The sequence below is a fragment of the Numenius arquata genome, chromosome 1 (assembly GCF_964106895.1).
Source record: "Numenius arquata chromosome 1, bNumArq3.hap1.1, whole genome shotgun sequence".
Classification (NCBI taxonomy): Eukaryota; Metazoa; Chordata; class Aves; order Charadriiformes; family Scolopacidae; genus Numenius; species Numenius arquata.
This window is the reverse complement of record NC_133576.1, coordinates 59,527,062-59,671,240: the sequence shown is the minus strand read 5'-3', so window position 1 is coordinate 59,671,240 and position 144,179 is coordinate 59,527,062. Positions and strand designations below refer to the sequence as shown.

General features: G+C 40.4%; 4 protein-coding genes across 8 annotated transcripts in view; all 4 read left to right on the top strand.

Annotated features, from left to right (window-relative positions):
- Positions 1 to 2,668, top strand: part of FRMPD4 (FERM and PDZ domain containing 4) — a 424,326-nt gene extending 421,658 nt beyond the window's left edge. For all 3 annotated transcript variants that reach the window (XM_074147668.1, XM_074147683.1, XM_074147675.1), the window contains exons 16-17: positions 1 to 572; positions 1,317 to 2,668. The exon at positions 1 to 572 is cut by the window's left edge and continues 700 nt beyond it. In XM_074147668.1, coding sequence (XP_074003769.1) covers positions 1 to 572; positions 1,317 to 2,668 — 1,924 coding nt within the window. The remainder of the gene's footprint in view (positions 573 to 1,316) is intronic.
- A 41,148-nt stretch (positions 2,669 to 43,816) lies between these two features.
- Positions 43,817 to 69,057, top strand: PRPS2 (phosphoribosyl pyrophosphate synthetase 2). Of its 3 annotated transcripts, XM_074167976.1 has the most exons (8): positions 43,817 to 43,968; positions 53,611 to 53,794; positions 56,420 to 56,440; positions 59,985 to 60,083; positions 61,161 to 61,285; positions 63,827 to 64,000; positions 67,237 to 67,396; positions 68,372 to 69,057. In XM_074167976.1, exons 1-8 carry the CDS (start codon positions 43,847 to 43,849, stop codon positions 68,462 to 68,464), a joined length of 978 nt encoding a protein of 325 aa, XP_074024077.1. In that variant the 5' UTR covers positions 43,817 to 43,846; the 3' UTR covers positions 68,465 to 69,057. The 3 variants fall into 3 exon arrangements, with proteins under 3 accessions (XP_074024077.1, XP_074024245.1, XP_074024163.1); XM_074168144.1 differs by lacking the exon at positions 56,420 to 56,440 and having other exon boundaries at positions 43,847 to 43,968; XM_074168062.1 differs by lacking the exon at positions 56,420 to 56,440 and having other exon boundaries at positions 43,847 to 43,968; positions 53,611 to 53,809.
- A 4,186-nt stretch (positions 69,058 to 73,243) lies between these two features.
- Positions 73,244 to 81,299, top strand: LOC141464939 (toll-like receptor 7). The gene is given in 2 exon segments (XM_074148105.1): positions 73,244 to 73,399; positions 78,159 to 81,299. Coding segments are annotated over 2 exon segments (3,297 nt in total).
- A 13,788-nt stretch (positions 81,300 to 95,087) lies between these two features.
- Positions 95,088 to 103,107, top strand: LOC141464661 (toll-like receptor 7). The gene is given in 2 exon segments (XM_074147696.1): positions 95,088 to 95,243; positions 99,976 to 103,107. Coding segments are annotated over 2 exon segments (3,288 nt in total).
- The last annotated feature ends 41,072 nt before the right edge of the window (positions 103,108 to 144,179 follow it).

The following is a 144,179-nucleotide window of genomic DNA, read 5'->3' as shown; positions in this document are numbered from 1 at the left end:
GGATGAAGTGGATCCTGAGGTGGATCAGGATGATACTTCGGGGCTTAGCCAAGGGGAAAACTTTCTGTCAGATATGACTCCTGTGTCTTCAGCCAAAGACCTAAATGATGCAGAAGATACTGATTTATCTGCAGACGACCATCCTTCAAAGCTTCCAGAAGCTGAGCAGAGCGTGGCTAGACTTTGTGAGTATCACTTGGCTAAGCGCATGTCATCTCTGCAAAGTGAGGGCCATTTCTCGCTGCAAAGCTCTCAGTGCTCTTCAGTGGATGCAGGATGCAGCACAGGCAGTAGCACGTGTGCTACCCCCGTTGAATCTCCTCTTTGTACCTCTGATGTTAAGCACATTATCTCTGACCCATCAATGAAGGGCATTGCCTATATTCCAGCAGATGAAAGAGCTGCCATTCTTCCAAACCATGGAACGACATACAAGGACCTGCACCAGCAGCCTGAAGCTGTGTGTCACAGAATGACGGTGCCTGTCATGCATTCAGCAATTAATGCTGAGCCACTGTTCGGCACTTTGAGAGAAGGATGTCATCGGATCCCCAAGATAAAAGAAACTACAGGTACAGCAGTAATAAAGCGTTTCTTTTGTTTGGGGTTTTTTTAAGCTATGTGTAAAGGTTGAGGACTAGCTGTGATATTTACATTATCTTTACCTGAAACTACATCATCAAGCTGTAGCAGGCAGTGGGATTAGATCTTCAGTGTATCTGTTCATTTTAGTTGTATGTGTTGAGATGTTCTTATGAGCTGCTTACAAAGTTCAATTTTTTAAAAAACTTCTCAGTGCAGTTGAAAATATTTGGGGGGACACTGATGGAGAGGCCTCTCTTCCACTCTTTGGAAGCCTCTCCAAAAGCCATAGTTACTTGAGTTCCCGGATACTTGTTAGATTATAAGATGACTTCACAAGGTATATTAATGTAGGAGAGAAAAAACTGTGATTCATTTATTGTTTATCTTAAATGCTATTTTTACAGATTATCAAAACCATGCCAGTATGAACAAAAAGCTCTAAATGTAAGGACGAGATTTTTTTTACAGTAGTCTTCTGTAGTGGAGTGAAAAACTAACTATTTCTAAGTTATAATTTGTTGATAAATTTTAAGTGATATTTTAATGAAATACAAAAGGCCTGAAAAACTAGAAATGCATTTTTTGTGAAATATTTTGAGGAATGGAGACCACTGGGAAATACCAGGAATCCATTTGTCCTGACTGTTAAAGATATTTAAAAGTTCAGTCTCTGAATATTATCAGGGTGATGCTTAATTATTCTGTCTGCTCTTCTACTACCCCTAGTGTAGCTTTCACAGAGCCTGAAAAGGGAAGACAAGGAGGCATGCCTACAGCTTTTCCTAGACAGCCTCTAGCTGACTCCATCATGCTATCATCCATGCTATCAGAATCAAAGGTGCCAAGTCAAAATCAAGACTCTTGTGACATTCCCAAAGTAAATCAGGCTTGTGGGGCAACAGTTAGTTTACGGCCATATGACATGATAGGAGGAAGCCTCAGGATGCCGCACAACAGGAAAGTGCTGAGACGCAGCAGCAGCATCATTGGAGGATCTGCAGGCATTGAGATGCTGTTTGAAAAGAAGGCAGCCGCAGTCAGCTTGAAATGCCTGGACATCACCCGAAGGGACGAACCCAAATCGGAGAGAAGGGTAGAACTCCCCCTGGGAAAAAAGCTGTCAAAAAGTTATTCCCAGAGTTGTGTGTACGTCAGCACTGATAGGAAGGACAGTAAGAGGTGTTCAGGAACAGGCTCCAGTCAGAAGGACTCCAAGCAGTGTCGGACGTTGCCTTTGAGGAAGCTGGACACCAGCGCCTGGAGGTGTCGTGGCCCCTTTAGCTATTGTTTCCTAAGCAGAGGAAACGATGACAATGATGATGAAGATGACGGAGACAGCCATCAGCTCTCATGTCTCTTTGAACCTCAGATCCCGTGTGAGCTCGCAGAACCAGTCAGTGAGTCGTTTTCCAGTGAAAATAAGCAGAAAGTCTTGGAGTCCCCGAAAGCTGCTGAGCCCCCACAAGATGAGGCAGTCAACGTGCATGAGAAGAGCAGTGCTGACATCCAAGGTGGCCAAATTGATGTGAATCTCAATGATGTGGCCTTCGATGCACGAATCACACGCATAAACGTGATGAAAGAGAAGACGTATGCAATGCCTGATGGATTTATTGCAGCACAAAAGGATGCCAATGAGCTACTCTCACTGGTCCGAGAAAGTATGGGCAAGAGAGAAGATTTACATCCAGAAACATATGACCTTAAACTTTCTAAGTACAAACAACTGTTATCTATGGAATCAAGACAGTTGGGAAGTGCCTGCAGGAAAATGGCCATGGCTGAAAAAAGCCCTGAGGAAATGCTTTTAGCTATGACTTCCAGCTTTCAAGTACTCTGTTGCTTAACAGAAGCCTGCATGCGTTTAGTTAAAGTCATGAACTCTGAAACACAGCAGCAGGAAATTATAGCTAAGATAGACGAGGTTGTAATAAACTACATTTGTCTTCTGAAGGCTGCAGAAGCAGTATCAGGCAAGACCTCCAGTGATCCTAGCGTTAAACTCTTGGCTCGACATTCGACTACCATGGCCGCTATTGTAAGCACACTAACACGTTCTCTTAAAATGCTTTTAAACAAATAAAATACAAAAGTCACTTCATAATCTACCTTTGCAAAGCCATACATAAAAAACTTTTATTTACTGTATGTGTATGAACTAATGTAACAAACTCAGCTTTCTCTGTATATTTTGTTATTTTATATAAAATAGGTATGAGATTAAAAAAAAAAGGTTAAAGTACTGAACACTGACAAAAGTAATGACCAGATCTGTCCTTCCGTTTGTACAAAAACAAAAGCCAAAAAAACTCTCTCCCCAAGACCAGAAAAACAAACAGAAAAAATCCCATAGAGGAGCAAATTGATGTTTGGCTATTTTTCATATAGTCAAATCTCTGGTTGTATGAAGTGAACTTTTAAAGCCTGTTATGTCAATGAAGTTGTTTTTTGTTTCATCCAAGTTTTCCCTTGGAGAATGCTCCATGTTTAGAAATGAGAGATTAAATCATAATGTATATAACACAATATTTAATGTTTTAAAATTATAATTTTTAAGCATTGAAAATAGCAAAAAAGACGTTTAAAATCCAAGACTATTATAACTTACTAGAGAATATATATATAATAAATGACTCTTTTGTTCATATGGCCTGAATTACCTGATTCTTCTTTTCTAGGAAATTCTGTATTAAAAGAAAAGAAAAAGTATTGAAAATACCAACTAAAGAGAGTATCTGATGTATCGAACATTAGTGTTGGCATTTCAGATAGTGAAGGTAACTGTGGAAGGCTGAGGACACAGAAACCAGACTGGTGGTGGTGGGCTCTCTGACATGAAAGGTTCATGTCATACTAATCAGACCAGAATGTATAGGGCAGGTCTACGCACTCCTTTCCCTGGTAAATGAGAGAGGGGACTGTCAGGAAATTCCTATGCTGTTTACTGTTTCATCATATATCTATGGTGCATCAGAACAACATGAACTGCATCTATTTTGTTAAATATTTTATACTTCATATTTTATGATTCTGAATGTTTAACTGTAAATAAGTTAGAAATAAAATGAAGTTTTCAGAATACAATAAATATCTCTGAAATATTTCCAGCTAGAGGCAGTTCTTCTCTGAATGATGACAAAGGCAATTTGTGAATAATCTCTCCCATCTGAACCTTTCTGGAAAATATTTTGTTAGTCTTGTGTTTGAGAGACAGCCAAAGCAAAAGCTCTCAGTTTCACTTGGCAACTAGGTTTTCACAAGAGCATCTGTTAAACTTTCCAGTCACCAAGGAGCAGCAGCCCCTGTGGAAAGTTCAGAATACCATTCTCCAACCTGGTGTAGGTCATTTTCATCTGTTTCTCATAGTGTCACATGCAAAGCGTATAACCACTCTTTTTGAAGACTTGACTTACCCATTCAGTTGAAGCACGTGTGCTGAACTAGAAAGACTAAACCAACAAAATTAAGCTTTTGCCAAGCAAATATTTTCTTGCATAGAGTGATGCACCTCACTGTGAAACCCAGACATGCTTTTTCCTCTGACTGCAGAGAAACATCTTCAGAAACATAGAAGCTTAATCTGTTGTCTGTAGGAGGAAAATCTGATTGCCAAGACCAATAGCACATGGACCCACTCTCGAGGGCAGCTCAGAGGTAGGCTGCAGGCTGAATTACATTGGCGGGGGGTGACAACAGCCTGTCCCGTGTGGTGCTCCCACTCAGTGCTCTCATTCTGGCAGCCCTGGGAGTGGGGCTGTGTGTGCTGCTCTTTTGCTGCAAGTACCAGTGAAGTTCTTTTTGTGGTTTTTTGAGTATTTCACACTAGGGGAAAAGCTGAATTATTGTATTGGTACATATTCCGTCACTGGTTTGTGAGTTCATGTGAAAAGGTCACCAGTGATTTGGAAATACTAAGTTTCAAGAATAGATTTAGGATTGTCACAACTAAGCATCCACATAGATTGTAGGGATGTGGCACTTTCAGGGTTGCTAGTCCAGTCCTTTTGATTCCACTCCATTTCATAAATTGATCTAATTTTATTTCAAAGGTAAGTAGATTTTTGTTGTCCTTACTGTTTAAGAACTTTTCTGATTGTAAACCTGCTCATTTGTTCCCTAAAGTTAACTACAGTCCTTTTTTGTGGCAATATTTTTTAGGTTTAACTAGTGGTGTTTTTTCCTCTCCTTCATCATATCACTGTGCACCATCTAGAAGAGTCAGGCTCTGACTTCTCTGGTATCCTTTCATCAGGTAGTTGTAGGCTGCAATAAAGTCTCCCCTGAGCCACCTCTTCTCCAGGCTGAGTAAAACAAGTTCCTTCAGCCTTTCCTTGCATATTGTGAGCCCTAGCCCCTCACCAGCATAGTGACCCTCCACTGGGCTCAATAGTGTGACTTCATAAATCACCACCATGTTCCTGTCTCAGTTTTGATAAATAGGGTCATCTAGCCAAGCTCTCTGAGTTGCCTGTTAGAAGGCAGCTTCTCTTTCCCCCAGGATTTCAGATATCCCCATGCAGTACCATGTGAATGTCTTTTTTGTAATCTTTCCACGCAGAATTATAGGCAGGCTTTTAAATACTGCCTTATGAAGACCGTGCAATGGCAAAGCTGCTGGAAATAATTTTTCTGCGGTCTCCTAGAATCACGTGTATTTACAGGGATGTTAGGTTGGTGTCTGACAATCATTCTTTGTCAGTAAGTATTTTCAGTAAGTATTTTCATCTTCCTTTTAGGCTCCGGGGAGACCTTGCTGTGGCCTTTCAATACTCAAAGGGGGTTTTTAAGAAAGATAGGGACAAACTTTTTAGCAGGGCCTGTTGCGAAAGGACAAGGAGTAAGGGTTATAAACTAAAAGAGGGAGGATTTAGGCTAGATATAAGGAAGACATTTTTTACAATGAGGGTGGTGGAACACTGACACAGGTTGCCAAAAGAGGTGATAGATGCCCCATCCCTGGAAACATTCAAGGTCAGGTGGGACAGGGCTCTGAGCAGCCTGATCTGGTTGCTGATTTCCCTGCTCATTGCAGGGGTGTTGGACTACGTGACCTTTAAAGGTCCCTTCCAACCCAAACTATTCTGTGTTTCTGTGATTCTACTATTCTGCTTGTCCTGTCGAGCTAAGGAGATCCCTGGATGATAATAGAGGTAACTGTTAGTAATTTTGAAGCATGTGACCTTGCACATCAGTTGCTACTGAATTATAACCTATTTCTGTTAATCTTCAGCATTAAGGTCTCCTTATCTTCCTGTGTGGCATCCTGATTGATTCCTGCATTAATTGTATGTCCCAACTTCATGTCATCAGGAAATGTCATCAGTATGTACCTGCTTTTTGCACTAAGTCTTCTGCACTTTTGCATTCTAAGTAAGATACCATCATCTGGAATATACTATGCTTTTATAAATTTTTATATATACACTGTATGTTTAGTGATTTTTTAACTTCACAAAATGACAGGCATCTTCATGTTTAAGTCCCAGCATTCAGGCTATTTTCTAAAAAAAAATTTGGCAAAGTTTGCCCTTTTTGAAATTAAGAAACAAAGCTGCATACCCAAATGTATTTTCCTTCTATTTAATTGAAACTCAATCAATTCATGATCACCAGAAGAGCCAGAATGCTCCCTGATGTCCTCACTGCCCACCAGAGATGTGAAATACTCTATCTTACACTAGTACATTATTTGAAGCTGAAAAATGAACTTCTGAGTATCTTTGTCACTTACACAGTTTATATCTAAGAGAGACCCTATGACTGCACTGAAATCCAGTTAAAGTTAGCACTATTTTGTCAGGGATTAATTTGGCTCAATAGGGTATAACTGTAGTATTGTAACAGCATGTGTTAAAAGCCAGATCCTCATTGCACTGAGCGCTAAACAGGTATAAAGTGAAAATTTTGTTCACGTCACAAGTAGCTGGTTGCTGCGCATGTGGCAGTAACATTAACCAGCCTTTATAATTTGCCATTCCAAGTTCAGGAGTAGCTGTTCTGCACATAAAGTGATGGCAAGCAAAGTGATCACAAGCTTCCACTGCGCTACTTGAGAAAATCCCTTGTGTGTAACCAGAGCTAGATTTGGCCAAAGCGATGGAGAGCATGAGGCGCTCACCACTTAAGAAAAAAAAAAAAAAGTTAATTACATTTTCCTGTAAGTGTTCTATGAGTGAAAATTCATGAGACTCAATAACAACACTCCCTTTGGAGACTTTGAAGCAATGGATTCTGGGGTAAGCAAATTTAAGACTCACAGAGTCTGGGAGAAAATTTCTGACTTCATGAGAAAAAACCCAAGGCAAACTAACCTAGCAGTTTGTTGTAGTGTAGTAAATGTAAACCTTTCAGTATTTATTTTGAAGTGCACTTCTATTCTGAAAAGAGGACTGTGGTATTAACGGTGCATTTTTATGCAATAGGCCCTATTTAGTTGCATTTTAAAGTTCATTTTGTCATTCTGAAAAATTAATTATTTATTCTCAGCCTGCAAAGTTAAGGAAGAGTGAAAAGGAATGTGTTATGTCTCCTGCTCTACTAAGAGTCTTCTAAATTATTTTTTTAAAGTGTTTGTCCCATCACACTGTGTTTATGTGGGCCTTATTGCTCATGTTTGGGGGATATTTGCTTTTCATGGTACCTGCACTTGCAACCCTCTTCTTATTCTCAGCACATTATATTTGACACAGGTTACCTAGAGCTATTTCGTGTTTTCTCAACTGCCAACCAAGTTATTTTTTGTTCATTTAATCTTCATCAGTGTCGTTTCAGGATAACCTTGTCTCATCTGTGAGATTTGAATTATATCTTGTTACCTGCAAAAGAGGTGCCTTTACTGCCTCAGAATAAGGCATGCTCTTTTGTGATCCCTTTGCCATACTTTTTAAAGTGGAATGGGAGGGCATCAGGAGCTTAGATAGCAGCCTGAGAAGCCACAAAAGACTCTTCTCATCCAGGAGGCCAAAGCTGCAAAATGCTAATACGCAAGTTGGAATGCTTGCCAACATCCTCAACAGCAGTGGGGGGCTTTCATTCTGATGAAAGTAGAATCGGTTGTCCCAAGACTTGTGCTCAAGGAGGCACTTCCCCCTGAACTTTACATCATGAGATGATGAAGGCAGGACCTCTCAATCTAAGTGACCAAGGGTTTACTGCACAAAGTCCTTAAGTCAGCACTGCTGTTCCTTGAAGTGTGAGAGCTTTCTCCTTGATGGCAGCATCAAGGCAATTTCTACTGGGGAATGACCCTTAAATTTTCTTCACCATTCCAAGAAGTAGCATTAGATGTGTTCCCTCTGGGTTTGAGGGTCCGTTTGGGCAACAGGACTAAACAAAGTCTGGCCAAAGGACCAGAAGCTTCACATCATGGAGTTCCACTTCATCTGAACTGCATGCAAGGCTTTCCATCATATCTAAAGGTGTTAGTGAGGATTTCACCACTCAGCTATCCTTACCAGGAGATGATGTACATAGGTTTTCTTTCTTCCAGAATTCGATTACACCTTCACAAAGGGTCATGGAGAACTAGACTCATTTATTAGTAGTTTGTCTACCAGACCCTCCCCAACTTCATCAAACTGTTTGTCTGAACAAACAAGGGGTGACCACTGCACTGGTGGGAAAGAATTTTAATATAAAGGCCTCCTCCCTTTCTCAGAGACTTCTGCTGCTACTCCTGTACCTGTTATTGCAGAATGTGGGCTCTTGGGCTCATTTTGGTCTTGAAATGCTTTTCCCCATGCTGCAGATGCAGGAAGGCTTGCTCTTTCAGAGACAGCCTTATAAGTAGTGGAAGGGAATTCATGTTATTAACTAGGTTAGCCTTTTGGGTTGATGTGTTTGTTGGTCTTCCTCCCCTTCCCATCAGTTCAGACTGTTCCAAGTTCCCTGCTCAAACTGAAGTAGTCTGGTCCTTTGTTGTAAGTTCCTTACCCTTACTGAAGTCAATTTAACATCAATCGCAGCCTTAAGCTCTAAGATGATCGAGACGTTTCCCTCCACCAGGCAAGTGAGTTATGGGAATTTGAATTTGGTGTTTCACATTCTCGTGGATTCTCCTTCTCAAAAAAGAAGGTGGCTTGCTTTGTTGTTACCTTCTCTGTTAGAGAAATGAGATAAATTCATACCCCTGTGGTTCCTCCTTTGACCTTATTCTTCAAAGACAGACCATCTCTTAAGATGCAGCCATAATTTTTGCTGAAGGTGCTGTCTTAACATCACTTTGATTTATGTTTTCCTTCACGTTCCTTTATGCTTCTAACATGCCTTATTTTCTATCTTTAATATCAAAAGAGCTCCCTTTATATTAGTAGTCCAGACTTTCTCAGAACATACAGACCGTGTATATCTCTGACAGATCCAGTAGTTATCTAGATGCATGCTTTGTGTTTCAGTATTTCCTATAAAACTTAGAAATTGATACTTCCAACAGAGCATACAGCTTCAGTGACACTGTTGACTTACTGAACTGCTATATGTCTACCATTCTTTCCCCAGGCACTGTGCCATCTCTGATGAGCTGCCTCAAGAGCTGCCACAGCACTTGGTAGAGTCAATATAGAAGTGCTGTTTGCATGAGGGACATCAAGAACCTCTGCTAGATAATTTATGGCAGGTAATTGTATAAAGTGTGAACAAACCTGTGGATATTAATTTAAGAGTAAAAAAAGGAAGACATCCTGAGCTCTATTAGCAGGGATTCCTTCAATGTTTTAGGTGGTGTCTCTGTGACCAAGAAAGAATTAAAATGGTTTATGGCACGCTAGGTTTTTTATGCTGTTGTGCCAAAGGTGATGACAACAGTGTGAATGCATCCTCCATGGTTACTGCAAAAGGAAAATCTCTGCAGTCTGGAGTGATAAGGTGTAGGTGTACCCTGAGAACAGATTTATTTATAGACCATGCATCCTAAAGAAGACTAATCACTGGTAAGTTATGTTTCTTTCTCAAGAAAGAAAATTTCTATTCCACCTGTGAATAACCATTAAAGGATAATGGGACAGCAGTCTGTATCAACAAAGGTGGAATTTAGCTTCTAATAATAAACAGTGTTATTGTTGTCTCTTACTCTAAGCAAAGGGCCAAAAGAAGATAGTTGCCTCTAATACAGAATTTGCAGACTACTGGTACCAACAAATATAAAAAAACATTTGTAAATCATGATTTGATGTAGGAGACAGATGTTACACAATGGTTTTTACAGTGGTTTTCAAGTTGCTCTTCAGAGAGAAAAGATGTTTTCCAAATCCTTCTTGGCAATGCATTGCAAGATTCCTCCGTATTGCTTATGCCTTTAAAATGACAGCATAGGGTGACAGTAAATGTCATCAATAGCTTATCCTTGAAAACATTCTTTTTCTTGTGCTAAACTGTAAGTTTGTATGTGCGATAGGTTTGAAAGTGGTGTATTTAGATGTTGATGGTGACAACCTGAAGGCTTCAGCCAGTGCTCCAGGCTTTGGTTTCAGTAGAAGTGTTGAGTTCCTTAATATAAATTAGGAAGTCTTCCAGTGTCCATGGAAAGATATGATCTTAGCACTACCTCATAGGAATTCCATATTCCAGATGGCCAGGACTGTTTTTGCTGAAAGAGATGCCAGAGGATCCAGTTTTACTTTGATTCTTCTATTGCCTGTGAAATGGCCACAGATGCAGCTGAGGATCTAGTCTATCCCTGAATCAGCAATGCAGAAGTCATGGATGCCTGAAGAATATCCTGGTCTGCAGTTTTGCTGAGACTGATCATGCTGTCATCCTCTCTGCAATTTCTGATACCTCTTGAATCTTCATGGGCGACCCAAAGAGCTGACAACCTTCAGAAAGAACAGTCCCAACATCAAACTTTTCCTAGTACGTAAACCCATGCTTAGTGCTCCAGCTTATCTTCAACTGCTTTCTGCAGTAAGAGCAGAAAACTTCCTGTGCTCCCTCTCTTAGTTCTAGTCCAAAGTCAGCATGGTTCAGTGGAAAGCTTTAAAGCTTTGAAGCCCCAGTAAATAATTAATTTAGGTCTTCTACTGTAGGTCAGTTCTACGAGCAAATATATTATAGGAACAAATGTACAGCTAACTGTACAGCAGACTTTCTCGTTAATAATGCTGAACCATCACTGCCTGAAGCAGCCAGATGTACCTTATAATAGTGCAGTTTCAACAAATGTAATGTCTCTGAAACATAGTTAGCGATGCAGATCACTATTTGAATTAGACACTTAAATATAAGCTATTTATCATACTAGATATGGCTTTTTATAACTGTAATATCAATTTTCTTTCATATATTGCAGATAATTATATTTAATTCTTCTTGGTTTACACTTCTTTTTTTTTCACCAGATCTTGTTATTTCCTATTTTATTCATCCCTCCTTTCATTGTTAACTTTTTTACACTTGAAAACCATGTCTTAAAAAGAAATGTATTGGGTACATTTCTCATCAAGGATGCTTCATAGGGTTTTGCTTTTAAAAGTAGTTCCCTGCCTTCTAAAAAGGAAAATATTTACTGCAGCATCTTTTTTTTAAGTCACTGAAACAGAATATTAAAAAGAAAATCTTCTATGAATATGTGGAAGAACTACAAGAGCAAGGCATCAATGCATTCCTTGAGGAGTCAGGAAGGGTAAGTATTTACCAGAACGAATGAGGTCATGCCTTTCAGCTGCTTCATTTGCACAGTGATTTGACTTCAGGTACGATATGGTGTCAGGACAAAAAAAAAAACAACAACAAATGACCTTTGCCTTGAAGATGCTTCTGTGAAGATTCCTGCCAGCATGCCCTCCAGAAGTGGAAAGGTTCAGGGACCTCCACCGAAACTCGGAGTATGTCGTGAGGAGCCTTGGACAAGTGAAGCGTCTCTGTGGAGGCAGCCTGCTCAGCACACATGGCTCTGTTCTTGTCATGTAGGTAAGATTGCAAATCAAATGCTTTTTCACATCCTTATCATTTCCAATGCTGCTATTCTTCCTCCTGACTTAATTTCTCCTGCCAGACTTATTGATTTAAAAAAAAAAGAATAGTTTTGAGTGTTTTTTTCTCTCCTCTCTTGCTGTATGGAAACCCCACATAAAGGAGTAAATTAACTACTGGATAATAAAAAGAAAATTGATTCTACACGAAGGCTTGTTTTGCATGTAAAAAGGAGGACTCCTTTAACAATAGTAGTATGAATAAAAATTGTTAAAAGAATCTTAGGTTTGTGTAACGGAGTTACCCACTAACAACTTATTTAAACAACATTTGAAGATACTCTGATTGATTTTATATTTTTTATTGACTAATTTTTTAAGCTTTATTTTTTCTTCCCTGTTTATTCTGAAAATCAGGAAAATGCAGTTTTCTTTGTAAAGCTTATTGAAAAGGAATCTCATTTGAAATTGCATTCTTCTTCCTGAACGTCCATATTTGTACTCGGCAAGTTAAACATGACTACATTGTGAGTCTTTGTCCTTACAGAATAATTTGCACCATTTGTATCTTTGAATTTCAAGGGTGCCGCCTTCTCACTGAATCTAGTTTTATGTTCTCAGTGCAGACAGGCAGCATCAAGATCGATCTTGAAAGCATCTGGGGTTTTGATGGTTTTTATAGAAGGCCGTTCCAGAATATTACTGATGTATGGATTAAGGACCTGTTTTTAATTTCTAACCAAAGCATAGGATAGAAGGCTAGTTCACTGATGCTTGTACATCAAATTCCAGATGAGATCTGACCCATCTTTATATAATGGCATTATTACTTCTCTGTCTTTGGAAGATTTCTTGTCTGTCACATCACAGGATCCAGTTTGCCTTTCATGCTGGAAGCGCGCTGGTGGCTTAGAGTCATTCTGTGAATTACTAATATGCTCAGTTCTTTCTCAGTCAATTAAAACTGATGAACTCCTAAGTTACGGTGGACCTTTTTGGTGTCCCTGGGGTAGTATTCATCTTCCTCGACTCTAGTTGTCTAAATGCTGGGTATCAGGTATAAATCACATAAACACTCTCTACAGTCAATGTAGGAAGAGAAGGAGGCATCTCCAGAGGCGCATTCAAAGGTGTCTGGGATAAATCATCTCCTGGATACGCTTTTTCCTCTCTTTCTGTTGACAATATAGAGAGCCTAGACAATCAGCCCAGTCTCAGAAATTAATATAGGGAGATGAATATCCACCACCATTTGTCACTGTACTGTTTTGCATTTTAATTCACATCAATTAGTACTTGTCAAAGTCATCTACTTCTCACCTTTGCTAGTGACATCTGATCATCACCAAATTGATGATGCCTCCTATCTTTGAGTTAATCAAGTGCCTTGAAAGGCAAGAGGCATGTTGTTTCTCCAAACGAAATTCATTCAAATCAAGTGATGTGTGGCTATTTCCAGTATCTGTTTGAGGATGTTATTTAGCCAATTAGACCACATATCCAGCTTTTTAGACTTTTCCCTTGTCTAATTATTTGCCTTACTCATACTCGTGTTTCTTAACATTTTGCTTACAAAGTTTTAATATGCTGTGAGAATTTTTCGGAAAGTTTTGTCAAAGTTCCTGTGACTGTATAAATGTACGTGATCACTTTTCAGATTTTTCATGCTGAGTAATTCTGAACTTTGTTTCTTTTCTTTGATCTTTCTGCTGATTTAACACTGAACAGAATATGAATTCCACCAAAGGTGCTTAAGAACGAAGCCACAGCCAAATTTAACAGCAAACAGTAAGGAACAGTTCCAGAACTCCTAGTAATATGAAAGGTTTACTGTGAGTTGCTAGGGCTGAATATTGCTTGCTTAAATATATTTGAGATTCTTGAATCTCATAAATTTCTTTTACTGGACAATTAGTGAAATATGGTTAGTAAAACAGGTAAATGTAGTATTCATTTAAATAACTGCAAATGTTTCTTTCAGAGATACTGAAATGTGAGCTAGTCATGCCAGGCTCCCTTCAAACTGGAGAGAAGTAATCACTACCAGATGCTACTCACATCACGTGAAAGCAAACATCAAAAACAGGTAAGTGGATTCACATCTTGGAAATGCCCATTTCTCTCTGCTGAATTATTAAGGGAGCCATGGATAACCAGCTCAAATGTTCATGCTTCACTTGTAGATTTTAAAGTTGAATGTTCTTAACGTCAGCAAATGAAAGAACTCAACTGGGAAATTGTAAGGGTATTGAAATTTATTGATTCAGAAGGTCTATGAAGCTTTCTATATTTTTCTGGTTTTTTAACATCTATCATTATTTTCATGGTGTTTTCCCTTCCTACTTTTATGACATGGAATTCCATTAGCCCTTCTGAAAAGCATAACCACGCCAGTAGAGGACAGCACGGATGAATAACTTTGATAATACTCCACAACTCAGTATTGATTTTGTCACCCTCATGCCTATACTCATTCAAGTTGGGAAGTACCTGCCTTCTCAGTCTCTCTGAGCGTGCCCCAGCACTGTCTGCTGGAGCTCCTTGTAGAAACACAACATACTGCCTCCCTAAGCACTGTCTGCCATCAGCACTGGAGATAGAGCAATGAGCTTTAGTAGCCTGAAAGGGAGTGTTTAGGTTCTATATAAATCTCAATATTTTATTTAGCACCAAACTTAAATAGGAGTGATTAACAGCACTTCCTAATTGTTCACAGTGTAACAATAGATCCTTCGAATACTCATCAGTATTTGTACAGTAATTACATAAATTGTGTTTTGCCAAATTTTGAGTGGGTGGGTTTCCTCACTACATCTTTTCTCATGTTTCTAAATCCCGGATCAAGTAAATTGCAGATCAGTGTTAGTAAATAATACCAGTAATAAATAGTAGAAAAAAGGCAGATGGAGAATGTGAAACATTATTTCAGGAATAAGGTTGTAGTTTTAAATGAGAAGTCAAAAGACTATTTGCCTTTTCTTGGGCAAATGTTATGCTTTTTCTTAGAACATATGTTGATAATTTGGCAGAGGTTCACAAAACCCTCATGCAGTTCTTACATTCTGATTCAAAAGCTGAGGTTTTGTACAAATTAATCTCAAAATCTCAGATGGGCCATTTTATGGGATTGTAACAGCTGTTTGTTTACATTTATTGTTCAGGATGCACATAAATTTCTGTGAAACTACTCACGTTGCATATTCACAGCTTTCATTAAGTCTCTTTCTCAGTTCAAAATGGCCAAGTATGGCATCTACCTGAAGGTTAAACTTTTTTTAAAAGCTGTGAGTTTGTTGACAAAGAGCAAAGTACATTTTGATGGGTTTAAAATATTCTGCCAGCACTTCAGAAAAGAAGTACATCAAAAGCAATCCAGACACGTTCACTCTTTGCTTTGAATGTGCATCATCAGTGATGTCAGTGGGACTCTAGTAAAACAGTTGTTAATTAACTTATGTCCCTTCTTTTGGCACTGCAGAATAAGAGCACAAAATGTTGTAGGAGCAACCTGAAGAGCAAACATTAGCTTGTTTGTTTCTTTATTAATAATTTATCTAGAAATGTTAAAGATATTTTAAAGTTATCAAATTCTCCCAACCTGTGGCAACATTTCTAGGACCAGACCGCATCAATCTTGCTCCATCTAGATCATTATGATACGAGAGTTACTGTAAGGCTTGCTCCTGCAAACATTTCTTGACCTTGCACAAGTTCAGTTTTGGCTGGCAGCTGAGAGTGATGGTTCCCTTTTGAATTATACTTTTGGAAAAGGAAAAGAGAGAGGCTGCAAATATAAAATGAAATTAATTTGAATTCTTTAAAGTTTTTTTATGAGCTCCCCTGCAAATAGACAATCAGAACATAACGGTTCTTCTTATATGAAGAATGGAAAGTAAAGCAGACCCTAAAAAAACCAACCCTAAACCCCCTTGTTATTCTTCTCATATTTAGAAGAAACCTGTATGGAATAAGTATTGAATAGAAAAATAGATATTATTTCAATATCCTTAATTTATTAAGGCCGGTTCCTTTGTGTGAATAATTGTTCCTTTAATTTAAAACAATGGTCACCACTTAAATGTTTAAATTTCCCCATTTGCTCATTTCACTTAGTGAAAACTGTTGAAGAGTCGGAACTGAGATTTGGTTTACATCAGGAAAATACAGAAGCTTTTTGAACTTCTTGTGTTCTCCAAGGGGAAAACTATAGAGAATGCTGTGAGCCATCCTAGAAACAGCAACGTTCAATTTCTTTGACAGAGAAAAGGGTAGAATCCCATTCTGTACTGCCATATCTGGTTACTACTTTCTTCATGCATCTTTTCTTTCTACATGTCCTGCTTCATACGCCATCCCACTGCCTGTGCGTTGAACAAGACTTCTGCAGAAATCATGCATGTGGGAAAGGGCGATATCAATTTTGCAGAGGCAGGCAAATTTAATTTTGAAATGTCCTTTTGAGTGCTTGACTAGGAACTCCCCTGATTTTTTTAAATTATTTTTTAAAGTGATTTTCTAGAGTTAAAAAAACCCAACAAACTTCCTTACATGCTGTATTGATATTCACACAGGTTTTGTACCTGCTCCTCCTGGATAGCTGTTCTGCAACCTCACTCCTTCCATAGCTAGAAACTTCATTTTTATTTCCAGATTAAAATAATACTCGTCATTTTTGCAACTGGGGCCTCTTAAGCAGTTCTCTTCAACCTCTGATAACATCTTTCCACTTCACATAGAGTCAGGTTCCCTCTGGTTTTCTCTAGCTGAATTGAACAAGCTCATATAACATTTTGATATAGGAGATGCTTCAGAATCTACTTAATCAGGCCATTGATAGTCATCTGTCTCTACTGACAGTACCTCGTGCATAATATGATCATATTTACATTTTTCAATGTCAGCATATCAGTAGCTCCTAATCATTCTGGTATTGATTAGTACATTGACCAGCAGTTAAGGTTGTTACCGTTATCTGCTGAGACTGCACATTTATTCCACTTTCATTACTTCTACTCCCTAAGGACATCTAATTTTTCCAAAATTTTATCCCGATCTTCCTCTCTAAAAATAAATAATAAAAAAAAAAAAACCAAACAAATCCCCCATCCCTGGAATTGTTCGAGACCAGGCTGGATGGGTCTTTGTGCAGCCTGGTCTAGTGAGAGGTGTCCCTGCCCACAGCAGGGGGGTTGGAACTCAATGACCTTTAAGGTCCCTTCCAACTCTAACCATTCTACAATTCTATGAAAATGGGAAAAAAAAACATAACAAAATACGCTGCTTTAAAAATGTTGTGGAATCCACATTAAGCACCTCAGAAGTAAGTTAAGTTCAGTTAGTGTAAAGAATTGAAGAGTGAAAATTTCACTAATGACAAGTTTTGAAGAATTACTATTGAGATCCATTTTTCTCAGCATGGCTATATCACTGAATGGACCATATTGTTTTATTTAGCTGACCAAGATATTTTCACACTTTTCTAAACTTCTTTTGGTAACACTGGAGATTTGCAGTAGAATAAAAGACAGAAAGGATGGGGAAAAGTAACAATCAGTATAATTTTCTACTGTGAAAAGGGGGCACAGAATTCCCATTTTGAAAGCAATGCTCATAAAAAGCAATGGATGTCACAGGAAGTTCTTTCCCGGTCAAATGAGGTCAAAACTTGAAATACGTATGCTACAGACTAACAGATGTTATGCCTTCTGAACCCCATGAAGGAGAACAATATGGGAGCTCAGATGTAGGTCCTTACTCCTGCAATATCTGAGATGCAGAGTCACAGTATCACAGAGTCACAGTGAAGGTCAAGCTGATCTGGGACTAGCTGATTTTGGGACCATTTCCAAGGATGAAGATTTGACAGCCCCTCTGGGAAAGCTGTTTCAGTGTCAGACCACCCCAAGGTGAAATAGGTTTTCCTGTCTCTAATCAGAATTTCCCATGTTCCAGCTTGTATCCGTTGCCTCTTGTCCTGTCATTATGCCCCTTTGAAAAGAGTCTGGCTCCACCATCTCTGTAACTTCTCAGTAGGTGGTTGGAGACGGTAGCAATATGTCTCTATCTTTTGTTCAGGCTGAACCAGCCCAGTTCTCTCATCCTCTCCCCTTCCACCACGTGTGCCGTCCCTCTAACCACCCTGGTGGCACTCTGCTGGATGCACTCCAGCATGTCAGTGTCTTTGTTGTACTGATGAGCTCAAAGCTGGCCACAGCACCCCAGAAGAGATCTCACAAGTGCTGAGCAGAGGAGGAAACAGTTGGTGTTGCCTTGCTGGCCACACTCTTGCTAGTGCAGCCCAAGATGCTGTTCACGTTCAACCGATTGCCTACTAGCACCCCCTTTTCTACAGAGCTGTCTTCCAGCCAGTTGTCCTCTGCCCTGTACTGGTACCTAGGGTTATTCCTCCCCAGATACAGGGCTTTGCCTCTGTACAGGACTCCAATACACAGAGAGAGTGAATCTGCTTCTCTTAGCCCAGAGGTGCTGTTGTTCCCAAAAGCCTAGCACTTTCATGTATCCTTGTAGAACAGTTCACAAAGTATGTGAATGCTTTTAGTTAACAGACTGGTTAATAGTTGTAGCCAGTTTTTATAGTTATGTTCTTTTTAACTTTTCATATAATTTTTTTTTTTCAGTTTTGACTTGGAAGGTTTTATCTGGAAGGTTTTATCTGGAAGATTTTATCTTGGAAGATTTTATTTGAGACAGGGCCTTAAATTAAGACTGGGCTGAACTTCCAGAATATCTCATCAGACTGTAGAAAAGATCTTATTATAAGGGATGGGCATCTGTAGTTGTGTGAAGACAGAGCAGATGTCTTGCCATTATCTTAAATTCAGTGTGCCTTCAACAACAGGCATGCCAAACAACTGTGCTAGATCAAATGAGAAAGTCACATAACTGTAGATGAAAGCTGTCACGACAGTAGTATTGACAGTATTTTTTAAGCTGGGGACATTTCTGTTTCACAAATGGCAAAGAAACAGAACAATAAAACCCATAAACCAAAAACCCATCAGCCATACATGAATAGCTTTCAAGCAATTTTAATGTTTCAAAGGAAAACAAAGGCACACAGTTTAGACAGTTCTCAAAGAAGTGGACTTTGCCTGAAATGTGTTAAAGCCCAGTTGAGCAAGCAGAGACGGGGAAGGAATGGTGACATAGATTAGAAGATACCTGAAATCCCAAGGAGAGAGTTCCCAGAGGAAGTGGAAAAAGATGACTAGCATTGTACTAGCAGAGAAAGCTATTGTCGCCTTTCATTCTTAAAAATAGCACAGACTAGAAGTTTCAGTAAGTGTGCCAGTCTTGGCAAAGCAGAAGTATTGAATACAAAGATGACTTTTTTCAAGCAGATGAAACATTGGCAAAGCTCAAAGGTGGGGAAAAGCAGACAAAACTGAAAAGTAGGATGAGAAGCTCAGACTTGAGGATGAGGACTCAGTGCCATTAGAACCTCTTTGCAGCATTGAATTGTGTGACCTGTCCAAGTGTAACAGCCCTTTTTCCAAGAGGATGGGAAAGAAAGCAACTAGAAATAATTCCAACTTTCCATAAAAGCTCATGCCATTTTTTCATGAAAAGGTGTGAACTAAGGCTAGGGGATGGGTGGAGGCAGGGACCGCCAGTGTCATCAGACTGAAGGGTCTGGGGAACTTCAAGATCTCTGCTATATTACAGCAGTGTCACCAGCAAGCATGGACTGCTGGATGGTGATTCTCAGAAAAAAAGTATCTTTGAAGAGAGGTGTTACTTTTTTTTCTTTCTTCTCATTAAAAGGTTTCTGATTTCACCAGGAGAAAACAAGTTATTTTACAGTAATACTGAGTCTTTGATTTTCATAGCCAAACTCTTAGTTTTAGTTCCCTTATACATTAAATACCTGACCAAGTGGAACTGGGAAGAGATGGTGTGTGACAATTCTACATAAGAAAAATAAAACTCTTCTACAGTCATGCATTTAAGCAAGGCATGTGATGAAGCATTAAATGAAAAATTTGTTTTCTTTTTGTCTGCTAGATCAGGTAATATGAACCCTAGACAGCTTCTTATTACAGTCAGTCCACTATCTTTAGATTTCAATTGGGGGGGAAAGAGAGAAACAGTGCAGTTGTTTAGAAATATTTTTAATATGACCTCAAGTGAAAGCAGCAATCAAAGTGAAATCAAATGTTTGAGTACAGTGATTTTTCTCTTTTCTGCACTTTTATTTAGACCAAGAGAAGAAATGAAATGGAAATGGGAATACAGAATGAAAGATAATATGAAGCATAAAATGATCAGCAGAAAAAACAGCAAGAAACAAATTGCCTTTTATCCAACCAGAAATATTCTATACTCTTTATTGTAAAAATTAATAGATATTTGCATGGATTTCCAAAGTGCATGTGTGTGCATATACTTGCCAATAAGTTTTTCCAAGACTGTGATTTCAAAGTTGTGCTATTCTCCAGTCTCAGTAATTGTATAGGTCCATTGGGTCCATCGGACTAAAGAAGGGAGGAAGAAAGAGAAGGAAAAAGCACTTCAATGGGACGTAAAAAGAAAAGTTGATTCTTTATTTAAATATTTGTTTCACTGCTTTCATGCTAGGTTAGATCTCCCTGGTTTGCAGCAAGGGAAACCATTTAAGCTCTACTGTTATTATTTTCTCTATATGCATCATGACATAGCTTTTAACAAAAAGCACATAGAAACTAAGAAAAGTTATGTTTTTAAGTTATTTTGGTTTTAGTTATGTAAAAAACATATATCTGGTGATAGAAGATTAGAAGATAGAGGTTATGTTCTTAAAAGACTCAAAAATCTAAAGTTAAATTGTGGTGCCACTTTTAATTGTCTTTGCTCATTCCATATTGTCTAAAGCTACTCAGGAAAAGTACATGCTGCCCCAGTTTGAACAGGTTCTCATGTAAGCAGCAGCATCTGCACTTGTTAGATGTATTTTATGGCTTTATTGAGATCTCTTGAGTATGTACAAAGTGTGAGGGAGAACAACTGATCATTCTGGAATATATCCTGATTAATTTTGAAACAAATATTCACTTCTGTTTCTTCTGTGCAAACACTCAAACAATTTTTGATAGCTGTATTGGCAGCCTGGTATTTTTAGTGGCTTGGTTACATTACAGCAGTCTTGTCTCAGTCTGTTACCTTAAGCTTTTCAATTATTTTCAGAGTCTCAGATAAGCTTGACTGAAAGACTTAATCTTTTTGTCCATGTATTCATTAAAGACGACATCAAAATCAATCCTTCATTAAGATCTGTTGAACAAGGCCAATGCTGCTAGAGAAATGTAATGCTACATCTCTATCCAGTGTGAATCAAATGCTTAATGGGACTCTCTTCTCATTGCTAATGTCTCCTTATTAGCAAATGTATGAAAGGAAAATTAATCTTAGTAGACCCTTATCAGGTTAAACAAGCAAATCAGAAGAGGCATATTTATCTTTCTTACAAGAGCCAGAACAATCAAGAGAAAAAGCACAGAAATCACTTAAGGAAAATCCTAGAAATAATATTGTGCATGCAGATTATGAGTGATGGGCAGATCTGAACTTTCTCAAAGCTCATAGCTGTCCAGAAAAAATTTTTGCATCTGTTTTGTATTAGCCTAAATGGAGATGAAATGGAAAACACATATTTAATATAAGCCTCTGAATCTCACAATAAAATGCAAAAGTTTGGTCCAGATTATTTTAATTGAATTTACCTTTGAAAATATGGGATGAACTGACTCTGCTGCTTATTCATTTTGTTATTCTACTGCTACCTCTGGACCAAAAATCTTCATTCTAAATTCATGGGTGCATCTTTTGGCACAGTGAAAGGCAAGGAGAGTTGGTTGCTGCATCTGTTTATTATCAGACAGAACTGCAACTACAGTGTTTTTGCATTAAGACTCAGGATGGCATTTATCAGACAAATAACAATCATTCCACCTTCGCTTCATAGGCAACAGAAAAACAAGGGGCAATCCTGCAACAGTATTCATCCTGGACTTATGTCATCTACCTGGACTTATGCAAAGCATTTGACACTGTCCCGCATTACATCCTGGTCTCTAAATTGGAAAGTCATGGATCTGGTGGATGGACAACTTGGTGGATCAGGAACTGGCTGGATGGCCGCACTCAAAGGGTTGTGGTCAATGGCTCAATGTCCAAGTGGAAGCCACTGACGAGTGGTGTTCCTCAGGGGTCGGTACTGGGACCAGTGCTGTTCAACATCTTTGTTCAAGACATGGACAGTGGGATAGAGTGCACCCTCAGCAAGTTTGCCGACAACACCAAGCTGTGTGGCACGATTGACACGCTGGAGGGAAGGGATCCCATCCAGCAGGACCTGTATAGGCTTGAGAAGTGGGCCCGTGTGAACCTCATGAAGTTCAACAAGGCCACGTGCAAGGTCCTGCAACCTGGGTCATGGCATTCCCAGGCATAAATACAGGTTGGGCAGAGAATGGATTGAGAACAGCCCTGAGGAGAAGGACTTGGGGGTGTTGGTGGATGAGAAGCTCAACATGAGCTGGCAATGTGTGCTGGCAGCCCAGAAAGTCAACTGCATCCTGGGCTGCGTCAAGAGAAGTGTGGCCAGCAGGTCAAGGGAGGGGATTCTGCCTCTCTACTCTGCTCTCATAAGACCTCACCCGGAGTACTACGTCCAGCTTTGGAGTCCTCAGCACAAGAAGGACATGGACCTGTGGAAACGAGTCCAGTGGAGGGCCATGAAGATTATCAGAGGGCTGGAGCACCTCTCCTATGAAGACAGGCTGAGAGAGCTGGGGTTGTTTAGCCTGGAGAAGAGAAGGCTCCGGGGAGACCTTATAGCAGCCTTCCAGTACCTGAAGGGAGTCTACAGGAGAGATGGGGAGGGACTCTTTATCAGGGATCATAGTGATAGGATGAGGGGTAATGGTTTTAAACTGAAAGAGGGGAGATATAGATTAGATACGAGAAAGAAATTCTTTCCTGTGAGGGTGGTGAGACACTGGAACAGGTTGCCCAGGGAAGCTGTGGATGCCCCATCCCTGGAGGTGTTCAAGACTAGGCTGGATGGGGCTTTGAGCAACCTCCTCTAGTGGGAGGTGTCCCTGCCCATGGCAGTGGAGTTGGAACTCAATGATCTTTTAAGGTCCCTTCCAACCCGAACCATTCTATGATTCTATGATTTTTTGAATGGACACATCTTGAAATATTTGGCTGCAGCCCAGGTTTTGGAGAATTTTCAGATACAGGAAGACAGGGAAAAATCTTATATTTAACAGCAGAATTTTTACTGCATGACTTTAAAAGGAGAGAAAGCATGAAAATCAAACAAAAGAAAACAAGAAATCAGGATTCATTAGTAAAGTTTTCTGTGTTGTTACAGGCCATTATATAGGTGTTACTTCCTGTGTTCAGCTTATATTACATATTTGAAGTTAAGTCCTGAAGTTAACGCACACTTAAACAGTTAGATACAACCCTTGAATATTTCTACTGAATTCAAGAACTCAGTGTAATCAGTAATCAGTACCTCACCTCTTTCAGTTCTCATTTTTCTAGCAGCACTTCAGCTCCTATTTTTAAGTGCCCTGGCATAAGTTCATGAGGCCCATTTCAGCAGAAAATCACTAGGTACTCTCCAGCCGTCTTCTAATATTTTAATCAGAAGTGACACCCATCATTAGCTGTGCTAAACACCTTATCACAGGTCTTTTTTAGTGAAAATTGTGACAAAAAAAAAAATGCACTCTTGGCTTTCTGGCCATTACCTACCAATAGCTTTCCTTCTCTGTGAGACAGAGTCCAGTACTGTCCTGCTCCACTCACTGCCAGTGTGCTCATGGAAACATTTCTTGTAATATCTTGCTCACTGAATCTCATTTAGCATGAAGATCAGCAGCTTTGTAATGCAACTGTTTGCCTCCACCAGGCCCAGCTCTACTACATGTGCTTTCCCTGAATGTTCCTCTTCAGCAGTACTATCTTGGTTAGGTGGAGGGCGTTTGTCTAAGTCCAGACTTTTCAGGTGGAGGAGCCTTGCTGCTCTGAGTAATTTGGTTTTTCAGTTGCACCTACCACTGGAAAAATATTTCCATCTACTCCATCCTGGGGGCTGCTATTCAGGGCACTGTTCTTTGTGTGGCCTGCCCCAACCTATGGTCTCTGACAGGTGTGAAAATTGGGAACACAACAGAGAAGAATAGTGGTAGTATATTCTCAACCCCAAGGAAAGAAAGAAAAAACCCAGAGAAATAATTTAATTAACTCCTATTTAAATGAAAGCACAGAGAAACATCATCTTCACAGTATGCCCTAAAAGTTCAAAATAATAGGAGTAACCATTTTTAAAATGGCATTTGAGAGTGAATTCCAGAGAGAGAAAAAGATCCTCCTTCTTTAACATGTAGAAGCTGAACACTTTTACTAATATTGACTGATATTGCGAAAGGAGAGACATGGATGGTCAAAAAAACTAGCCCTAAATACATTTCTAGGTTAAGAGCAACATCCTAAATTCTATTTGCAGAGTCCTAGGTAGCCAAGGAAAAAAGTGGAGCCCCGATGTCACCAAGACAATCACCTAATGCCCCCTAATAAGGAGGATGCCATAGTTTGCATCAGCTCCTGTGATCCATGATTTTAAGGGACATGCTGAATGAGAACCATCTAGAGCTGTTTGTATACAAAAACTGTTGAAACTGCCTGGCTAGAAAAGGCAGTTGTCCTGGTTACTATTGCTGCCATCTGTATTTCGTAACAGCTGAAGGTCACCAACTGGGAACTGAACTCACAAGAAAAAAAACCCTCAAACAAATAACTTTGCAATAAGGAAGATCTTACTCTTGTCGTGTCCTCTGGTTGCTAACTTGATTAGGCAGGACAGGCCTATTTCAGCAAATTTGCTCATATTCTAATCCAAGAGAACGTGCACAGAAAGTCATTGTAAGAAGCAAGAGATTTAGGACAGGGATCATTCATACCAGGCCCCAGGTTTCTCGTTACTCCCATCAGGTCTTTCTGGTGGATGATCTGGCAGTAAGAAAGAGCTGTCCTTTGGAAACAGTCAACATGGAAAATTTTCACCCCCGTGTATCTCTCTGCTGCAGCCACAAGCAAGATACTGCCATCTCACTGATGTTACGGCAAATAGGGTGTGCATTTTACAACATCAACAGAAGCAGAAAGCACAGAACCCGGGCCCTTTGGAAACTCTGCTATTGATTAGAGAAGTGCAGGACTTCACCTTTAATCTCTATCTGCTTTTAAGTATGTCTCCAGCAATGAATCTACTGTGTCATATCTGAAGTTTGAAAAGCTGTTGAGAATTCTGGTATATGGTTTTCATAAACTTATTTGAAATATAAATTACACTTGAAAAATTGGTTTAGAAAAAATGAATTATTTTGCAGCGCATTGTGTGGCAACAATTATGTGACAATTTTCAAGTTACAAAGTGTAAACATAGTTGCTTGAGAAGTCTGAGGAAGTGCTCATATTTTGTAACAGTGAAAGTTGTTTTTTTACCACTGACTTGGAAGCAGTTAATGGAATTTTTTCAAAATTTTCTGGGTAAAAACTGGATCTGAGAAGATACTAAACACTAAAAGTGCATCTCTTGTAAACTGGAGGTAGTTCTGAAACAGATTCTTTCACAACCTGCCCTCCAGCTTTCTCCAACCAGGTCAAATGTTAATTATTTTAAAGCTGCGCAGTGGCACACAAGGGTAGAGAGCAAGTGTGCGCACATGCAGGAGCCTGTTATCTGAGATACTAGGATAGGAAGCCAAATCCTCAAATACTGTTGGTGTCCATTCCTGATTTTGGCACTGACTGCTTGTATGATCTTGAATAATTCATTTAATCATAATAAATTATATTCATAACAAATTTTATTCATTTAATCATAACAAATAACAAAGCTTTTAAGGATTTAAGGATTTTAAAGATTGATAGGTAAAGGGTTTTAATAATCCTTTGAAGGAAATTTTCAGCTGGTGCACACACATCCAAACTGAAGTCTCATCAGGGATTTGGCAATGCCAGAGGAGATGCATGTGAAGGAAAGCAATGCTAAAGAAATAGTTCTGCAACTGGCCCACATTCAGTTATGCTGGATTATTTCCTCATTCTAGAAAGCCAACTTTTTATTACAAAAGTACAATTTGTAAGTGATGTCATTTTATTTCCTGAAAATTCCCTTCAAATTCCAAGAAAGAAAAAACTATTTGTGTAGTGAAAATGGATGTGGGAAAAAGACTTTATTCTGGAGAGACAGGTTAAGCAATGGGAAAGAAAAAGGAAAGAATGATTTTCTTCTAGTTGCACTTAATTTCCCACAGAATACTTTGTAGACAAATGACTGGGGCCATAACCTTAATTGTTCAAAACTCTTAAGCAAATTGATCTGTGAATTTATTTAGAAGTACATCAGGTTCTCTCTTACAGTACTGGGCTTTGAAAGTTCACAATAGGTTTCACATGAGAACCATGAGACTGATGCTGGCAGTCAGTTTATTTGCTTAGGTTGGGACAGGAGCAAGAAGAGAAACACTGCAAATGTTTACTCTGCATAAAATAATTTAATCACATCCATTAAGTCTGAGAGACTGGATCAAATCACAGAAGCCTGTAGCGTTAGTGAATTGGTAGTTATTCTCTGCAGAATTATGGGGAAACATTAATGACTAACATTATATTGATGCTGTTAATTTAATAATTTAAAAAAAAATTAAAGGTCATTAGGAATTACTGCTAGTAACACCTAGAGGGAAATTAGATTTAAATTGTTTTGTGTGATTCATGCTTTTTCCATTAAAGTTCTCAATCTACTGTAAAATCTGTACAGGTATAAAAGCTGTGGGTGATCATTTTAATACATCAGCAGAGCATCTCAGATAGGAATTTTTACAGTAAAACCATTTTAGCATGCATTCCCTGAGAGACTGCACTGCTCTCTGAGCCTGGGAAGTGCAGACAGTTCAGTAGGTGGCCCCACACCTGGCCAAGAAAGGAGCTTTACGGGCAAATCCATGTCCTTCACTGTTTCATAATTTAGAACTGTCAGTTCCATTATGCTGAATTTTTCTGTTGTTAAAATGTAACTCTTAAAAATACTATTTTATGAAAATCATTTAATTCTGACCTTTGAAATCTCCTCTCCCTCCTGAGATTCTCGGGCTTTTTGTTTTTTCCTTTGGAGTAATTATGAGCAGAATTACATTAAAAAAAAAAGCAAACAAACAAAACACAGAAAGGACAAGACAGACAGCTTCTTTCCCCCCCAACCTCTCATACCTTTTTCCTTGGAGGAATAGAATGAATCAGAAGAGATACATTTCTCTTTGGAGATGGGAGGGTGTGAAGGTTTGTTTTCTGATTTTGAAATTCAAAGAAGTGTACATGCTTTCTTTGCTCTAACAGTAAAAACAAGCAGAGGCACGCATCAGTATGTATAAGACTCAGTACTTGTAAGAAGTAGTAAATTCATTGTCTGCACCATCTTAAAACAATTTGTGAATAGAGGTAAAATTCTCTAAATCTGCTAGGAAAAGTGTTCAGGTTTAGAAACACCAAGCACCACTGACTGGGAAGAAAGCAGACTTGTCTTTATATTTTGTGGTCCAGTTGTCAGAACCATCATGAGGTGAAATTCAGATTCATTGTTTCTTGTGTTTTCGATGATTTTGAACCCGCTTTGTGTATCACCTCAATATGCATCCCACCATTGCTCCTGTGACAGCAGTTTTATATTACGCTGCATGCTTGAATAGGAACCTCTAGCATAGTGGATGGGACATTACATCAGCTCCATCCATATGTAATAACTTCATTTAAAATATGAGTTTGTTCTGTTTACATGTAATTCCACACACACACACCCCGCACCTCAGTCCCATAGGATATGTCCCTTGGACAAAATACCCTAGATGATTAGCATTCTGGGATACTGTGTTCTTCTCTCACTTCAATGTTCATAAAGCTGCTTGGGTCATCTGAACCATATTCTGAGTTTAGATAAGGGCATATGTGAGGGCTTCAGAAGCAGTATTACAGAGCTGGAAAGAACCTAATTTAGTTTTCAGAGTTCAGTTGCAATTTGTTGGATCTGAAATTAATAAACATGTGGAAACTTGTGAGGCAATCAAGCTAGACTTTTATAAGCATGTTGTTACCTCCCAGAAGAGATCTGGGTTCCACAGAGGAGCATTCTGCATTAGTGTCTCACTCAGTCCATTTAAAAAATCATGGGTTATAGGTAAAATTTGCACCCTTTTTTTTCTGCTTGTCTTGCAATTTGAGCCACAAAGTAGCTAATTTTTAACTTGCTACAATAAATAAGCTTGCTGACTAATTTTGCTTTTAACAATCCCTTTAGGCTCTCAGAAACAGGCATTTGACCTGCTGAATCTTTGTGACTAGAGAAGGTAAATAATAGAGGCAAGTTTAAAGGGCTTTGTTGTGTAGGGCTTTCTGCCATATTGTGATTCAAGTAAGTGGTCTCCAAGTCATTGTTGAGAATTAGAGGTAATCTTTTTCTCTGAAACCTAGGAATGGAGTTTTCAGCAGGGTTTCTCTTTCCATTTTTGGTTCCCTTTCTCTTTTCATGTATTTTAAGACTGACTCTTTTCCTTTCATTTTTTTTTTCATTCCTTCCTCAGTCTCTGTGCTGTGTTTCATGGGTAGCAGAACTGCTTTAATATTACTCTTCTTTTGTTAAACATGATGTGAACTGCGTACTACTTGAATCTGAAATGACCTTTGAAGAATAACAAGCCAGCAGGTTTCAAATGGGCCTAAAAGGATCCTCCTGGATGTGGTCCAGAGTTTTATCATTTGAATCCTAAATACTGCTTCTTTTACAGTAGCACAAGCTAGATAGATATAGAATGATGATAAGGTAAAAAGTAATTGGGCCTTTCTAATCTGTGTTATGATTATATACATAAAAATAAAATGTAAGTATTTGCATTAAAAAAAAAAAGAGGCAAGACAATACAGTGCCTAAACTGCCTTTGGAAAACTACTGAAGGACTTCTCCATGTTCCCAACAGACTAAATTAAGCTACTCCTAGCGATAAAATTGGATTGACATTTTATACCTTAATCTGAGGCTACTTCCAGGTAAGGGCCTTAGGCCTGCCTGCAAAATAACAAAAAGCAGTAACAGGCTTTTGAAGCTTTTGAAGGCTTTATGAATGTTCATTTTAATAATACTAACATGTTTTTGCAAAGCGTAAAAATAGGAATGAAAGTTGCATTCCCTTCTTGGTAGGTGCCTTGCCACTTCTCACAGTTCATGCCTAGCCTCTCTATACTTCATCTCTATAGAGGTGGGACAAGTGGCAACGTCTCTGTATAGTCTTTGTCCAGTGCCTTTTTGCTGAGTAGTCTGGTGACTGGAGGCAGAGTTAACAGGTTGTGCAGGAGAAGGGATGCATCACCTTCCCCTGCTTTTAAGGATATTGGGGAAAATAAAGTAATATAGTTTGGAGCTACAACTTTTTTTTTCCTGCGCCCTAAGGATTATTCTGTTTTTCAAGGGGAAAAAAAAAAAAAAACTTGAAGAAAAGCAAGCAGATTTACAAAGCTGCATGGTGGCAGTGATCTTCCACTCGTCCTTCAGGGTCTACAAAAAGCTGGGACCAATTCCTCCTATAGAAATGCAAGGCATGTACTGGCCTCAGCTGAAACACTAAGAGAAATCAGGCATGTTTCCTTCATGTGAGAACATAGTGCACTCCCCAAAATGAGATAATTGTCCTGTCCATGTCCATTTGTGGAACAGTTGCATCTGATTTTCTTTCTAGAGGGAGGGGTGATTTAAAGAGTTTAGCTAGAACACATAACCTTTTGCCTGAAAATCCATAGTTACTCCAGAAGAAAATAATGAAATCCAGGTCAAGATATCTGTGTGTTATTCTATTGATGCAACAAAATTTTTTTGACATATTTATGGATCTCAAAAGTTTGACCATGAAACTACATTATTTGAAATTTTTAGTTTTGTAGTTGAATGTAGCCAATCTAGTATGGATTTATAATTTAATGTCTTCACCTTTAAGTGAAAGGGACTAAGACATCAATTAACAGATAATGTCCATAATGTACAACTTTTTTACTATAAATAAGGGCAGGGGGGGAAAGTAGCCTTCCATAGACCTTGCAGTCAAGGATTTATCTCTGGAAGTATGAAAATATGGAAATATTGCTGAAACATTAAATCAGGTTGCAATTTATTTATTTAATGAAAAAAAGATTGCATATTGCCTTGCTTCTCTGTCTCTCTTACGGAGTGCTACTGAAATGGAATATGCATGCAGCTGTGACTAGACCCAGATTAGAATCAGGCTACTATGTGAAGGGAAAGTGATAAAAATGGAGGAAAAGACACATATACTGTGAAACTCAAGAATAACTGGGAATATGAAGACATATACAAAATCTTTAGAGCAGCTGTTAGAACACCCCCATTTTTCCAAGGCAATTAAAGCCTGACTGCTGTTACTCAGTTGTACTTGTGACCATTTCCAACCTAGTACTTACAGTGGAGTTCTTCATGGAATAACACACAGTATGTTTTCTCTTAAATTAGAAGTAGAGGTTAGGTACTCCCTTTTACAAGAATGTTTAAGCCAAATGGTAAGAATCCTTGGGCTAGAAAGTATAATGTCCCCTTACAATGAAAAAAACCCACATATAGTTTATTTTTGTTCTGATCATTAAAAACAGGACAAAGAATGACAAATTGAAACTAGTTTTTGGAATTGTGTAAGACCTGATAGCAGGAAATGAAATTTTGTTGTACCCAAGCAATTATACTCAGGTCTAGAGAAAAGAAAATCAGTCCTTTTGTCGGTAGGCTTACTGTAGATTTTCAGCACTGGGTGAAATTCAGAATTTCTATACCTACAGAAAACAGACTACCCTTAGCAGCAGGTTTGTTTTGCCCCAGTGGCCTTTGGTTTGCTGGACAGAAGTGTCTGAACTTTTTTTATACTAGATAAGTATGTAGACAAAATAACAAATAAAAGAACAAATAAATATTACGGAGTTCTCCCCCAATTCCCAGTGTCACCTTGGGAGTACTGTAGTTTAGTGTGGTGTTCATTAGAGGTGCTCATTATTTAAATAATTCTGAAGCACCTGTCACTGACAAAGCACTTATGTGCAGAACATTAATTCTATAACGAGAAAATCTAAATTAATGGACCAATTCTAAGTCCTCAGCACAAAGACCATTCCATGCTGCACAGGTGATTGGAACTGTTGGGAATGAGTAAAAGATTCCTAATGAAGTGTAAAACAGTGGCAAAAAGGTTTCCCTCTTAAGCAGAGAGACTGTTCTAGATGCTTTTAGACCAAGAATCATTTCAAGTGGTGACAATGAAGATCTCCAATTTTCAGGCTGCTGGAAAAGGTCATTTTGCCTCTTGTACATCTCATACGGGCTTGTCGTGGCTTCACTTTTGTTGCCATTATGTTTTGACAGATAGGGAAGAGTCAGGATACCAAGGTTTTACTGCCTTGAAGGAATATTTCTATGTTATGATTTGATGTGAAATCTATTTAGAATTTGAAACAGTTCCTAATGCAGGCAGGTTAATAGTTACCAGAGGAAATAGTTTCTGAGAAAGGAAAGGGGTGCTTCCTCTCAGGTATCCAGCAGATCCAACTCTTGATTGCCTTCCAAAGCAATCTGCACCTTTTTGTAATCATCTGTTTTACGGGACCTTTGGGGGTCATCTAGTCCAGTTTCCTTTTCAAAGTAGATCAAATTAGATTCAGTTGCTCAGGGTCTTGTTGAGTTTTAAGCATCTCCAAGGATGAAGATTTCACAGCCCCTCTGGGGAACCTGTTTCAGTGTCAGACGACCCCAAGGTGAAATAGGATTTCCCTTCTCTAATCAGAATTTCCCATGTTCCAGCTTGTATCCGTTGCCTCTCGTCCTGTCATTGTGCACCTCTGGAAAGAGTCTGGCTCCACCATCTCTATAACCTCTCAGTGGGCGGTTGGAGACAGTAGCAATATGTCTCTATCTTTTGTTCAGGCTGAACCAGCCCAGTTCTCTCATCCTCTCCCCTTCCATCACGTGTGGCATCCTGGTGGCTCTCTGCTGGACGCACTCCAGCATGTCAGTGTCTTTCTTGTACTAGGGAGCTCAAAGTTGGCCACAGCACCCCAGAAGTGGTCTCACGAGTGCTGAGCAGAGAAGAAGGGAGACACTTGCCTTGGCTTGCTGGCCACTTTTGCCACTTATCTCTCTCTGTTCTTTCTCTGTAGAGCAATCCCTTTTAACCACTGAAAACGAACTGTCTATCAGAGTCCTGGCAGTAAACATAAATTCCTAATTTTGCCCTTTGTTTCCTTGAGAGTCGGTGGATATAAGCACTTCCAGAGGTAAATCAGTTTGTCAAAATCAGAATTAACTCCAAGAGAGTTTTCCTTTCCTGGTAAGAAAATTTGGTTTTCTTTTTTCTTTATCTTTTTTTTTTTTTTTTTCTTTGCTACGTCACTTTACCCTTCTGATTTTATCCCTGTGTGTTAATCCTTTATATTGATTTCTTCATACTTATGAGGGTTGTCTATGTGCCTTGCATGATTTCTCTTTAATTCTCATGTTGTTGAAAAACTCTTGGTAAAGCCACAGTGATTTCTTATCTTTGCTTTCTGTCTTGAATCAGAAAGGTTTGCTGTTCCCCATTTATAGCCCTTTTCAGTTACTGCTACCTTCCTGGTAGTCTCCTGTCATTTAAGTTAAGTTTCCAGAAGACTCCATCTCCAGATCCTTGAGTGTGTTGCAGTTTGGTTTATTTTTCTTCTAATCCTTTGACTCGTTCCTCTCCTTAGGTTAATGAACTCTTCTCATTCCCTTTCACCAAGCTTGCTTCCCACCTTCATGTTTTCAGTAATTTTCTGGTGAAAATCAAATTGAAAATAGCCACTTCACCAGGAGCTTCTTCTAGTTTGCTTGGTTGGGGGCAGGGAGGGTTGAGCGGGCACAGGGCAGGGGAGAAATCATTGCCATAAGAGCTTCCTGGAATAACTACGCCTACACTAGATTTCAGCATGGCTGAGAGTACTGCTGACCTTTAGAGCATGATCCTTTATGCTAACAAACTGTTAAACTGTGCCCTGGCGTGAGCTTGGCCCTTCCAGCGAGAGCTTTCCCCAAATACTTCTTGGGGGCAGTTCGGCAGATCATCGTTCTGGGGGTCATTACCAATAGACAGTTTGCATGCAGACACTGATTTAGAAGCTAAGAGATTTTACTTGATTACACGCTACTTTGCCTCAGTGCAAAGGAAAATTCTTGGATGTGTTTCATTCACTGGTATGCAAGATTGCTGTATCCTGTACATTTGCTTTTCCAATAGATTTGAAAACTCCACGTAGCATTAGAAGTCTTTTGTAGGCTTCTGCTGACAGTCTGAAAAATCCCTTCCCCTCCCGATTCGTGCAGATATTTGTGGTTAAGCAAGTCTGCATCTCATTTTTTTTTTTTTGAGCTTCACAGCGTATACATTCTTGACATGAACCTTAACAGTATTTCCATTGTCTTGCATTTTTTCTGCCTAGTCAACAGAGCACATCTATTTACCTTTCCCAGTCAAAAGGACCTTTTAACTACTACAGCCTTGACTTCTGCCTTTATCTCTTCCTAGTGGTAATGGTGGCCATGATTTGACCAGGCTGATTGAAGTTTATCTCTTCCTACCCATAGCTAAGAAGCCTTAGTTAACTAATGATCAAAACAGGTTCCAAGATACAATGCTGGAAATAACTTAAGACCTTCTGATTATTATAATATTAATGTCTCAAAGGGACACTCAGAGTTCACAACACCTCAGAGCTTAGTTGAACAGCACTTGATTATCATTTAATGTTTTAAGTATTTGAAATTATGCATTCTGTGCAGCTTTAAATGTAGATCTTGTTGACTCTTCACTGGCAAAATAAGTTATTGAAAATAGTACTTTTAAATGTTAGAGTGTTTCAGACATGGTAAATCTGTGAACAGACCTCTACAGAGACACATGTCAGGTTAAACAGATGCAACTAAACTTCATCACCAAATAAAGATCTTCCTCAAACTTTGGCACAGAAGGATTTTATAGCACTGTACTGAGTATGGGTCTTATTCTTCCATAGAGCGAGTCAGATCAAGAGCTGGCTCACAGTTTCTTTCACAGCAAGTAGGTGAAATGCAGTTTTGAGAGAACTGGCAGAAAGGGATTGGAGTGCTAAAAGGAAGCATATGGGCAAGGCTGGCAAATGTCAATGATGTTCTGGAGTCTGGGAAGGCTGGTCAGGCCATGGGATTTAGGAAGTTTAGAGGTGTTAATGTGTTGGGGGATGGACAGAGGAGAAAATTTAGATGAGGATAAGCGGGATGTCAGAATGTTGTAGAGACTTCAGAAGGCCAGTCAAGAAGCAGGGAGAGGAAACCCTCTGCCTTTCCCACACCTTAATTTTAGCTGTTCCCTCACTCTTCTGACCCCTTCCTTCTTTCTCAGTCCTCTGGTATAGAAGATTCACCAGTACGACCAGAAGAGCTGGGGAAACAGAGAGCTGTGCAAGCAGGAGGTGAGGATTCAGGCTATACATGCTGCTGTAACAGCTGTCTGTACTACTCAATTGTACATTTTAAGCAGCAAATGTACTTTTTGCTTTTCTAACAAAGCTAAATGTTGTGTCGTTGCCACTAGATTGCCAAGGCTACTGATACGAATATTTGCTCATGGAAATAATTTAACTTCACCTTTCCTGATACAGAATATTTGCTTGTGGCAATAATTTAACTTCCCCTTTCCTACTGAGAGAGAAACCTTGCCCCTTTGTTAGCACTGGAGTATCTACTGGCAAAAGCTGCGCTGCGATTGTGTCCATGGGTATAATGATAGAATTTATGGAGATCTGTGGAGGTTCCAACATAGCTACTCAAGAGCAATATAGGAACAAGGTAGATAAGGGGCAGAACATGGATATTTTACTCTTTCACTTTTTGAAGAACGCAGATCTCTGTTACTGTGAATTTCATATGGCAAGAAATGGTTTGAGGTTTTTCGTTCATTTCTTTTTAACCACATATGGACCTTATTTTCCTTTTCCGTTGAGAGACGGTACCATAAAGATGAGCAGGAAACAGGAAACAAGCTTATAAGACTCGCAGAGGGAAAAATTAAAAGATTTGAAGATTTTTAAAAGATTTAAAGATTTTAAAGAAGATTTGAAAGTACTAAGTCCTGTTTTGACATGAATAATACATAAACCCTAGCAAACGATTTGATGAAAATGGACTTTTAACACAAGGCAACAAGAATATACACAGATATATGCAGCTTTAACCTTTATCCAAATCATAAAATTCCTCAACTAACGCATTGTTATGTATTTCACTTATGAGTAATTTTATTAATTGATAAGCTTCATAGAATATTACAGCAAAACTTCATGAGTAATTTGAAGATAGGATACAAAACAAGATCAGAAAACCAACTTGTGTAGTACTTTTAAGATGTTATTATTTCAGAAAACCAACTTGTGTAGTACTGTTAAGATGTTATTATTATACCATTATGCTGAAGCAAAACTACTGAGAAATTTATAATGTTTTAAAATAATTTCAGAAATATACACTGACATGTACTACTTTAATATTTAATCATCTCTGCTTAGCCTCATAAAAGAAGTGAACATCAATGTGTGGATGGTTTGAAGGACAATTGGATACATATACTCTTTTTTTCCCACTTATAACTCTCTTTTTTTTTTTTTATTTTTTCTGGTAAAGGCTCCAGATTTTTTAGTATGTTTAAGTATCAAAATTCTTTGCAAGACCTCATTAATGTAGAAATGCTTTTTGGACCTGTATGACCAATGCTTTCAGCTTTTGAAAAGTCAAATTTACATATATACACTTGAAAGTTTCTAGCTCCTTCTAATCTTGGGGGAAACCTTCAGAGTGTGATGCAACTGTTCTCAGTTGTACAACTGCCAAGCTGTGTGGGAATAGCTGTTGTATTTTTAAGTCTGTTTTAATACTTTCTTTTTGATCAGGTATTAATTCTTTTTATACATTCTGTGTCTCATAACAATTGTGATATCAAATTCAACACTTAAGTAGGTGTACTTTAAAATAGAAATGTTCTTTATATGTATTTCACCCTGACAAGTCAATGACCCTTTCACTAAGGAGGTTAGCAGTCCACCTGGCAGTCTCACTGGGCCCGAGGCAGTTCCTACTTTACATAACTTGGGAATACAAGCACCAGAGGAAGCAGTGCTTGTATATTGATCTCTTGCTCTCCTTCCTTCCCCTTCATGATAAATCTTCACCTGCTCATGTGGGATGAAGGAATTTATTTTTAGTGAGAACGAAGCTAATAAACACAAGACACTGTAATTTCTCCCTGGAGTAAGAATGAAGTAAAACCCAGTGTGTACAATCCTGAACATAACTAATGAAGCTATAATTGAAATCAGCCTGGAATAATCAAAAAGAACGAAATGTTAGTGATGTAGCTTTCATTAGGTTTAATTTATATATGACAACAGGCAACATGAAGAAACATTTTGAAGGTGGAGTGATTTATGGTGGATTAGGGGTACCAAGTCGTCTTATGTTTCATGTAATTTTTATTTCTTGGTACTTGTTATGCCAGTGTTAGTGAAAATTGATTTGCATGCCTGTCTTTACCTACTGAAGAAAATATTTCTCACATCAGTTTTGAATAAAACACACATCTTTCACAGACGACTCAAATAATAACACTACAGTGAAGTTGATTCATGTTCTTCAAAATAGTCACGGAAAAATATTTTTCCACTCTTTGCCAAATCTCTGTCTAATAATTATCAATTGGAAAGAATACACAGGCAGATAAAAAGTATTTTTTGTTGGGTTTGGGGTTTTTTTTTCCCCAAATATTGCAAAAAGGTTTAAAGAAGCTGACATAGAGGACTTTTTTGAATATCAAAGAAAATCACTTAATTTTAATTTTTTCTATCTCTATCTTTTTTGTTTGTGAGTATAGTAAAGTTGTAGGGATACTTAATAATTTCAGATTCAGAAAAAAATTTTTTCTCTTTTATTTATGCTCTACTTTGTTAATCTTTTTATATTTTTTTCTGGTGTTACATGAAGAGTCTGTGCCCATTTCTTAAATAACTAGCAGCATTTATAGCAATTATACTGTGGGAAAAGTAAGGCGACAGGAAGTTTTGACTCAGTAATTGGTGGGCTCTTATTCAGTCTTGGTTTGTTGTTAGAGTGTACTTCAGGTCTCTTCCTTTTGGTGCGCTTGGGCTTTTTATTAAGAGGTAGTTGATATTTAATGGTCTGTGTCCAGATCTTGTCCTGACATGGAATATTCACTCAGATGTGGAAGCGAGGAAGTCTTCTTGGGTCTCACTGCATAACCACAGCAAGAAAAACAAGACAGCTCCTGAAAGCTTCCCTTAGTGAGTTCTATCCAAAGCTGATGGAAAGTCTATGTAATCTGAATACATTATCTTGCTTTTGAAGTAGCAGTAGTACAATAATATTAGGAGAATGACCATCACAGACATCACAGCAATCTACCCTGTGACTTTCAAAATAGACTAGGGGCTGACTGCTTTAGGGGAGACTTTCCCTTACTTTGACTTGACACCCTTGATTTCTATGCTGTCAACACAGGAATCACATGAGAAAGGCTATACTGGGTCAGACCAAATCTGACAGAGATATCTGACATTCCGCCTCTGACTACACCAAAAGCAAATGCCTGTGGTGGTGAAAGTATGCAGTCTCAGATCATGATCTCTTTTCTTCTCACTTGCTTCTCTTTTTCTGTCTTTTGCCGGTCAAAAATGTCTTTTGGAAAATGTGATTTGACAGAACTGAGACACAGCATGGTGATGTGTTGATTTAGTAGAAGATTAGATTGGAGAATAAGCAGACAGGCTTGCAGGCTAAGCTGGAGCCCTATGGCTGCCCAGACTTAGAACCAAGATACATGAAAGACAAGCTAAAACTTTCTAAATTAGCCTGAAGCAGAATGCATAAGCTTTAGTCTTGCAAAAGAAATGGAAATCTTTGATCTTTTAGTTTGAACTAGGCTATTTTTAAAGGGTTATAAAATTATTTTCTGGACAGTTTTGGTCTTTTGCCTCTGATATCTGAATGGAAAATAAACATCGATCTGCTCCCTCTTTCCCCTGTAGTTTGGCACCAATACTCTTCTTTCTCCAGTAGTGCAGTCCCTAGAGCTTGTGTTCTGTGAAGCAATAGCAATCTTGTTTATATACAGACTTAGGAAGAAATATTTAATTCCAAGATTAGTCTGGTGTCTTGCCATTATCTACTCATGCAAGTGGTAACACAGATGCTGAAGACTGGTGGTTGACTAACTGGAGGAATCAGAGGTGAAAGCCCTGGTACTAGAGGTGAGATGCAATTTTCAAGGATGAAGTTTGTTCCTTTGGAGCTCAAGTGGGCAAAATCATGGCAGAAAGGAAAAAACAGTGAAAAGGAATTAAAACAAGAGGTATTGTGGAAACTGGAAGTTCTGTAAACACTTGAAAAAAAGATTTGAAACAAGAAAGGAATTAAGCCAGCATTATGATTGTTTTCCTAGAAAAAGTTGAGAAATGACCTAGTAGTAGGAACTAAATCTGTGTGCAAAAATTAAAATGTTTTGTGATTCACTGGGAAAGCCAAATTGAAGGATCCCAGTCTAAACTGTTAGGACAAAACAAAGGGAATCAGATTGCTTCCCACTAAGTAAATTACTTCCTTCAACTTGGAGCTTCCTAACAGGGCTAAGCTGCAACAGAAGCTTAAGGAACTGAGACCTCATCTTGAGAAGGAATCATATGTGTAACAAAGCTGGCTGGACAATAAGATTTTAATACATAACAATTCTCAAGGATTTAGAAATATTTTTTTCTCCATGAGAATCCAGTGCTGGGTCAGTCAAGTTCAATTTATCATTTACTACAGAAGAAAAAATCACAAATGAAAAACATGTTTTAACTTACCTGATCTTCAAAACCCTTCCATAATGGACATAAATGCTAGTACTTAGAGTCCAAGAGAAGTGTTGATGTGGGAACACAAGTCATGGCTGTATGATGATTTAATATGGAAAAAGTCTAGGTAAAGAAGCATTATACTATTGTGACACCCATAAAAAAAACCCTGGCAGTGACAAAATCTAGAATAATAGTAGCATTATAGAAAAATAAGATTTATAAAGGATCCTAAGAAATCACGTAGTCTGGGCCTTTCCTCCATAGCAGTACCTACAGTACCAACACAAATGCTTTCAGTAAATCATTTTCGCTACTGCTATGTGGCAGAAAATTAATGCTCAGGACAAGCCACGTACCCCAGATAGTACCTTTTTAGATATGAGAATCCTGAAAGGTACTTTGTAAGCTGTCTGGGAAAACTGCAGCATTATGAGGTGAAATATAAATTTAGTAACCTGTCATAACTACAAGAATAACAAAATGATTGCTTACTGCACTTGAAACATAGCCATCAAAGCTCAGACTGGAAAAATAGTGACAAGTTTTCCAGGTTTCTCAGCACCAAAGGACATTTTCTGTTGCTCAATTAAAGGAAGTGTAAGACAAAAAACTGTAAGAGAAGAAGAGAACATCACTATGGAGGTAAATAGGGGGCTAAGAACAATCCAGGCCATTGATGTGAAAATGTCCTGATAACAAAGCACACAGTGAACACTTAAGTTTATATAACTTGCAGTCTGAAAATTCCTTCTTTTTTCTCCATTGATCATGCATTGCATAAGGTGCCACTTGTTAGAATATGATTAGAGCTGAAAAAGGTGTGTTATGATATGCATTAGGAGAAATTTATGAAAGCTGTTTGGCTTAGCATCTTCCCTCAGAATAAATGTAAGAAGGGCGGTAAGCTCTTTTACAGAATAAAGTAAGTGAAGCAGTAGGAGCTGTATCTGCTGACAAAGAAAAGAGGAGCTAAGTGATCAAAGAGCTTTCAATAGCAGCTGAACAGTAAGTATTTCATAGAGCTGTGGATCTGAAAGAGAAGCAGCAGCTGAAATATTCAGTATTCAGAAAATATCCAGAGGTAACATTAGAAACAATCACAAAAATTGGAAGCCATAGAGCAAAGCAGGGAAGCAATGGGGATTTGGAAGACAGCTGGGAGGGAGATGACTGGAGCTATGTGGAAGTTGGGAACGTTGAAGGTAATTTGGGAGCAGTGGGTGGCCAAGATCATGAAGAACTTGCTAAGTTATTGGGTGGTAGGAACAACTATAGGGGTCTTATGACAAACTTTATGCTTTCTCATTAGCATTACTCATTTAACAATTTTTTATGTTTTTATTTTTGCAGGATAGAAAAAGCTTTGGAAGAACCAGATCAGCATTTGAAGACAATAGAATCACAGGTCTCAAAATGCAGAGATAATACGTTTGGACAGATGTGACTGTCATGCTGTCAGCTGCTGCTATTCCATATCAAGGCCTCCAATACTTGCTGTTTATTCTTCTAGCTAAAGCCCTTGGAGGCAAGCGATTGGAGGCAAATATTAGCTTTAATTTTTTTAAGGGAGATTCTGAGAAAATCTTGAAATAATGACCCAAAAGTACAATAACGGTTAAAAATACACACAACAAATACAAATAGCCTGCAACTGTTTATTTTAAAGCTCAGATTTTTCATGATCAACTCTTTTGAGACCAGACCCATGATTTGGTAACATTTGACAATTAAATGCTGTAAATGATGGCAGAAATTCATCAACGGAGTCTTTTGCAAATTACGACTGTGAGAGGAAGGAATGAAATAGCTTGATATTCAGATTGTATTTCCAGAGACCCATTTTGTCAGTTCTTTTAAAAGACTGGGCGTTTTTCCCCAGCAGATAATCCCCCATAAAGATATTTTGTAATTTGGAATTAAAAAAAAAAAAAAAAAGACGTCAGAAGTCATTGTGATACAAAAACTACAAAAGCCCTGGGTTACTTCGGAGTGCAACAATTTCTAGTACGGGAACTGTAAGGAGAGTTATATAGAGTGAGCTATATGGCAAGACTTGCAAAACTGCGGACTCCAATGAAACCAAGATGGACAAAAATTTTTCAGTTTTATGTACATCAGAGTCTCTTGCTAGTCCAATTTCTGCTTCTGATATTTTAAAGTCTCTTGGTTTTCCTTTGCTCTCATACCTTTGCTGGAAGGGCTTTCTATTGCAGGAGAAGAATTACATATGCTTTCTCAGGTCCAGTTGACTAGTAATTGTTGCAGTCTTTGTCCTGGCTAAACTGGCCAATACTTACTGACATTTAGTTACCAGGAAACAGCATTTTGTTGTTATTTGCTGAGTATTACATCCTACATCAGGCAACACTGTTTCTACCCACAATGTGATGATAAAAGGAAGAAAGCAATTTCCTGTGAAAGTTTTACTTTCTGCTGTTAGGCAGGTAGTTCCCTTATCCTCATTTAATCAAAAGAGAAAGAGGGGAAATAGTGATTTATTTATCTTTTCTCTACAAAAGTGCAAAGCTTCAAGTAGTGATGACATAAACTTTTGAAATCTGGTCCACTCTTTTAGCCTATCACAACCAAAGAAAAGGTAATCATACTTTTCATGTCAACCAGCACTATTTCTTTAACATGTCTGCCTCCACAACTAGTTTTAATGGCTGCAGTTTCTATATTGTAGCTACAGGATAAACACTAATTAGCTGTTGGGCACAAAAGTCTTAGTGGGCTGAAAAGAATGGTCTGGGTATCCCGCTAAGCCAGGAAATAGGGGAATATATACTAAACTGCATTTGAGGACAAGAGTTTTAAGTGGATACCTTGGGGAAAAGAGAAAGTTGATCAAGACATTCACTACTGAGTTAGTTCATTGTAGGGTTCAGTGCTACCCAAAAAACTCTTGGCAGCTCAGGTTGTTTTCTAGTCTTCTGCAGACCATTTCAAAATTTCTGCTGTTGTTTTGAGTCTACAGTGAAGTATGATTTTTCTTTATTACATTATTTTCAAGTTAAATTACCCTTTTCTGTCTAGCACTGCTTTTAGTTCTGATAATCCTGAGGTCATGTCAGCAAATTTTCTTTTCCACAGATTCAAAACCTGCAGTCTTAATGGAAGCTGAGATCTCTTGTCACAGAAGCTAAGGATTTTAGAATAATCAGTTTTAAAAATCACAATGAAATCAGGACAGGTGGCAAAACTTGGAGTTGCAAGTTACTCAGAACAAAATGTAGCCTACAAAATTAGTTGTTGAAGAAGATGTATGAACTGGAAGAAACATAGGCTTGACTTTCAGATGCTATTATGACTCCACGCTGCTGACAGTTAAACTCATTTCTTTTTAATTGCATAAGGAGAAAATACAGAGGGCAAAAGGGTGAGTGGGCCATAAAACAGTCCTCATATGTTGAGGTATTGGCAATGTATCAAACACTCAAATAGATTCTGAAATTATGCTGTGATAAGTCACAATACATATTATTCCCATTCTTGTCCATAAGCTGTGTCCCTTGTTTATACTTCCTTTGCAATGAGGCAGTACCTAAGTATTGGTATTGGGACAAGAAGTGTCCCTGATTTGTGGAAGTATCTGGCTGGTTGGTTTAGGCCAGGGAGAATGGGAATGCTAGCAAGCCAAACTATCCAACCCTAACTGTTGATTAAAAGATTCAGTTTGGGACATGCACTTGTTCTTTTTGGATTTGATTTTTTGATGGAAAAAATTCCTTACTGGGAAAAAAAATATAATTTCTTTGCAGAAATTAGATTTCATTGAAAACCTAGTATTCAGTTGAAAAATTACTTTGCTAGGATGTTTTGACCAGCTCCAAAACTGTCTGTAGAGGTGAACTATGGAACACTGGTTTTTACCTGGTCATGAATTATCCCAGTGCTAGAGCATGATTAAACATATCATAGAATCATAGAATCATAGAATGGTTAGAGTTGGAAGGGACCTTAAAGATGATCTAGTTCCAACCCCCCTGCTATGGGCAGGGACACCTCTACTAGACTCGGTTACTCAAAGCCCCATCCAGCCTGGCCTTAAACACTTCCAGGGATGGGGCATCCACAACTTCCCTCGGCAACCTGTTCCAGTGCTTCACTACCCATACAGTAAAGAATTTCCTCCTAATATTTAATCTAAATCTCTTCCAATTTAAAACCATTAGCCGTTGTCCTGTCACTACACTTCCTGACAAAGAGTCCCTCTCCGGCTCTCCTGTAGGCTCCCTTCAGATATTGGAAGGCTGCTATGAGGTCTCCCCAGAGCCTCCTCTTCTCCAGGCTGAACATCCCCAGCTCTCTCAGCCTGTCTTCATAGGGGAGGTGCTCCAGCCCTCTCATCATCTTCGTGGCCCTCCGCTGGACCCATTCCAACAGGTCCATGTCCTTTCCATGTTGAGGACTCCAAAGCTGGACACAGTACTCCAGGTGGGGTCTCACAAATGCAGAGTAGAGGGGTAGAATCACCTCCTGCAACCTGCTGGCCACACTCCTCTTGATGCAGCCCAGGATGCAGTTGGCTTTCTGGGCTGCCAGTGCACATTGCCGGCTCATGTTGGATCCTGCTTCTTGAAGGAAAGCTTTGCTTAAGGCAGGAAAACCGAGATGGTTCTCTGTTCATGGATCCAATGCAATTTCTTTCTTTTTTTTATCTATGAGCTAAAATTACTTTAGCGGAAAGCTAAGACCTTTTTGCCTTTGTTCAATTTTCTGCCCGTAGTTTGTACATGAGCCTATTTCTAAGCAACGATCGAGAAAAACAAACATGTTAATGGAAAATGAATGGGGTATATATAGAATCGGCTGCGGGTTATTCAAGGACAGCTCTGGTGGCTAAAATTAATTAGCTACCTACCCAACGAAACACACACCTCGCTATACCTGTAGTTGGCGAGTGCTTTTTTCGGTGAGAGCGTCACCTGAACCCCATACATGCCAAACGCCCGTCAGGACCTTCCGTCCGTCCGTCCCTCTCCCAACCGACGAAGGAGAAGCGGCGGCCGAGCTCTGCCCGCCTGAGGTAAAGCCCGCCCCAACCCCCGCTTCAGAGGCAGGCCGGCACCCCGCTGCCCGCCACGGGGCGCGGGCTGCACCTGGGCACGTGGGGCTCGGGGAGGAGCAGGAGGAGGGAGAGGGCGCGCCCTAACACCACCCCTCGGCCGTCGGTTAACGGCCGCCGGCTAACGGCCGCCGCCGCTACCGGTGCCCCGCGCCCCATCGGCTCGCTCCGCCCCTCCGCTCCTGGGCGGGGGCGGACCCGCCACGCCGGTTATTTGACCCGGCGCCGTGGTCGCCGCGGCCTCTCTCGCCTACCTCCGCCCCGCTCTCGCCCCGCCATGCCGAACATTGTGCTCTTCAGCGGCAGCTCCCACCATGACCTGTCGCAGCGGGTGGCGGACCGGCTCGGGCTGGAGCTGGGCAAGGTGGTCACCAAGAAGTTCAGCAACCAGGAGACCAGGTGGGTGGGATGGAGAGGAGCGGGCAGCGGCAACACTCCCCCCACACACACACACTCGGTCCTGCTTGCCCTCCCGCCCCGTTCCTCTCCTGCCGGCGGCAGAAGGGGTCTGGGGGAGCACAAGCGCCGCAGAGGAGCTGTCCCGGGTCGCTTGGTGTGTCCCGGCTCGGGAGCGCTCCCCTGGGCAGTTCCGGCGCTGGAGGAAGGGGTGGCGAAGTCCCCCGGGGCAGGTGAAGAGCATCTTCCAGTGGGGTGAGGGTGGAATTGGCCACGGGCAGCCTGAGGTTCATCCCACCCTTTGCAGCTAGTTAATTAAACGATTCATCTCCCTAAAGATGAAATCATCTTGATGTTATAAATCACAGTGTATTATGCCATTTTCCTAAGTAGGTCTGTGTGTGAGTGGATGTAAGACCAGGATTTTTGGATGGATCAGATGCTTGACAAAGAGCCTGGGTCAAATCACACTTGAGGGTTTGTTGTGACGGGTCTTTAATTTGTATCAGCAGCCCGCTGTGTATGTGTGACACCAGTCACAGCTCCTGTGTGGCTCCCCTTCTTCATCCCAGACTCTGCATGAGGATAATACAGTTGGTATGGTGGCCTTGGCTTACTACTGAAAGTGCAGGTGTGTTATGTTCCTGGCCAGCAAAATGCAGAGAGTGACTGTGATCCTGCGTGAAACCATGAGGATAGCTTGCTTGCCTTGACTCTCTGAGAATGCACTTGCTAGGGCTTTTTCTACCAATATTGCCTCACTAATCTAGCTTCTCATTTTAGCTTTCTGACCCACAAGTTTTATTTACTCATCTTTAATGAAGAGTTTCAAATTGAGGTGGCAGCTGTACGTTTGTCTCATGAGCTAGTAGGACTGTGCAGCTGTTTTTTCTGTATAGGTGTACGAGACTGGGCTGCCAGCTGGTTCTGAAACACAAGTTCCTGACTGCAAGTATCTGGCTAGCCTCTGAAGTTACTGTATGCTTATTTTCATCTGTTCTTGTTCCGAATCTCCTGAACAAGCGTGTTTTCATTGCTTCCTTTGAAAGATTAACATGGTGTATTCTAAAATTGCTCTCTCAAAGCTTGTCCTTCTATTCTGTCTATGTTTTTGCATTCTCAGTTTAATTGCTCTTGTTCTAGTTATGCTCACTGGCATTACTATAAACCCTCTTCCATTGGTGTTTATTCTTCTATTCATTCCTGATTAAATGAAGGTTTAAATCTTCTCTCAAGTCTTTCCAGCCCCGTACTCACTTTATTGCTCTTTGATCTCTTTTCTGCATGATAAAACTTAATTTGTGTATTTGGTTGCATGACTTTCTTGCTAACTTATGTCTATTTTTTAAAATGTTTGTTCTACAGAGACACATCTTTAGTTCTGCTGTTTGCTATGTTTTAAGCAGAGATTAATTGATTTGGATTTTATCCAAGGTAGAAATTTATCTCCAAAGTTTGCATATTTATTTTATGAAGTAAGTTAATTCTAGGCTTCAGGACATGATAACCTCTATCATTACACCTGTTTTTCCAGGTGTGCAATGTTGGCCTCTGCCATTAAACAAGTAGGTAGTGGTGACTGCAGCATGTTGGTGGTTTGGCTAATCTAGCAGTGCCAGTTTATTTTCTTAGGCAAGTAAGGATGTAGTGTGGTATAGATATGAGGGTATGTATCTAATCTGAACATTATTTCTGGTTACTTCTGTTGTAACCCTGCGAGGCTGGCATTGTCTATGTTTTTTTCCTTTCTTTTTTTTTTTCCTGAACTTAAAATGCCTTAACACTTTAAATCCTTAGGTGTTTATTTTTGTTTTCTTTTTTTACAATTTCGTACTTTTGAGATTCTAAAATGAAGTTCCTGTTTCCCCTTCAGCAAATACAGTTGTACCCACTACTTAATGTTTTAAGTGGGTAATCTTTTCAATATCCTTAACAACTTATTTCAGGATGTTGGCCTTCCAGTTTTGTAGATTCATGTTCATAATAAGAAAATCACCAATAGTAATAAAAGAATTCCTCAGCAATGTTTTTGAAATTAAACTATAGCTAAAGTTAAGATACTTATACTGTAGTGGTCCTTTTCTGAGGCACCTGGATTTTCAGTCTGTCTGCATAGCAAAGTTTCTTTGTGTGTGTATGTAAGCAAAACTTTATTTCTTTATACAGAAAGATAATCCAGCAGTCTTTTTTTTTCCTTCTTTTTGTTGCATTTTTAAATTTATAAACAAGTGTATTGGCATTACAAAATACATTTACGCTATCGCAGAATACTAGAACCTGATGGTTAAAATGCTCAAAGAACATTAAACCTTCCCCAAGGCACTTGGGCAAACCTCCGAGCAAACAGATAAGCCTTGGCCTGAGGGTCAACAAACTCTTGCTTTGTCAGATCTGTTAAGTTAGCAAGTTGCAGAGAAGATTCACCTTTTGTTTAAAAACTCTGTTTTGCTGTTTGCTACATTCTCTTAAACTTAAATGTAAATTACATGCAAATTAATAAATGCATGCAGCCCTGGGCTTAAATCCTTGTCAAGGGGGTCCTAGGTGGAAACCCTTTACTTGAGAACTGCAGTTAGTTAGATTCTGGCTTGCAGAATACAGCGAAGGGAAAAGTCATGAAATATTTTGCATTATATTTCAGCTCAGACAGGCTTTAGGTCTTGGTCCCAATTCTTAGCAGATGTAAGTGGGTTTGAGGAACTAAAGCTGTACCCTGAGTTTAGCATTATCAGGGATAGGACCACCACTGACAAGCAATGTGTTAAATGGGCAGGTACACTCCCAACTCCAGAGCCTTTAAAATGGGAAAGGTTTCTCTTCTTAATTTATACTGGGACTAGCATATCTAGCAATATTCCAGTTCTTTTCTGTTTTAGGCCTTCAGTATTCTCACAGATCTGAGAAAGGTAATGTCTGGGCCAGAGGAAGAGAGGGGAAATTGCAGGTAGACTTAATACTGCCCCATTTTTTCCTTCTGTCTAAATTGTACGGAAATGCTTTCCTTCAGATGACTACTGAAGTTGAGCAGCCCTAACTAAAGCAGTGAGAGAGCTCCTCAATAATATCTGGTTGTAGAAGATAACTGTTTAGTATTCAAAGCTTGCGTGTCAGTTAAGTGCTAGCCACAGTGTCATGGTAGGAGCTTGGGTGACCTTCTCACTTATCTGGCAAAATGTTAGGGCTGCAATGGGGGCTCAGTCAATTTATCATCTTCAAACCCCACAAGCAACCGTCATCAGCAGAGTTTGGCAGGCTGGGGGAAGAGGAAAGGAATGGAGGTCCTTAAACAGACATGGCTGTTGTAGCCTCCACATCATGAAACTGTGTTTCATGTGTAACAGAAGCATACAGATATTAAATGCTCTGAAGTTTTTTACAAAACTGTCTCCAAATACATTGAGATGGCATTTAATTATAGTTGATACACAATTGAATCCCAGAGCTCGTTTAACAAAATGATCATTAAATGTATGTCACTGGAGTCATAGATGGCATCCTCTTATATGCATCTCTCCCAGAGGAAGTAGTTAGTGCCCCCACCCATTGCTGGGAGCTTCCTTGCTTCTTCCTGTCAGATTCGTTGGCTGAAGGGAGTCTTCTTGCAGATCTTCCCAACAGATCCATGAAGAAGGGAATTGAAGTCCTGCCTGGCACATGTCAATTTGGAAGCTGCGTACCTGCAGCCTTAACTGCTGAAGCTGGGTGGCTTCAGAAACATCAACTTAGGTTTATGCTATTCAGCTTTTACAGAGGAAAATGAGTTGAACTACAAAGGGACGTTATTTGCTGTATGGGAAAAGCTCTGTTATTGATATGAGGGCTACTTGTAAGTAAATGAATAAAAGTATCTTGGTGTCTTGGACTGAAGTTTAATCTTGGAAGATAGGGAAAAAAAAATAGCTGATGTTTCCTTGGAGAATTCTTACAAGGATGAATGTCAGTCTCTATTTCACACAAAGCAGGGTAATGAAACCAGTTTGTTCTATGAAGTAAATAATTGAAAAAAATCGGGATCAAACCTGGAAACTTTTGTATCAGTGCTATATACCAAGGATGTAGAATTCAGTACTGGGCTGTAACCTTTCTCTCCCATCTCCCCTTCAGCATCCTCCAGCTCTTCTACTGCAGTTCTCTCATCTGAGACATGACCTTGCTATGTATCCTGTACCCTGGTTCCTCTGGGTTTAGCTGCTGCAGGGGCCATGAGCTGTATCACCCTCGCTGGAGTAGATGGTTATGGTGTTTGCAGACCCCTAATTGTGGAGTAAGAAAGCTCAGGTGATGGTGTTAAATTGGCTGAAGGTGGTAGGGATCAGGGATGTGCTGGGGTGTAAAGTGTCTCTTCATACTACCCAGCTGCTGAGAGAGAGATTCACAACCAGGGGTCGTGCCCTGCCTGCAGCAGCAGAGGTGGCTCTTTCTCTCATTCCCTGCTCGCTGCTGTCATGAGCAAGGGGAGGCTGGAGAAACAGATTTTACCAACTTGGTTGAGTAAGATAAAAATTGTTTCCAGATTGCACGTTGAGTGTGTTTATATAGGGAATTGAAGATGTGGCACATATGACCATTTATCACACAGTTCATGCTCTGAATCACAAAAAGCCAAAAAATGCTTCAAAGCTTTTGGTTTGAGACTTCCACTTTATTGACCTTGCTGTACACACTGTGCACCTCTCTAAGTAGATGCTAAATGCTTGAGATCTAAAAACAAAAACTGATTTGTGTGAATAATGGCTGACAATCCCATGTGTCCTTAGGTGAAGTGTTTGGCACTCAGCCTTTGAAGACTCTCTGCACATGCTCAGGCTTGTTAGACCTTTGTTTCCAAATTTCTGAGCGTTCCTTTCAGACTGCATGTGGCTCAATCCAGAGCTGCTCACGTGAAGGTGTTTTTCTCTTGTGGTGGCAGGCTGTGTGCTAGAGTGGAGGTTAAGAAGGTATTTCCTGCCTTGTGGCACTCACCATGCCAGTGCCCACCGTTAAGACAAGGCAATTGTCCATGAAGATCTAACTGGGGGTTGGTCTTGGAGCTGTTAATCCAAGTGGAAGAGCCTGGAGTTAAGGAGAGACCATGGGTGCCAGGAGATACGGGATACCTATAGACTTAAAACTAATGCTGGCATTTTTATTGTTTCTTTGTTGCTTTGGGTTTTGCTGGTACTCACTCTGTTATATAAAAGTCATGGCAGTCAAAATATTTGCCCAGTAAGTTGGAGGTCTTGCATTAAAAGACTTTATGCTGCGAAATGTGTTCCCAAAGGTAAGAGTTCAAACACACCCCTCTGCATAGTGCTTTCCATTGGCTGAGTTTCAATGAATTGCAAATTCAGCATGTGGATTTTTTGATCACTTGAGTTATTGATTACTTTTGCGCACTGTATGAGGACTCTAGACCTTAAATTTTGGCCCTTTCTCTGGTGCCTGGAGCACACATCTACTTCATTGGCATGTAAATTGCTTGAGAAATCTTACTTCTTGTAAATATGGCTAGAAACTTAATCTGTTGTAATTACTTTAAAAGGAACATAGAGCCCTTTTAAGTGCATGATTTCAACAGAATCCTAGTTACAGACTTACATTATTTACCATTTTAGTCTGGCTCTGCATACTTATTCCCCTGCTTCCCCACAACATTATTCTTACGATGCAAAAATTTAAAATTTCCATCACTGTAAGTTTTGTTGGGAGTGTACTATAAATCTAGCTCAGAAGGAGCTCAGCCTGCTGTTACTCCTGATTTTGAATTTTGTGTAATGGGTGCTTCAGCCATTGCAATATGTTTGTAACATAAGTGGGTTTTGAGCCTTATCCTTAATTCACAGTAATTAGTCTCTCCAGGTTTCTACCTATTAAATTGAACTCTCACATCAGCCTTTGCAAGATGAAGTCAGATATCAACACTCAAACTTGGTTTTCATCATGTCCTTACTTAAGCCTGTCTTTCCCAGGTAGAGCCTGGTGCTTGTGGATTCCAAGCAACTGGCTCAAATAGTAAATTTACTTTTGTGGGGTATTAATTTCTATAATTTTTGCTTTAAAGCACAATTGTGTGGTGTCAGGACTTTTAATGTACAGGTTCTGTTGACTCTTCTTGAACAATAAGTTTATTTAAACTGAGTGTTACCAAATAGCTGAATTTGATTAAATTGCATAAAACAAACAGATCTTGTAATCTTGAGGGAAGAGCTTGTTCTTGTGTCCTTCCTTTGTGTCCTCACTATGTGAAAACGTTTAAATAACTCCCCCAAACAGTTAACTGGGTCATGATATAGATGGTCTAAGTGGAATTTAGTAGTTAATAAGATAACTGTCACAAAGCTTGACTGCTGTTAGCTTTGTGATCTCCAGTAGGTACTTGAAGTGGAATGCTTCAGGTATCTGATACTATAGTTTATAATCTCTTATTGTTTTTATAGCTGATTTATATCTATGGTTTATAGCTGATTGTGTAAAACAAATTAAAAAGGCAAAAAAAACCCCCAACAAACAAAAACCCCCAAACTGCTGACACACCCCGAAAGCAACAACAAAACAACACCCAAAAAAAACCCCAATGTGGTTAGTACGGGCAACGTCTGATGGAATAGTTGTAATGCAGTGACTGGTTATCTTTTACTGTGTGGCTCAATGAAGGTAAAATAGATACCTGTGTGCCTTTTGGTTGAGTCTACACAATACATCTCAATACCAATCTATGAGTAGGTAGACAGTAAGAGATACTGATCTGTTGCATGGCTGTCTCCAGTTGATTGGGAGAAGAACTTTGTGCAATAATCACATTGTTATTCTCAGACACCTTTAGCTGGGTTACTCCTGAGTGGTATGCAAGTATTAATTTAAGATTGATTTATTTTAGTCTTCACATAGCTTCTGTGTCCACTAGAAGAGATATTTCTGTATACAACACATACTTTCACATTTCTGTGTGCCAAGTAAGCATGTCATTCTGGCCTGAAAAGTGTAACCAAAAGTTTTCCAAATGCTCCAAGAGAGAAAGTACAAGCATTTTCATTTTCTAAGCTGTTTACAAGATGAAAAAGTTATTGCTAGCCCAAGGTCATTGAAAACATAGTAGTTAATGGCAGTGGAAGAAGCATCACTTAAGGTCCATTGTATTAACCAGATCTATGTTTATCTCAAAGTGTATTCCTTGACCTTCTGAAACCTATTATTTCTTAGCAATGTGCTTAGAAATTACTGATTTTTAAAGGAGCAAAACTACTCTGAGCGTTATAATTCTGTGCTCTTTGTGCACATAATGAACATTAAGATCATCTATTTTTGTCATTCAGCAAAGTGTTTTTCCTATTGCATAATGTGTCTACAAAACTAGTGGTTACTTTTTTTTCCCCCAAATACTAAAATTTTATTCTGCCCTTTTTTGTCACTCCAAGAGCATTCCCCCCTGAAAATTGTCAGTGTTTTCTTCTTAGTCTTTCCACTTTCTTTTTTGTAATGGCTCCTAGGTTAATTTTCATAACTGGAGTGTAACTTTACAGTCTTGGGTTGAAAGAGGTGCCATGGATTTTTTTGCATGTGGTGGTGTGGTATGTGACAACAGTTGTATTAAGCAGGTCTGTGTAAGTTCTGAGTCAAGTGGTAATTATTATTTTTCAGAGCCCTCATAACAACAACCGTGAATCTCTAATGATGACTGAGGCTGCATCTGTAAACTAGAGGGTAGATGCTTTATTCTGAGCTGGATTTGTGTGTTTGGAAGCAATGACAGGTCTCTTGTTTTATTTGTTTATTTTTGTTTATTCTTCTGGGAAGTGGAACCTGCTATTCCAATACCAGAACTGTCTTTGGTAGGGTTTATAATTAAGCCTGAACAATTCTTCCAATTACGGAATATGCTTAGTGTCTTGCTGAACTTAACTTATGTTGACCAAAGCATTTTTAGCTCCAAAAAGGAAAACAAACGAAGAAAATATTTTGATCAAAGCAATTTTCTCTGAATAGCCCTATCCTGTTGATCAAAAACTTGAACAAGGAAGTAAGTTTTATGACCAAAGAACTGTGTCTTTGTGCCATGATGAAAGCCTCCAAAAGGTTTCCTGGATAAATACTGACACATCTGCAGATGACACTGTCCCTGACCACCTCTGTCCTTCCTGGTGTTTGATAGGTGGTTTGCTTTCTTTGACCTTAAGAAATCCTGCTAGTAGCATTCTCAGGCAAAAAAAATTATTCAATTAAGGAGGAAAAATTAAGACAGGATCTATTTTTATAGCTTGTTTGGGACTGTAGAGGAGTCAAATAGGGGAGCTGAGAGCATGGACTCAACTATCTTGATGCTGATAACTCAAATGTTTGCATATCGTTAAGATGTTTTTAAGCAGTAAATTCCTTTCTGTGTTTTGTAGATACAGAAAACTAATGAGTCTTACACAGCACCCTGAAAGCAGATAAACGAAAGTTGTTCAGACTGTGTTTGACTAGAACAAGCCTCAGAGTTGAAGGACCCATCACAGAAACTATTTTACCCACATCTGGGCCATTTGGATGGTTTCCAGCTAGAAGCTTTTGCTTATTTGTGGGTTGGGTAAAGATTATTACCTCTTAAGAGCTTATGATATTTTAGCATTTAATACTTAAGACTACCTTATTGAATGGTCTGATTGCCTAATTATTTAGGAAGTCTGGGTGTTTCTTGAATGTTGTGCATGGATTCAAGGGAAAAATGAAGATTAGTCTGCTGGTTTTATGTGTAAGTTTTGGAGTAACAGGTGTGAAAAGTTAGTTTGGTTCAACAGTAGATTTCTCTTGCTTGGGTCTACAGTTGAAAAAAAATCCACATTCAACTGATTTATTTTCCTCTTTATTAGTAAGTTCTATTTAATTATTGAATTCTGTGATGTGAGTAGCGATTACTATCAGAATTTGCCTTGAAATCTGTGTAAAAATAAAATAGCCCTTAGATGCTACCATAAGGTATCAAAGTATGTAAGTGCAGTTACAGCAAATGGAACAACTGACAAAATGCGAGAGCTGTTGATTCATGTTGAGCTGTTCGTGAGCAGCCCTCTTAGCTTTTTCTCTAAGATTTTTTTTTTTAAATACTTTACTTGGACATAAGTGTAAATTACTTTACTTGGTGTAGATTTTAACTGGACTTCTGCTTTTGGGGTGTGGTTTGATACTTCTCTCTTACAAAATGCAGTAGTTCCTTGAATTTAGTAACAATCATCATAGAAAAATAATTGCCCTTTTTAAGGAGGTATTTTCATGCAGGTAGTATTTAGTGCTCTAAAGTTGACTTTGTTTCTGTTCTTATCATCTAGGTTATTTTTTAAATGGCCATCTCCTTGGGAGATGGCAAGGACACAATATACAGACTAAACCAAAAAAAGTAGCATCGACTTTAATAACAATGTCAGCAGCGTCAGTGCTACAGCCGTAATGATGTGTTGGTTGGTGCTGACCTTATGAAGACCATATTTAGGCTGAAGTAAATTTTAGACTGGCTTACATTGAAATAGACTTTGTATCAAGAGGACAGTTATCCAAACTGCTGTAAAAAAAATTTACTATAAATGGGTATAAATGTATGGAAGTTTGTTAAAACAAACCTGATTTTTGTATTCTTTAATAATGCTTTTCCAGCAATTCAAGTGTTTAAATGGTCATCTCCTGCTCTTTCAGTGTAGAGATTGGTGAAAGTGTGAGAGGAGAAGATGTGTATATCATCCAGAGTGGCTGTGGAGAAATAAATGACAACTTAATGGAACTGCTTATTATGATCAATGCTTGCAAGATTGCATCATCCTCCAGAGTGACTGCTGTAATTCCATGTTTTCCATATGCCAGGCAAGATAAGAAAGATAAGGTAGGTAAGAACTGTGTAATTTTGGAAGGCTTTTTTTTCAGCTTGTTCACTTGAAATTTTTGGAGATGAAACATATTTTCATAAACATTTAAGTAATTTGAAAGATTTGTGCTTTTTTCATCCTTTTTTGGTAAAATGTTCAATGATATCATCTATAGGTGAATGAAGTGAGGCAATAAATTCTTTTTTGCTTGATAATGGGCACACCTTCAGTTTGAAAAAGAAGGTACATCCTATGTGTGTGGTGAATTGCAAAGTTCTCTGCTAGGAAACCTCACATCACAGGACTGTTTTTCCTGCTTTTTCTAGCTGCCTTTTTTTTTAGCCTCTATACATGAAGAGAGCACACACTTTTAAACATTTTTAATTGCATGGAATTAAATCCTAAATTTGAAGTGATGTAACCATTATGTAGGTGGGTTTTACCCTATGTGGTTAAACAGAGCCAAATGGAAAGAGCTGAGTAAATCTGCAATGCATAACCTTAATTCATAAAAACATTATTTTATGAGGCAGATCTTACAAAAACTTTTTTTATCTGTAATAAGTATTTTTATTGATGCAGACCAAAAATTGTATAGAAATCCCATAAATCCTCTTCTGAGCTTAGTGCCTTTTTACTGAATTTGATCTGCCATAACTGATGAATATACCAGTTCAGCCAAGTTGATAACATAGTAACAAACTCTCTTTGACAAATGAGTTTGATTTTTTAAAAAACATGGAACTAAACTTTCCTAGCTCCACTGTATATACCAAAACACTTTAATATGTTATGTGACTGTTACTTTTACCTAAACTCGCTTGAAAAGAACTAACAAGAATAAATGTGAATTTGGCTTTTAAGAGTGGATTGCAGTACTTGTCTTTTTGGAAAATTGCCCCTCTCTGATACTTCTTATAAATGGACCGCCCTGTCCTTTTCAATTTGGGCATCAAGAAAACCATCCTGAAGGGCTTCTGTTGTTCTTCACATTCTTTTATATAAAACATAGCAGGACTGGGAAGTAATGCAGAAGCTAAAAATAATAGCAGATATTACAAAATATGTAATGATCAGCCTGTGAGGTCTGAGAACAAAACTAAATACAGAAAAGTTATTTTCTAGTGTAGTCATTTTTTAAGTGCAAGCTCCCCAAGGCCATACTAATATTATCAAGACCGACTTGTTATACTTCCAAAAACAGAATTCAGGTGTTAAATAGTAGCTCCCTATTCTTTGCCTACATGATTTGGAACTTCATTTTTGCTGTGTTTTGTGCTGAATAATGCTCTCTCTCAATCAGGAAAGCTGACAGACTTCTTTTTATCAAAAGAGCTTGAAATGGGAGTGATAAACATTGTGTTGAAAGGGAAGGAAATCATCTGACTAGGTTTTTATTTCCAAATTTCTATTGGAGGAGTCTGCTGGACCATCCTGTAAGTTCTTGGTGTGAGAAAAGGATGAGTATGTGCTAAGTTTTCCATGCATCTAGGTTATACCTTGTCCAGGGTACCCAAAAGTCATGTGACAGACTTCCAAGAGACACTTAAAACCTACAGTGTGGTAACCTAGCATGCCACCCAGGAGCATTTTGCCTTTTGGAAATGCCATCTGAAGATATAGGATAGCCTAGGGAAGCGATTTTGATTAACAGAGATTTTGAGCATTGTTCCAGACTGTTCTCTGGGTGTCACTGAGTTCTCCTGCAATTCTAGGCAAATCATTTCTTTTTTCTTTCTTTTTTAACCTCTGTTTTGCAACTGAGAAAATGTTTGCCATCTTTGGAAATTAACCTTGGTAGTTGACCTTCATGTTGCAAAATAAGCTATAATATAGCTGTCAACATTGGGCAGCTTATTGACAGGGAGATCTTTCCTCCTGCTGTTGGATTGCATCACATCATTTGGTCTTTGACCCATGTTGAGTGCACAAGCTTTGTATGCTGCCTGAAGTGTCAGCAAAGTGCCAGCCATTTTCTTTCTATGGTTGTACACAGATTTTCCTCTCTCTGGTGAAAGATATTGCCGTAGTTTGACTATGAACTGAAGCAGTATAATCTTCACTAGCTGGATGCTGTTTTCTGGTTTGAATTTAAGTTGTTGACTTTAATCTGTGAAGAGCTAACTAGACTGAGGCCTTGCTGCTTGAAATAACCCTGTATTCTTCATGCTTCTGTTGCAGTTATGATTGCTGAGAGTAATGAAAGTGCTCTTCATTTATTTATTTAAGGAAACAGACTTGCAGTAAAAAAATCATATTATGAACAAGGCCTGTGTAATCTACTCTGGATATTTAAGCATTAAACCTGGACTGGCTTTACATGAGAAACAGAGGTTTAAATAAAAAGAAAAAAGGCTTGCTGAGAATCATAGAAAAGTTGGTAACTCTATGGCAGTGCTTGACTGTGACAAACTAGAATACTTCTGGTACACAAACTGGCCAATTTAAAATTAGCTCAGGTGTATCTGTGCTTTGGCCACAGTTGCATTTATGCATCCTCTAATTATGCTAACCTTCCAAGACGTGGGCAGAACACATTCATGTAGGATGCTGGAGGGATGCCTTTGAGATAAGTTAGAAGTAGAGTGACAGGTGAGTTTGGTGTTCCACAGCTCATGTAACCTTGTTTTTTTGATTTGTAGAAGGGGTCCGTGGAGCGTTGGGTAGGTATCCTTTTTTTTTTTTTTTTTTAATCTAACGCTATGCATTTCCATTAATATGGCCTTAAAGGGTGAAACTTACTGGGTTACATTATGTATAACTGGGAACGTTTTCAGTTTCACTTCTTGATTTCAGTTGTGTTTCACCTAGGCCATGACAGTAATCTTGTGGAATAATTTGCTACTAGAAACCTCCTAGCTTCCAGTTAAAAATTAGTCTGGACATTCAAGATAATGGCTGTCAACCCCTGAAGCTTCAAGGAATATCTCATTTTTGAAATGATAAATTTAGGTAATACATTAGTGAACATTCAGTATCCATATACTTCACAACTGGCTTTCTTGGAAGTGAAAGTTCCAGTTATAAAACTTTGGAGTTTCTTGGATTTTTATTTTTTTTTGTTCAGTATGCATGTGATGCATTTTGAGCAAGACAATGTAATAAGATACTTAAAGACATCAGAGTATTAATCTTGATGGACAACTTTTACTTTCAGCTATGTGTCCTTTGCATAGTTACTGTTGTGAGGTTGTTTGTATTAGCCTTGTGGATTGTCCCCCGCTGCTGGTATCTTTAAGAATAGTGAATAAATTTGTAATGCATCACAAAGGAGGAAATAATTTATATAACTTGTTATACCGAAGCGGGGAATTTGCTTAGGAACTAAAAACTCAGCGATTTATTTTTTTACAATTTAGTTTCTGTACATAATGTAATGTTGCGTTTCACACTAATAATTCTGAAACTAATCTCAAATTGTGTCAAAGAATGGAACAATGAATACTCTGAATTTCTTTGTGTTCTTGCCTCTCTGATAAGAAGCAAACCTTACAAATGCCAAGATAAACAAAAATCTTAAGTTCTCATCTACCTTTGTCATCCAAGTTTCTGAATAATGAGGCCGGGTTATCTGAGGTTCCCATGAATATACTCCCTTTGATTTTAAAATAATATTATATTCAATTTGGATCATATTGTAGCACAAACTTATTTTCTATGCAAGCAATCAAATCTTAAACCCTTTTGAATGTGTCGTGTGTTTTCATTAATGCACAATTTTGTGTAAAGGAATCTGTCAGATAGCTGCAAACTTCATTTGTCTTAATCTCCTATTAGCCCATTCTTGAGAAACAGGTATTGGTGTCTGGCTATCTTTCCTTCCAAGACCCTCTGTCCGTCAACACGTAGGCAATCTGTGATGTGTGCATGTCTGCTAAAACAAGTTACCTAGTGGTAAAACCTTCAAGTTCTTCCTTCTGGGAAGGCAGCCTGCAAGGCCAGCAGCTGAAAGAAGTACCAACTGGTAACGTATACGTTAGTATTTGATGCAGGAAAGTATTTTGGGGTGTACTCATGAAACTGGCTAAGTGGCATTCACATTGAACAGAAATGGAAAAAAATACAAGCAAAATTCAGTATGCTGGATGGAGTGGAAACGGCAAACCGTGTTCTGAGAAGAATGTAATTTGCCTTTAACTGCTAGCTTGAGCTAGTCACTTGTTTCTGCCAGAGGGGGTGGTCCTGGTTTGCCATCTTCTTTTCCTTTCTCTTCCATTTAGCTGCCCCATCTGGTTGCTGTGGGTTCAGACAAGTCCCAGTGTGCAGCACAAGGGAAGTGGTGGAAGTGTATTGCCTGGGAAGAAGGGAATGGGACAAGCAGGGGAGCCGAACTTTGGTTTCAGCATCACCTACTAGTCCAACTTAACTGTAGCATAAAACCAGGTCTTGGCAAAGAGCTGTTAAGAGAGTATTGTGGTAGAGTCAAGAGAGTAGATTTGTTTTATTAAACTTGTTAGATTTTATTTGATGTGTTTTATTATATGTTGCCAGCGGTTTCAGAATACTTTGAAACCCAGCTTAAAAGTGTCAGTTTGTACTACTAAGATGAGCTGAAGTGATTAGTAATTTGAGTGGCTTGAACCAAAAGTTTACTACTAATAATAGAAATATCCAGAAAGCTTTGGCCAACTGGGACCTTACGGAACCAGCTTTAAATGAGGAGCAGCATAGTCCTCAGTAACTGGAAAATCATCTGTGTTGAAGCGCTAATGATAGCAAGCTCTTATGGAAGCTATATGCATCTGAATTGTAGAGATCTAGGGAAGTGCTAGCTGTTGCATATACCTTCTATGTATCTTATACAGACCAAATTGTGTTTCACAGAACATCACCACTAAAACCAAAAGGGGTAGTTCTCAGAATGAAGCATTTTTGTAATAATGATGATAAACTTGATCCAGCCATAAGAAAGAATGCAATATCTCAGTTTCTTTTCTGGAAGTATGTTGGCAATCCTATAACAGAGAAATGCCAAATTTCTGCCAAAATTAGAAAAAGTTTTGAGGAAAATACTGACTCCTTGATGTGAGACAGACAGAAAAGCATCCAGGTTAAACTGGCAGTGGTTCACCTTATCTTAGGTTATGCCCTTGAGCATCAGTGGAAGGAAAGCGTAGGTACTCTGAAATTGTATAGACTGGAGGGAGAGGGGGTTCCTAGGAGGCCAAATGAGGCTGTTTGATAAAGAGCTGTAGCAGGCAAGGATACTGTGCCAGCATAAAGCAGTCTGACAGTGAGATGGAATCTCTGAATTGCAGTTCTGCCTTCATGCTAATGTTATTGCCAGCTATTAGCCTTATTTAAAGATTGGCAAAAAGAAAACATAAGGTTTTGTTTAGTATTTCTAGGGCTGTCTAGGGCAACATAGCTTTTTTCAGAGCTTAAAAAAATGTGAAAAAACTTTGGCGTTGCTCAAGGTACCCTCCAGTCATGATTTTCCTTCTCTTTTTTTGTGTTGCTGTTCATTTTGCATCCTTGTCACTTTTTAAAAGCTCTTGACATTAGCATTAACTTTTCTAATTAGAAGATTTTTGCTCTTTTGTTCTTTCCACTTCTCTGTTTTTTTTCACTCTGCTGTCCCTTTTGGGAATTCTAGAATCCTAATTGCATTCAACAATTAAGCCCGAATTAGTGAAAAAGAATAAATAGGCTAGGGTAGAAGTTCCCTGCCAATGTAGATCTGTTACAAGCTTTACTGTATTGTGAGGAAATGCTTGATACTAACTTTGTTTTAAAGCAGTGCGTTCAAAAGTTGAGTTCACTCTGCCTTCAATCTGTGGTTTTGGCAGCATTTTTTAGAACAGGATAGTTGCTTGAGAGTTGGATGTTAATGTAGGGTAGTGGCTTAGAGAAATGAACATTATCTGTCTTTCTGCTATAGAAAGGCTAACTCAAAGTTTTAAATAGAAGAACTGGAAAATTTTATTCCTAATTTTATCTGCTTATTAGTCAGCCTAATTGCTACAAAGCATTATTAGGCAGACTGTGCAAACTGATTTAGATATTCCTAAATGTTTTGTTGAGTTTCAAAACCCTAGTAGCAACATTAGCTATTGACAGGCTAGCTTGGCTAAAGTTCTCTAGCTCTTCATATCTAGATTCCATATATTCTAAAGGAAAAAAACCAAATGAAGTAGCTAATTTTCTGACTCCTTGAATCTAGTCAAAATAATTTTAAAAATTAAACGTTTGTGCTTTATTCCTCAGAGTCGTGCTCCAATTTCTGCAAAACTTGTTGCCAACATGCTGTCAGTTGCAGGGGCTGACCACATCATCACCATGGACTTGCATGCTTCTCAGATCCAGGTAACCATCAGTTCTTATTGTGACTAGGGGCTCTACTGGGAAAAGCTAGTTTTAATTCTCTGGGGTTTTGTCCTCATTGTTTTGAAAGGCTATGTACAGAAGTGTAATTCTCAGTGTTTAGAGAAAGTCTCACTACCTGTTTCTAATTAAATCCCCTTTTTGAAAGAGACCGGCCTTGTTTTTTTTATGGGGTGATTTTGCAGGCACTTTGAATATTTGTGCATTGGAGTCTTCTGTGGAATTTGCAGAGTCTAGTGCAAGAACTCCCAGAACATAAAATATACTGGTTTGGGGCAAGTTCTTGTAATCTTGGCCTGGTCAGAGTTTATAGTATTGCCCTAGGTAGAGTTTTGTTGTTATAGCCAAGGGGACGCTATTCTCTTAAGAGAAGTGGAGTTTGAGGCTGGCAACCCTTAGCTGGCTTACTGCTGAATCCAGCAAATCACAAAACTGTTTCCTCAGACAGAGCAAACATAATTTGTTATTCTCACATGTACCTCTTTTTAAGATATCTTGTTTTTTCTAGAAAATACCTTCTCTACCCGTTATGGTGTTCTATTTAATTAGAATTTCCTATTATGCTAGATGGCTGTCATGCAAATAAAAAGCAATTTCATTTGTGGTCTAACACAGATTTCTTGGCATTATAACTTACACAAAAATAAAGGTTCCATTTCTGCTGCTCAAGTAATACTGACTTGAATCTTCTCCATATTGAAATACTACTGTTCATGTCAAGCAGTTGAAATTTATGGGAGTATTACTCACTGCATTTTTTTGAGGGCTTTTCACAAGCATGAATTTACTTGAGTGCCTGAAGGTGATCTGTTCTGATTTTTATATCATTTGAGAACAGCTGGGTTTTATTTCACTACTCTTGGGTGAGATTTTTAGAGATCTTAATATTTGTCTAACTTCTGCATTTGATAATAATATCATAGGGCAGAATCGGGCCAGTGTAAAATACTAATTAAAGTCCTACCATATATGAAAGGCAAAGGCTTGATTCTTTCACTGTGTCTTTGTTCCCAGTAAGACATAAACATACATTCATGAAACTCTTTCTCTTTTGGACAGGGTTTCTTTGACATTCCAGTAGATAACCTGTATGCAGAACCCGCAGTGCTGCAATGGATTAAAGAGAATATTTTGGAGTGGAGAAACTGTATCATAGTCTCACCTGATGCAGGTGGTGCAAAAAGGTACTATACAAGCCTAAACCTGTTAGTTTTCCATATAGTTAGTGCTTAATGAACTAGTTTGTCTAGCCTTCTCTTTTCCTCTGAATTGTGCAAGATACAGGGTACATCACCGATGAATCCAACTGCAGTGTAAAACCAGAATAGTTCTTTCAATATTGTTCATGCTTGAAAACATCCAGGAGCTTTCTATACTCTAAAGAATATCTTTTTCTCTCTCCCTGGATATGGCCTCATTAGCTGAATCCCTCCGCAGGAGGGAAGAGATTTTTCCTGCTGCTTGCTTCTTTAGTCCAGTTGCTGCACCTCTTCCTGCTTCGCTCTGGAATTGCCTAAGTTTCCCTTCTCTGTCAAAGCATATGGCCTATACCTGCTGGCATTTAGGTAAGAGCTTGCTTGAGTCGTGTTTCTATTTTCTTTGTTATTGCATTCCATCTGTAAACCTGTTGACCCTAAGTTGTGCACTGTAAACACTGGAAAAGGGAGTGAAGTTTTTGTTTTCAGTGGCAAAAGGTGAAAATAGAGAAGTTAGTTCATTGGAGTGCTTCTTCATTCATAGCATGCGATACTCATTTAGCAGAATTTTATTTGCTATCCATTGAGTATAAACGAATGTAAAAGCTCATAAGCATGCTGGCTGATGGGGTGATAAAGCATGCCATTGAGGTGAAATACTTATTCTCAAGTTTTAGTGGTCATGCTGCTGCTACAAAACTGATTGGGAACAAAATCAAATGAAGTAAGACTCTTGTAAGCCCATAGATTTAAATGTTTGGAATGTAGTATAGGGAAAAATATGAAAGGGTGTCATAATGTCCTTTTAATTGAAGTCCTTGGGTCTTTTGTGAATGTTCATGTTGTAATAACTAATAGGGAAATAAGAGTAATTAGAATTCCATAGTTGTTCCTGTGTAGATTAATCAAGTTAAAGATCTGAAGAATATGAACTATAGAAAGCATTGTAAAATTCAGATGACTCAGTCAATTAAATTGGTTAGTTCCTGTCTGAATACTGTTGTTTTCACAGTTTTTATTATTATTTTTTTAAAATACAGCCTTTAAGAATTCAAGTCAGAAGACCTTTTTTCCCCCCTAGCAAATATTTGTATATTATGAATTTGATTGTGAGAGTTTATTTTTGAGGACTACTCTTACTGCATTTAACATAGGTAGATAAAGTCTATTTGTGATACCTTTCTGTTGTAATGCAGCCAAGCAGTTGCTGTTGCAGTAGAAAAGATGTTGCTTTCAATAAATTCACAGCTTCTCCTTCACCTCCAATAATGTAAAGAAATGAGTTACATTTCTTTACAGAAACATAAAAAAAAGATCTGGCTTTTCCATTTAAAACATGTAGAACTTCAAAATAATACTTGGGTTAATGAAAAGTGAACAGAATGTGAAGAAGGTTTGTCTTCAAAATTTAAATCTATAAGTGTTAAAGAATTTTAAAAAACCCACATGTTCTTGCACTAATTTATCTGATTTCTTTTTTGTTTCTTAACACTTGCTTGCTTTTTCCCAATTTATTAAATTTTGTGATTGAAATAAGGCATGCAAATTCTATTGATATCTTAATGCTTCTGAGTTATTGAGACTTGCTATGAAATTACACTATTGTTCACAAAAAAATGCCAGAACATTTGGTGGTTTTGTTTATCACCCAGTTGCTGAAATGCAGCAGCTAACAAATCTTTCATATTTAAGTGGTAAAGAAACAAAACTGTGTTCTCTGTGTAGTCAATAACCTTGTTAACATTCTAAACGTATTCTAAAAGACAGGCTACAAGGTTGAAGCAGCATAGAAAAGCTGTTTATTCCTGTGTCTTTATACCTCGCAGCTCTGGTATATTAAAACAAAAAACAAAGAAAAAAAAAAATCACAAAAAATCACCAGAAAACCAAAAAAAAAGCAATCAGGAGTCTGTAACAAATTGTTTGTTATTGGAGGTTTGTCTGGCCACCAGAGGTCACCCTGAATAGTTTTTAAAGATCTTTGTCAAGCAGATGTATTGCTAAGGGAATTGCTAATGAAGTAAGCTACTTGATTAGTAGTCAAGTACTGCTAAAAGAACTATTAATCACTATTAACTTGTTTGGTTTTTCCCATTGGTTTGTTTTCACATTCCTGCAGTGGTATTTTCAGTTAGGATATTAAAGTGCATGCAGCTGTTGGCTTAGGATTGAGGCTACCTCTACTTTAAATTATTTAGTGTGACTAGGTATTGCAATAAGTTAATAAAAGCTTGTGAATAGCTGAAATGTTTTCAAGGCCAGGCACTTAATAACAGAAAAGCAAAGTCAATTCAATAAAAGAAAAAAAAAATATCTATTTCTGGAGTGTAGCTTAAGACTCTCTGGTTGTATTTATTAGCAGTGAAGCAAGATTGTTTCTAACTTGTCTCATTACTAGCAAAGGTTTGTGCTACAGGAATTTGAAAGCAAGGAAACATAAAAACTGTATTTTATGGAAAATACACGTGATGCCTCTGTTCATTCTTTTAAAATAGTTTTCTAAATGTGTTATATTTCTTCCTGTACCAGGGTTACTTCAATTGCTGACAGACTGAATGTGGAATTTGCTCTCATTCATAAGGAAAGAAAGAAGGCAAATGAAGTGGACAGAATGGTCTTGGTTGGTGATGTGAAAGACAGAGTAGCAATTCTTGTCGATGATATGGCTGACACATGTGGGACAATATGTCATGCAGCAGACAAGTAAGTATTATTATGAACTGGCCCCCTGCCACACTGTAGTGTAACCTGAAGATAGCTGATGAATGCAGTTGCTGTGTCCTGCACACCTATAACCCAACCTGACCTCCGTAGCATGAAGTCACTCTGAGTCTATCAGTCACAGTCCTGTGATCAAGCTGTGATTACTTTATGGTTTTCCACTTCATGCTGGTACATTTCAGGGTAGTAGTAGGGTTTTTTCCACAGAAGCTGGCGTTGTTGACTGTACTGAACTTTGGTAATGTCTGTAGCCTTTTTTTTTAAAAAAAAAATCTGCTGATTACTGAAATGATTAATTCTTCCTATTGCGGTATCTTCACAACTCAAAATATACAGCAGTAACTCTAGCTTCCAAATCATGTTGACAAATTGGAGAAATGGACTGCAATTTAGTTAGAACAAATGTGAGGTATTACAGTTAAGTGATACTAAAGTGCTCCTGCCCATCCATAGCTCCTAAGGAGCAAAACATAGGAATGTTTTAAATTGATGTTGCTGAACATTTACTGTATCATTGCTACTCTTGGACATGATTTGGCTAATACATCTCAGTTAAGAGCATTTTGAATTTATATTCCTGTCCAATGTATTTGTAGGCACTATGAAAGTATCAAATAGTCTTGCATCCAAAACAGGTCCATGTGGTACTTCCTGCCTGACTCTATTCTGAATCATAGAATCTTTTAGGTTGGAAAAGACCTTTAAGATCATCAAGTCCAACTGTTAACCTAACACTACCAAGTCCACCCCTAAACCATGTCCCTAAGCACCACATCTACACCTCTTTCAAAAACTTCCAGAGATGGTGACTCAACCACTTACCTGGGCAGCCTGTTAGAGAGCTTGACAACCATTTCATTTAAGAAATATTTCCTAATATCCAATCTACATTTCCTCTCATCCAGTCACTTATTACTTGGGAGAAGAGACCAGCCTCCACCTCACTATGACCTGCTTTCAGTTGTAGAGAGTGTAGAGGTCTCACCTCAGCCTCCTTTTCTCCAGGCTAAAAAACCTCAGTTATCTCAGACGCTCCTCATAAGACTCATTCACTAGATCCTAGTTTTGTTCTTCTTTGGACAGGCTCCAGTACCTCAATGTCCCTCCTGTAGTGAGGGACTCAAAACTGAACACAGTACTCGAGGGGGAATCTCATCAGTGCCGAGCACAGGGGGATGATCACTTCCCTAATCATGCTGGTCACACTATTTCTGATACAAGCCAGGATGCTACTGGCCTTTTTGGCCAACTGGGCACACTGCCAGCTCATAGTCAGCTGGCTGTTGACCAAGGCCCCCAGGTCCTTTTCTGCCAGGTAGCTTCCTAGCCACTCTTCCCCAAGCCTGTAGCACTACATGGGGTTGTTGTGACCCAAGTGCAGGACGTGGCACTTGGCCTTGTTGAACCTCATACCATTGGCCTCGGCACATTGACCCAGCCTTCCTACACTCAAGCAGGTCAACTGCCCAACTTGGTGTCATCTGCAAACTTGCTGAGGGTGCACTCAATCCCCTTCTCCAGATCATTGAAAAACATATTAAACAGAACCAGCCCCAGTACTGAGCCCTGGGCAACACCACTTGTGACCAGCCAGCAGGTGGATTTAAATCCCTTCACCAAAACTCTTTGGGCTCAGCCATCCAGCTGTTTTTTTACCCAGCAAAGTGTATGCCCATCCAAGCCATGAGCAGCCAGTTTCTCCAGGAGAATGCTGTAGGAAATGGTGTGAAAGCAACAGGGTAAAGCTTAAGTGATCTAGACATTACTGTTGGTGGTCTGACATAAAGATCATCCCATTAGTTTACAGTGTTCAGTTGCAGGCTTGTTGTTTGCATCTAGATAAAATTATGTCAAAAATTCACTTTGGAAATTTGATGGAATTTTGCAAAGCAGTATTGTGCAGTTGTTTGCTATCAGCATACAAATCTGTATCAGATCCCAAAGCGTGCTTCTGGGCTGTGCCCTTTGCAGATCAAAATCACAAATTTCCTAGCTGAGGATATTTTATTTATACTCCTTTGTATAGAGGAAGTTAATTCCTGTCCAAATGGATGCCTTTATTTCTCTCCTGTTATGAAAGAACCATTTCTTTATTTACCTTTAGTATATTTCTATAAAGCTAAGTCTAAAACCATCAGAAACCTTCAATATGTCTACAGTGGTCATAAGAAAGATGCTTTTGCTTGAGTAATGCTATCTTATGTCATGTTTTTGGAGTGAAGTAGTACTCTTCATTAATGCCATACCTAGGTGTCATGTACTTTGCGCTTAATTAGATCTGCTCACCAAAATACTTCTTAGGCCTCTTTTATATCAGCAACCTAGATGCATATCAAAAAAAATTAACTAAGAAATGTATTTTCAGATACAGCAGATTGACTTGCTTAGGTACACACTGAAGAACACACCCTGTGTACACACTCACCCTGTGCATTCTCCTTGTGGGCTGCAGCTACTAAATGTAATGCTGAGAATGGCCAGAAAGATTTGATTCTGTTGAGTCATTCAAAATTAGATGATGTTTCTGTGGTTTTTGTCTTTTTTTCCTATCTTACTGTGCTTATGCTATGATCTGATAAAATGCCACTCTTCAGGACCTCCCTTTGTAAGACTAGAAAAGCAACTAGGACATAGCTGAGTGTCAAAACCAAATTAAGAGATTCTGACTCATTCACAAGGCATTCTAGCTCTTTGATTTATACTTTTTTTTTTTTCTGCTGTGCTGCATCATTTCACTGCGTGCTTGGACCAGCAGCATGTCTTTATGCTAGGCTTTAAATCATTAACATTTCTTCTTCCTTGGAAACTTTCTAAGCAAAAGTGTTTGAGTTGCAAGTGAAAATAAAGGTGGACAATAATGGAGGCACAATAGAGTTGTGAATGCTGCTATCCAACATACTTCATTTTTGCCTGATAGGTACAAAACTTGTACTGGAATTTAGTTGTATGTTGTACTGATGTGGTCAAAAGTGCAGCATTTTAGATTAACGTCACTGCTACTGATAAGAACTCTTTTATTTCATTAGGAATTTTTTTTGTGAGACTTGATTGTATAAGCTGAAAAAGTTCTGAATTATTTTGTAGATGTATTTGCATCTTCCTGTAGCTTCCAGGAGGAATTTGTGTAAAATGTAGTTTTAAGAGATTTGTATCTGGCTTCATCTATAGCCATGTATGTAAACATGCATCACAGCATTCTTTTCTTTTGTGTTCTACAGGTTAGTATCTGCTGGAGCTACTAAAGTTTATGCCATTCTTACTCATGGCATCTTTTCTGGTCCTGCTATTTCTCGGATTAATAATGCATCGTTTGAAGCTGTTGTAGTAACTAATACAATTCCCCAAGAAGAGAAAATGAAACACTGCCCAAAAATCCAGGTACAGTAGTGGCTGTGTCATCTGTTTAAACTCTGGACTTGTATTTTACTGTTCACTGATGCTAGAATTTCTTCCTTGAGAAGAAAATAATATTCTAAAATACCTTATGCAGCTTTGTTTGCAGAACATCTTGTTAAAACATGCCAAAGGATTCTTTTAAGTGGATTCAGGTAGTACAATAGAGTGTTGCAAAATATTTGATATTTGCAAAGATTTGAGTATGCCTGACTGAAAGTGGAAAACATAAAATTGGCTGGGTTTTTTAAGTTGTGGTTTTTTTTTTTTTTTAAAAAAAAACAATATTAATCATACAATATTTGTATTTAGGAGCTTATCTACTTACTACAGATAGCTGTAGTAACAGCTGTCTTACTGTGGATGCCACATAAACCTTAGGTGATGACTTTTTTTTTTTTTAGGTACACTAATGAAAATGCTCAAGATAACAATGTTGACATAACAATGACATATGTGTCTTTTCAAAAACCAAACTGAGAATACAAAGCTGACAATGTCAGTAGTTTTTCCATGAGATTGTTCTGGGAAGTCATGTGTCCCTTTTGGAGTTTTTCCTTAGTACAGCGTGGAGGGTGTCTTTTTTTAATGCAACATTTAATTTTAAAAAGCCTAAAATTAACTTGGTATTTATTGAAACAAGTCAAGCACTTAAAAGGTATACTTTCCTTAAACTGTATTTGTGTCAAGCAGACACTGCCATCTGATGGCTAAAATAATTGCTGCACAAGGATACTGTCGAAATCTTATGCAATGCTTTCATATTCATTTTTTTTGAGTTTGTACTTTGTATTAATGCAGTTTTTTATATAATGTTAGGTACCTAATGCCTTAATGTTATTTCCTAGAAGTAAAAGAGCACAATGGTAAACAATGTTTATATTGTAAACTGTATAGTTGATTGTTCTTGACATCCCACAAAAATTATCTTCTTGATTTTTTTTTTTTTTTTCCTTTCAGTTTATTGACATCTCCATGATCCTGGCTGAGGCAATTCGAAGAACACACAATGGTGAATCTGTGTCTTACCTTTTCAGTCATGTCCCCTTGTAACTGCAGAGGTTACATTGCGTCTTCGCAACAGCCCCTTCAGCTGTTGTTTTTAACAATGCATCTCAACCACAAGAAATTCCAGAGCTTGTATGTTTAATTATTATGTTTTTCTTGTAATTACCATTTGTTCTTTGTAAATGGGCAATAAATCTGTCTTGCAGAAGCTTTATGAATTCCTTTGAAAGTCTTGAAGTCTTGTGTGTTGTGTAAATTCTTTTTATGTACCCATCCTCACGTTCCGCTAAACTGCTGCTTCAGATCAGTTTTTCATTACCAAACTACTAACTGTCTGTTCATAGAACTTAATGGGATGTATGCATATAAGATCATTTTCTGTGTTAAGCTAAATGCTGCAGGCTTGGGTATCTTGTATCTATTAATCCGCCAGGCAAGCAGCTGTTGTTTATTAGTTTAACTACCAAGAATAGTGAGCCCTAACAGAATGTAAAGTTCATGTTAATTTTGAGGAACTGTTGACACATACATAGTATTAATTCTGTTCTACACACTTCATGTTCTTTTTTCCACAGATACATGTGGCTGCTGTTTTCTTTTGTAAAGCTCTCATTACATTAAATTGTTTGCTTAACATATATTCTGTGCAGTTATTGTCTTCAGTTGTAAAATTAATGTTTCATGAAATGAATCATCCTGGAAATACTGTGTTTCAACAATAAGGACTGATCTTTAATCACAAGCAGTTTGGTTTAAATTTAATTTTCACTTTTGACATTGCTTGACTGTGATCACATGAATCATTTCATAGCAGTGTCCCTGTTAATATTGTAATGCTTCACTATGCACATTCCAAACAGCAAATTTAAACACACATATTTATACAAGTTGGTCTCTGACCACAGTTACTTGACTTAAGTCTCTGAAAATATTTTTTGGTGTGGGCGTTTTTCTGTTTTTCAAACTGCACAGTCATGAGATCTTCACATTTCTATTCCAAAGTACCACAGTACTTTACTGTACATCCAGAGAACTATGGTAGACTGTTGAATACTTTAACATTAGAGAATTGCAATCATTATGAAAACAGTTTTGCCTCTGTGTGCTGAGAAAGCTTATGGTTAAGTACTGGTAATGCAGTCAGTAATGGATTCTGGGGGGAAAAAAAAAACCTGAATCTAACATTGTGATTTCAGGTCTTTGAATCCTGCTGTGGAGTCTTTTCAGTCTTCCTGCTAGAAAGGAAGGCTTTGTGTATTAAGATAATGTTCCTGCACTTAGATCATGGGAAAACTCAGTTTTCTACCTGAAATTGCAGTTGTTAATTACAAAAGCATTAGCCATGCTTGAGAGATGCTTCTTTTACTGTGGAGCTACATAAAAAAATAGCCTTATTTCATCCTACATTGCTTATTCTGGGATATATCTATAATGAAACAATGTTGTATTATAAAATGGATTTTACCATTCCATTTAAGACAGTCCTCAGACTATTGTTTCAGTTTCTCTGAGAATAAATCTATTTTGTCTTTACAAATTTTTCCAGTATTTTCTTTATTTATTCTGTGTTTTTTTCCTATATTAAGGTAAGTAATACAGAATTTCACCTGTACTACTTTCAGTGATCAATACAAAAATACAGCAAATTAAATATTGTGATGAGAATTCAATTCAGCCACCAACTCTCAGAGGAATTCCTCATTACAGGTTAATTTTCAAAAATACTTTATAATGCAGTGGAAATAACCTTACATTTAAAAATTGCTTTACCAAATAAAACAACAATGTATGTTTATGTAACCTATTGTCCTAAAAATATTACTTCACAGTTGAGTTCTTAACCCAAGTCTGTGGCCACATAATTATACCACAGTTTAGACCTCATTACTGTGCAGAAGGTATCAAATACTTCTAATGCATGGTATCAATTCAGTTGCTTTATAGATCTTTGTTAGAAACAAGATGCTGAATTGTTTGCCTTTACTGTGCACAAGTATTATAAATAAAACTTGACAATTACTTGTGCCAAGAGATTGCTTGTGGTTTTATTATTTTGATACACTTTTTTTTTTGAGACCATACCCTGCACAGGTCAAATAGGGAAGAATGTAGGCATTGATTCTCATGCAAACTGTGCTCATAAATCATGTTCTAGCTGTCTTGGATGTAAAGATGGATTGTTAATCACACCAGACTGGTACACATCTTTGTAATAAGATCATCCTTCTCTTTCTTTTCATGGTCTGACAGAAGGGACACAATGATTATGTTTCATTGGGAGTTTGAGCTAGTGCTTTTTAGGAGCAGCTGAAGTTTTAATTTCTCACATTGTTGTAAACAAACAACCTCAATGGTATTTAACAAGCTCCTATGTAACTGTTCTCTGGTGCTTCAGTGGTTTCTGATAGTATACTGACGTTTCTGTTAATCAGTAGTTCTTTTGCATTTGTAAATATATACATAGAGGGAGAAAGGAAATCATTCCCTGTCAATTGCTGTCCATGAAATTAGGATCAAAATAACCTCTGTTGAGTAGTAGCCCTCTCCCATAAGAATGTCTTGCATGATTTTTTTAAAGGCAATATCAATCCCTATTATAGATGACAGTATCATATTCCATGGTCTCTAGATCTTATGAAGGGAAATGTTGCTGTATTTTGCTTCCCATATTTCTTAGGTTAAGAAAAAAGCCAAGAAGTGCCCTGCATTTCTATGAGCTAAAGTTGCAGTTTCACTCTGCACGGAATTGAAACTCAAGTGCTCTTGGCTGGGTGACAGTGAGTTCCTAATATGAAAAAAATAAACTCTGCCTCAGTTGAAAAGAAAAGGCCAAGTGTCGGTGCAGCTATTAAAATTTCCGAAGTTTGTAGGTACAGGCTGCAAGGAAGATCTCCAAAGACACTGAGAACCTGTCAAAAATTACAGTGTTTCTAAAGCACAGTATACTGTGCTTTAGAAAACCTACTTACAACCAAAATGAGTGGACATTAAGCATCTCATGTTTAAGCAACGTTCCAGTGTCATATATCAGGGATGTGGTTAGGTGCTTGAAGCAGCCAGCTTTCACAATCCAGCTTGTGCCGGGTCATTCTCTCATTTCACAAGTAAGCACATTTGCTCTACAATCAGGTGAATAACTATAAATGAGGGGAAGCTAATTTTCCCTTTTGGTGGCATACAATCTGTGAAATAGTCAGAGCAGACTTGCTAGCGTAGGGTGCTTGCAATGAAGGTTTTCCTCTTGCCATTCAACGCATTTCTGGTCTTGCAGAACACAGCAGGATTTTAGTGAGATGTCTGCATTAGTTACAATAACCCCCAGAAAGAAAACCTCAGTGCATACTGCATGAAAAGAAAAATCCAGTTGCCACTAAAGAGCAGAGGAACCGTATTTTATTATAGTACTTTTAGTAACGAGGCACAAAGGTGAACAATATAGTTCTAGACTATATAGACTATAGACCTAGACCTCAAGTGAATTAATGAGCCCTTTCCTAGGCCTTGATTGACATGGCAATGATGCTGTACATCTTCTTGGTTTTTGTGTATGTCTGTAGGACTCGGCCACTAAAACCAGGGAATTTTAAAGCATGATTGCAAATTCTTTCCCTGCTCATTCTTCAGGTTCCAGTCTTCCAAAATGAGTTCCCCAGTTCTGCCACATTCAGAGAAGTTATGAACTGCTGTCTGAAATGTAAAGAAAAATACGTAGGGAAACAAGATATGAAAAAAGCCCCACTTAATAAATATCCTAACCCTTGAACTAGTCTGTCCTGCTAAGCAAAGAAACGTCTAAGTAAGAAACTCTCCAACAGATGGTGCTCAATGAAATGCTGGCTTGTCACCAGCTTAGTCTACCCATGTCATCATTAACTTGGTCCCTTCTGCATTCTCTCATTGAGTTTTCACTTTTTTGTATGCTGCTTCCTGTGCCCTTACCACCATACATTTTTTTCCTGGTTTATTTTGGTTCCCTTCCATGAAATCCCATTCACTTAATAGGCATTTCTTCCACAAAGCATTCAGTTTAAGTGATTTGTCCCTGTTCATGAAGCTATTAGCAGAAGAAAAGAACACATATAATAACAATAATAATAATAATAATAATACTTTGTGGACAAATATTTATTAAGTGAATGGGACTTTGGGGAAGGGAACCAAAATACTAAAATTACTAGACTTCAGAATATAAAATATTGCTAATGTCAATTAACAATTTCTGTTTGTCTGTTCACACAGCTTACACTAAAAAAGAGGGGGGGGCGGGGAGGAAAGAAGGAACTTAAGCTTCTGCAAATCTTAGTTGTCTAAAGTGAATGTCACCCTTATGTAACGCGTTTGTCTCCTAGCCGATTGGTCTTACACTCTCTTGTCAGTATTTTGCAATTTACCTCCTTTGAGGTTTCTCATGGCTTGGATGTTCATCTTGGAGCAAGTCTAATTATAGTGCTTTATGGCATGACACTGCAGCTCGGTAAAATACACAATTTGAAAAGAAAATCATGTTCAAAGGTAGCAAAGAAGAGAGAAAAATATAGCACAGGAGACCAAAAGGAAAAAACTTTTGTCATAACAGTACATGAATGTATGAGTAATGTGAGAATTTGTTTAAAAGGGAAAAAATAACTGTACTCGGTTATTTTTAGGGGGGGGGGGTGGGGGGGGGGTGGAGCAGTAAATGAGGTACCGTTGTTTTAAATTTAAGTATAAATGTTTGAGGAAGTGGGTTGAAGCAGTTGTTTCACATTTCGTTATTTCTCAAGTTGCAGTCCAGCTGAAGAGTAGTGATAGAGTAGTGATTACTGCTGTTGTCTTGAGTGAGTTATGTCACGTTATACTCTCCTCTGCACCTGAGCTGAACCACTGGGAACCTCTTTTATGCTGTTGTCTTCTGCTCTGATTTACAGTCTCCTCCAGCAACAAATTTGCCAGACCTGGAAGCACACAGAAAATGGTAGGTTAAACTTTCATTTCAAATTTGCTCTTAAGTCTCTTTGACTGCAATTGCTGTGGAAGGCTTTCAAGACTTTATCGGTTTTCTGGGTTAAATGCTGCTCCTTGGGACGTAGCGTGTGCTCTGCCTGGTGGCTCCTCCGGCCACGTCTTCCAGCAGCTTGTCAGCATTAATTGTGCATTGAGTATGACTGTTATTGTACTAATTAATTAATATTTCAATACTCTTTTTTATTTTTGTTTTAAATCCCCCGTTGTTAGCGCATCGGGAGGAGCGGGTGCCAGGGGGCACAGTTTCGGAAATGTTCAAACTTACTATTGTGGTTAGAAGCTGCAATACATAATGACAGGAAAGGAAAGCATTTATTTGTGCTGATACTAACTGGCTAGCATTTAATTGTACTCCTGTGCTACAGAATGAGTATAATAATGTCTTTTCTAATTACTATAACGTCTGAGATGTTCTTTTTTTCTCTAAACGTTCCCCCTTTCACCTCTGAAAATACATTTGGAACACCTAGGGAAAAACTTCCTTCGGAAACATCTAGCTGTGTTGTTGCTGAACGTTTGAAGAATGCCCTAAATCCTTATGGGTTTGTGCATGTGCTCGTTAATATCAGCAGAGTAGTGCTTTTTGAATTTCTTATAAAGCCAGGCGTAGATCCCAGAGAAAGGACAGTGCCCGTGCATACTCCAGCTGCACGTTTAAACTGGTTTCTCATTGCGAAGACGTTGCACAAGTCAGCGTTTCTTGTTTCTTCTAACTAAAACAATCTTTTTCGTTTGTTCTGGTACTATAACAGACACAAGGTGTTGCACATGCAAATAGTTAGACGCAGCACCACCACGTAACAGTTCACAGTTACAGAGGGCAAATGCCTTCAAAGGGTATTAGGAAGCAGAAGAATATACACAGAAATGAAGCACAAAGATGGCAGGAGCTGGGCTGGCTCTGCAACAACACTTGGGTTCCTAAAAGTACTGCCGTATGTGAGAGTTCAAAATCTGAACATTGTGAAATGCCTCAAAAGGCATTTTTTGACTTCCTAAGAAACCTACAGTCTTCTTCATGAAGATTTTTAAGGCTTGGATTCATTGCACCTAATTTTAGTCACCTGAACCTGCAGCGTTAGTCCCTGTTTGGCGCGTAGTCAGGCAGAGCTCCCTCCATGTTCCGAGCTGAGCAGCGCCTGCAGAGGGGCCTCTCTCTCTTCTCTCCCACTCTCTTGAACGTCAGTGCAGGCCAGGCTTGATGGCAATGAAATGAGGAACTTGGGTAAGCACCTAAAATTAAGTGCCTGAATGCAGTGGCCAAGTATGAGTTCACGTGGACATTTTGTGGCGATCTAGATTGCAATCTCATTTTGCTCAAGTCCTGCTCTAGAGCTTGGGCAGCGGAGTTTAATTTGGTTTAGCAAATTGTGAAAGGTTGGTTGTAATGAACTTTTCCTCAAGAGCAGCCAGTCTGTGGTTGGAGCCCCAGTTAGCAGCAGAGGTTTACCTTCCTTCTTTTAAAGGAAGGCAGGCTGCTGGAGTTTGATCCACAACAGTTATCATTATTTCCCTTGGTGGTTAGAAACCACAGAAGCCTCTGAGAACTCTAACATAGCAATTAGGGCTTCTCCCCAAGGAAAGGTGGCAGGATCAACAGCGCAGCCGAAGTGTATCCGTAACAGTGCATGCAGCAAAGGCAACAAAGAGGAGGAGTTGAAAGCCATTGTGCAGCTGGAAGACTGTGATATAGTTGCAATCACAGAAATGTGGTGGGATGGCTCACACAACTGGAGCGCTGAAATGGATGGTTATAAACTCTTCAGAAGGGACGAGCAAGGAATGAGAGGCAGTGGGGTAGCCCTATTTTTTGGGGGGAGGTGTGTGTGTGTGTCTGTCTAGAGCTTGATGATGGTGATATAAGGGTCAAGTGTTTATGGATAAAAATCAGGGGGGAGCCAACAAGGTAGCTATCATGGTGGGAGTCTGTTATAGACCACCCAACTAGGATGAAGAGGCAGGTGAAAGATTCTATAAGCAACTGGGAGAAGTCTCACGATCGCTAGCCCTTGTTCTCATGGAGGACTTCAACTTACCAGATGTCTGCTGGAAATACAATGCAGTGGAGAAGAACCAGTCTAGGAGATTCCTGAAATGTATAGAAGATCCTGACACAGCTGGTGAGTGAGCCAACTAGGGAAGGTGCCATGCTGGACTTGTTGTTTGCAAACAGATTAATACTTGTGGGTGATGTGATGGTTGGGCATAACAATCATGAAATGAGAGAGTTTTCAATTCTCAGAGAAGCAAGGAAGGGGGTTAGCAAAACTGTGACCTTGGACTTCCAGAGGGCAGACTTTGGCCTGTTTAGGGGCCTGGTTGACAGAGTCCCCGGGAGGCAGTCCTGAAGGGCAAAGGAATCCAGAAAGGCTGGACATTCTTCAAGAGGGAAATCTTCAAGGCACATAAGCAGGCCATCCCTATGTGCTGAAAGAAGAGCTGCCGGGGAAGATGAGCAGCCTGGCTGAACAGAGCACTTTGGCTGGAACCCAGGAAAAAAAAGAGAGTTTATGACCTTTGGAAGAAGGAGCAGGTACTCGGGAGAACTACAAAGCTCTTGTGAGGCTATGCCGGGAGAAAATTAGAAGGTCCAAAGCTCAGCTAGAACTTAATTTGGCTACTGCCATAGAAGACAATAAAAATGGTTCAATATATACATTAAGAACAAAAGGAGGGCTAAGGAGAATCTCCATCCTTTGTTGGATGTGGGGGCAAACATAATGACAAAGGCCAGGGAAAAGCACCCATAATCCAAAGGGAAATGGTTGGCAACCTGCTACACCACTTAGACACGCACAAGTCTATGGGGCTGGATGGGATCCACCCAGGTGTATTGAGGGAACTGATAGAAGTGTTCACCAAGCCACTTTCAATCATTTGACAGTGGTCCTGGCTATCTGGGAAGGTCACAGACTGACCTCGGTGCTGGGGAAGTGCCATAATGTGGCATGTCCAGAACAGTCGGGAGATCATTCCCAGTCAGCATGGGTTTATGAAAGGCAGGTCCTGCTTGACTAACCTGATTTCCCTCAGTGACAAAGTAACCCACTTACTGGATGAGGGAAAGGCTGAGGATGGACTTTAGTAGAGCCTTTGACACTGTTTTCTACAGCATTGCCCTGGAGAAACTGGCTGCTCATGGGTTGGATGGGCATACACTTTGCTGGATAAAAAACCGGCTGGATGGCTGAGCCCAAGGAGTTTTGGTGAAGGGATTTAAATCTACTTGGTGGCCAGTCACAGGTGGTGTTGCCCAGGGCTCAGTACTGGGGCTGGTTCTGTTTAATATGTTTTTCAATGATCTGGAGAAGGGGATTGAGTGCACCCTCAGCAAGTTTGCAGATGACACCTAGTTGGGTGGAAGCGTTGATCTGCTTGAGGGTAGGAAGGCTCTACAGAGGGATCTGGACAGGCTGGGTCAATGTGCCGAGGCCAATGGTATGAGGTTCAACAAGGCCAAGTGCCACGTCCTGCACTTGGGTCACAACAACCCCATGTAGTGCTACAGGCTTGGGGAAGAGTGGCTAGGAAGCTACCTGGCAGAAAAGGACCTGGGGGCCTTGGTCAACAGCCAGCTGACTATGAGCTGGCAGTGTGCCCAGTTGGCCAAAAAGGCCAGTAGCATCCTGGCTTGTATCAGAAATAGTGTGACCAGCATGATTAGGGAAGTGATCATCCCCCTGTGCTCGGCACTGATGAGATTCCCCCTCGAGTACTGTGTTCAGTTTTGAGTCCCTCACTACAGGAGGGACATTGAGGTACTGGAGCCTGTCCAAAGAAGAACAAAACTAGGATCTAGTGAATGAGTCTTATGAGGAGCGTCTGAGATAACTGAGGTTTTTTAGCCTGGAGAAAAGGAGGCTGAGGTGAGACCTCTACACTCTCTACAACTGAAAGCAGGTCATAGTGAGGTGGAGGCTGGTCTCTTCTCCCAAGCAACACGTAATAGGATGAGAGGAAACTAGAGACCTCAAGTTGCACCAGGGGATGTTTAGATTCGGTATTAGGTCAATTAAATGGTCATCAAGCTCTGTAACAGGCTGCCCAGGGAAGTGGCTGAGTCCCCATTCCTGGAGGTTTTTAAAAGACGTGTATATATGGTGCTTAGGGACATATTTTATTGATGGACTTGGCAGAGTTAATGGCATGAATCAGTGATCCTAAAAGTCTTTTCCAACCTGAATGATTCTTTGATTATATTGTAGGATTCTAAGAACCCTTATGATAACTTGAAATTTGAATTAGGCACTCAACTGTTAGTCAGTGTGGTTTGGAAAATTTATACTAGCTTGTAAGTGACTATAGATTTGTTTCATATTCATATGCTTCAAAAACTTAACTTTGCTCTTTCACTCTGTTGCCACCGATGGCTATCTCCTGGATGTTTAAAACTTCTTTTTTCCCGTTATAAAGAATATTCACAGAGATGCAGCCTTTAATCACCTGCCTTGTCATCTTTTCAGTAGATTCATTTTTAATGATTCATTATTTAGGGAGTGATCTCTCTATTATTGCTACAATACTTAAAGATAAGAAACTAAATCATTTGAGAAAATATCGACATATCCCTACCCCAAACTTACAGTCCTACCTGCATATCCACTTCTATCCAGTGCGAGAGTCAGGCCTCCAGGTTAGCTGTATATTTGGTCTAACCCAGTTCATACTTGGTCTGATGTCCTATGACATGTTCTCATTGCATTAAATTAATACTGCCCTTTGTCCTTATTTTTAGGTTCCTCATGCAAAGATGTCAAAGGACTTGCCATTTTTCTTGTTCTTCCTATTTCCGATGCTGCTGTCGGGAGCTTGGTTTCCCAAAAGTTTACCCTGTGATGTTAAAGCTTCTGAAGGTACTGTGACAGTGGACTGCACCAATCGCCGTCTCATTGAAATCCCTAGAGGGATCCCAGCAAATGCTACCAACCTTACCCTGAGCATTAACCATATCCCCTATATATATCCAACATCTTTTGCTCATCTTGACAACCTCGTGGAGATTGACTTCAGATGCAACTGTGTGCCTGTCAGAATGGGACCCAAAGATAACGTCTGCACCAGGAGACTGAAGATTGAGCACGGCAGTTTTTCTGCCCTGACAAGACTGAAGTCCTTGTATCTGGATGCAAACCAGCTGTTGGAAATACCCCGGCATCTTCCCACTACTTTAAGTCTGCTGAGCCTGGAAGCAAACAACATCTTTTCTATCCAAAGAACTAACTTGTCGGAGCTAGGAAACCTAGAAGTGTTGTATCTGGGACAGAACTGTTACTACCGTAATCCATGCAATGTTTCATTTGAAATTGAAAAAACAGCCTTTCTGGAGCTGAAAAAATTAACAATACTATCCCTCAAGTCCAACAACTTAACTCATATTCCACCCAATTTGCCATCGACTTTAAAGGAATTGTATATTTACAACAACATGATTCAAGAGATTCAAGAACAGGATTTAAGTGCCCTTCACAACCTAGAAATTCTTGATCTAAGCGGTAATTGCCCACGTTGCTATAATGCCCCATATCCTTGTCTTCCCTGCCCCAAGAGCACAATTGAGATTCATCCAAAGGCTTTTTATTCCTTGAAAAGTCTAAGAATTTTGAGACTTCACAGCAACTCTCTTCAGAGCGTACCCAGCAGCTGGTTTAAAAACATCAAGAATCTCAAAGAGCTTGACCTCTCCCAAAATTTCCTCCTAAAGGAGATAGGAGATGCTCAGTTTTTGCGGTTTATCCCTAGCCTTGTCGAGCTTGATCTGTCCTTTAATTTTGAACTGAAGATGTATTCTCCATCCCTGAATCTGTCTAAGACATTTTCCTCCCTCTCTAACCTGGAAACCCTGAGGCTCAGGGGTTATGTCTTTAAAGAACTGAGGAAAAGTAACCTAGCTCCATTGCTCCACCTCAGAAATCTAACTGTGGTGGATCTTGGGACTAATTTTATTAAAATAGCTGACTTGAAAGTGTTCAAGGAATTCCCTGCTCTTAAACTCATAGACCTCTCAGTGAATAAAATTTCTCCTTCTTCAGATGAATGCAATTCTTATGGATTTTGCTCTGATCCTCGGATTTCAGTAGAGCAATACAATAGGCAGGTATTACAAGAAATGCATTATTTCAGATATGATGTATATGGGCGAAGTTGCAGGTCCAAAGACAAAGAGGCTGCTTCCTACCAATCTTCAGTTAAGGAAGAGTGCCTGAGATATGGAGAAACTCTGGATTTAAGCAGAAACAATATATTTTTCATTAACCCCTTGGACTTCCGGGGACTCGGTTCCCTCAGATGCCTCAACTTGTCAGGTAACGCCATAAGTCAAACCTTAAACGGAAGTGAATTCTCTTCCTTGACTGGATTGAAATATCTGGATTTTTCCGACAACAGGATTGACTTGCTATACTCAACTGCTTTCAAAGAGCTACAGCTTTTAGAAATTCTAGACCTGAGCAATAACAAATACTATTTCTTGGCAGAAGGTGTTAGTCACACGCTCAGTTTTATGAAAAACTTGGCCCATCTGAAGAAGCTGATGATGAACGAGAATGAGATTTCTACCTCTATTAACACAGGAATGGAAAGCCAATCTCTTCAAATTTTAGAATTCAGAGGAAATCGCTTAGATGTTTTATGGATGGATGGGAATGCTAAATACTTGTCGTTTTTCAAGAATCTGACCAGCCTGGAACAACTGGATATTTCCTTCAACTCGCTCAGGTTTTTGCCTGACGGTGTTTTTCAAGCTATGCCTCCAGGACTCAAAATCCTCAACTTAACCAATAATCGGATGACGAGTTTCAAGTGGGGCAGACTCCAGTATCTGAAGAAACTAGTAACTCTGGACCTCAGCAATAATCTTCTCTCTTCTGTTCCTCGAGAACTGTCCAATTGCTCTTCAACACTCCAAGAACTGATGCTCCGAAACAATCACATTCAACGACTAACCAAACACTTTCTCAGAGGCGCTTTTAAATTAAGATACTTGGACCTCAGTGCAAACAAGATTGAAATAATTAAGAAATCTAGCTTCCCTGAAAACGTCATTAACAACCTGAGGATGCTGCTTTTGCATGGCAATCCTTTCAAGTGCAATTGTGATGCCGTGTGGTTTGTTTCATGGATCAACCAGACTCAAGTGTCTATTCCTCTTCTGGCAACAGATGTGACCTGTGCAGGCCCAGGGGCGCATAAAGGAAAGAGCGTGGTTTTCTTGAATCTGTATACCTGTGAGCTGGACACCTCTTATTTGATCCTGTATGCTCTGTCAGCTTCAACTGTCCTGGGCTTTATGGTGTTCACAGTGATGAGCCATCTCTATTTCTGGGATGTGTGGTATAGTTACCATTACTGCACTGCCAAGTTGAAGGGCTATCGGCGCCTGCCTTTACCAGATGCTTGCTACGATGCTTTTATTGCCTATGACAATAAAGATCCGGCTGTGAATGAGTGGGTGCTGACAGAACTGGTTGAAAGGCTGGAAGATCAGAAAGCCAGACAGTTCAATCTATGCCTGGAAGAAAGGGACTGGCTCCCAGGACAGCCCGTCTTTGACAACCTTTCCCAGAGCATTCAGCTGAGCAAAAAGACCATCTTTGTGCTGACCAACAAGTATATCAAAAGCGGCCGCTTCAAGACAACATTTTACATGGCCCACCAGCGCCTTCTAGATGAAAAAATAGATGTCATTATCTTGATATTTCTTGAGAAGGTCTTGCAGAAGTCTCGGTATGTCCGTCTGAGGAAGAGGCTGTGCAGAAATTCTGTCCTGGAATGGCCAACTAACCCCCGATCTCAGCCCTACTTCTGGCAGTGCCTGAAAAATGCAATAGCTACCAGTAATACCCTGGCTTACAACAAGCTACTCCAAGAAACTGTTTAGCTCTACTGTAAACACTGATAGCATGCCCGGTGAGCAAAAGGTCCTAAACTTATTTTGGAGAAACTGTTGAGGTGTGGAGGATAAATGTAACTGTGCCATTGTTCCCAAAATGAAATGTGCAATTGGTCCTCAAGCTGATAGTTCACTTGTTTTGCTATGACAAGATTGAACACAAACTGTTGCAGGCACAGATGTTTGTCTGACACACTCCTTGCTCAGCATTGATTGCTGCACAGTGAGAGAAGATACACTACCCACTGGAAGTCCTTGGTTTAGAACAGAATCACCACTTCCAGCTTTCAGTTTGCTGGAGACCTCCAGCATCTCCTGTGGTTGGGTCAAGTGTGGGTGAGACACTTGCCCAGCTTACTCTAGTACACAGGCTGCCGTGAGGAGTTTGGCCGTGCCTAAAGTTGCTGCTGTTCAGATTACTGTTGGAGTAAAGGTGATTTTAATGGAAAGTGTTAGTTTCTGTATTTTGTGTATTTATGGAAAGCAAGAAAAGTGTTTGGCAACACATTTGCCTCAGAAAACACTCAAAGCAAAGCCCATGCATTGTTTTATGAGTTGGGAACGTGTAAGAATGATTGTCTTTTCATCTCAGGCTTATAGATGCTGAGTTTACGACTTCTGTCTGCATGGGCAACAGCCCTAATATCTGGGGAAAGGATGGGACTGCTGTCAGAGGCTTTGGTGTAGTACGGGAGCTCTCCTGCTGTTGCATTATCAAAAAGCTCATAAATCTGAGGAAACTTTTTAGAATGTGTATTGGCTAAAATAGGAAGGTATGTGAGAAACAAATTTAGAAGGGTTCGCAGGCTGTGGGTTGGAAGGAGCTACAAGACAAAGGGAGTCCTTGCGCATGGAGCGAGGAGAGAGAGCAGGACAGAATGAGGGAAGCTGTTGCACAAGGCAGATGGAGAAAATCAAGTCAACCAGAGAGGAAGTGGGAAGAGACAAAGAAAGGAAGATAAAAATTAAAAAGAGAAATTGGAAGAGTTGGAAACAACTGAGAAAAAGTCAGTTAAACAAGGGCATGATAAAAGCTAAGAAGCATTTACTGCTAATTTCCAAGTAACCTCTTCACTCTGCCTTTCACCTGCCTCCTTGGCTGCTGTCTGAGCTGGGTCCTCCCTGAGGACTCTGGGTTCCTCTCCAGTGTTGCGCCATCAGCTTTAGGAGCTTGGCTTCCCTGTTTCCACCCAGGTCCTGTGTTACAACCTGTTGTGTATCAACTGGGATGATATTAGCAGGTCCAGCCAGGGCTGGGGCCTGAGGACATGCTAAAGTGACTGACTAGCCTGCCCAGACTTTCTCCAGAACAAACCAGAGTCACTCAAAGTTCAAACCATGGAAGACCAAGTCATACAAGGAAAGCATCTATCCCACCATTTCTTTAGCTATCCTATGGTGGTCCAGAGCAGCCTCAAGCCCTCCTTCACCTCCTTGTTCCCCAAGCAGGTCCCTCTCCCACAGCAGCTGCTGGGGCACCACTAAAATCTGAACTGGGAACAGGTCTGACTGACTTTAGAGACATCCTGAAAAAAGGGAAGAAACACTGCTCAGAAACATAAACACTTGGGCCTGTTCCCTGCTCTGGTTCACAGCACAGCCTCATCGAACATGTGACAGTATTTCAGCCAAGGACTTTTGTAACGGCAGCCTAAAAGTCCGTGCGTGGCACAGGTGTGCTCTCTGTTTGCTGTGATGATCTCTGTTTTGGGAGGAGCAGCGCGCTCTCACCTTGCCAGCGTTCCTGTCCGCAGTGCAGTCTCGGGGGCTTCTCCCCTTCCCTCTCAAAGCCTTTTTGCTTTTCTGGCAACTTGTCTCAGTGACAGCTCTGGCTAATGGGGAACTGACACTCTTAACCACTTTGATCCAGCTGCAGCAATCATGCCCTGGTAGAATTTTCAATCTTGAAGGGTACAGGATAGATAAAAGTAGAATCAGGATCCTAAACTCAGAAAGGCAAACTTTTGGCTATTTAGGGTGCTAGTGTGTGGGATCTCTTGGGAAACTGCCCCCAGGGATAAAGGAGCGAACAAGAGCTGGGAGATATTTAAAGACACTTTACTTAGGGTGGCAGAGCTCTGTGGTGGTGTGCAAGAGGTCAGGAAGCCATGACCTCTTAGCCAAACTAAAACACAAAACCAAAATGCATAGGAAGTGGAGGCAGGAATACACATCCTGGGGATATGATAAGGATATGTCCCAGGGAAGAGTAACTCACGTCACCTACCTGGACTTGTGCAAAGCATTTGATACTGTCTCACAAAACATCCTTGTCACTAAACTGGAGAGACATGGGTTTGACGGGTAGACCACTCAGTGGATAAGGAATTGGCTGGATGGTCACACCCAAAGAGTTGTGGTCAGCAGCTTGATGTCCATGTGCAAACCAGTGATGAGTGGTGTCCTACAGGGGTCTATATTGTTATGAGTATTATTTAACATCTTTGTTGGCGACATGGACAGTGGGACTGAGTGCACCCTCAGTAAATTTGCAGATGACACCAAGCTAAGTGGTGTGGCTGATAGTCTATAGGGAAGTGATGCCATTCAGAGGGACCTCAGCAGGCTAGAGAGGTGGGCCCATGCAAACCTCATTAAGTTCAACAAGGCCAAGTACAAGGCCTTGCACCCAAATGGAGGCAATCCCAAACCTGGAAATAGGCTGGGCAACAAGTAGATTGAGACCAGCCCTGCGAAGAACTTGAGAGTATTGGTGGATGAAAAACTGACTTTGAGCTGGCAATGTGGGCTAGCAGCCCAGAAAGCCAATTGCATCCTGGGCTGCATCAAAAGAAGTGTGCAGCAGGTCGAGGGAGGTGATTCTCCCTCTCCACTCCTGTGAGACCCCCACCTGGAGCTCAGCTCTGCGGCCCCCAGCATAATAAAGACATGGACCTGCTCAAGTGGGTCCAGAGAAGAGCCTCATCCCTGGAAGTGTTCAAGGCCAGGCTGGATGGGGCTTTGAGCAACCTCATCTAGCAAAAGGTGTCCCTGCCCATGACAGGGGGATAGGAACTAGATTATCTTTAAGGTCTCTTCCAATTCAAACCATACTATGATTCTATGATCTCAGCTGCCTCCTGTGTTTCCTTGCCTACCTGTTCTGCCTGATCTTTTCCTTAAATAGTTCTTTTTTGATTTAGTTGTAGGCATCCAAACGCAAGCACATAAACACACACAAGAAAACCAAGGTTCATGTAATAATATTACAGATAATAAGGGTTTTTTCCTCCCAATTTGTCCCAGTAGTTTTAATGATTAACAACAGAAGCAGAAGAAAGAGGAGGGCCTGGTTAAAGTGGGTGTTTTATAGTTATATTTTAACAAATGTCTTTCTGATGATTGTGTCTGTATCTCTAAATAGAATAACATGAGCTCTACTATAGCTCTCTTCATAAAGTAGAATCATAGAGTCATAGAACATCTCAAGTTAGAAGGGACCCATAAGGATGATCAAGTCCAAATCCCTCCTCCTTGCTGGACTACCTAAAACTAAACCGTATGCCTAAGATCATCATCCTGACGCTCCTTGAACTCTTACAGACTTGGTGCCATGACTGCTTCCCCTGTTCCAGTGACCGACCACCAGCCGGTCCAGTGAAGAACTTTTTCCTAATGTTCAGTCTGAACTTGCCCTGATGCAACTGCATACTGTTTCCTTGTGTCTTATTACTGGTCATCAGAGAGAGGAGATGAGCACCTCCTCCTCTGCTGCCTCCCTTGAGGAAGCTGTAGACTGCAATGAGGTCATCCCTCAGCCTTCTCTTCTCCAAGCTGAAAAACAAGTGACTTCAGCCTTTCCTCATAAGTCTTGCACTTGAGGCTTTTCACCTCTTGGTTGCCCTCCTCTGGACACACTCTAATAGTCTGACGTCCTTATACAGAGGTGCCCAAAACTGCATACAGTATTCAAGATGGAGCCACAAGAGTGCAGTATAGAGTGGGACAATCACCTCCCTCGGCCGGCTAGCTATGCTATGCTTGATGCACCCCCCAGACACAGTTGGCCCTTTTGGCTGCCAGGGCACACTGCTGACTCATATTCAACTTGCCATCAACCCAAACCCCCAAATCTCTTTCTGTGGGGCTGCTCTCCAGCCTCTCATCCCCCAATTTGTATGTCTAACCAAGATTGCCCTGTCCCAGATGCAGAATCTGGCACTCCCTCTTGCTAAATTTCATATGGTTGGTGATTGACCAGCTCTCTAGTCTATTCAGACCTCTCTGTAAGGCCTCTCTACTCTCAAGAGAGTCCACAGCTCCTCTTAGTTTAGTATCATCAGCAAACGTACTTCATGTACATTCAATTTCTGCATCCAGATCATTTATAAAAGCGTCAAAGAGCACTGGCCCTAAAATTGAGCCCTGGGGAACGCCACTGGTGACTGGCTACCAGCCTGATGTAACTCTGTTTTCTATAACTCTTTGAGCCCAGCCTGTCAGCCAATTGTTCATTCATCATATTATGGACTTGTCTATCTGCATTGCTGAAATTTTGTCAAGAAGGATAGTGTGAGAGACAGTATCAAAAGCTTTGCTGAAATCAAAACCCCCCACATTTACTGGCTTCCCTTAGTCAACTAGATGTGTGACCTTGTTATAAAAGGAAATTAAGTTAGTTAAACAGGACTTTCCCCTTGTGAACCCATGCTGGCTATGACCAGAGACTGCATTGTCTCTCAAGTGTTTTTCAACAACTCCCAGAATAACCCTTTCCATAATTTTACCAGGCACTGAAGTGAGATTGGCATGCCTGTAGTTGCCAGGGTCTTCCTTCTTACCCTTCTTGAAAATTGGGACAACATTTGCCTGCTTCCAGTTACCTGGGACCTCTCCAGACTCCCAAGACTCTTGACAAATAATGGAGAGAGGTCCTACAATAACATCAGCCAGATCTTTCAGTACCCTGAGATGATTCTTACGTGCAGCCAGCTGGAGCAGCAAGTCTTGAACAAGTTCAAATTCAGCTGGGAGTTTATCATTCCCCAGTCACAGTCTTCCAACACATGGCTCCAGGGGTCTCAGGGCCCATCATTGGTGTTGAAGGCAGAGGCAAACAAGGCGTTAAATGTCTCTGTTTTGTCTGCATCCCTGTTTGTAAGGTGACCACCCTCATCAAGTAATGAATCAACGTTATCTCTGACTCTGCTGTTAGCGTATTTTTAAAAATCCTTTTTGTTGTCATTCACTGTACTGGCCAGCTTGAACTATAATCAAGCTTTGGCCACACAAATTTTCCCTCTACAGTGGTGAACAGCATCTCTGTAGTCCTCCTGTGTCACCTGTCCTTGCTTCCAATGTCCAAACACTTTCCTTTTCAACCTAAGTTTTAGAAGATCCAAGCTGGCCTTCTGCCCTGCTTGCTTGACTTCCAATACTTTGAAATTGCCTGCTCCTGCACCCTTAAGAGATGTATCTTAAAAAGTGACCAGCTTTCATGGACCACAATACCTTCAACTGCAGATTCCCAGCGGGCCTTACTAACTAACTCCTTCAAACAGACTAGCAGCACTAAGTCTGTTCTCCCCATATCCAGGATCGAAGTTCTGCTGGCAGTTTTTCTCCTATCACCAACCGTTTGAAACCCAGCTACCTTGTGGTCACTGTGATCAAGACAGTCACCAACCACCACTTCACCCAAGAGTCTCTCTCTGTTTACAAACAACAAATCTAGGCAGGCACCTCTCCTAGTCGGCTCCCTTAGTACCTGCATCAAGAAGTTATCTTCAAGGTTCTTCAGGAGTTTCCTGGACCTGTTTGTGTCTACTGTATGATATTCCCAGTTGACACCTGGGAAGTTAAAATCACCCATAAGGACAGTGATCTAGTGATATTCCTGAATTCCTAAAAGAATAATTCATCATCCTGACTGGGTGGTGGATAGTAGACTCTCACAACAACGTTCATTTTATTTTCTATCCCCTTTGTCCTTACCCAGAGGCTTTCACCTGTGTTGTCACCAACTGCAAGTGTCATACAATCCAAACCTCCCTTACATACAGTGCCACCACCCCCACCCCTCCCACTCTCATCTTGCCTACCCTGCCTATCCCTCCTGCAGAGCCTACAACCATCTACCATGGCATCCCAGTCATAGGACTTATTCCACCAGGATTCTCTTATGTCAATGATGATGTAACTCTGGGAGTGGGTCAAAGCTTCTAGCTCTTCTTGTTTTTCCCTCATGCTGTGCGCATTAGTATAGAAACATTTCAGATGTGCTCCAGTGTACTCAACACATCCTGGAGCAGGTGGAAGGACCTCGCTAGCACAACATTCCTCAAACTTTGGCATGCCATCCTGTGGCTCAGCACTTTATTCGGTAAAGCAACTTTTTATATGTAAGATTATTTAACCTATTGTCTTAAAAATATTACTTCACAGTTAAGCTGTTAACTCCAAGTCTGTGGCCACATAATTATACCAAAGTGTATACCTTATTACTATGCAAAAGGTATACAATACTTTTAATGCATCAATTCAGATGTTTAGCAGTTTATTTGGTCTGGTTGATATGGGGTTAATTTTCCCCATAGCAGCCCTTATAGTGCTGTGCTCTTTATTGGTAGCTAGAAAGGTGTTGATAACACACCAGTGTTTTGGTTACTGCTGAGCAATGGGCGCACAGCATCAAGACTGTCTCTCCCACATTCTCCCCTCACCAGTAGGCTGGGGGTTGGCAAGATGTTGGGAGGGGACATAGCCAGGACAGCTGAGCCCAACTGACCAAAGGGATATTCCATACTATATGACATCTTCCCAGCAATAAAAGCTAAGAGAAAGGAGGCGGGGAGGAAAGTGGGCATATTATGATGTTTGTCTTCCAGAGCAACTGCTACGAGTACTGAAGCCCTGCTTTCCGGGAACTGGCTGGACATCACCTGATGATGGGACGTAAAGAATATCTTTTGGTTTCCTTTGCTCTGTGAGCTGCCTTCATTTTTCTTGTATTAAACTGCCTTTATCTTGACCCATGAGTTTTTTTCATCCTATTTCCTTCTTACTGCCCTGCTGAGAAGGAGAGTGATAGAAGGGCTTGGTGGGCAACTGGCATCCACCCAAGGTCAATCCACCAAAGGCAGGTCCTGCTTAACCAACTTGATGTCTTTCTATGACCATGTAACCCACCTTCTTGATGCGGGGAAGGCTGTGGACGTTGTCTACCTGGACTTCGGTAAGGCCTTTGACACCGTCCCCCACAGCGTTCTCCTGGAGAAGCTGGCGCATCATGGCATAGACAAGTGTACTCTTCACTGGGTAAAAAACTGGCTGGATGACTGTGCCTAGAGAGTTGTGATTAATGGGGTGAAATCCAGCTGGCAGCCGGTCACCAGTGGTGTCCCTCAGGGCTCAGTTTTGGGGCCAGTCTTGTTTAATATTTTTATTGATGATCTGGATAAGGGGATTGAGTGCACCCTCAGTAATTTTGCAGATGACACCAAACTAGGTGGGAGTGTTGATCTGCTTGAGGGTCGGCAGGCTCTGCAGAGGGATCTGGACAGGTTGGATCAATGGGCCAAGGCCAATGGGATGAGGTTTAATAAGGCCAAGTGCCGGGTCCTGCATTTCGGTCACAACAACCCCAGGCAACGCTACAGGCTTGAGGAAGAGTGGCTGGAAAGCTGCCCAGCAGAAAAGGACCTGGGGGTGTTGGTGGACAGCCGGCTTAACATGAGCCAGCAGTGTGCCCAGGTGGCCAAGAAGGCCAACGGCATCCTGGCCTGTATCAGGAATAGCGTGGCCAGCAGGAGTAGGGAAGTGATCGCGCTGCTGTACTTGGCCCTGGTGAGGCCTCACCTCGAGTGCTGTGTTCAGTTCTGGGCCCCTCACTACAGGAAGGACATTAAGCTGATGGAGCGTGTCCAGAGAACAAGTCATATGAGGCGAGGCTGAGGGAACTGGGCATGTTTAGTTTGGAGAAGAGGAGGCTGAGGGGGGACCTCATTGCCCTCTACAACTACCTGAAAGGAGGTTGTAGAGAGGTGGGTGTTGGCCTCTTCTCCCAAATGAATAATGACAGGACCAGAGGAAATGGTCTAAAGTTGCAGCAGGAGAGGATTAGGTTAGCTATTAGGAAGAATTACTTTACTGAGAGAGTGGTCAAGCACTGGAATAGCCTGCCCAGGGAGGTGGTAGAGTCACCATCCCTGGAGGTATTTAAGAAACGTGTAGACATGGCACTTCAGGGCATGCTCTAGTGCCCGAGATTGTTGGTTTGTGTCTGTTTGTGGGTGGGTGTGGTGTGTGGTGTTTTGTGGGTTTTTTTTGTTGGTGGTGTTTTTTGGTGTGTTTTTTTTTTTGTGGTTGGACTCGATGATCTCAAAGGTCCCTTCCAACCATGAACATTCTGTGATTCTGTGATACAGATGAGATCTTTGTTAGAAACAAGATGCTGAATTGTTTGCCTTTACTGTGTACAAGTATTATAAATAAAAGTTGACAATTACTTGTGCCAAGAGATTGCTTGTGGTTTTATTATTATTTTGATACACTTGGGATTTTTTTGAGGCCATACCCTGCACAGGTCAAATAGGGAAGAATGTAGGCATTGATTCTCATGCAAACCTTGCTCATAAATCATGTTCCAGCTGTCTTGGACATAAGGATGGACTGTTAATCACACCAGACTGGTACACATCTTTGTAATAAGATCATCCTTCTCTTTCTTTTCATGGTCTGACAGAAGGGACACAATGTTTAAGTTTAACTGGGAGTTTGAGTTAGCGCTTTATGAGCAGCTGAAGTTTTAATTTCTCACATTGTTGTAAACAAACCCCCCCAACAGTATTTAACAGGATGAGATGGGGAAGGAAGGAAGCTGAAGGAAAATACAGAATTAAGCTTACTGTGTCCACAGCAGTTTGTGCCCTTGAAATGCTTATGAAGAGTTCTAGGTGAATTCCAACAGCTCTGTGAAAAACCCACCCATTTTGACAGAATTAAAAGGCATGGAAACAGACAATGGTGAGGTGTTTGGTGTTTAATGGTCTGTGCTCCTTGGCCCATGCTGGGATTCTGGTCTGAGGATGAGATGAGAGTTCAGCCTGGTGGGAAGCTTTCTTCTCTCAGCAGCATTATTTTGAAATAGGGGAAAAACTACCGCATTGCGTAACAAAACTCAGAGGTTTTAGCTCCTATTTGTCTACAAAGCTTATTCTACTGCCCCAGTGCAAGGACAAATTTTTGCCTCTCTCAGTAAAACTACTTGAATTTTGCAGCCTTTCTGGAAGCTCTTGCCATGGGCTCCAGGGTTTTTAAGTGTCAAAAGCTCAGAAGCTGTTGCTGAGGCAGTGAGTGGACTATCAGGAGTGAAACCAGAGCATGTTTTCACTGTGCAAGTCCTTCTCTGAGTTGTTCATCAGGCATCTGTTGCCAATGCGGGTGCTCTGTGGTCTGTTGCTTCTTGTGTGGTGGCTGATCCCAGCCGATAGCCAAGCCCCCACCCAGCCACCCTGGGGAGAGTATCGGGAGGGCAGGAGAGAGAGCAGCTTGTGGGTGGAGATAAAGACAGGTTAATAAATAAAGATTAAAAAACAAACATGGTGCAAAAGCAATCCCTCCCCACATAACTACCAGCTGACAAATACCCAGCCAGCCCCTGAGTGATGGCTGCTGTGGTGAAGGTCCCTCTCCAAGTTTTATCGCTGGTCAAGGCACTATATGGCATGGGTTATCCCTTTGGTCAGTTTGGGGTCCGCTGTCCAAGCTGTGTTCCCTCCCAGATTCTTGCCCACCCTCAGCCTGTTGCCCAGGGAGTCAGTGTGAGAAGTGGAGAAGGCCTTGAGGGTGTGCAAGTTCCCCAGTAGCCATACCACTGGTGTGTTATCAACAATGTTTTGGTCACCACTTCAAATCACAACACCCCAGGGGCTGCTATGAGGAAAATGAACTCCACCCCAGCCAGACTCAGTACGGTTGTCGTGAGTGAGAAATGAGGTGTGGTTGTGGGCACTCATGGTGTTCTTCTGCAGGCCTGTGTTGTGCTTACTTATCAAAAATGGTAAAGTAGGTGAAAGAATAAAAGACACTGCAAAGAGCAGGCAAAGCACGGGGACTTGCTGTGTTCTGTGGTGCTGGGGGCTTCCCCAGCCGAACGTCAAAGCAAGCTGGGTAAGCTCTTAGCGTAGATCTGTGAGGGTCTCCTCCTTCACCAGAGCTCTTAGAGCTTCCTCTGCCCTTGATGTAGGCCAGTCTTCTCCACTGCTGTCTTCTGTTTATTATTTTTGTTATTTTTAGTGCCTGCAAACATATTTCTGCCACTGCTATCAGCAGGGATCCTACATTTTTACATCCCTTAAGGCTTCTGCAAGAGATTTTGTTATCATTTCCTCAATTTTGCTATCCATTTCTCATTGTGGTTCTTTTTGTACATTTGTCTACATCGGTCTGAAGAGTCAACTTACGTATTTCAAAAATTGAGCAACTTAACTTATGTCTTTGATAATTTCCTGCATAAATTATGCAATGTTACACTAAACGTTGTATTAACGATGAATACTTGAGGTTGCATCATAATTATTGGCATGAGGGTTAGCACATTAGAGAAAAGACATTACTGAAGGTCTTTAGGTAAACTACTCAGCTTTAAGAGAAACATGGTAGTATCCTGATTTTGATAAATAAACTAAAGCAATCTGTGGTAAATTTTCATTTAGAAGAGAAAAAAAATGTAATGTTCACCATTCTGATTTCAGTCTAATTGAAAACCAAACTTGTACATGAAAGAGTAAAGAAATTGAAGACTCTTGCTTTATTCTAAGTTAAATTTCCACTCACAAAGATGGCAAAACGCATGCGTTGTTACCAGTGGGTCCTGCCGTAGCACGTGGCACAGGAGGAAGTACTTTTTTGCTTTCAGTTACTTTATGTTTCACAGGAGGCAAAAGAGATTTTGCACAATGTCTGATGCAAATCTGAACTTTTAAAATCAGTAAACCAGTGACTCCCAGTTCCTCTGAAAATCAAATTATAGCTTTGAAGTTCTGGACTGCTGATCTCCCCTGCATTTACCCCTGACCTTTTGAAGAGAAATGTTGTATTTTGCTTACCACATTTCTTAGGCTAAAAAAAAAAAAAAATCACAAAAAAGTGCTCTGCATTTCTACTAGTGGTCAGCTAAAGTTGCAGTTTCACTCTGCACGGAATTGAAACTCAAGTGCTCTTGACTGTGTGACAGTGAGTTCCTAATATGAAAAAAACAAAATCAGCCTCACATGAAAAGGCAAAGCATTGGTACATCTTTTAAAATGTGTGATGTTTGTAGGTATAGACTGCAAGGAAGATCTCCAAAGACACAGAAGACCTGTCGAAAATTACAGTGTTGGGTGACTGTACACTGTGCTTTAGGAAACATACTTACAACTCAAGTGAGTGGGTTGCACTGGTTTTGGCTGTTTATAGCCAAAACCAAGCTAATTGTTTTCAAAGTAGCTAGCATGGGGCTATGTTTTGGATTTGTGCTGAAAAAAGTATTGATAATGCAGAGATGTCGTTGCTTCTGAGCAGTGCTTACACAGAGTCAAGGCCTTTTCTGTTTTCCACACCACCCCACCAGTGAGCAGGCTGGAAGGGAAGAAGAAGTTGGGAGGGGACACAGCTGGGACAGCTGATCCCAACTGACCAAAGGGTTATTCCATACCGTATGACATCATGCTCAGCATATAAAGCTGGGGGAAAAAGAAGGGAGGAAGGATGTTCAGCGTTTGTCTTTCCAAGTAAACGTTACCTGTGACGGAGCCCTGCTTTCCTGGGGACGGCTGAACACCTGCCTGCCAATGGGAAGCAGTGAGTGAATTCCTTGTTGTGCCTTGTTTGCATGTACAGCTTTTGCTTTACTTATTAAACTATGTTTATCTCAACCCATGGGTTTTCTCACTTTTAAACTTACTATTCTCTCCCCCATCCCACCAGGGCAAGCAAATGGCTGAATGGGGCTTAGTTGCCAGCTGGGGTTAAACCATGACAGGGGCATTAAGCATCTCATGTTTAAGCGAGGTTCCAGTGTCATATACCAGGGATGTGGTTAGGTGCTTGAAGAAGTCAACTTTCACAATCCAGCTTGTGCCGAGTCATTCTCTCATTTCACAAGTAAGCACATTTGCTCTACAATCAGGTGAATAACTATAAATGAGGGGAAGCTAATTTTCCCTTTTGGTGGCATACAATCTGTGAAATAGTCAGAGCAGACTTGCTAGCGTAGGGTGCTTGCAATGAAGGTTTTCCTCTTACCAGAAATGCGTTGAGTGGCCTTGCAGAACATAGCAGGATTTTAGTGAGATGTCTGCATTAGAATCATAGAATCATAGAATCATCTAGGTTGGAAAAGACCCCTGGGATCATCAAGTCCAACCATCAACCTCACTCTACAAAATTCTCCCCTACGCCATATCCCGCAACACCACATCTAAACGACTCTTAAACACATCCAAGGATGGTGACTCAACCACCTCCCTGGGCAGCCTGTTCCAGTGTCTGACCACTCTCACTGTGAAGAATTTCTTCCTAATGTCCAGTCTAAACCTACCCTGTTGCAGCTTAAAGCCATTCCCTCTTGTTCTATTGCTATTTGCTTGTGAGAAGAGACCAGCACCAACCTCTCTACAATGTCCTCTCAAGTAGTTGTGGAGAGTGATGAGGTCTTCCCTCAGCCTCCTCTTCCTCAAACTAAACAGTCCCAGCTCCCTCAATCGTTCTTCGTACGATTTATTCTCCAGGCCCTTCACCAGCTTCGTTGCCCTCCTCTGTACCCGCTCCAGCATCTCGATATCTCTCTTGTATTGAGGTGCCCAAAACTGGACACAATGCTCGAGGTGTGGCCTCACCAGTGCTGAGTACAGGGGCACAATCACCTCCCTACTTCTGCTGGTCACACTATTTCTAATACAAGCCAGGATGCCATTGGCTTTCTTGGCCACCTGCGCACACTGTGAATTTGAGTTTTCTTCTAACATGCCACAACAAAATTGGCAACTCTATGGAGCCTAACGGTGAGCCAGTCCCTTCCGTGCAAGTGGTGAAAGTGGGATCTAACCCTACTGAGAGATGGGGAAGCCACCAGCAGAACCACCTCCGGCTGCACAACACAGCCCGGGGTGGGTGGAGGCAGCTCTGGAGCACAGGGGCTTCCCAATCAATCCATTCTCTTACTTTTCTTTTTCCTTGGGATCTGGGATCTGCAAACAGATTGTGTCAGAGGAGGCCCTTAACTCACCCCGCACATATTAGTTACAATAACCCCCAAAGAAAACCTCAGTGCATACTGCATGAAAAGAAAAATCCAGTTACCACTAAATAGCAGAGGAACCGTATTTTATTATAGTACTTTTAGTAACCAGGCACAAAGGTGAACAATATAGTCCTAGACCTCAAGTGAATTAATGAGCCCTTTCCTAGGCCTTGATTGACACTTGAACTTGATTGACACTTGAACTCCTTGAAGCTACTAGCAGCAGAAATGAATACATAATAATAAAAAAAATGGTAATTACTTAACTCTGAAATATAAAATATTGTTTATGTCAACTAGAAATTTCTTTCTCCATTCCTGCAAATTACACTAAAAAAGGGGCGGTGGGGAGGAGGGGTGGGGAAGAAGGAACTTGAGCTTCTGCAAATCTTAGTTGCCTTATGTGAATGTTACCCTTATGTAATGCATTTATCTCCCAGCTGATTAATCTAACACTTTGGCAGCGAGTACTTTCAAGTTGCCCTCCTTTGGAGTTCAACAGAAGAAAAAGAAAGTAGAGTAGTGATTACTGCTGTTGTCTTGAGTGAGTTATGTCACGTTATACTCTCCTCTGCACCTGAGCTGAACCACTGGGAACCTCTTTTATGCTGTTGTCTTCTGCTCTGATTTACAGTCTCCTCCAGCAACAAATTTGCCAGACCTGGAAGCACACAGAAAATGGTAGGTTAAACCTTCATTTCAAATTTGCTCTTAAGTCTCTTTGACTGCAATTGCTGTGGAAGGCTTTCAAGACTTTATCGGTTTTCTGGGTTAAATGCTGCTCCTTGGGACGTAGCGTGTGCTCTGCCTGGTGGCTCCTCCGGCCACGTCTTCCAGCAGCTTGTCAGCATTAATTGTGCATTGAGTATGACTGTTATTGTACTAATTAATTAATATTTCAATACTCTTTTTTATTTTTGTTTTAAATCCCCCGTTGTTAGCGCATCGGGAGGAGCGGGTGCCAGGGGGCACAGTTTCGGAAATGTTCAAACTTACTATTGTGGTTAGAAGCTGCAATACATAATGACAGGAAAGGAAAGCATTTATTTGTGCTGATACTAACTGGCTAGCATTTAATTGTACTCCTGTGCTACAGAATGAGTATAATAATGTCTTTTCTAATTACTATAACGTCTGAGATGTTCTTTTTTTCTCTAAACGTTCCCCCTTTCACCTCTGAAAATACATTTGGAACACCTAGGGAAAAACTTCCTTCGGAAACATCTAGCTGTGTTGTTGCTGAACGTTTGAAGAATGCCCTAAATCCTTATGGGTTTGTGCATGTGCTCGTTAATATCAGCAGAGTAGTGCTTTTTGAATTTCTTATAAAGCCAGGCGTAGATCCCAGAGAAAGGACAGTGCCCGTGCATACTCCAGCTGCACGTTTAAACTGGTTTCTCATTGCGAAGACGTTGCACAAGTCAGCGTTTCTTGTTTCTTCTAACTAAAACAATCTTTTTCGTTTGTTCTGGTACTATAACAGACACAAGGTGTTGCACATGCAAATAGTTAGACGCAGCACCACCACGTAACAGTTCACAGTTACAGAGGGCAAATGCCTTCAAAGGGTATTAGGAAACAGAAGAATATACACAGAAATGAAGCACAAAGATGGCAGGAGCTGGGCTGGCTCTGCAACAACACTTGGGTTCCTAAAAGTACTGCCGTATGTGAGAGTTCAAAATCTGAACATTGTGAAATGCCTCAAAAGGCATTTTTTGACTTCCTAAGAAACCTACAGTCTTCTTCATGAAGATTTTTAAGGCTTGGATTCATTGCACCTAATTTTAGTCACCTGAACCTGCAGCGTTAGTCCCTGTTTGGCGTGTAGTCAGGCAGAGCTCCCTCCATGTTCCGAGCTGAGCAGCGCCTGCAGAGGGGCCTCTCTCTCTTCTCTCCCACTCTCTTGAACGTCAGTGCAGGCCAGGCTTGATGGCAATGAAATGAGGAACTTGGGTAAGCACCTAAAATTAAGTGCCTGAATGCAGTGGCCAAGTATGAGTTCACGTGGACATTTTGTGGCGATCTAGATTGCAATCTCATTTTGCTCAAGTCCTGCTCTAGAGCTTGGGCAGCGGAGTTTAATTTGGTTTAGGAAATTGTGAAAGGTTGGTTGTAATGAACTTTTCCTCAAGAGCAGCCAGTCTGTGGTTGGAGCCCCAGTTAGCAGCAGAGGTTTACCTTCCTTCTTTTAAAGGAAGGCAGGCTGCTGGAGTTTGATCCACAACAGTTGTTGCGATTTTCCTCGCTGGTTGCAGGTACAGTGTCCGTGGCTGGCCAGGATCAGCACTTCACATTCTTCTGTGATGCACGTCAACAGATAAAGATAAATCCATGTGATAGAATGACATGTCCTGCAGTGCAGAGAGCCTCTGCCATTTCACTGCCACCTCTCTGCCATGCTCCATTGGCACCTGCCTTGTTTATTGCCCCTGGCCCCTTGGGTTTGTTGGTCTGATAAAACAGGGTACAGAGATAGGTAGGAGCTGGGGCACCATGGGCCATTCAGTTTGGATAGGCACTCTGTTTTTTCATTCGTTGAGTAAAGTCTTTTCCATGCATACTTTGGTGTGAGCCTTAGAAAAAAAGGAAGGCAAAATATTCACAAAAGCATATTCGGATTTTTCTTCGGCAATGTCCCTTTTCATTCAAAGAAAGATCTTCAGTTTTCCATGTAATTAATAACATATGTTAGAACCTTTCTTTCTCCCTCCCACATCCCTGACCATAGTAGTGGAGGAAAAAAAGCCAGGATGGCAGGAAGAAATGAATACATTTCATTTTCTCCAACTTGGCTCCCCACTTACTCAAATTATTCTCATTCGTCATTTTCGTTCAAGTGCTTTTCTACATCAGGAAATCAGAAAAGTTAATAGCCCTCTAAAGTTGATTGGTTAGACAGTTCTGAAGACACTGGTGAACTGTCTTACTCAATGGGCTCCATCTGGGTGAGTTTCCAAAGTAAACTGCACTGAACCAAATCAAGGCTATTTCGATTCTTAACAAATGACTTCACAAAAGTTGAAAATAATGAAATGTGAATTCACAGGCACGGCCTGGAGTCCAGATGAAGAATGCACCATAGCACTTGCTGACAGTGGGAAAGGAAATCGTGGTAGAGGAAAGGCTGTTGTGGAGTACCAAAACAGGTTACACTGAATTCAAGGTCTGCAGTGGACTTTTAAGTTTTTTCGTTCCATACTGAAGCTTTGTATTCAAAAGCTGACTGAAGGAATACCCAGAGTGACTCCTTTTGGCTGTTGAATCCAGACACAGAAGTGTGGTGCTGTGTGAGACTTGATGGGGCTTCTCTCACATCTGCTGCCCCGCTAGTCACTAGAGCACTCCTACAGATATGCAGATGCATAGGTAGATTTAGCATAGTTATTTAAGGTAATGCAGAAACACAACGTTATACAGGGGACACAGTGGTCTAAGTAAACAGTGCATACAACAGGAAGCTTCAATTAGTCTCAAGAGTCTGTCCCCTGCCAAGGCATGTCTTAGGCAACACTCCACAGGGGTTTCACTTACTGTTTGAGCAGGTCTTTATACGTTCTTGTGTCTCAGCTAAAGAGAAAAAACATTTCTGCGTAGTTTGAACACTTTACCTAATCGTCTGATTTTCAGCTGCCTAACAGAGTATTTGCATTCAATGTTATTCCATGCACAACTAATTCCGGTTGTTTAAGAGCACTCTGTGTGCCATGCATCTCCAAGTCTTCAACAGTGAGTTTTCCAGGGAGAAATGATCATGTTGGTTATTGTGGGGTTTATTATCTTTACATCTCTTGACTAGCACCAGACACAGACAGTTAAGAGGCTGTACAAGGCAGCAAGATGGTCATGGCCCCCCTCCATGTGCAAGGCAAGCCAAGGCTGGCAACCTGCTTGCCTGGCTGGCTGCCTCTGGCCAGAGGCACAGGCTTTCTTTGACATTGCTGCTGAGGAAGTAACTAGTAAGGTGTGACATATTGAAAGTTTATTGGTCTTCCCATAATACACACAAATCTGTAAAGCAGGCAAGACCACAAAGGCTTGACAGACAGAGAGTGTATTTTGGAAGGTTCTTTAAATGTCTGTAGGATTTTGGCTCTGATTCTTTACTGATTATTAATCTTTTATGGGACGTGCTTAATCTTAAATCTGTCTTTGTCATTTTCACACTTTGCAGTGATACAATGCCCTCTTGGCCCTCTGTCCTTATTGGACAGTGAAAGTGCAAGCTGGTACTAAACCATATGGAAGTAAAGCAATAGACTGGCTTAGGTCAACCATTCTCCACTCTAACACTCACTAGAGGAAGAATCCTGATGATAATGTGAAAATAGAATTAGGCACTCACCTGTTAGTGTGGTTTTGAAAAATTGCACTAGCTTTTAAGCGATACGGATTTTTCTCTATCTTTCATATGCTTCAAAAAATTAACTTTCCTCATTCACACTATTATACGATGGCAGTCTGATGGATGTTTAAAATTGCTTGTTTCCCCTTAAAGAAAATTTACAGAGATGTAGCCTTTAATCACTTGCCTTGTCATTTTTTCAGTATTTTTTTTTTGATGATTCATTATTTAGAGAGTGATCTTTATCTTACTACTACAACTCTTAGTGGTAAGAAAGTAAATCATGAGGAAATACAAACATATGCCTTCCCCAAATTTATAATCCTACCTGCATATGCACTCCTATCCAGTGTGAGGGTCAGGACCCCAGGTTAGCTATATTTGGTCTTACCCAGTACATGCTTGATTTGATGTCCTATGACATGTTCTCATTGCATTAAAAGCATGGCCAGCAGGCAGCAGGTCAAGGAAGATTATTCTGCCCCTCTGCTCCACTCTCATGAGACCTCACCTGGAGTACTGACTGCAGCTCTGGAGCCCCTGACATAAGAAGGACATGGACCTGTTGGAGCAAGACCATAGGAGGGCCACAAAAATGATCAAAGGGGTGGAGCACCTCTCCTATGAAGACGGGCTGAAAGAGTTGGAGTTGTTTAGTATGGAGAAGATAAGGCTCTGGGGAGACTTTATTGTGTCCTTTCAGTACCTAAAGGGAGCCAACACAAAAGATGTGGAGGGACTCTTTATCAGGAATTGCAGTGATCAGATGAGGGGTAAAAGTTTTAAACTGAAACAGAGTAGATTTAGATTAGATATTAGGAATAAGTTCTTTATTCTGAGGGTGGGGAGACTCTGGAACAGGATGGCCAGAGAAGTTGTGGATGCCCACTCCTGGAAGTGTTCAAGGCCAGGTTGGATGGGATTTTCAGCAACCTCATCTAATGTCCCTGGAAGGTGCCTGTGGAAGGTGAAAGGTGTCCCTGCCCGTGGCAGAGGGGTTACAACAAGATCACCTTTAAGGTCCTTTCCAACTCAATCATTTAATAACACTATGATGATTCTAAATTAATACCTCCCTATGTCCTTATTTTTAGGTTCCTCATGCAAAGGCATTGCCATTTGTCTTGCTCTTCCTATTTCCGATGCTCCTGTCGGGAGCTTGGTTTCCCAAAAGTTTACCCTGTGATGTTAAAGCTTCTGAAGGTACTGTGACAGTGGACTGCACCAATCGCCGTCTCATTGAAATTCCTAGAGGGATCCCAGCAAATGCTACCAACCTTACCCTGAGCATTAACGATATCCCCTATATATATCCAACATCTTTTGCTCATCTTGACAACCTCATGGAGATTGACTTCAGATGCAACTGTGTGCCTGTCAGAATGGGACCCAAAGATAACGTCTGCACCAGGAGACTGAAGATTGAGCACGGCAGTTTTTCTGCCCTGACAAGACTGAAGTCCTTGTATCTGGATGCAAACCAGCTGTTGGAAATACCCCGGCATCTTCCCACTACTTTAAGTCTGCTGAGCCTGGAAGCAAACAACATCTTTTCTATCCAAAGAACTAACTTGTCGGAGCTAGGAAACCTAGAAGTGTTGTATCTGGGACAGAACTGTTACTACCGTAATCCATGCAATGTTTCATTTGAAATTGAAAAAACAGCCTTTCTGGAGCTGAAAAAATTAACAATACTATCCCTCAAGTCCAACAACTTAACTCATATTCCACCCAATTTTCCATCGACTTTAAAGGAATTGTATATTTACAACAACATGATTCAAGAGATTCAAGAACAGGATTTAAGTGCCCTTCACAACCTAGAAATTCTTGATCTAAGCGGTAATTGCCCACGTTGCTATAATGCCCCATATCCTTGTCTTCCCTGCCCCAAGAGCACAATTGAGATTCATCCAAAGGCTTTTTATTCCTTGAAAAGTCTAAGAATTTTGAGACTTCACAGCAACTCTCTTCAGAGCGTACCCAGCAGCTGGTTTAAAAACATCAAGAATCTCAAAGAGCTTGACCTCTCCCAAAATTTCCTCCTAAAGGAGATAGGAGATGCTCAGTTTTTGCGGTTTATCCCTAGCCTTGTCGAGCTTGATCTGTCCTTTAATTTTGAACTGAAGATGTATTCTCCATCCCTGAATCTGTCTAAGACATTTTCCTCCCTCTCTAACCTGGAAACCCTGAGGCTCAGGGGTTATGTCTTTAAAGAACTGAGGAAAAGTAACCTAGCTCCATTGCTCCACCTCAGAAATCTAACTGTGGTGGATCTTGGGACTAATTTTATTAAAATAGCTGACTTGAAAGTGTTCAAGGAATTCCCTGCTCTTAAACTCATAGACCTCTCAGTGAATAAAATTTCTCCTTCTTCAGATGAATGCAATTCTTATGGATTTTGCTCTGATCCTCGGATTTCAGTAGAGCAATACAATAGGCAGGTATTACAAGAAATGCATTATTTCAGATATGATGTATATGGGCGAAGTTGCAGGTCCAAAGACAAAGAGGCTGCTTCCTACCAATCTTCAGTTAAGGAAGAGTGCCTGAGATATGGAGAAACTCTGGATTTAAGCAGAAACAATATATTTTTCATTAACCCCTTGGACTTCCGGGGACTCGGTTCCCTCAGATGCCTCAACTTGTCAGGTAACGCCATAAGTCAAACCTTAAACGGAAGTGAATTCTCTTCCTTGACTGGATTGAAATATCTGGATTTTTCCGACAACAGGATTGACTTGCTATACTCAACTGCTTTCAAAGAGCTACAGCTTTTAGAAATTCTAGACCTGAGCAATAACAAATACTATTTCTTGGCAGAAGGTGTTAGTCACACGCTCAGTTTTATGAAAAACTTGGCCCATCTGAAGAAGCTGATGATGAACGAGAATGAGATTTCCACCTCTATTAACACAGGAATGGAAAGCCAATCTCTTCAAATTTTAGAATTCAGAGGAAATCGCTTAGATGTTTTATGGATGGATGGGAATGCTAAATACTTGTCGTTTTTCAAGAATCTGACCAGCCTGGAACAACTGGATATTTCCTTCAACTCGCTCAGGTTTTTGCCTGACGGTGTTTTTCAAGCTATGCCTCCAGGACTCAAAATCCTCAACTTAACCAATAATCGGATGACGAGTTTCAAGTGGGGCAGACTCCAGTATCTGAAGAAACTAGTAACTCTGGACCTCAGCAATAATCTTCTCTCTTCTGTTCCTCGAGAACTGTCCAATTGCTCTTCAACACTCCAAGAACTGATGCTCCGAAACAATCACATTCAACGACTAACCAAACACTTTCTCAGAGGCGCTTTTAAATTAAGATACTTGGACCTCAGTGCAAACAAGATTGAAATAATTAAGAAATCTAGCTTCCCTGAAAACGTCATTAACAACCTGAGGATGCTGCTTTTGCATGGCAATCCTTTCAAGTGCAATTGTGATGCCGTGTGGTTTGTTTCATGGATCAACCAGACTCAAGTGTCTATTCCTCTTCTGGCAACAGATGTGACCTGTGCAGGCCCAGGGGCGCATAAAGGAAAGAGCGTGGTTTTCTTGAATCTGTATACCTGTGAGCTGGACACCTCTTATTTGATCCTGTATGCTCTGTCAGCTTCAACTGTCCTGGGCTTTATGGTGTTCACAGTGATGAGCCATCTCTATTTCTGGGATGTGTGGTATAGTTACCATTACTGCACTGCCAAGTTGAAGGGCTATCGGCGCCTGCCTTTACCAGATGCTTGCTACGATGCTTTTATTGCCTATGACAATAAAGATCCGGCTGTGAATGAGTGGGTGCTGACAGAACTGGTTGAAAGGCTGGAAGATCAGAAAGCCAGACAGTTCAATCTATGCCTGGAAGAAAGGGACTGGCTCCCAGGACAGCCCGTCTTTGACAACCTTTCCCAGAGCATTCAGCTGAGCAAAAAGACCATCTTTGTGCTGACCAACAAGTATATCAAAAGTGGCCGCTTCAAGACAACATTTTACATGGCCCACCAGCGCCTTCTAGATGAAAAAATAGATGTCATTATCTTGATATTTCTTGAGAAGGTCTTGCAGAAGTCTCGGTATGTCCGTCTGAGGAAGAGGCTGTGCAGAAATTCTGTCCTGGAATGGCCAACTAACCCCCGATCTCAGCCCTACTTCTGGCAGTGCCTGAAAAATGCAATAGCTACCAGTAATACCCTGGCTTACAACAAGCTACTCCAAGAAACTGTTTAGCTCTACTGTAAACACTGATAGCATGCCCGGTGAGCAAAAGGTCCTAAACTTATTTTGGAGAAACTGTTGAGGTGTGGAGGATAAATGTAACTGTGCCATTGTTCCCAAAATGAAATGTGCAATTGGTCCTCAAGCTGATAGTTCACTTGTTTTGCTATGACAAGATTGAACACAAACTGTTGCAGGCACAGATGTTTGTCTGACACACTCCTTGCTCAGCATTGATTGCTGCACAGTGAGAGAAGATACACTACCCACTGGAAGTCCTTGGTTTAGAACAGAATCACCACTTCCAGCTTTCAGTTTGCTGGAGACCTCCAGCATCTCCTGTGGTTGGGTCAAGTGTGGGTGAGACACTTGCCCAGCTTACTCTAGTACACAGGCTGCCGTGAGGAGTTTGGCCGTGCCTAAAGTTGCTGCTGTTCAGATTACTGTTGGAGTAAAGGTGATTTTAATGGAAAGTGTTAGTTTCTGTATTTTGTGTATTTATGAAAAGCAGGAAAAGCATTTGGTAACTACCATGCTTCAGGGAGGAGGTACCAGCCCAATTAGCTGAGGCAGTTCTACATCCTTCCCTCTGAATGCTTCAGGGTATGCTAGAGGGGGACCACACACTGTCCTGAACCATGTGTGTTTAGCAGGTTGAAGACTGCCTCTGTACTAATAGAGCAACTGTGTTTTGGCGTTTTTTTAGACAGTTTCATATACTGTAGCTAAGAGCATTTCATTGGTGGGCACAAGCTCGATCTAAGTCTTTCTCCATTGTCTGTAAAAATTTCCCATGGTGACCAGTTCAGATATAGGTGTCTGCACTGCAGATACTTTCAGTTAGGTGAGGTTACTGCTGTGCCAGGCTTCCATGTGCAGTCAGTGGCAAGTTGGTCTTGAATAACCATGTCATGTGGACATCAAAATATCTCAACTACAGCTAAACAGCGACTGTGATGACCAAAGCTCTTCATCAGCTGCTGTTTTCTTACAGAAAATTGTACCAGACAAGGACTGGGCTTGGTATTAGTCTACACGGCCCAGAAAGACCACACATGGAGTGGAAAAAGGACAAAGAATAGAAAGGAAGAGGAATATTGGTGAATTTGTCAAATTTTTATAGTTCTTGTGGAATCAGCAGAAAAATTTGCTGTTTGCATTGCTATCATTAGTGTGGCACAAGAAGAATAATGAATGAAAACTGGCAAGAAATATCCTTATAGCACAAATTTATATGAATATAAAATCCTCTTTTGTCTCTTTGATCTCCCTGTTTTTAAGAACTGACCTATAAGGAACTTACAGGTGTCTCCCTGTGAGAATAATTTATGTCAGAAGGGACCTTTGGAGGTCAGAGAAGGTCTAACTTGCTTAGCTCCTTGTTCTGCAATGAAGTTGGGGTGCTATGTAGAAAACATGATATCCCGTAAAGGCACTTCATAACAGCAGCTTTTAAAAATAACTGTGAAGATCAGGAGCCCTTCGTCTGCAGTCGAACAAGTTTTGGGGTAATAGACTCTCCAAAACAGTGAAGATGTTTTTTGTTTTCTGAACAACATCTGCCTTTTCTTTTTCTCAATCTTGTTCTGAAAGTATCTGCCTGTAGAAATAAGCTCTGTGATAGGCTGTTCATCTGAAAATATCAGGCACAATCCAAATTTCTCCAGAGAAATTTCTCCAAATTTCTTCAGAGTAAACTCTGAAGAAGATATTCAGGTCATTTAGGTTATAATTCTTCTCAGTTGCTTCTGGAGGAGCTCAACTTCACTGAATATATATGAAAGTCAGTCTCCTAATTTGGGAAGATAAATTGTGTGTCTAAATGCAAAAAACATACACATCAATCCACCATTATGTCCAGGAGAATAAGAGGGAAAAATAAAGCACGAAGTCAAATAATTTCTTCTATGACCATCTGCTGCTGCTGAAACTGAAAAGGGAATGTGGATATCCAAGTTATAAAAGCAACCTGCATGCATTCCTTGGTTAATGAGCACTTAGAGATTAGTTATACATGAAATTATTTAATTAGAAAAATAGCCAAAATTGAGAATCAAATATGTACCTGATGAGAAAGTCTTAATTTGGGTGTGCAAAGTATGACACAGTACTAAGTTCTATAAAACTGAGGTAGGTTTTTTTCGTTTTGGTAGGAAAGTATCTTTGTTCAAGATACACAGTTCTGAGCCAAATAAGTAGTATCAGATCTACATCCATGGCCTTATCTCGACGAGGCACACGGCTGCGTCTGGGCACTAGATCAGTCCTGTGGCTGGGCACTAGATCAAGGCATGCAGGGAGGTTCCTGGAGCCAGAGGAAACCTGAGGAAGAGCAGAGATTCCCAAAAGGAGCCAGCAGCTCTTGTGAGAGAGGCTGACGTGGCTTGAACCTTGCCAGGAACAAGTGCAGAAGACTGAAACGGCCCTAGGGAGTGCGAGCGAGCAGGAGCACTGTGAACAGGGATCAAGAAGGAGCAGCAGTTCATGTAGAAGGGTGCATGAGAAGATGCACCCTGCTTATAGGTGCACAGCCCAGGAAAGTGCTCTAGGTGTCTGCCAGGATAGTGGGCACTTGCCTCAGAGTTAAAACCAGTGTTTCTACAGAGAAAGCCCATAAGATGTCTGATGCTTCCACCCAGATGGAACTGGTAAGGAAGAAGACTCCAGTACACATAGAAGGTTGCAATGAGCACCCAGACCCTTCTGGGATCAGGCGCTTCTGGGGTGCATTAAAAAGAGCATTGCCAGCAGGTCAAGGGAGGTCATCCTCCTCCTCTACTCTGCCCTGGTGAGGCCACATCTGGAGTACTGTGTCCAGTTCTGGGCCCCCCAACTCAATAAGGACAGGGAACTACTGGAAAGAGTCCAGCAGAGGGATGGATGATGGAGCAAGGGAATGGAGCATCTCTCTGACGAGGAAAAGCTGAGAGGTCTGGGACTGTTTAGCCTGGAGAAGATCCCCCTAAGAAGGGATCTTATCAATGTCTACAGATATCTAAAGGGCGGATGTCAAGAGGCTGGCTTAGTTGTGGCCGGTGACAGGACAAGGGGCAACAGACATGAGCTGGAACAGAGGAGGTTCCATCTGAATATGCAGAAAAACTTCTTTACTTTGAGGGTGACAGAGCACTGGAACAGGCTGCCCAGAGAGGTTGGAGAGTTTGTGGAGTCTCCTTCTCTTGGAGATACTCAAAACCCGCCTGGATGCATTTCTGCCCAGCCTGCTTTAGGTGAACCTGCTTTGGCAGGGGGGTTGGACTAGATAATATCTAGAGGTCCCTTTCAACCCCTACAATTCTGTGATTCTGTAATTCACCTGGAGAAAAGGCCAGTACCTGCAAAAGATGTGAACAGATTGATGATCTGTTTCATCAGGTGGTTGAGTTGCAGGAAACAGTTAAAATGCTGTGCAGTATTAGAGGGGCCAAAACGGATATAGATAAGTAGTTTCAGAACCATACTCCTGTGGCAGATACCACAGATAATGAGGCACCTTGGACCCTTGTGACCTCGTGACTGGAGAGAGTCCAGCATAGGGCAACAAAGATGATTGAGGGATTAGAACATCTCCCTTATGAGGAAAGGCTGGGAGATCTGGGACTCTTTAGCCTGGAGAAGAGAAGGCTGAGGGGAGACCTTATTAATGCCTACAAGTATCTAACGGGTGGGTTGAAGGAGGATGGAGCTGGACTCTTTTCAGTGGTTCCCAGTGACAGGAGGAGGGGCAACAGGCACAAGCTGGAACATAGGAAATTCCATTCAAATATGAGAAAAAACTTCTTTACGGTGAGGGTGGCAGAGCACTGGAACAGGCTGCCCAGGGAGGTTGTGGAGTCCCCTTCTCTGGAGATTTTCAAGACCCGCCTTGATGCAGTGTTGAGTAATGTGCTCTAGGCAATTCTGCTTTAGCAGGGGAGTTGGACTAGATGATCTCTAGAGGTCCCTTCCAACTCTGACAATTCCATGATTCCATGAGTGAACAGTGGTGCTGCTGTGGCAAAGAAAGCCAACAGGATGCTGGGTTGCATCAAGGACGTCACCAGCAGAAATAAAGAAGACATTACCCCACTCTACTCAGCACTTGTCAGGCCACACCTGGAATGCTGTGTTCAGTTTTGGTCCCTGCTATGCAAAAAAGATGTGGACAGGCTGAGAAGGGCTCAGAGAAGGGCCACCAAGATGATCAAAGGACTGGGAAGCCTGCCATATGAGGAAAGGCTGAGATAACTGGGTTAGTTCAGCCTTGAGAAAAGAAGGCTTAGGGGAAACCTTATCACCATGTTCCACTATTTAAAGGGTGGCTACAAAGAAGATGGAGACTCCCTTTTTACAAAGAGTCCCATAGAAAAGACGAGGCATAATGGGTACAAGTTACTCCTGGGAAGATTCCAGTTGGGCACAAGAGGAAAATTTTTCACAATGAGAACAATCAGCCATTGGAATAATTTCCCCAGGGAAGTGGTGGGTTCCCCAACATTGGACACTTTTAGGATTGAGCTGGATGGGGTGCTGGGCCATCCTGTCTAGTCTGTGCTTTTCCCAAGAAAGGTTGGACCAGATGATCCCTCAGGTCCCTTCCAACTTGGTATTCTGTGATTCTATGATTCTATGATCTTTCTGCACTTTACTTTCCTTCCTTTATTGTTACTGACACATATCGTTAATGGAAAAATTCTGAGCAAAATCAGATGTAGTAGTTGAGCCTTTTTTTGTGAGAAACACACACAAAATCAAAACCATCTTTGCTGGTACAAATTCAGAAACATTTGAGGAAAGAAAGTTTCAGTCTTTTTCTAGCAAGAGCATTATTGAAGGACTGACAACAGATTTATATAATTATGGAAAATCTAGCAAGCTTGTAAAATGGAAAGCTTCCACTTTTTTTTTCTAAATCTTTTTCTGAATATTTTCTTTCATTTTACAAGCAAAGTTCCAGTCTCACTGTCTTCGCTGTTGGGTTTATCTACATCATACTCCACATAGTAATATCTGCAACTCTGGCATCATATATTTAATCAATATTTTATTAAAATTCCATAAGAATGAGAGGTTCTGGAAGCATGTGTTGCTTAAAAACACACGTGCCCAATCATGTGTTTTCCAACTGATGTAGTGCTTTCAGTTAAAGAGAGAAACTGTCATTGAGAACTTCTTTGTGAATATGTTTTCTTTTCCTAAACTAATTTTTTTTCTTTGCTAAGTGAAGAACTCAATTGAAATATGATTTTTAACTGACATCCCTCAGTAGCAAATTAGTCTCAGTATACAAGAACAAAGGAAAAATTCCCAAAATATAAAACAAGAGAGTTTTTACCTTATATTCTTGTTTTCTTGTTTGCAGATGATTCTTCCTCATCAGTTACCCAGAATATTTGAAATCCACAAGTCTATATGGAAGAATTATATTCATACAAAATTATGCTCTTGAACGTTGCAGCTGCATGCTGTATTCTATTCATAATAAAATCTCTTAACTTAATTACCTAATTATCTGGGACTACGACTTACCTTGTTTTTAGTTCTAGTATTAACCTGGGAGAAACTCAATCACTAAGCTGTGCTCTGGTTTATCTACCCTGAACTCCCATTCATGATGCAAAAGCAAGAACTTCCAAAAAAGAATCATATTGACCCTTGATCCTTTGAAAAAACAAATCTCAAAGCCCTACCATAACTCCCTGTGGTTTCTCACCTCACATGTTTTCAGATGTTCCACAGCATAACCATCACAGAAGCTATCATGTCCTAAAACCCATTTCATGCAGCAATGGCATCAGCTCATCAAAATCGCAGAGCTGGACTATTCATCTTTGAAAGCCAACCAGCAATTTGGGCTGCTGCAAGAAGAGGAAGGAGAAGTGATGCATAGCCTATACTTAACTCCAGGAAACTTAGACATCAGTGTGGTGAAGAAGGAAGTAGCAGCTAGTGGCTTTAACTTCCAACTTCATGATATCGCTGGAACCACATCTTCTGTTGTTTCACCCTGGATATCTCCTGTAATTCTATGTGAGGCCCTTTCTAGCATCTGGCATGACAAAAGATGAAGCCCCTCATGTGGATGACCATCTTGGTTTTTGGTTTTGATGTGCACCTCAGCTGGGTCTGGACAGGGGAGGGTGAGCATGCTGTGTGGGTTGTAGGTAGGCATGTCAGCTCAGCAGTGGCTGAGAGAGGGACACGCTGCACTTTTAAGGATAACTCTACATTTTGTAAACATTGTGAAACATGTCCCAGAGTAAGTGATGCAAATAAAGAATAAATTGTGGCATTAATTTAGTTGTGTAATACTTACCCTCCATCCTACAAGTCCTATTTTCTTACTTGTTCCAATTAAGAAAAGAACAATGTATGGGCAATGCATCCTAAACACATTCTTAAGGACCAGGAATGATGTCTGTAAGGTACTTCTCAGTTGCAATTGCCACATGCATTTAAGGAGTAAATCAAAGACAACAAGTTGCCTCTTAGTACTGCTCTTTCCCAAACTCTACTTCTGCTTTCCATGGCTGGCTGTGAATGAAACCCTGCTTTGAAGTGAGATCCAGTTATAGAAAGTGTGTGGCAGAAAAGTTAAATCTTCTGAACTACAGACTTTTTCTGCTTTTGAATTTCCTTGAGACGATGTGGCTGTATGTGTGCTTATGCGTGGGCTCTGAGGGGCGATGTGCACCCTCTCTGACTCTAACCCCAGTCCCAGAGCACCTGCTGGCAGTGTGGGCAGCTCTGCAGGTGACAGAGAAAGAGGAGCAACCACCTCTGCAGAGTAGCTATGGTGGAGCTCAGCTTTGCAGCAGCTAAGACCTTCTGAGGCTCTGCCCTTTGATCAAAGGCACTAATTCCAGGGAGGTTTATATATATGTGCGTGTGTGTGTGTGTATGTATATATCCAAAAAACTTCAGCTTTAAAAAAAAAAAGAGTAATTTTTTATGTCATGGACCACAGCAAGGATTCTTCAAACAATCCCAGTTTCATTGATTTTTGTCAACAGCATATCAAAATCAGTAAATAACAGAAAGAAAGAATGTGGTTCATGTATTGAAAGAAAAAAGAATCCTCAAGAAACAGAACTTTTAAGGCAAGCTAAATATATAACTACCTCTAAAGAAAAAGGAACCTAATAGCACAAAAGAAACAGATTTTCTCAAAGTAGTATTCTATTCTCAGGAACAAAAAAAATTAACCAACAGTCCAAGTCTGACGCTGTTCTCAAGTATTTTCTTATATTAGTAATTTTGCATGCAATGAGCAACTTACCAATGTACGTTGAGAAAGCAGTTGTTTCTCTTGGATAAGCCAGTTCTTCATTTCAAAAAGCAAAAGGAAAGCTCTCCTCTTCTAGTCTCTCATGGCAAGGTGCTTCGAACTAGTGAGGGCAATACCATGAATGGAGGAGTAGCAAGAGAAAAGGGCAGATGCTCCACTTGGCCTCCCTGTGGGCAGCTGGTCTGCATGCCAAAATTAAGAAGGAGCAGGTCAGGGTGGCCAAATCCAAATCCTGCCCCACGCAGCTCCCCCCCAAGGAGGAGCCAAGCTATCCCCAGGGAGTCTCAGGGGAGATATCTTCCTTCTGTGGGATTCGGCACTGGAGGCTAAAAAGGGGTATTGTGACTGTCTGCACCTGTCAAACTCCAGTCTAGACTGTCCTTTCATGGGACAACCTGCTGCAGATTCCCAAGTGCTCTCTAACATTATTTCATAGGGAAAAATAAAGCTCACAGTTTTGGTTACAAGGCTCAACCAGTTTCTTGTACCTACCTACCACAGACTTTTCTGATTCTGGGCAGAGTTGTCAGCCAGGATTTTAAAGGCAAACTTGGCACAACAGAGCCTAAGTCTCTTCAGCAATCCTCTTAGCTAGTCCTCCTTGGCTGGAGGTAGGGTTGCCATTTCACTGAGCATAAGCTTGAGAAGGATGAGCAGAGGCAGAGACTGAAAGATGAGAGGAATTCTGCAGACCCAAACGCCACCTAAATGAAAGATGAACTAATCAGGATATCATGCAAAGAGCACTTAATACCTCATTGCCTTGTAAATTTATTATTTTCTTTCCATCTCATTTCCAAGTCTTCCTCTATGTGTCCTTAACTATGATTTGTTATAATTTGTTTTATACTGCATAATGTGCAGAGGAAAAAAAAGTCTAAAATTATACTAACTCCTGTTCATAAATTCCTGATAATGAAAAGAATTTCTGATAGCTTCTCTCTCCTTCTCTCCCTCTCCTTCTCTGTCTTACTGTCTCTCTCTCGCAGTATGTCATCAAACCTACAGCAGAGCACAATAGCTGTTGTGCCTTATTTATATGATGCAGTTATTTTTCATGGACAGAATTTGAAACTTTCTTGCAGTACAACTGAATGGAAAATACACGTTGGCAGAATGAAACGATACAAACAGGACCATGACCGGAATCTGAATTCAATATACTTCTGTTCTTGGGAAAGAGTGTTGTTGAGACAGTTAGTTCATAATGAATCCTCACATTCCTCTGCCTGGTGATCATCACATGTCTGTTCACCCATCAAGTGGACATAATGATTTTACTTCTTATTTTTCTCAACACTTTTTATTGATGTCCTCCCTTATCTCACTTTCACTTACCATTTTATGGGGGGTTTTTCTGCAGAGCAAACAAATTGACTTAACATTAATCCCAAATGTCTGTGTTCTCTCTAGTCATTATGTTTTGTCCTCATTTTAGATGACAAGATAGCTCATGCTAACTATTCAGTATGAGATATTTTATATGCATCCATATGCATTAAATGGAAGCATATCCAGGAAACAGCTTCCTGTCATTTTACAATGATGCAGAAGACACACTGTATCATTGCCTATTGCCTATATTGCACATCCAGACACATTCCTTCATCTCACTGCAGTAAAACAACTGGATTAGTTGCCAGCATCTGTTTGCCATTTCTGCAAGTGAGCAGTTATCTCCTCCAGCACAAATCCATATTTAATCTTTTTTTTTGTTAATTATGAAAGTGGTTTGGGTTATTTTTAATTTGTGTGATTTTGCATGACAGTGTTGTGTAGGAATAGTTATACTAGAGAAGTGCGTTGTTTTTCAGGTTTCTTGCTGCATGTGATCCAGCTGTTAATGTAAGTAGTTTTTGAATTATCAGTGTAGAGGACTTCATAACATTTTTCATCATGAAAGCTTTTCCTTCAGGCTAATTCTTAACTTACTGGAGAGGCTTTGAAGTCTTGCAATACCTAATATCAATTCTGGCTACTTGTTTTATTCATGTGAAGGTGTTTGCCTGCTCTCAAGTCAATGACCAGAGTGCAGTCTAACTTCACCTTGGTCACTCATACAGGCTGTGAGCACACTGCTTGGTCTGTAATACAGGATTCATATCATATTTTGGTATGTGGAAAGCAGCATCAGCAAGCTTGGAGTTTAAGTGAGGGCTGGCGAGCTAGACAAACAGTGTGTCCTAAAATCATGACATTTTGAGAGTACTGAAGAGATTACTCAAGAGGATTTTAGCAATTTTGAGAACACTCAGATTTTAATACTAGACTGGGATTGGCACATTAAGCAAAAAGAATCTAACCAGGAGAGGTCTCCAGCCTTTTTATCCATAAAATGCAATTTTCTCAGGTTTGAAAAAGTTAAAGGAACTGCATCTTAATGGCAATCATTACTGAAAACAGTACCCAGTAGCCTTCCACCTGCTGTTACCCATCTAAGGCTCATGTCCAGCAGCATCTTCTCCATTACAACACTTCTCAGCACCACAATCTTGAAGGCAGTTGGTGGGGATTAGCATTGGTGCTTTAGTGACCCCTATAGAAAATCTCTTACCACAAAATTTGGGGCTGTCCCACGCTCACCAACCTGACCATGTTGTCACTGTCCCACAGTAACCTGACCATCCTCCCTACCTGAACTTCTACAGCACCTTGACCTGAGTCACAGTGCCTTGATGATACTTTTCCATTTGAAGCTTGATCTGGAACCCCTGCTGTTCAAATGCATCCTTAACAAAGCAGACTTTAATTCTGACTCCCCCAAAATACCTGCTGTCTGCTTTCAGAAACTGCCAGAGCTGTGAGTACATCCTTTTTGCATCCGATTTTTTCACACGGGTGATAGCCTCCAGAGAGTTTGTACAGAGTTCATCTGCTCTGGAGGAGCAGGATTTATCTTTCAATTACCAGAAGCAAATCTACTCGTGGTATTGAAACCTTTCTCAACACTTATCATCTCTAAAATCGTTGTAGTTAGAAGAAGTTATCATTGAAGTCATTATACATTAAAGGGTGTTTTCAAAGAGCAAAACAAAGGACACATAAACTTCTGTTTACCCTTTAAAAGCTGAATGTCCTTGATCATGGTCCAAACTTTATTAGAAAAGCTGACATGTTTGACTTCAAGGAATTCAATAGCCCCACAGATGTATCCCTGAAAGAAAATAAAATGTTCCCACAAATAAAAGAAACTGTATTTTTCTTAAACATATGAGAAAAGGCAACTTGACAGATTACCTTTACAGCTGGAAGTAGAAAACCAAGTCACATGCATTGCTAACATGTTCTGATAGTTAAAAAGAGCAAATGTACTATTTAGCAAATCAGCATTGTAAATCATATTGTAAAGCCTTGAATTTGGGTCTAAAAAATATTTTCTTCATTTGTGCAAATCAATTTATACATCTTAAGGGTGCAGCTTGTTTGAATTTGTCTTCAAATGTCCTTAGTGAGACTTTCAATGACTTTAATCTGTAATATTTATGTATCTCTTAACAAATTGGATTTCACCAGTTATTTTGCATTTAAAGCTTTACATAACTTGAGGTATTAGACCTCAGCTATAACAAACAATACTTTTTGGTGGCATATTTGGAACAGAACCTCCTGTTTATTGAAAACATTCCTGAAGTAGAGATTTTAAATTTAAACTTGAGTGACATTTCTCCATTGGTAACATCTGAATTTAGAAGTTCTTCCCTTCAAAAATTAGGCTTCAGGGAGAGCTATCTCGTTATTGTATGTGGAAATGGAGACATGTATTATATAGGATGGTTTAAACACCTCAAATATCTGACACATTTTAACTTTTCTTCTAATGGAGTTTTATATATCCCTCTAACGGCATTTGAAAATCTGCCAAGGAGCAGTGAACTGTGTCTCAAGTGAACTGTGTCACAATAACAACCGACTACACACTCTCATCTGGGAAAAACTTAGCTACTTTAAATCCATGAAGCTGCTTGATTTAAGCCAGAACCGATTACAGGTCGCTATACAGTTAAAGAATACTATCCAATTACACACAGCTGCTTCACCCTCTGTTTATGAGCAAAATTGCTAAAATTTCTATTGAGTTAACTAATGGAGTTGCAGTCCAGTATATGTAGAGTTGAGTTGCAACCAACTGCAAGCCTTAGACAAGACACCATTCCTATTGGAAACTATACATGTTCCTTTAAATCAAAAGGGCGAGAAGTGGGTCCTTCTTTGCTCAGAGGGAAGAGTCCGTGACCTGGGCATGGCCATGGTGAGCAGCTGGACACAGCATGTCTGGGTGGCAGAATGACAGTGTTTGCACCTACAAGAAATACATGAAAGGTGCTGTGATCATGGCCCTGTGGCAGCTACTGTAGGTGCCCCTGGAAGGGAGGGAGTTATTAAAACATTTTTTATTGGCCACTCTCAATCCTACAGACTGCTATCAAAAAAAACCAAAACCACACCAACCCAGAAATGTAATAAATTTCCATTTTGTTGAAGTTTTATGCTGCCATTTTAGGACACATGCCTGCTGGGCTTCTGTATGCAGCATAGCCACAGTAGTCATCTTACCTTGTTCCAGGGCCCACTTTAGAAGGAGAAGACTTAACTTTTGGAAGTGCCATTTTGTCTCCACCAGTTGCAAAGAGACTCGTGAAAAGGTCAAATGTAGACATCTGTGTTTTACCAAATGAATCCTACATCAGTGGTACATTTTCTCTCTTACATGGGCACCTAAGGCTAACTGCTAAGCTTGTTCACAGCCCACAGTTGGCAAACATCTGTAAATCTTCAGCCAAGCCAACTACGCAGAGCCTTGTGGTGAGTGTCTCAAACACACAGAGTGCGTGTGCCATCCAGCTAATGCTCCTGGGGCGGGTCAGGCTTACTGCTCATGGGCTGATCTGCTATTGAGGTTTTCTGCAGGAAATCTGATGTTTCCTAGTGATGTTGGAGCTGTTGCAAGGTTGTGACATGCATGCTGTACACGCGTGCTATAGATTTGGCTGGTTGCCCTGCACCACTTCATATGTGCATCAGAGATTGACTGGCTAGGGATAGCACACATCCAGAACACCCACACAGGTACAGAAAATGTTTGGTGTCCTTATATTTAAAGCTGAGGAGACAGACAAAAGAGAACAAGCCTATCTGACTGACAATCTTAATTCCTTCCAGTAGTGAGATCCCTCCCCCACTTATGGCCAGCCTCTGCCTTCTCCACACTGTGCTGGGAAGTGCCTGCAAACAGCAGTTCTCCATTCCTGAGATCAGCCTTTTTGTGGCCAGTTCCTCTCCATTGTCTGCAAGTAGAGATGATGTTGGAAGCAGCTCTTCAGTCAGGCTAGTTACCCTGTGGGTAAGAGCCTGTAGCAACAAGCGTGGGATGGACATTGGGTCTGATGCAGAGCAGTTCTGCATGCAGTATTCCTCTTTATCAATCATGGGTTTAAGCTCTTTTAAATTCAAAATTATCTCTTTGTCATTGCAGACCAGTCATGTGCCACTACGCTTGTTTTCAATTTAGCTTCCTTCTCCTCTCTCCAATACTACAAAATTGTAAAATAGCTGGTTCCTGTTTCTTAATTTTTGATTCCATCTTCCCTTTAACGTTTCTTTCACTTCCCAATTCAGACGGTATCCAATGACATGCTTTTAAAAAAATTATTCTCTTATTTATTCTGCAGGTAGCTTGATATTGTGCATGTTTTAATTAATGTATTTAGTTTGGTGCCTAGGATAGCTAAAGAAGGAGATTTTGAGATTAACTGCTTGTCATCAGACATTTTGATATATTAGAAAGATTTACTGAAGGAAGATATATATTCTACAGTGATGTAGAATATAAAATAAATTCTTGCACATGATTTCCAGGGACATGATATTTACTGCAGGAACATGGGATAGTTTTTCAGTCAGCCTACTCCAATTAGTGAGGTTTCACTGTTTTTGTAAGTGGCATACACGTTTATTCATCTTCAAACAAGTTGGAATATTTCACTTTTGGTTAGATAATTTTTTTTAAGATGTAGTGATCTTTTAATGACATGAACAGAATAATTCTATTCAGGTTTAAAAGTAATATTTTTCTTTTTCTATTGAACAGACACTATCAAAGCCAGGAGAACTGGTATTCAATTTTCCATTCATTGCTGGTAAAATTTCTATCCCTTTTTTTTTGCAATGCCATGAGGGAACAATTCAAGTCAAGGAATAGAGACAGCAAAGGGCAGCAAAGGAGTGTGCAACATTAATCTAAACTGAATCCTAATGAAGTCAACAGTAATTTCTCCATGACTATGATGGCTTTGAATCAGGTCCTGAGGGGCAGCTTTATAAAGTAATGTAGGTGCCAGCATTTTTGTAAATCCCACTTGGTACCTATCTGCATGTTTAGATAGCTGAATAGTAGTGAATTTCTGCACTATCAGATATCCTTAAGTCTCAGGCAAGGTCAGATGCGTCCTCTACTGCAGTCTGTGTTACACCTTGGTGAAGCTGCTGGGCATCACCACTTTAAATAAAGTGATTATGAGAAGTCATTAAACTCTTCCCTGAAAGTCAGGAGGTGAATAGTGCTCTCCAATCACCCATCGCTGCTTTCTACAAGAAAGGCAAAGGCAGCTCAGGAATTTCAAACTGCTTGGACATAGACGCTTTGCTGAGTATAGTCCTAAGCAAGTAGGTGTCTCTGCATGTGTTAGTGCATGATGGGGAGAGGGAGAGCTGCGTGATGTGAGACAGCTCATAGGAGAAACCTGCAAAGGCAGAAAGGGCAGCATTGTGGGATGAAGAAGAAGTCAGCAAGAGTTTTTGCAGGTCCTGGCCAAGAGGACACTTGTGCTGAGAAAAGGAAAATATCTAGAGTGGCTGGGACCATCTTTGTTGCAGCCAAGACAACAAAACCTTGTCCATTCTTATGAATAAAAGCTTGCAGAACAATCAGAATAAGAAACTGCCTGACTCAAACATCAGGTTCCCCCGTTACCTGGAGTAATCTGCAAAACCTGAATTTCTGGCGAGTTGTTTGGATTAAGAGGAATTTCATGCATTTTGCCAATGTGGTGTCTAGCAAAGGGTTTATTTGTCCAGTCAGTTCCTTTTCTAGCAGCTGCTGTGGCTTCAACTGCAATGCAGTTACAATATACTTCCTTCCTTTTTCTTTTCTGAAAAACTTTGGAGATCAGTTGTTGCTATCTCCTTTGAGTCTTGATGTTCTCTATACAGTTAGTCTGTCTAATTTCCAGACCTTTTCTGAAGCATTTTCTTTCTAGGTTATTTAGACACTTGCTTCTGCCTTTGGCGTGTTTTCATCATGTTGCGTTTGAATGGGGGGCTTGTAAGCAGTCCCTATTCTGGGGACAGCTTGTTGATCTGTAGCATGGTCTTTGTGAAAGCTCCATGGCTGTATCCTGACTGCACAGGGGGAGAAAAGATTTGGGTATACACAACATAGGCAAACAGTTAGGTTCCCACTGTGAGGAAATCCAGAACTGCAGTCAGACAGGGAGGATTGGTGCCCTCTGGCAGGTCCCTAGACTCGGAGTGGGAAGGTATATGATACACTATGGAGCATGCCTGCCCCTGGCTGTAGGTAGGGACAAGCTGGGACACATATAGTCTAGATTACTGGTGATGAAAATCTGTTTAAGCTGCTGAAGGCCGTGCACCGCTTTGATATTTGATGACAGTCTTTTTTTAGGTGGCCGCCCTTGGTTGGCATCTTCTTGTGAGTTACAGTTGACTCACCTTTTGCATGGCATTGCCTTCTACTGTAATACTTACAATGGGAGCAGCTCAATTGCTCAGTAAGTCCATTTTTGGGGAATGTTTTCACCTGGCTGATCGATATCCTTGTCTGTTTTTGTGGGGAGGGACAGTAAAGGTTTTTGTCTGTATTGTAATTTAGAAGGCTTGAGCTGAGAGTATCATTTTAATATTCTGGTACAGTGCTTTTCTGGTTTGCCATGCCTGCTTCATATCATTTTAACATTTTTTTTGGTAATAAAGTCAATGTCTGACAAAGGGATTTTGAATGAATAAGTCTGTGTTTGACAGGCAAGTTTGATTAACCCGTTTGTGCAAGTTCCCATTTACCTTAACTGTTCAAGCAGAACCTTGGCATAAAACTTTGATGAGGTTCATGATTTTTGTTGGCATGCAATAGACCTTCGAAGATGTTCCAGAGTGAATTGCACTGGCAGCTGTCAAATGCTTCCATAAGCCCAGATAAATTTAAGCCTCTAAATACTTTTTGAAATCTGCCTCTAATTGAATGAGGCTTCACGATTTCTGGATTTAAAAACCACTGTCATTTTTTTTCTGAATTTAAAACTTGCCCTATTCAAGGGCATATGATCACTGCACTGGTTGGAGCATGTTTTCAAGTTTCATCCCATAGCTTGTGTCCATGAAACCCAGGATCATCTATAAATTGCGGATGGGTGGATTGCATGAAATCACAGGCATTTCCTGCGTTACCCTGGCACATACCTTTCCCAACCCAAATGATGAATACTTATTAGTATAGGAAATGGAAGACAATAGAAGCTCAGAAATATTATTTAATGACATCTTTTGTTGTAGCAGGATTTGTGATACTAACCCAAACCAGAAAAAATACAAAACCAATCTCAAGATAAAAATCTCTTCTATGCCTTTTTATTTTCTGCTTGGTTAGAGCACTGCTGCTGAGACACTCCTGTTACCTTCCCCTCATACACTGAGCAAACACTGAAAAGCAATTCTTTACCCCATTTTCATCAAACTAGCTCATGTTCAAACCTGGGTCATGACATCAGCAAAGCAGGATATTTTTTAATAACATGAAAATACTATCCTATGCGCACAGAAAGCAGAAAAATGCTAACATTCCTCCCATCAGAATGCAAATTTGGTGGAGCTGCTTTGAGTGTCTGCTTCAGTTTATAATCAGAAGAGTGACTTCCCTCACATTGTCTGAACTGAAAAGGTACAGGAGTGATCCTGGTTACTATAGCAGCTGAGTATTTGGTTAAATATTCAGAATAACTGCACATCACGTTTATGAACCTTGTTCAGTAAGCAAGAAGTTGAAGATACCAATTTAAATGAGTGAAAACATTTTATTGTGACAATTTTGAAATGAAACATCCCAATTTTTCATATCCATCCCCGTGGAGGTTGGAGTCGCCAAGTGCCGCTTACACACTGCCCCAGGCAGCATTTGCACAGAACAACATTTTCTCCTTAAGCGAGGTCTGCAGCTGTCAGATGGGAAGGATGCTGCTGCTAGAAATAAAGTGAAAATGCTACTACTTATCTACTTGCCTAAAATGCAGTCAAAATGCACTAAGCGAATAGAAGCAAAGAGACCAAAATGTGACACTGCTGAAATTCTGGCTCCTCAGAATCCAACACAAATGGTCTGTCCAGCTGAGGCGATGTGCCTCAGTGCACAAGGTTTCTTACATTCAAGATCTGAGGTGCTAGCGAAGCATTTAGGAGTGGGAAGAGATTATTTTAGATGTCTCTGCTGAATTTGGTGCTTACATCACAGCTGCAGTTTAAGTGTCCAAGAACTAGCTCTTGGATTTCATGCAGTATGCTGCTCCCTCTGAAGTGTAAATTTACATGCCTCAGTACTTTTAAGGATTTAAGGCCGAAGAGAGCTCCTTTAAATCACCTTTGAGATTTCTCAGCCTTAGGAGCTACCCAGTAAAGTCATGTATGTATGCAACAAAGTCTTATGTTTGTGGCTATCAAATAAAAATCACAGTGACTTGTAGTCTATAAGCTTATGCAGCCATTTTATGCTATGGGCACCCAATGCGTCAAAAGATGCACTAAGGAGTAAGAGACTGCAGTGAGTGCCAAAATTGTCTGCCTTTGCAGTGGTTTTACGCTGTATCTTCTGAGCCGTTTACCAGAATATTAATCTCTGACAGGACCTCCCCCAGTTTAGAGCCGACCTGTCTCTTCTTGTGACAAGTCAGTAAAGACTGATACCAGAGCCAGCGTGGCCACTGGGTCACTCTGGGCAGGTGGCACTAAACCATGGCCAGATGCTGCTGGCCCTGCCTGGCCCACGTGGGGAGCTGTGCCACCTGCCTCTCTTATCCCCCTGGGCTGCTGGTGGGCAGGCTGCCTGCGCCTCTGCCCCTCCTTTCGAAACGCAGCCCTGGGAAGGACAATACCAGCTCAAGGGATCTACAACTGTTTTCCAACAGCGTGCTCACTAATGCCAGGAATTCGAGACATTACTGAGGCCAACAGCAACCACACCTACCATGAGTTTTACTGCTGGGTAAAAGCGGCATGAGCATCAACCCCAGAGATATATTTAGAAAAGCCTTCACCTTAACAAGCAAACAGCTGAGAGCAACTTCTGCTGCTAAGTCCTGAGCAAGACTAGGTTAAGTGTATAATTTTTTTACATGAAGGTATTTCAGCTGTGTTTATAAAGACTAATGTAGTATTTGAAATACTAAATTCACCTATCTCTTAATGGAAAGAACTGCAGTTTATGTTCCAAAAGGCTCTAAACAAAGTTCAGGTCTCTTTCCTGAGTAACATGCTCTAACATGCTCTAGGCAATCCTGCTTCAGCAGGGGAGTTGGACTAGATGATCTCTATGGTCCCTTCCAACTCTGAAAAATTCAGTGAAATTCAGTGAAATTCTCTTTAACAAGATTAAAATATTTGACTTTTGATATTTTTGCTGAAGATGGGGTGTTACCCATTTTCAGTCCATCACTAAGACTTTTTAAACTTCTTTAAACTTCAGTGTGGACAAACCCGAGGATTCAGAATGTATTCCAGTATTTCAGAGGTTTCTAACCATGGTATGAATGAACAACTATCACAGAGTAATTTCCCTCTGGTTCCCTGAAGCAGGTAACATGATGTAGAAGTTCCTTGGTGCATATCGATGTAGAGGGCTTTCCACTTTCTTAAAGAGGCTTTGGAGAAAATCTGAACCGGCTATTTCTGGCTAGTGTCCAGTGCAGCTAACTGCTATACCATGTCCTTGAAAATAAAGGAGTAAGGTCAAGCTGAATGTATTCCTCTGGAGAGGATACTTATGTTACTTTTCTGCTTCAGCAATTCATGTCCAATAGATAGACGTCTTTCCTCAGATTAGACATGCTACTTGCAGCTGAATATTTTTAGGGCAGAGAGCCACAAATATGCCCATTTCTTGTCACAGGCTGCATCCACAGCAGCATATTTGTCTAGACATGGAGTGAATGCAATTGGAAGCAACTCTTCTACTTGTTTGTCCTTGCTGTGCTTTGGTTCAGCATATGGAATGGTCTTGAAACATATCCTCTGGTTTCCTCTCAGCTGAAACAAAGCTGGAAAATATGCAGAAGCACAGCTAACAGGCATTCAGTCTCAGGACTAGACTACAGCATCCCTCTAAAGTAAACTTCTCTCAAATGTACATAATGTGGACAGTGGGTACTCACCACCAACTGTTTTGCTCTCCAAATGATTTCTGTTGTGCCAGTCTATGTGCCAATATGACTGATCAGTCAGTATAAGCAATGTTAAATACTGCCCCCCAAACCAGCCCAAGATAATATTCATTCCTTTAATGCAATCTTTTTAACCTTGGGAGGGAAAAACTTATTAAACCAGTAAACAACTAGAATCCCTGATATTTATAAAGTAGCTAACAGTTTTTCCTGTGACCTTTTTATAAATGCATGCTTTGTGTAATTAAAAATGATCTAGAATGTGATTATTAGAACTATAGGACAGAATTATCATATTACTGCTGTTATTAATGGGCCATTCATCCAGCTGTTCTCTCTTGAGAAAACCTATTCAGACTTTTTCCCTTGAAATAAGATGGCTACATCCAGTACTATCTGTTTTGCTTGCTTTTCATGATCCTCATGGACCAGAAATCTTCTATTACCCCAGAAAACTACTATGTACTGTAGAAGCAGAAATCATCATTTCCTCCACAGTCTTTCATGGAAGCTTGAAGGTTTTAACAATAAATGGAAATAAATCATAATGCTGACACTTTGATACTTGCCTATCTTCATGCCAAAGCAGTTTCTGATGACATCTTTCAGAAGTTCACAAATCTTAAAGAATAACCTTAACCATAATTTGTCAGGTCATTCCTATCCTATTCGCCCCCTTTTTTTTTTTTTTTTTTAATTTAACAGAATTAGGGAAATTACATCTCAGTAGCAATCCACACAAAATACCCAAGGGTTTTTCGTCTCCTCTTATTGTGCTAGGACTAAATGTCAGCAGTGCAGTTTGCACTACCATTGCCACCATCTGGGAATTCTTTTTACAGGAGCTCTGTATGAGCAAGAACTGATACTACAACAATCCCCATAGAAAAAATTTTGGTTAAGGAGTTGGGGCTTTTGCAGATTGCACTGATTTGACCATTCTTTCTTTACCAGAACACCTCTCCATCTGCTCTCCTCAGAAACAGAACTTCACCTTTGCTTAACTAAATAAAGAGCATTTATCGATGGGATTTAAATATACTGTTTAATATGGAAGCTCTTGATATAAGCAGGCATTATCTGAGGTGATGTAATTCTCATTTTTTATGTGAGTCCTGCATGGGTAACACTTCCATCCAAACACTTGCTGGTTTTGAGAAAACCTTTAACAAATAAAACACTTGAATTCTTACCAGCCATTCTCTAACTGTGTACCTGCCATCTGGCTTCATAGCATGCCCCAGTGGACTGTGCCTTATATTTAATTATTTAAGGAATGAAACAGCTTTTGAAAAATTCTTGCAGAGTTTGACCTTTCTGGATGAAGTTATCTTTAAATTTTGAGCAAAAAATATACTGTCAGTATCTAAAACTTAGACAATCTTTTTCTTCTCTAGAATTTTCAAAATGATTAAATCTTTCATGTTATGTTTTTGAAGACCTATCTGAACATCACTCAAAATCTCTGTTTCCCTAAAAAAGTCATGCTTTTATATTCTGGGATCAACTTTATGAAAGAACCCAACTTCATTGTCTATCAAAGTGTTAATTATCTCACAGAAATTAATTTGCAAGATATCACCTTTGTGACAAGATAAGACTAGTCTGTTAGAATTTGTTGGGGAAAATATCCATTTAAATTTGTGAAAAGGTGACTAGTTGAGCCTTTCATTCACTTGCTAGGACAAAAACATGGACTATTATTTTACCTGAACTTGCAAAACACTGAATCTGAACTTCAAAACCTCACATTCATTAACTCAGATCAGTTTAAACTCAAATCAGTTGATAAGCTTTGGGGAAATTACCTGATTGAATTTGTCTACAAATTGCGTTAGTCAGGCTTTGAATGGCACTGAATTCAATCTATGTGATTTCAAATATTTAAATCGGTCTATCAAACTGTACATTGGATTTTACTTGTAGTTTTGCATTACAAGAAACTGGAAATCTAGGAGTATTAGACTTGAGCCACAACAGGCAGGACTCGCATCTCAGCTGGCATTTACGAAAAACCTCCCTTGCCTGAAGGTTTTCAGTTTGTTTCGGAATGCATTTTCTACATGTGGAGACAACCACCCCAGCAGCAATCCTCCTGAGGAATCAGCATTCAAAGGAAAACACTTCAAAGTTTTATGGGGCAACAGTTAGATAAGGGAAAGACATACATTGTTAAAGCATCTCAATAACCTAACACGTCTTGGTATATCCCACATTAAACAGGTAACAATCCCCACTGATGCGTACTTACTATGCAGTTGTGAAAAGCAACAACGTGAAAGTCTTTGACTTAACACCCTTCAGTGCATTTACTTGTGTGAAACTGAATGAGCGGAATTTTGGCCTTATCGTGACTGCTGTTGCTTCACCCAGAGACTCCTGGCTCACAGGATTAACAGGATTTCAGAGATTTTTATTGGACGTGCTGTTGAAAAAGGCTGTCCTCGGCATCTTGATCATGCTAAGAGTCAATCTGCAAGGCCTGAAAAGACATATAGTGGAAAGGCAAACTGACAAAATAATTACTTCATCAAACAGACACAGCCTGCTAACACCTTTATACCACAGGCAGCAACCACAGACCGCTGTGCAGCTCCATATAACCATATAAAAAATACCCCTATGGGCATCCTACCTGGCAGACCATTGCACATGGAGGAGATGGGGATCCATGTAGCAGCTGACCTGAGCAGCACAGGCTTGTGCTGTACCATGCTTTACTACACATATGACTTGGCCTCGAGGACCATGCTGTGCCACCCACATCCCTTGCTGTAGGATAAACACAGCTGGCTAGTTGTAACCAAAGAGCCTGTAGGCAGCACCCACTTGTCACCAGCAATGATGCCACCAGCACGTCCTTGATTTTATCTTGAAGCAAAGCAGTGTGTTTTCCTATAAAAGTCCTTTTGTACCACAGTAAAAATGATGAATAGAGCTGCTTTGCTGCTCAGAAAATCCTATAAAAACTCTAAAGACAATAAGCTGGTGGACCTCACCACAGATGGGGAGTCTGGGCAGTGTGCCATGCCAAGGCCAGAGGTCTGTCTGATGCTGTACCATTTCAGGGTTCCCAGCATCAGAAGGGACACAAGATGTTATAACTTGTTATCACTTTTTCCGGGATATTAATAACATGGTTAACTTTCTGGAGAGTGCTTGTGCCTTTCTTACTGTGACCCAAAAAGAACCAGCACCTCCTTGGGCAAAACAGGCGCTATCTATGCTGGTCTGCAGAGATTCACACGATTTCCTATTTACTGTTATTAGCATCATTGTGGCAGCAATCACACAACATTTATTTTACTGGGATGCTTGCTACACCTGCCACTCCTGTCCAGCGAGGTGCCTGGCTGTATGTGCATGGCCACACAAAACACTCCCTACAGCACACACATTGGATAGGACACCCAAGAGGCAGCGGTGGCGGAGCTTCACCAATCTTTGATCTGGCCTGGAGGAAAGAGGGAGAAGCCAGTTCTGCTGTGGCCAGAGGGAAGGTCCTGGGAGCTGGGTGCAGCGTGTCCAGGCAGCAGAAAGGCAACATTTCCCAGACATGATAATGGGATAATGAAGCCAGCTGCTGCTTAAGAGAAATACAGGGAAAGGCATCACCTTAAGGTTCAAAGAAATTTCTACTTTTAAGAGTGTTTATTGCTTACGTGTAGGACATTTGGTTGTTCACTCCAAGTGACCCTGGAGTACTCTCTAAGCCTCTCTGTCCTTTGCCTTAATCATCTGTGCAATGCAGATAATGAGAATTGCTTTGCAAATCATTTTGTATCTGTAAAATGCTTTGAGATAATGAGATGAAAGACACAGGGAGCCTCATCTTGCCAAGGGGAGATCTGTTGGGATCTCCCAGAACAGTGCCCAGTCAATATTCAAGCTATTAAATTATTGATGAGATATCGCTATTGATCATTTCAGGTGATTCTGCCCTTCTCACATTGGCTGCAAGCAATGATTAGGAGCATTTTCTCAGGTTTGCTCTCCCTCTGGGCCTTGGTATTCAGCCATGTCAGCTATGGCTTTGTCTGGTGCTCTTCCCTATGTGAAACTATCATAAAAGTTGGCTGATCAGATACACAGGCACAATAAAGTTAATTAATTCCAGGCCAGCTGAGGGGAATCCTCAAAGGTGCCTAGGTGCGTAAGCCTCAAAAGACAATGATCTTTAAGGCAACAGCCACGATGGGAGATGAATTCAGAGTCTTCAGCCAGGCTTCTACAGGGCATGGGACAGAGGAAGGCACCTTATGCCAAACAGTAGGAGATGTGCCTTGGGAGGGAGGCATGCTTCCAATCCTACCCACCTCCTGCAATTTATGCATTTTACCACCAGTCTTAGCAGATGTTGGTGTGTTTATGTCTGTCGAGCTGAACACAACAGGGCCAGGATAGATCCCTGTCCTCATGCCAGTGGTAAAACCAATGAAAAAAAAAATTTTTTTTTGTTTCTTTTCTGATTAGAGGGTGGGATTATGCATGGTTAGTGAGTTAGTGATTTTTTTTTCATCCTTAGTTCTTGGTCTTCTTTCCCTAATCAGGATCTGTTGCAAATCCTATGACTTGTGAATTTGCCTTTAAGTTAACAGTCATATCTAGCAGAGTGGAAGAAACACTCAGAAGCTTCATTCAAATTCATGCTGAAATCTGAGTGCAGTGGGAACAGCTTCCTCACAGGGGAGTAAATTATTGCCCTGGTTATCAGGGAGGGAAGGAAACAAATATTCACCTTCCTTTTGTAACACACACCCTACTGTCAGAGTGATCCTAGAGTATTGTATCCAGCCTTTGCATGTGAGGTATTTAAACCTCTAGAGGTAGGCCAGTATTCAAAGACTTGCATTTTTTTGAGTGACCTGGATACATTTCCCTGGTGCAAATTCTCTGGTTCAAACTTCCTCCTGAAAGCTAGAGCCCACTTTCTTCTTAGTGTTTTCCTGGTTGCTTAACCATCTCCATTCTTTGAATTGCACTCATGCTGTGACCTTCACAGCTCTTCCTGCCATGCCACGATCCCAGCAATGACAGTAACATCCCACTCTTTTCACTAAAAAAGCAAAATAAAAAATAGTATATGTCAGTGGAAATCATCCAGCTCCCACAAGGTGAGGTCCCTCTTTTTTCTTCGTCCTTCCTTGGGTAGTTATTGCTCAAGTGAGTATACAGCCCATGGATTGCACTGTCTGACACCTCAGAGCTAAGCAGTCTGCTTCTTGGGCTCTAAAAGCCTGTCAGCGTCTTGCACTCTCCCAGCTTATGTGTCTCTGTCTCTTTTACAAGGTTTTTATAAACATCTTGGTGAGCTGCATACTCAGCCTTTTTCAGAGTAAATGCTATGAAAATAACTTCATAACATCAAACATAATCACAAGAAATTTGTTCTCCCCAATGCCACCAAAACTGAGACTGGAACAAGTTTCAGCAATTTAAGCATATGGGTACTTTCTTTCTCTAAATAGCTTTTCCAAGGGAAGAAAAAGAAAAGGAGTTGTTAAAGCTCTCTGAGGCTGGTGGGAATAAATTATGCAGTTGTAATTATGTACAAAGCTACAGGCTTTGTACATGAAAGTATAAATAAAATTTATTTGTACTTTTATTTCTAATATTTAGTATGGGCATTTCAAAGTCATGCTTATCTTATTTGCTAGCTTTTCACCAGAAAATTGTCAGCATTGCACCGGAGAACAATATTTTAAATAATCATTGAAGTTTCTAGAGGTGCCCATTGTGTACTTTATTTTTAAGACCTGTGAGGGCAATAGACATAAATGTACACATACATAAGGAAAGCTTGGGGCTGGAGTTCATTGGACCTTATATATACGTACATAAATACTTTAGGTGCTGAGCAGAGAAGTGTGGAGTTGTGTGAGCCTAGTGCTCAGATCATTTCCTCTCCTTTGTGCTTTACCTCCTGAATGGGTCACCAGCTTTGTGATCTTTCCTGGTATAACAGCTCATGGTGTTGCTATGTCCTACTTGGCCATATTTTGTCATTAGAACTAATATTCCTACACCAGGTGAGTACAGGAATAACTCTATTAAAGTCAGTCTGGTTTCCACTTACTCCATGACAAACACTAGAAAACCACAAATCACTCCTGTCTACACGCTGCCCCCTCTGGGTCAGTTGATCAGTAGACAAGAGCTTCCAGTTTTGCCATTTTGATGTATATCTCTTTTGCTAACTTTTATTGGAATGATATCTTTTATGGCAGAGAGATAAAGAGGATGAGTATTTTCATTTTTTAAAGCACATGCAATGCTGCCAAGAATTTGAGAAATCAGATACTGTTTGGTCTTCCTTAACACTGATTTCTATTCACACATAGCTTTGTGTATGTGGCACTGGAATCAATCTCACAGCTCCTGACTGGAAAGTCATTACTCTTCTGGAAAAAAATATTTTATAAAAATGTATGCCTTTTAGTATTACTGGCTGGGTTAGCCTCATGAAATCTCCCAGATAACCCTGTTATGGTGAAAAACATAAGAACTTTCCAATATTTATTAAAAGTATATTTGTTTAGACAACACTGTATTTTAGTCAAATAGAGTGTTGCCATTGAAGCATAGTAATCTTGCTTTACAGATCTTTTTCATCTTTGTTTCAGACTATTCTAAAAATCAAATGCTTTTATTAAATATTTTGATGTTTGATTTTAAAAATCGGTATTTTAAAATCCAGTTTTATTACATTGTAGTTGCAAAGCACAATCTTCTCTGTGATCCCACCAGTTGAGTAGCTATCATATCACCACTTAATCACAATTGTAATGACTGTCTTTTGATGATAGTCCTTTCTTCTCTTTCATCTCACATTCTTCCCCTTTATTCTTCTTTGTGCTTCTATATCTGAATCTTTTCTACAAGATTTTAGTAGCTTCTTTCTAACCATTTGCATGTATTATTTTGTATAGTAATGTTCTAAAACATTTCCTAATTTGGAGGCTTTGTCTTTTCTTGTAAGCGTTATTGTGCTTCAAAACACTATTATATTTTGGAGACTGGTACATTTCTCTTTCCATGATACTTAATTTCCATCCAGAAAAAGGAAATGAAACAAAGCTGACCAGGGAAATAAAGATGCCTGAATGCTGGTGCTACAAACTTGATCTAACACATTCATTGAGTCTTTTTACTGTCTTCAGCTGGATTTGAAACATTGTAATAGCAATACAAAAGCATTCCCATATGCAAACCTAAAAGTAACGAAAGTCTGATCAGAGAGATGAAAGATTTCTAGCATTTTCATCTTCCATTAGTAATAAATCCTATTTCTGTTTAGTAGTCTCTATTGTCTGTACTGTTGGTATTTATTTAGAAAGGCATCTAATTTCTCTACAGTAGCAATGAAAACTCAGATGAACTCTGCAATCTTTGTGCTTCAAAGACCTTCCATGAATTCAAATTCAATTGCTATCCTCTCTGTTTCAAATTGTTTGTATGGAATAGCAAAGCCGAGGTACACAAATGTCTTAGAAAAATCTCAGTCTGTGACTACATGTACTTATGATATGACTTTTTTAAAGCTAGTGCTAAGTAACTGTTAACAGCAAAACCAAATTCTTTTTTTTAAAGGAAATTTGACTGCCTCAGTTGCAAGTCTGTTATGAACTGTACTTTGGTATTTCCAAAATTCTGGCAGAACCAAAGTATCCAAAATGCCACCACTTAACATTGTGATGAACAACCCCTCTGTCATTCTTGGCTGTAGGAGGCATCATCTGAAAGGAGAGCATGGAGATGGAGCTGAACTGAAACTCTCAAACAACCATAGAGAGTTTTAGAAGATTCGCTTCAGGGCCTGAATAAGCTGATGAAAATAAAACCGGACAGGAACCAGTATCCAAAGGCAATTGAAATGCCTCACGATTTATGCAAGCAAATGGTGGAAAGTGAAGATGAATCTTTTGCTAACTTAGCAAATCCTAGGGAATTGCTGGCTGATGAAAAACATTTATGTAAAATACCAGCTGGGTTTCCATTTCCTTTAACCACTCTGAATTTGAGAAATAGCTGCACATTTTCTGTCAGCAACATCTCTTTCAGCACTTGCCCAGTGGCAGAGCTCTACTTGGACGAAAATCAGCTTTACAATAATCCCTGCAGAAAACCCTTCACCCACCCCACCCCACCCCACCCCACCCCCCCCAAAACACAAAACAAACAGAAAAGTCCCAGCAGAGCACTGCTTCTTCCATGCCTCACAACCATACCTCTCCGTGAGGAGCCTTCCGGGAGGCTGAAGCCCATGTACCCTCCCTGGGGACCTGCGCCCGGGACCCAGGACCGGCCACCCCCGGGCAGGGCGGGGGGCGTGCCCGGGGCGGCGAGAGCTGTCCAAGGTACCGCCCGGGAGCCACCGCCCAAAGCCCGCTCGCCAGTACCCAGGAAAGGGGTGGCATTGGAACCGTCCTCCCTCCAACTACACCTCCCAGCTGGCTTTGTGGCTAAAAACTGCTCCTCTTAATTCAACTGATAAACAAAAGATATGGCCTGGGGTGAGATTTTACTCTGTGCCATTGATAGCTTCTTGATTCATCTTTTCATCATTGAAGCAAAGTGCAATCCCAGATGTATAAACATAGAATCATAGAATGGTTAGAGTTGGAAGGGACCTTAAAGACCATCTAGTTCCGACATGTCTAACAACTCCTTTAACCTGCTTCCCTCCAGTAGTACTTAAAAAGTTTGATGTTCGAGCACTTTACAATGCACAGCTAAAGCCCTTCAGAAATCTTGAAAAACTTCCCACCTGCAGTTTTGGAGTCCTGTTTATCAAGAGAGTTGATCTCAGTTTTTCACTAAGCTAAGTACAATTTCTTTGTCTGGCAGCAGAATATCACCTTTATCACAGGGTAGCAACAACAGTACTATTAGGAAGAAATCAGTCAAAACCAGATACAGACCTGGAGTAAATAATATGCCCTTGCCAGAAGATAAACCCAGCAATGATATATCTTTGCTGAAAACTCAGCACAGCATTTTTGATAAATCCTTCAAAGTTCAAACAGTGCTTTTCTTCACTGTCAAACAGAAATTTGAAGGTGTTTAGAGAATATTATATTTGAATTTGTCTTTTAATAGCATTAGCTAAGCTCTGAATGGTACCAATTTTATCTTATAACCTAATTTGAAACATTTAGAGTTCTCCAGTCATAAGATGGACTTAGTTTCTCATTATGCTTCTTATGAAACACCTACTTTAGAGGCATTGGATCTTGGTGAAAATAAGCACTACTTTACTGTGGCAGGGATAATACAGAAGTTGAGTTTTATCTGTCTCTGTTTTAAGTGCTTGAAAGCAACAACACAGGATTTAAGGAGGTCTACCTCAAGTATAGGATATAAATAAGGAAGTGCCAAGAGGACAGAATGATGGTGGAAGCTCTCACAGTTTTTTGGAAATCACATGTGGATGGTTCTCTGAAGTGCTACATACTAATGCCCACAGCATGGGGAACAAAAGGAGGAACTAGAGGTCTGTGTGTAGTTGAAGGGCTATAACCTCATCAGGATGATAGAGATGTGAGGGGACAGCTCATACAACTGGAATGCTGTGATCTTGGATACAGGCTATTTGGGAAGGACTGGCCAGGATGGTGAGGAGGTGGCATTATTCTGTATGTGACAAACTACAGTGAGCCAGATGAGAGCAGGTAGATGAGTGTCCTGGACTGAGGTAAAACAGAACGAATTTTCTTTTCATAAAATTTACTTCTCTTTTAGTTACTCTTCTAACTAAGTTGCTGAAATTAATGGCATATTCTTCAGACAGTGTCTGCTTCCAGCAGATAAGGTCTGATGTTTATAGTTAATACCAAGGAATGGTATTCAGAGAGGCTCTTGCCCATACTTACTGCTATAAGAACCAAGGTCAGCTATAACTTTGTTGTGTACCAAGTTGGATAGTCAGAAGCGGAAAAGCATAGAGGGGTCGCACCTGCGGGGAAGAGCGGACAGGACAGGTGACTCAAAACTGACCGACAGGGTACTCCATTCCATCTGCATCATGCTCAGTATAAAAGCTGAGAGATCAAGGGGGTAACTCTCTTTCTTCAATGGCCGGCATCCAAGGAATACTCTGTTCATCTGTCTTTGATCCTGATCCATGCATTTCTGAATCCAGTTCCTGAGTTCAACTCCCATCCATTGCTCAGTCCAGTCCGGGACTTTCCCAGTGCCTGCTGGTGATTTGATCATCATCCTGGGTGCTCAATACTGGGTCTGTACATATTGAATTTCTTTTGTTATTTTCTTATTAATATTATTATCTTTCTCTTTTAATTATTTTGTTATTAATATTTCATTACAGTAGTTTTGTTTCTTTTAGACTCATAAGTCTCTCTCTCTCTCATTTTTCTCTCCTCTCCTCTGAAGGGAGATGGTCTCCCTTCTCTGAAAGGGAGAGTGGTAAAAGAGAGGATCTGTCATTCCTTCCAGTGGCCAGCCCAGCCCAAAACCATGACACAAGTTATTCCATCTTGCTGATGGACTTTTTCTGTGAGGTCAGCAGTGTAATTTATGTCTGTTTTTACAGCCATCTCCATCACATAAAGCGAGCAACCTTCCTGTCTAATAAGTTAAATTATTTAGTGCAACTGAGCTTCAAAGGGAATCTTTCTGAATGTGCCTGCAAAATTCCTGATTTCTCAAAATTACTGTATGTAAATGTTAATGTAAGCATCCCATGACTGGCAGCTGATCTCATCTATGCAATACCTGAACATTAGGCAGATTAGAGCATAGTGAATGCAGACCTGCATTCCTGGATGAGCAATATGTTGCTTTCTCTCTTATTATTTTGACTGCTACAATAGCCCTGACTGACAAAGTCCTTGGCTCTGCATCCATGGCCACACAAAACAATCCCTACAACACACTCGGCATATGACACCCAAGAGGCAGCAGTGACCAACACGGTAAGCACTGAGTTTCAATTTGGCCCAGAGAAAGGGATTTCTGCTATGTCTGGAGAAAGGGGCCTGGGAGGACGGCAAAGCTGGGGGCCTTTAATGCAGAGTCTAGAAACAGCAGGATGCACAGAAAATAGCAGCCAGTACAGCAAATTTTATACAGACTTCATTGAGTAATCGGACAGAAAAATCAACCTTTGCCTTAGAAATTGCTTTATCAGCATGGAGAAATTACCTGAATTGTGAACGTAGCTGTAATTTCATTGGAAAGTAGCATTTGTACTGAAAAGACTGCAGAAGTTTGGAAGACTCAGAAACTATAAAGCTTTGGCCTGATTTTATGAGAAGTGTGTTAATATTACAAAAATAGAAGACTGTATCCATAAATGTTATAATATGCTAGTGATTTGGGGAAAAGTTTTCTCAACGCTCTTCAGATAAAAATAAATATTACGGATTTACAGAGCTTAAATCGTTATGATATCACTTTTCATTGGAATTCCTAAATGCATTTTGTCTTTTTCTATTGTTCAATTAATTTATTCTTCCTCTTTCATTATTCATTTTGAAATAATTTTTGACAGTTCAAATAGTTCCCTGTCCACCAAAGTACTCAACCACTTGCTTGTCTTTCAGTACATTTTCCTGTTTAATGGAACTGGATTTATATTTTCTCTTGTTTAATTCCCTGAAGGCACAAAAGCAGTGCTTGACGTCCACACTTTTCATGGCTCATATCACCAGCTAAGTATCATTTATTTAAAGTGATTGAAATGGAGCTATTTAATAATAGACAAGAAACACAGAGGAAGCACACAAGGAGGCACTTAGGGGCTTCATCAACAGACATGGGTTTGCTCCTTAGAATATTAATTGTATTAGAGGAATACAACATTTCTCTCATAAGGGAGACACTTCTCTCTTCCCCAAAGAGAAATTAATATTAAAAAAATAATCTTTATTTCCCCTTTCTTCATAGAATCATAGAATCATAGAATGGTTAGAGTTGGAAGGGACCTTAAAGATCATCAAATTCCAACCCCCCTGCCATGGGCAGGGACACCTCCTACTAGACCAGGTTGCTCAAAGCCCCATCCAGCCTGGCCTTAAACACTTCCAGGGATGGGGCAACCTGTGATGTGACAACCTCCCTGGGCAACCAGTGTCTCACCACCCTCACAGTAAAGAATTTCCTCCTAATATCTAATCTAAATCTCCCCTCTTCCAATTAAAAACCATTACCCCTTGACCTGACACTTCACTTCCTGACAAAGAGTCCCTCTCCGGCTCTCCTGGAGGCTCCCTTCAGATATTGGAAGGCTGCTATGAGGTCTCCCCGGAGCCTTCTCTTCTCCAGGCTGAACAACCCCAGCTCTCTCAGCCTGTCTTCATAGGGGAGGTGCTCCAGCCCTCTCATCATCTTCGTGGCCCTCCGCTGGACCCTTTCCAACAGGTCCATGTCCTTCCTGTGTTGAGGACTCCAAAGCTGGACACAGTAATCCAGGTGGGGTCTCACGAGCACAGAGTAGAGGGGCAGAATCATCTCCTGTGACCTGCTGGCCACACTTCTTTTGATGCAGCCCAGGATGCGGTTGGCTTTCTGGGCTGCCAGTGCACATTGCCGGCTCATGTTGAGCTTCTCATCCACCAACATCCCCAAGTCCTTCTCCTCAGGGCTGCTCTCTAGCCATTCTCCGCCCAACCTGTATTTGTGCCTGGGATTGCGACATCCCAGGTGCAGGACACTGCACTTGGCCTGGTTGAATTTCATGCGATTTGCACGAGCCCACTTCTCAAGCCTGTCCAGGTTCATCTGGATGGCATTCCTTCCCTCCAGCGTGTTGACCATGCTACACAGCTTGGTGTTGTTGGCAAACTTGCTGAGGGTGCACTCTATCCCACTGTCCATGTCTCCGACAAAGATGTTGAACAGCACTGGTCCCAGTACTGACCCCTGACGAACACCACTTGTCACTGGCCGCCAATTGGACATTGAACCATTGACCACAACACTTTGAGTGCGCCCATTCAGCCAGTTCCTTATCCACCAAGTGGTCCATCCATCGAATCCATGACTTTCCAATTTTGAGACCAGGATGTTGTGCGGGACAGTGTCAAATGCTTTGCATAATTCCAGGTAGATGACATCTGTTGCTCTGCCCTTGTCCACCAAGTCTGTGGCAGTATTGTAACAGGCCACCAAATTTGTCAGGCACAATTTGCCCTTGGTGAAGCCATGTTGGCTGTCTCCAATCACCTCCTTATTTTCCATGTGTCTTAGCAGAGATTCCAGAAGGATCTGCTCCATGATCTTGCCAGGCACAGAGGTGAGGCTGCCTGGCCTATAGTTCCCTGGGTCTTCTTTTTTTCCTTTTTTGAATATCGGGGTTATGTTCCCCTTTTTCCAGTCAGCAGGAACTTCGCCAGATTGCCACGATTTTTCAAATATGATGGAAAGTGGCTTAGCAACTTCTTCTTTCTTGATGATAATCTTATAGGTTTTAAAGCTAAATTTAAACAAAACAAAACAAAACAAAACAAAACATTTCCATGTAAAATCTACATCTTTGTGCTTGTCTTCTTCGAACTTAGTGGAAAATCTGCCTGCAATTGTGAAGGCAGAAGTGGATTAGCTGGGACAATTACAGGTATGTGCTTTTGGAGACTATTTAAATTAAATAATACATATAACATAGGTTGATGCTAAACTATTACATTTCCAGGAGGGAACTTTAGTTTTCTGCTAATTAGAATTGTTAGCCCATTAATCTTGTTTTCACAAACAGAAAATTCTCTCATATGGCATTGAAATGCTTATCCTCTACAGTCAGAGACAAGCTTTTCCGAAAGTGCAAGACCCTAATGTTTGGGAACATGACCATTTCCATAAGGGAAGGCTGAGAATTTGAGCAGCTACCCTTGATCTTAAAACCAGTAAGTGTGAATATTCCTGTGGCTACTTCGCTGCCTGCTTCAGATCCTTACAATATTTAAGGTGTTGTCTTTCCAGCTACATCACCTGTGGTTCATTCCCAAACTATTCACAAGGAAAGAGATTTTCAAAGTTTCCTACTTCCCAAGGGCTCCTGCAAAATCTGAACCAGGCTGCACAAAGAAAATTAAATTTAAATTAGAAAAGAAACAATCATAACTTTGAAAGCGATTTAAGATTGATGAAATAAGGCACTGAATCCACACTTCCTTCAGCTATGTGGAATTAAAACCATGCAATTGGAACTTAAATTTATCCAACACTTGAAAAATTTCTTAAAAGAGTTAATTAAGTGGGTTTTCTGCTATTTTGCTCCTTATAGTTTGAGCAGTACAGAAATAGGCTTCTACCTTGCAAAAAAATCTGACACATTAAGCAATTATTCCAAAATACAGAAAATCTGTCAAATCTTGAAACTTTTTATAAACTGAAAAATCTCGGAAAAACTATTAGAAATTTAGATGAAATAATTTATCATTTAATTGCTTAATTTTAAATCCAGTCTTTCTAAAACAAAATTGATGAATGATTTTAAAATAAAATTTCAGAAAATGCCAGAATGTGAAATAATTTAGTTTTGCAAATTTCAAGTGTCACATCTACAACATCAAGGCTTTTTTCTAAACATTTTCAGCAAAATGATTTGTCAAAACTACAGCGTTTTCACTATCTGTTTTCACCAGCCATTTAAATTTAACAGAAAGCCTGTTTCAACAAAGAAATTAACTCTTCTAGATTCGGGGAGTTTCCACAAGCAGTTTTATTTTCGTTTCCTTGCTATTAAAGAGGTGGCAAAAGCAGACCAAGTACTGTTATTTACATACGCTTTCTATCTTTCATTCTGGTGATGTTTAATGAAACCTTGAGAAATCAGAAACTTTCTGACTAATATTTGCTGTGAGGTGTTACTACTGATACCCGATAGAAAGAGAACATTCCACAGCAGTTATCGGTGCATTTGCAATCGGCAGAGAGATTGTTGAAGTTTACAGCGGAATGAGTTAAAACTAGTGTGATTGTGTATCTTTGTTTAACTATTAGCCAGAATGGAGCATTGGATGGGGGATCCTTGTAGAGGATTTGCTCCATGATGCCATTAGTTACAGTAGCCTTCGCATCAGTAGTACGTTTACTTGAAAGTAGTTTGTTCCCTTTTCAGCACAGATGTCTTCTCTCTGGTAGACTTTCTGGAACGAGACATTTTCACAGGCTTGTCTCACAAAATCCATGTTCCTGTGACTGGCAGAAAGTTCTTTCTGTGATTGATTCTTTTAATTTCTTATTTTTAATCATGGTTATAGGGCAGTTCAATAATGCATGCTACTCAATATTGGCCCGTGACGCTAAAAAATGTAGAATCTATTTCTATAAGCACCGCTAATAGTAACTAGGTAATGAAACAGGTAATGGAAAGATCTACGCAGAGAAAGCCATTTTTTGGAAATACCAGTACTGCCATGTTAGCTGTAGAAACCCAGAACTCTACTGCATATTCTTCAGTACCACCTACTGGTACAGTGTCATAACGTGCAGCTTTCTTATATGTTTATGCTAAAAAGCCAAATAGACTTTCAGTTTTGCTTTTTAGCAGTCTTTTTATGAAGAGCAACTTGGGAAAAATTATGGTTTTGAAACACGCAGAACAAGTTTCCATGTACAAAACTGTGTGTTCATGATTTCTGGTCCTTAATGATATTTCTATTGCCCTGTTCCTATTTTGTATTTACTGTCTTATCACGCTTTTAAAGACAGTGAGATTTACAATGACATTATTTTCGGTCCAGGCAATTTAAAAAATCATCTTCACATCAGATAAAAGTAAGCAAAATATGGATTTAGCAAATATCACTTGCCTTCCTCTTGTTTTACTTGCCCTAGGAGAAAGGCTTCGCCCTCTTTGAAAGGCTGTTTTGACTATATATAATTGCTTTGTGAATCCCATATCACTCCCTCAAGGGCTCAGGAGAAGAAACGGATTTCATATTAAAGGCCATCAAAAACCAGAAATACTCCACAACAATGTAGACTGCCGGGTTATCATATTTTAACACAAAATCTTTATCATCAGTGGCAAAACCAAAAGTGTGTAAAGTACATCAATATGTAAAAAAAATCCCTAAAATATACTAGCAACCGATCAGCTAACATTGTTTTTATTGATGTTTTAATGTGACAAACTCCCATCAGAACAAATTTTAAAGTTGGTCAGGGGAAATTCCCTCTAGATATGGCATAAAAGCTGACTAATTTCCTCACAGTATGGGCCAGAAAGATATAGCTAGATATATTATAAAGAAACCAAATTAGAAAGTGATGGTTAAGCCTTCAAGATTTTAAAAATGCCAAAATTAGAAATGGCTTTACAGTTTCAGCTTTGCGCATTGCACCAGGCGACATTGCTGCTAAACCACAAGCTGCCATTTCTCTTCCACACTTCTCAGTGTCCTGGTTTCAGCTGGGAGAGAGTTAACTTTCTTCTTAGTAGCTGCTGTGTTTTGGATTTAGTATGAGAAAAATGTTGATAACACATACTGTTTTCAGTTGATGCTAAGTAATGTTTACATTAGCCAAAGACTTTTTCAGCTTCCCATAGAAGCTGAGAGAGAGCATAGACCGGACAAGCTGGCCAAAGAAATATTCCATACCACAGACATCATGCTCAGTGTATAAATGGGAGTTGGCTAGGGGGCAAGAATCTGTGGTCACTGCTCAGGAATGGGCTGGGCAAACAATCATCAGGTAGTGAGAGCAACTTCTGTTGTATAACTTTATTTTGTATATTTATTATTTTATTTTATTATTTTATTTTATTTTATTTTATTTTATTTTATTTTATTTTATTTATTTTTCTTTTTCTTCCATTACTGTCTTTAGCTCAACCCATGGGTTTTTTCCCTCTTCTTTACTCCTTCTTCTCCCTACCCTATTGGGGGGGGGGGGGGGGAGAGGGTGTGAGCAAACAGCTGTGTGGTCCTAGTTTCTGGCTGAGGTTAAATCATGACACCCAGATTCAACCATCCTATTTCACCAAACACCATCACACCTCCCAGGCACAGGTTCCTTTCCCAGCCCCAGCCCCAGCCTCACCTAAATCGAGTAGCTCGCCCTTTTGGTGGGCAGGTTACACCCTGTGGCTCTAGCGTCCTTTCATGGGAAGGAGAAAAGGCACATATTGGAACCATATCAGTATTGTAATCCAGGCAACAAAGCTAGGAGACAGTGGAAAGCTATCAGTTTTTCTCAACTCAGGCAAAATAACAGAGCAAAATGCTTTTTGGAGATGACTGGCCCTGCGTCATGGACAGCTTGTCATGTTGTGCTGGGTCCACAAGAAGAAGATACTCTGCGTAGAACATGCAGCTCTTTTGTCTAAGCACACTCATGAGCTTTGCGTGTACCTGCCAGACCATGAAGGTACCATGACCAGACCACCTGTTGGAAGACCTCTTCTGGATGATGGAAGAGTTTAAGGCAAGGTGGTCATTCAGAGAGAAAAAAGAAAGAAAAGGGAGGATTTTCACAGAAATTTGCCTGAATTTTTTACTTGGAAGGTAAAAAAAGACCCATTTCAGGCTGGGAAGACAAAATGGTTGTTTTCCCACCTGCATCTGGACTATGGAGCTGAGGAACTGGCCCAGCCTGGCGGCATGCCACGTTTTGGTAGCGGGTAGCTAGCAAGAACTGCAGAACTGCCAGGAAAAGATGATGTTTATGTAAATGTCTCAGCCCAGCACTCAGTAGTGCAACATGTAAAAACGAAGGAGCTCCTGCCTGTGTAGCTGTGGGTTACTAATGTGAGCTGTAAATTTCCTATTTGATATGTTACAGATCCTGAGCTCATGAGCAGCAGTTGTCAACAAGAAGCTTGAGAGCAGAGGTAATAGATATTTATGACGGGGTTATAAAAGTGCTTTTCATCTTGTTGCCATAAGGAACATACATACCTGAACAAAACCTGTTCTAATCAGAGCATAGGGTGTCCAGCCTGCTTTGGGGCTCCTTAAGGAGAACATGCACCCAGACTTAACCCTCTGGAGCCACTGGTGTTTCTTCCAGGGCATAGATGATGCCCTATAAATGCAAGTGTGCTTGTCTCCCTGATGATGAGATGTGTTCCTGGAAAGGGCTATGAGCTGGTATCTGGTAGATTTTAATACTGGCAAATGCCATCTACAGAGGAGGCCCCAGAATTCAACAGTAGAGGCTCTGCTTTGTACTGAAGGGTATTCCCTTGACTGGTGGGTTACGTGTTCCCCTACATTTAAAGATCAACAGGCATTATCCTGCCTTCCCACTGTCACCTGCAGATTGGCAGAACAGGAGTATACTGGAAGTCTGGGGCCACTTGAAGGGAAAATGAGGATTAAACACTGAATGGGGACTTACAAAGTACCAACCAGCTTCCCTATGGTGAGGGGAGAAAGGGGGGATCTGCCAACAAGGGGTATTTCAGATGGATGCAGAGGGTGGCTTCCCTGCAGCCAAACTGAAAAATCTGCTCATGGCCAGAGGCAGGTAACAACAGCTGCCCCCAGCATGGATCCAGAAGCTGCCCAAAGCCTTTGCACCACAGTTACCGATCCTGAGCAGGATGCGAGTGAGCATGGCCTTGCACAGCCAACCAGGTCTGTGGGCACAGTGCACATGGAGATGGTGGTGGGTACCTCCCAGAAAGGGAGAGTCTGTGGCCTCACAGCAGCTCTGCAGTCAGGGAAGGGGCAGAAAACACTGTGGCCAAACACAAACCAGTCTCTAGTGGCACTGTAGACCTCTTTCCGGGCTATAATATGGACAAAGCCAGCAATGGGCCTCAGGGTAATTCATCTGGCAAGCTTCAAATCCCTGCCAAAATGGAGAATGATAACAGAGATTCTTAACTAAAAGACTTTGTATCATCTATCTGCTTTAACCCCATTCTTGGGAATGAATAGGTTTACCTGAAACTTTCTAAGTTCACAGTCACAAAACTACTGTATGCCTACAAAATGCCAGCCAGAGAACTGCCACTTAGTGCAATTCAGGGCAACTGGAAAGAAAAATCCAACAGAGGAGAGTTCCTGGCAGCTTTTAACATGCAGTGCTGCTGTTTCCAGCTGGAGTGCACATTTCTAGTGCCAGGACAGCCCGGTCCCTCAGAGCACAAGCAATTCCTTTCTCCCAGGTTACCCACCACTGGCCGTAAAAACCAGTCTCTGCATAATTACTGCTGCTAGAAATGAGAAAGGTGGAGAGCGATGAGAAAAGCTTTTCTCAGGAGTGTGGGTAGACAAGCATGTTGGCCATCTGAGGACATGAACGTGGGAAGCAGATAATGGTCACGGTTGCCATCTAATGGCCAGACATCAGAAAACAGAGAGTAGGGAGAGATGATACTGGCTGCAGAGCAGTGATGAGGGAGGGTAAAGAGGCAAGGGACTCACTTTAGGAGTGCAGGCTTGGGGTTGAGCCTTACTGACTGCTCCTACTTCTAACTGGAAAATCGGTTTGTGGGATTAGCATCAGGAAATGGCAAAGAGCATTTCGATTTGACATGGAACTTTCTATTGAGCCCTGTGAATTGCATGACAAGCCAACCTGCAATTATTATATAGTTACATATTCTTTACTGAAGTAATTGTTATCTATGTATCTATATTATATATATATATATATATATAATTTTGGGTATTCTTTAGAAAATAAGAAGTGGAGAAGGAAAGAAAGACAGAAGGGTTATTCCCATCTGTGAGATGCTGCAGACAATGCACTTCCTTGGTTAACAGGTATGAACTGCTCACCACAGAGAATCTGTGTTGCTTTCCCAAGACCTTTCCAGTGTGTTTCAAGATGGGGAAAGAGTTTTCACCTGCAGAGTGCAGTGTTTCCCTAAAAATACAGTAGTGTAAATGATCACCGCCAACATCAAAAAAGGCACTTTCCCGTTCTGTGCAAAAGCTGGTTACAGCTGTAAAAACCAATTATATTCTCTGAAAGAGGGTGCCCTTAATAATGATCATGCTAATCAGGGAAATTTTGCTGTAAGGTTCATATATGCATTGCTGTAACAATCTAATTACAGTGACACTTTCTGGCAGCATATCTATGTTTAACAAAGTGCATAAGTATTATATTTAGCATCTGAATAGACAGTGACACTAATCGTGTGCTTGAAGTCAAGCAAATTATTAAGTTCCTTTGTAGATCACTGTCATAATTAATATCCAAATTACTGCTAGCATTAATTCCTTTTAAATCGAAAATAAATCTACTCTTTGTTTAAAAAAAAAAAAAAAACAAAAAAACCCTAATGATTTGAAACCCTAATGATTTTGAAACGTGTATCTACTTCCCTGGAGGAGTTTATTTTTACTGGTTTACCTGGACCACCAGCAGTTTGATGCTGTAGATTTCTCAGATATGTTATGTTGAGATTAATCCTTTCTTTTTTTAAGTTGGAGGGGAAAACACTAAAAATTTTGTTTTTAAAATAAGTATTACCCACAAATTATGATGTCTATTCAACAAATACAGCATATAGTTCAAACGTGCAGCCTAAAAACATTGAAAGCAATCCATCAGGCAAATGGAATGAGTAAATACAGTCAAGCAAATGGAAGAAAAACACAATTGGTGTCCACTATGGCGATGAATTCAACATCCATATAACCTGTCATGATGTAATTTAGTAAGAATTCTTCTTGGACCAGATATATACTTTTGTACCTTGCAAATGCCTATATAACTGCCCTACTTAAGAAAATAAGATACAAAGAACATCAGCCACACTCACCAAAAGATCAAACATTTTATTTTTGCTAACCCTCCATCCACAGCAGAGCGGGACTACGTTTCTCACTGGTGGTATCAAGCGGGGGATGTGCTTCCCTTAATTTTAGTAAGTAGATTGCGCTCCGGTTATAATCAACAGCGAGAAACAGATACTTCCATAGCGGATTCACCTGACCAGCTGTAGGCACTTACCTTGAACTTAGAGTCTTTGGCCTTTGGAGGTGCGTATTTTCCTTTATGCCTGCATAGAGGGAGCCTGAATTGACTAACTTGAGGTGACTAACTATTTAAACAACTGGCAAAAAGAAAATAAATCCCAACCTTATCTTTAAGAGCTTTTATTTCAGGAACTATTTGGCTTAGTATGCATGACGTTCCTAAATTGGTTAAAAAATAATTTAAAAAAAAAGCTCTTCTGCACTCTGTATTTCCCTTTCGGTTTCTTTCCCAAAATGGATGGAGGGAGCTGCAAATGGCAGCTCAGCCAGCCTCACTTAGACCTTCAGTATGACAAGGTCATGCAGAGGTGGTGAATGAATGTACAGTCAATTCAGCAGAGCACTGCCGGCTGCTGCGATTCTGAAGAGGTCATGCAAACAGAGAAAAGAAAGAGAAGCGAGATTTTTTGCATTAGAAATGGAAAGAAATAAAAGTATTTGGGTTTGGTATTTCATACCTTGGTATTTTTAAGTTTGTCACTATTTTTAAGCATGGCTGTACTTTCAAATCCAGTCTGGTATTATTGTTAGAAAACTGAGAAGCAAGCGAGAACAGTTGTGCTGGCAACTATATAAACAGAGTGACAGACATGCCAGAAATTTTTCTGTGGGCAGAGGAAGAATCTGGCAGGTATGCAAAGAAAATGAAAATGGGACAGTTAGGAATGTGTGAGAAGGCTTGGAGAAGGGGGATCAGGCAGAGTGGCATCCATGAGAAAAAATAAGCTGTGTTTTATTTTATTTTGCACTAAAACATGGAAGTCTATGTACACGAACATGTGCGCATACACTCATACAACTGCATGGCATGGTGATAGTTCGCTGTATTGAAACTTTCGGCTTTTGATGGACTGAAAAAGGTACATTGTGACCTCTACAGTAAACTCAGGATTCACTTTTTTTCTCATGGAACTACAACATGTAAAGAAGTTCCTTTCAGGAGAGTAGATATCCATTGATCCTGCAAAACTTGTACAACCTGGGAATGAACACAACTATACACTCATTTTAAAAAAATGAAGTTCTAAAGTTCACAGCGCCTTACAAAGCATCACCTAATACTCAGATAGGTGTGAGTGGACTAGGGTAAGATGATGCGCTCCTTATCCTGCCCTGAGAATCACTTACTGCCTTCACAAGATGAAATTTTCCCTGTAAGAATTAAACACTGTTTTCCAACATATTAATCTGGTTTTTTTCTTGCAGCAGGAACTGCCTGGATGACGCCACAGGGCAGGTGAAGCTAATTTTAACTGCAACTTCCATCAGGATGTGGAGCCTTTCAAGGATCTCACTAGCAGCAGGCTGTCCACCTGAGAGAGCAATTTCTCCCTAGAGCTGGACAGAGAAAATACAGGAATATGTTTAGGCATTTGCCTTCATGTTCTACCAGCACAGAGGGTTTAAGTATTTTGTAACGGAACAATGCATTTCCTCTTTCTTTAAAACACCTCATTCCCTACGCTGCCA

Bases quoted from the DNA above. Each gene is read 5' to 3' on its own strand.
- PRPS2 (XM_074167976.1), top strand. From the start codon at position 43,847: ATGCCGAACATTGTGCTCTTCAGCGGCAGCTCCCACCATGACCTGTCG. The intron at 53,795-56,419 runs GTAGGTAAGAAC...TTTGATTTGTAG, and splicing joins GGCAAGATAAGAAAGATAAG to AAGGGGTCCGTGGAGCGTTG. The intron at 56,441-59,984 runs GTAGGTATCCTT...TTTATTCCTCAG, and splicing joins AGGGGTCCGTGGAGCGTTGG to AGTCGTGCTCCAATTTCTGC.